General features: G+C 37.9%; 3 protein-coding genes across 7 annotated transcripts; 2 read left to right on the top strand and 1 right to left on the bottom strand.

Moving 5' to 3' along the window:
• The first annotated feature begins 6,792 nt into the window (after positions 1 to 6,792).
• LOC117421027 (hepatocyte growth factor activator-like) lies at positions 6,793 to 22,882 on the top strand. 2 transcript variants are annotated; one of them, XM_034034879.3, is made up of 14 exons: positions 6,793 to 7,056; positions 7,541 to 7,604; positions 7,921 to 8,017; positions 8,740 to 8,813; positions 11,744 to 11,857; positions 13,049 to 13,180; positions 13,595 to 13,705; positions 13,947 to 14,121; positions 14,295 to 14,395; positions 15,186 to 15,441; positions 16,027 to 16,166; positions 19,512 to 19,658; positions 20,421 to 20,569; positions 21,924 to 22,882. In XM_034034879.3, exons 1-14 carry the CDS (start codon positions 6,988 to 6,990, stop codon positions 22,092 to 22,094), a joined length of 1,800 nt encoding a protein of 599 aa, XP_033890770.3. In that variant the 5' UTR covers positions 6,793 to 6,987; the 3' UTR covers positions 22,095 to 22,882. The 2 variants fall into 2 exon arrangements, with proteins under 2 accessions (XP_033890770.3, XP_033890771.3); XM_034034880.3 differs by having other exon boundaries at positions 6,797 to 7,056; positions 15,201 to 15,441.
• Positions 22,883 to 25,321: 2,439 nt separating this feature from the next.
• Positions 25,322 to 69,324, top strand: dok7b (docking protein 7b). 4 transcript variants are annotated; one of them, XM_059033440.1, is made up of 15 exons: positions 25,322 to 25,481; positions 25,612 to 25,657; positions 27,984 to 28,214; positions 30,405 to 30,605; positions 39,818 to 39,937; positions 50,902 to 51,009; positions 51,207 to 52,042; positions 57,238 to 57,286; positions 57,951 to 58,751; positions 59,852 to 59,937; positions 61,527 to 61,596; positions 61,876 to 61,941; positions 64,493 to 64,573; positions 65,798 to 65,977; positions 67,866 to 69,324. In XM_059033440.1, exons 1-15 carry the CDS (start codon positions 25,428 to 25,430, stop codon positions 68,000 to 68,002), a joined length of 3,066 nt encoding a protein of 1,021 aa, XP_058889423.1. In that variant the 5' UTR covers positions 25,322 to 25,427; the 3' UTR covers positions 68,003 to 69,324. The 4 variants fall into 4 exon arrangements, with proteins under 4 accessions (XP_058889423.1, XP_033890276.2, XP_058889418.1 ...); XM_034034385.3 differs by having other exon boundaries at positions 57,948 to 58,751; positions 65,798 to 65,950; XM_059033435.1 differs by having other exon boundaries at positions 57,948 to 58,751.
• A 980-nt stretch (positions 69,325 to 70,304) lies between these two features.
• Positions 70,305 to 78,162, bottom strand: lrpap1 (low density lipoprotein receptor-related protein associated protein 1). Its single transcript, XM_034034500.2, has 8 exons — positions 77,852 to 78,162; positions 76,116 to 76,260; positions 75,645 to 75,775; positions 73,347 to 73,467; positions 72,583 to 72,738; positions 71,759 to 71,841; positions 71,266 to 71,442; positions 70,305 to 70,978 (listed from the first exon to the last, which is right to left on the bottom strand). The coding sequence occupies exons 1-8, from the start codon at positions 78,017 to 78,019 to the stop codon at positions 70,910 to 70,912; spliced, it is 1,050 nt and encodes a 349-aa protein (XP_033890391.1). The 5' UTR covers positions 78,020 to 78,162; the 3' UTR covers positions 70,305 to 70,909.
• Between the last annotated feature and the right edge of the window lie 43,734 nt (positions 78,163 to 121,896).

Here is a 121,896-nt window from a genome sequence, read left to right as displayed (position 1 = left end):
ACTACTTTACTACGGCAAACACGCTCCCAGTGTCCCATTTTCTGGCATTTCCTACACTGTTTTACATGCTGGGCAGATTTCTTGCTTTCTGTGCTCCCTTTTGCCACATGTACTGCATTTTCTTTCAGTATATTCCAGTTTCTCTGCATTAGAATGTTGCCATTTACCTCTTCTCCGCGTGGAGGTTGTATGTGCTACTTCTTGTACAATGGCAGCAGCGCTCTCTTCCAGACTAACTTGCATGGTAACCTCTTTTGACTGCTGCACCTTCTGTTCTAACATCAAATCGCTCATTAACTGCAGTTTTCTAGAGAGCTCTTTATCTACTATCCCCACAATGATTCGTCTCGTATGTGTTCATCTTTAATTATGCCAAACTCACAATACTCTGTAAGCTCGTAAAGGGCTCTGATAAAGGCTTCGTTTTTTCCCCCCGGCTTTTGTACTCTCTGGTAGAAACAAGCACGCTAATGAATGACATTCCGCTTTGGAACAAGTACTCGTCAAACTTCTGTATGACTGTCAGATAATCATCTTTTTTAGCGTCATCCGCAAAACTAAAGATGTGAAAATATGTTCTGATTCGCTGCCCATTGCATAAATCAGTGAACTGACCTGCACATGTCCGGTTTCCTTATCAAGTTTTGTTGCTGTCCTGAATCTGGTGAAGCGATCCATTCGGCCATTCCGTGGGCTTATCGAAACAAAAACTCTCTGGGGGTTCAACTTTGGCATTTTTATTTTTTAAATTTTATTCTAGTTCTGCACTTTTGATACCATGTCAAGTTAATGAATTGACGCAAGGCAATGTCTTGTCTAATTAACTGTTTTATTTATAACAACAAGTGTGCAGCTAAACTGCATAAAGTAGAACTCCTGTCTTTCTGTCTCTGCTCTCTTGGTGGTTTCACCCCTTTAGCTCCCTCCCCCACCCACTGGTCACGTGCTCTTAAAGGTACAGTGAACAATTCACTTATGACAACCTGAATCTAAATGCCTGTCAACAGACGATTTCGGTAGTGATCTACAGTAACGTACCTCCTTCGCTGTGTAAAACTCCTGCTGGATACTGCTTTACCTGATCTGCTGCAGACACATTTTTAGCCTTTTTAGGGACATCCATGTTCTTGTTTACAGTGTGTAGTATTTTAATTTCCCACCTAGATTGCATATAGTCACATGACATAATCACTGCACAGCACTATGTGCATGGCGAATAGTACACGCAGTCACACATCAGACCTGTAAGGGTTAGTTAATGTGATTTTTTTTTTGTATGAAATACAAATAATACTTAATAAATAATTAATTTTTAAAAGAATATTGAAAAAATTGCGGTATTGGGCTATACCATTTCCGCGCAGTCCGTGAAATCGCGATTTACAAAAGGCCTTAATTATAAGTGTATGGTCCCTAATGTTTGAGCCTAATTATACACAGAACATGGTTTAAGTAATTATTTTATCTCTTTTTAGTGTATTTTATTTATTAATTGCTTAATAACATATTATAATAACATATGTTTTAGTGGATCTAGAGACAGAAGAAATCCCAGGTGCCTTTAGATTGCTTGCAGTATTGTCCAGGACTATTAAAAAACAGGGAGAATAGAGAAAATAAGCAACAATAAAAGGATCATACTGCAGATCCATGAATGGAACTTTGAGCTTTACAACGGATGACAATATCATTGAAACTGGAGATGATCCATGATAGAGACATTAACCTTTTGTATGTGTAGGTGTGTGACCTACCTATATTGAACTACAAGATGCTGTCAAAAGAGTCAGTGTTCGGTAACTTATAATTAAAAAGGGCATGCTGGCATTTTACTAATTCTTCACAAACTTAAATACATTAACATGCACTGTTGTCAAGCATATATATATATACAGTGCCTTGCGAAAGTATTCGGCCCCCTTGAACTTTGCGACCTTTTGCCACATTTCAGGCTTCAAACATAAAGATATGAAACTGTAAATTTTTGTGAAGAATAAACAACAAGTGGGACACAATCATTGTGGAGTAGTGGTTAGGGCTCTGGACTCTTGACCGGAGGGTTGTGGGTTCAATCCCCAGTGGGGACACTGCTGTTGTACCCTTGAGCAAGGTACTTTACCTGGATTGCTCCAGTAAAAACCCAACTGTATAAATGGGTAATTGTATGTACAAATAATGTGAAATAATGTATAATGTGATATGTTGTAACAATTGTAAGTCGCCCTGGATAAGGGCGTCTGCTAAGAAATAAATAATAATAATAATAATAATAATAATCATGAAGTGGAATGAAATTTATTGGATATTTCAAACTTTTTTAACAAATAAAAAACTGAAAAATTGGGCGTGCAAAATTATTCAGCCCCCTTAAGTTAATACTTTGTAGCGCCAACTTTTGCTGCGATTACAGCTGTAAGTCGCTTGGGGTATGTCTCTATCAGTTTTGCACATCGAGAGACTGAAATTTTTGCCCATTCCTCCTTGCAAAACAGCTCAAGCTCAGTGAGGTTGGATGGAGAGCATTTGTGAACAGCAGTTTTCAGTTCTTTCCACAGATTCTCGATTGGATTCAGGTCTGGACTTTGACTTGGCCATTCTAACACCTGGATATGTTTATTTGTGAACCATTCCATTGTAGATTTTGCTTTATGTTTTGGATCATTGTCTTGTTGGAAGACAAATCTCCGTCCCAGTCTCAGGTCTTTTGCAGACTCCATCAGGTTTTCTTCCAGAATGGTCCTGTATTTGGCTCCATCCATCTTCCCATCAATTTTAACCATCTTCCCTGTCCCTGCTGAAGAAAAGCAGGCCCAAACCATGATGCTGCCACCACCATGTTTGACAGTGGGGATGGTGTGTTCAGGGTGATGAGCTGTGTTGCTTTTACGCCAAACATAACGTTTTGCATTGTTGCCAAAAAGTTCGATTTTGGTTTCATCTGACCAGAGCACCTTCTTCCACATGTTTGGTGTGTCTCCCAGGTGGCTTGTGGCAAACTGTAAACGACACTTTTTATGGATATCTTTAAGAAATGGCTTTCTTCTTGCCACTCTTCCATAAAGGCCAGATTTGTGCAGTATACGACTGATTGTTGTCCTATGGACAGAGTCTCCCACCTCAGCTGTAGATCTCTGCAGTTCATCCAGAGTGATCATGGGCCTCTTGGCTGCATCTCTGATCAGTCTTCTCCTTGTATGAGCTGAAAGTTTAGAGGGACGGCCAGGTCTTGGTAGATTTGCAGTGGTCTGATACTCCTTCCATTTCAATATTATCGCTTGCACAGTGCTCCTTGGGATGTTTAAAGCTTGGGAAATCTTTTTGTATCCAAATCCGGCTTTAAACTTCTCCACAACAGTATCTCGGACCTGCCTGGTGTGTTCCTTGTTCTTCACGATGCTCTCTGCGCTTTAAACGGACCTCTGAGACTATCAAAGTACAGGTGCATTTATACGGAGACTTGATTACACACAGGTGGATTCTATTTATCATCATTAGTCATTTAGGTCAACATTGGATCATTCAGAGATCCTCACTGAACTTCTGGAGAGAGTTTGCTGCACTGAAAGTAAAGGGGCTGAATAATTTTGCACGCCCAATTTTTCAGTTTTTTATTTGTTAAAAAAGTTTGAAATATCCAATAAATTTCGTTCCACTTCATGATTGTGTCCCACTTGTTGTTGATTCTTCACAAAAAATTACAGTTTCATATCTTTATGTTTGAAGCCTGAAATGTGGCAAAAGGTCGCAAAGTTCAAGGGGGCCGAATACTTTCGCAAGGCACTGTATATATATATATATATATATATATATATATATATATATATATATATATATATATATATATATATATGTTTGAGAAAAAGGAAAAGTGCTGTGTACCAAAATGATCAATAAGAAAAAATAATTGATTTGTAATAAATTATTCTACCTTTTTAAGTACCTGAAATATTCTTTTCTATATATATATATACTGTATATATATAATGAGATTTTTCATCATGATCAATTTCACAATTGTAATTTGATCATATTAATATCTTGTACTGTGAAAGTGCTGGCTGCAAGAATACAAAATGGTGGTTGGTATGCTCTCTGGTACCACAAGAGCACTTGAAGCTCCAGGATGGTATCAAGTGTATCAGTTTTTCAGTTGCCAACTCATTATACTTCAGAAGAAGCATCTGCAAATACTTTAGCCTGATTACCCTTATTTTTTAAGTCATTTGTCATGGCTTTTTTTCAGTAATATGTTTCAATTTGACCTTTCATGTCACAAAATAGAAGTACATAAGCATACAGTTTGTAGTTACTGCCTCAGCTAAGGTAAACATTAAATATACTTTTTATATATTTTTTTAAATTGGAGGATATGCCAATTTTTTGTGACTGATGGCCAAAACAATGCTAGCTAGATAGAAAATAATTTATCCATTAGTAAGTTTCTAATACTACTTCAAAATCACTATCAACTTATATCAAGAGTCTTCAGTACATGTCCTTACATATTCAAGATATATCTTTGAGTCCCTTTACTGTTAAATCCTACAGTTAATTGAGAGTTGCCCATTAAATGTGTGTTCCTCTTTCAAGGTCACAAGCAATGAATTCCTGGAATTTGCAACACAGTAATACATGGTCAGTTCTGAGAAACAGAATGTAATGTGTAGAGCAGGGTGCAGCTGGATGACTTCACACTCAAGCACCTCCATAGGGGGTCCTCTGTGGTCATTTGGGTTTCTGGGTGACCAAATGCAATAAAAACATTTCTGGTCAAAAATATCTGTACGTGTACTTCAGATACTATCAGTTTCACTCTTCCTGGGGAAGGTGGTAAAATCTGATGCCACACACCCACCTCCCAATACAAAACACACCTGTTTAAGCCCTTTGAAAGACTATAAGAATGAAGCATCCTTGAGTTTAAGCTGTATGGTATGATTATGTAAGTAAAGTTGAATTTTTGTGTTCTTTGGTGTTCTTATTTGCTTTCGGTTAAACACCCAAGGAGTCTGTATATTTCAATGTGACCGGACCCCCTTTTGTGTATTATTACATATAGAATCACATATAGAATGCGTTCCAATCACTCAGTGGAGACTGCTGAATAATCAGAGCCATTGTCTGTATATAACCTTGGGCAGGGGTGGCCTAAATTGTTTAATTGAACCATATACCACCACCTAGACCATGATTGAAGTAGTTAATTGTACTGTATAATTTTACCTGTTAAACCTAGAGTGGAATGGCTCCATGACTGTGACTGGACACCCACGCCCTAGGGTGTGCTACAGCACAATGGTTTCTGACACGTTTCAGACTTAACTAATGAGTAATTAACTTGTATTTATATATTTATATTAGATGTGTTGAACACTTTCTTCTCAATTGCTCTTTTGGCATACATTGGTTGCTTATCGAGACTGATTGAGTTACTTTGTCCATGTCAGAGCAGTTGTTTTTATTTGAATGCCATTCTACTTGTGTTTCTGGACAGATTGAGATCCAAAACATACCTGGTAATAGATTGGTTATTAAGTGAATAAGTGTGAAAAGAAATACGTGTTCTTGTTGAGTGGAGTTTATTGGTCCTGTCTATTTACACCACTAGGAAACATGCATTACTATGCACCACATTATTTACACTGGTCCTTATATGTGCGGTATAGAGGTGTAAACATCGTTCATTATTTCAATGTATTCCCTCAATACTACCCCTAACTCTAATCTTTATGTTGTTATGGTTAACAGTTTTTATTTGTTTATAAGCTTGAAACCCAAACCTTATCTTAAAATAATCATTATTAACAATTACCATCAAAACCAAAATTTGGTTTATATTAGTGTAATTTAGATATGAATTTACACAGCACTAGTGTATATTACTTTAGGTCAAGCATGACTGAATAAACTGTAAATAAATGTCTAAAAGCAATTGAGCAATTCACAAATTTTCGATGAGAAGTGAAGTCTTTGTGAATGGCTTTTGTGAGAACTGAAGTGAATTGAACAGGGAGGTACAGCAGGTAATTGTGAAGTGTTCTGGGCCAAGGGCTGAGCGTTTTACTGCAGTCACTGCGGTCACTCAACAATTTTAAGGACCAACGTCTGAAAAAACAGGAGTCAGGCTTCAGTTAGGATGTACTTAAACGCCACCATAGATGACCCCTGACACCAACAGAAATGGCAGCTGCTGCACATTGAAACAAACATAATGCAGACATACTCGATGCTGACTATTTATAAATATTTGGTTAGTTAACACTGAGATACTTACAGGCCATTCATTTTCATGTTCTTGGGAACTTCAGTGGAGGGAGGCATCACCCATTTTGGGATGTAGCACCAAAGAAAACTGGCCATGTCCATCCATCCATCCATCTATCTATCTATCTATCTAATACAGCACTGAGAGGATACAGTTAATAACGTTCTCTGGTGTTCCTTTTGGTGGTCAGTGTTTTGTATTACGGTGCTCTCTGTGGTTTTCATACACGTTTCTCGAAAACAGTAACAATAGAATATTTAACAGGTGTTTTATGTTTAAAAAACATTTTAATCATGTGCAGTAACTGTAACTTTTGGAAATAAGTGGTTCACGAGCCAGCTGGCATGCACGTGTATATACAGTGGGTAGCTAAATGAATAGCAACAAATTTAAGATCGCCGTTTTATGATACCTCTAACTGCAGTAGTCTATCATTAACTCAATCCCCTTTTAAAATGCTCGCTCATGCCCAGATAATCACAAAGATGTGTTCCACATGCTTCTTGACTTCTGTGACATCAGTCTTTTGAAATTGCAGATTTGAACAGTGTATCGAATCTCTAAGACCACTTCAGTTCAGTCAGCCAGGAAAAAGTTTGCACAATCGTCTGGAAAGCATTAGTGAGAGAGGTGCTCGTTGTTTACAGTAACCTGAATCTAGGAAACCATTTCTGGTAAGAATTATAAAGAGGAGCAAACATTTAGCAAAACGGGCAAAAGTCATGAAACAAGAAATGAACATTCAAATCATGTTTGCTTTTTTATGTTGCTCGGTTGTCATTTCCAATGCGGTAAGTTCTTTGCAGTTTTAATTACAAGATTAAAAGATTGTTTTTTTTAGCATCCTTGTGGATTTCTTTTCCGTTTCTGAATACATTTTCAGATGTGCATTACACAACTTTGGAGAAGTAATTCGAGTAAGTTTTTTTCAGCTGCAATTAGTAACTCACAGTGCTGCAGCGTGTAGTTCATTTCCCAGAAATAATAAAAAATAATTTGTCAAGCGTTTGTTCTGTTTCAACTTTTTGAATCAGAGTGGTGCTCAATAATATTTAACTTTCAAGGAAAATGTAGTAAATGTAATCCTTTTTTTTTTTTTTTTTACAGAAGTACATATTTCACATACTGTCTATACAACTGTATCTTTATGTGTGGCTCTGCAAATGATAAAACATGTAATCTGTGTGCTGTTTCATTTGTTTGGGTATTTTAATGTGCAAATCGTGATTGTATGTGTGGGCGCAGTTTTACACATGTCTTTAAATCTCTTTTCAGGCCATGGTCCCTCCAGGCTACAAAGTCACAGTTTTACATGGTAATCATCGAAAGCATTATGCAGGTAGGAAGCAGTTTACATCGAACATGTACTCCTGTGGGAGCCTATATTACCTTTTACATATAAACGGTAATTGTTTTTTTTCCTGAAATTTGTGAGTTTTTTTCCTGAAATTGGTGATGTTTACCAGGAAAAGTATTTTGAGTTTCAACATCTAATTTTCAAAAGCCCCCAGGGTGAATATAATGGATTCGTTTCTCAGTGTGGTGAGCATCATTTTTAATGCCTTCTCATTACAGTCTAGTGGGAAACTGGGTGAATTATGTTATACTAGGCCAGTGCGTCATTTCTCAGTTTTATGTCTCTTTTATACATTTAGTACGAACAGAAGATGGGAAAGAATGCAAGTTCCCGTTCCGATATGGTGGGAGTGTTTATCACAGCTGCATTTCAAATGTCTTCTCTCAGAAACGATGGTAAATCCATTTTTTTTTGTTTTCTACAGAGCAAATCTGCACCATAACAGTTGCACTGAAAAGCTGAAATGTCCAGAAATGTCATACCATTAACAAACTAAGAGAAAAGATTTCGAAAGTGGCATGGTGAAATAATAATAATAATAATAATAATAATAATAATAATAATAATAATAATAATATAATAATAATATAAATCAGTACAAGTTTGAAAGATTTCTGGCATGCAACAGGGTTAATAAAAAGCATTTTATTGAGTGGTACCAATAGGACTGTGTATAGATTTTCTATGAGCACACACATACAAATTAGAGATGCCTGCTGTAGCAGTGGTAATAAGATGTAGGGCACACGGGGGCTGTATAATGGAATAGTTAACAGATTTATGATCTGTAATGAGGTTTAATTGCTTTAATTTAACAAGGACCTGGTCAGGAAAGACCAGTTGCCCATTTCTGGTGTAGGTCTACCAATGGAAGCCACAGAGGCACTCATTTGACACAGTGAGTCTCCAATGTGTTCAGATTGTTCTGGATTCTATTCTTGGATGCAGAAGCAGTGTCAACTGTGAAGTACAACAGGGAGATGCAGCTTTTAAATAATACAGAATATAAGGGATGCTGGGAAAAATCGATTTCTACCAGGCCCTGTGTTTGCACACAATGTAGCAATCTAGTTTTATCTGTCTTGCTTCTATTTATCATTTTATTTTTTTTTTGTAGGTGTGCTACTACACATAACTTTGACAGAGATCGCCAGTGGGGTTATTGTGGCTCTCCAGCTGAAAACATACATGGTAAAAACTAGTTTTTTTAAAGTACACATTTAGGACATGGCCTCATGACTTCATAAAGGGAAATTACACAGAGAAGTACATACTGCTTCAATACTAGCTGTATTCAGTGTTGGTTTCATATGTATTGACATATGTCATGTGTCACTACAGCTGTCAGTCACATAGACCAAACATTAGTTTTCTTCTGTTATATTAGCCATTCCCTAAAGGTTACACTGTATCTATAAAACTATAATAAGCAGATACATGTTTTGCCCAGTAATTTCTTTGGTGATGAAGGCATTGGCCCAAATTTCTATTGACTTAAAGAGTAAGTAGCAGGGTTTCGAAAATATAGTGTTACACGCCCCCATGTGTTGCTACAACTGTTTAAATAACGTACCTGTAAATGTTCTTTCTATTGTTAACATCCTGACAGCTTTTTACACATAACTTTAAAGTCTGTTTCATAGCTCTTTTCAAAATGTCTGCTCAAGTGCACTGATAGTGTAAGGATTGTTGCCCACATTATCAAACAGGTAACACAGTAATAACGATCCATGATGTGGTATGAACAGAAAAGCAAGAGCACTTGTCATGTTTTTTTAGTTTTTTTGCTCTTCTTTCAGCGATTTAGACTAGAGGACAGATCTCAAATCCCAGTGTATTACAGCAGACATTTTGAAAAGAGCTTTGAAACAGACTTTGAAGTTATAAGTGTAAAAAGTTGTCAGGATGTTAACAATGAAAAGAAAAATGATTTAAACAGCTGTACAGTGCCTTGCATAAGTATTCATCTCCCTTGGACTTTTCCACATTTTGTAGTGTTACAACCTAGAATTAAAATAGATTTAATTGGGATTTTTACCATTTGATTTACACAACATACTTAACAAGGTGCAAAATATTTTTTATTGTGACACAAAAGTTAATTAAACAAAAAAAAGACATTTGTTGGTTGCATAAGTATTCACCCCCCTGAGTCAATACTTGGTAGAAGCACCTTTGGCAGCAATTACAGCTGAGAGTCTTTTTGGGTAAGTCTCTACCAGCTTTACACATCTGGATCCTGAAATTTTTGCCCATTTTTTCTTAGCAAAATTGCTCAAGCTCTGTCAAGTTGGATGGGGACCGTGGGGGAACAGCAATTTTCAAGTCTTGCCACAGATTCTCAATCAGATTGAAGTCTGGGCTTTGACTGGGCCATTCTAAGACATCCAGGTTCTTGTTTTAAACCACTCCAGTGTAGCTTTGGCTGTGTGTTTTGGGTCATTGCAGACTGAAACAAGTTTTCCTCTAGAATTTCCCTGTATTTGGCTCCATCCATCTTGCCCTCAATCCTGACCAGTTTCCCAGTCCCTGCCGATGAAAAGCATCCCCATAACATGATGCTGCCACCACCATGCCTCACCGTGGCGATGGTGTTCTCAGGGTGATGAGCAGTGTTGGCTTTGCGCTACACATAGCGTTTTGCGCTAAGGCCAAAAAGTTCAATTTTGGTCTCATCAGACCAGAGAATCTTTTTCCATATGTTTGCTGTGTCTCCCACATGCCTTTTGGCAAAATCCAAACGGGATTTGATATGGGTTTTTTTCAGCAATGGCTTTCTTCTTGCCACTCTTCCATAAAGCCCAGCTTTGTGGAGCGTCCGGGTTATAGTTGTCCCATGGACGGTTTCTCCCATCTCAGCTGTGGATCTCTCCAGCTCCTTCAGAGTTACCATTGGCCTCTTGGTTGCTTCTCTGACTAATGCCCTCCTTACCTGGTCACTGAGTTTTGGTGGATGGCCTTCTCTAGGCAGAGTCGCGGTTGTGCCATATTCTTTCCATTTTTTAATAATGGATTTAACGGTGCTCCAGGGGATGTTCAAAGTTTGGGATATTTTTTTATAACCCAACCCTGATTGGTGCTTCTCCAGAACTTTATCCCAGACTTGTTTTGATAGCTCCTTGGTCTTCATGATGCTGTTTGTTTAGATATGCTCTCTGACAAACTCTGGGGCCTTCCAGAAACAGATGTATTTAAATCTGAGATCATGTGACATTTTAATTGCACACAGGTGGACTCCATTCAACTAATTATGTGACTTCTGAAGGCAATTGGTTGCACCAGAGCTTATTTAGGGGTGTCACAGCAAAGGGGGTGAATACTTATGCAATCAAGACTTTTCAGTTTTTTATTTGTAAATAATTTTGAAAAATATGTAGATTTTTTTCCCCACTTCGACATTATGGACTATTTTGTGTAGATCATTGACAAAAAATCCTAATTAAATCCATTTTAATTCCAGGTTGTAACACTACAAAATGTGAAAAAGTGGTGAATACTTATGCAAGGCATTGTAGCAACACGTGGGGACGTATAATGCTGTATTTTTCAGAACCCCGCTACTTACTCTTTAAGGCTATGGAACGTTGTTTCTTTATCCAGTTTTAACAAACATATGCATATCCTATTTTCCCTATTTTACATCAAGTCCATAATAGTTGTGTGATTTTGGAATTAGAATTTATGTGTGTTAATGACAGTGACAAATAATATTCACTTTAGGAGACACCATACATTCATGCAATATGACTATGGAGTTGTTATCCAAGATGTAACATGAGTTTTTAAAAGTTAATTTATTTTTAAGTGTGTTTCAAATCAATTGACACTCATTATGTTCCAAAGTCTAAATTTTTATATTCCACCTGTCAAAAAGGCCTTTGGAAGGTATTATTTTGCAAGTATGGTCTCATCAAGCAGAAATTCTCTCTTTCTCTCTGAAATAAGGGCAAGCACTAGTCAGTTTGTGTTACTCCAACAAACCTGTGATTGTTTTAAATTGTGTTTTTAAATGATAAAATGTGTTAATAAAGAGTGAGGCTTTATTCCATAATGTTTTTTATCACTAATGTTTTATCTCACAGACATGAAAGCAAAATTCATTATATAGTTTTACACCCTAGATTTCTGTGAAGAGAACCCATGTCGAAATGGTGGCTTCTGTACCAATATCCCACATTCACACTCATTTAAATGCATCTGCAAAGAAGAATTTACTGGAAAGACCTGTAACCAGGGTAGGTTGGGATCTTTTGTTAATTCTATTTTTTTTTCAATTGATGTCACATAACACACCCAAGTTACAAACCTGCCTTTTCACAATGAGGTGTGTTATTACTATACATGTGTGCTCATTAGATTCAGGGACATTTAAAAAAAAAAAAATTAATTAATTATTTTTTACCCCATGTCTTTTGGGAAAAAGCAGTTCTCCAGTAAAACGGTTTCATTTAGTTGTATAGGATGATGTCCTACTGAATGATCAGATTTGTGATGTGGACCCTTCTGCAGTGATTGTGTCTGTCTGTCACATTCCACATGGTGAACATTGTAACTGCCTTGAATTTTCAACTTCACCAAACTTTTGTCATGGACACCTTGCCCCATGTTGAACTTTCAGAATGCACTTGTGTATAATCTGATGAACTGTTGAATTATATACATTTTACAAATATGTACATGATTATGAGGACCCTGAAGACGAGCCCGGCTCTTTTGCATAGTGATTAAGATGCTCGTTACGGTGCATGGGGTCCCCGGTTCACAGCCAACCCTCCGCCTTGTTACATTGGTGCTGTGACTAAGACCTCATAGATTGGTTGCGACCAATCACAGAGCTTGAAGGGGGGAAGAGTGTAATTGGCAGTGTTGTGTAATACAGTTTCTGTCCCCTGACGGTGGTTAAGACATGTTACAAAATTTATAAATGATTGTATCAAAAAGATATGCAAAGGAAACCAATGCATAAATTACATCTTCAATAAATAACACCCATTCTACTGTACGTAAGAGTGTTTATCTCCTTTTAATAGTCAATCATTTGATGGGGTACCATGTTTCTTTTACTCCCAAGTAAAACATTAAAAACCCCTGTTCATCCCAGCTCAAGAATAAAAGCATTGTAATCTTATATTACTGATGTAAGAACAGGCTTCAAAAAAGGAACCGGCAACATCACTGTGAGTTGCCTAATCCGAATAAATAGAATTAATTAGGACCCTCTGGATTCTCCAAAAAACATAATAGAACAATGATACCCGATAGACAATTTTAAATTATGTTTGGAGGTGATGCACCCCTCACATGCTTACTGATGCACCCAAGTGCTCTCTGCTCTTATTGGATTTTAATAAAGATAAATTTTCCTGGGGAATTTACTACTTAAACTCATTAAAATGTTGCTCATCTGCTGCCTGTTTCGATTTTAGTGAAATGCTATGACCAGAGGCACCTCAGGTACTACAACACTGGAGAAACGTGGGGGAGAATACACAATGGCAAAGTGGAGCAGTGCACCTGTACCAAAAGCCTGATCGTGTGCCAGCCTGTAAGATATACAGGTACGTTTCAGAAAGGAAAGTACATTTTATTGTCGAGAGTTACATTTCTTTTTTTCTGTGTGTGTTACAACAGCTTTGCGTAATAAGTGTCTGATTAATGCTCTAGCAAGAACCCCCCCCCCCCCCAAAAAAAAAAACATTGTGTAGCCTTTTTAAATAATAAAGCATTATGTCCTCGAATGCCAAGGAGAAACCCATTTGATAGATTCCCAGAATGCATCACGACTCTTATTACCAAGTGGATTTATACCATATTGAACATTCTACATTAACACCACACTTCAGTCTTCAGGATGGTCCATAATTCGAATGGGATTTAACATAGCACATAGTGATGCCTTAGCGTCAAATTAAGCAATCCTGTCTGAAAATGAATATACTTTTTAAAAATGTGTTGTTTTTCGAATTCCCTAGAATGTTCCACCAACCCTTGCCAACATGAAGGAACGTGCAGATTGATTGTTTCCACCGGCGAGCCCGTCTGTTTCTGCAGACCAGGGTTTGCTGGGCCACACTGCAGCCTTAGTAAGTACTTTTATGTCAAATGAAAATGCCACAGAACACATTTCCAGTCTAATTCAAGTCCTCTAAGGCCCTTTCAAGATGCTTCTGTCTCATTTGGAGTACATTAACATGGACTTAATTGTTGACTGAAGTAAATGTTTTGAAAATATGCTCCATTGCATCTTATTACTAGTGCTCTGTGTCTGATAAAAAAAAAGCTTACATGTGTTAAACATTTTGTAATCTCCCTGTTCTCGCTTAGCCCCGGAGGCAGACTGCTATCAAAACAATGGAACAGATTATAGAGGCATTGCCCAGATCACTATCTCAGGCAGTACCTGCTTACCCTGGAACTCAGACATCCTGGGAGAAGAGCTTCACGTGGAGAGTGTGAACAAACGCCATGCGCTGGGTTTAGGAGCACATGCATTCTGCAGGTTTGAGGATAGGCTAGTCACTGAGATTATTTGGAATTAGCCAAAATGTCTATTGACTCTTGATTGACCCCAGTGTTCCCTAATGGATTCCAGACCATGGATATTTTTCATAGAACAATTGAAACTGCTAATAAAGCCAGTTGGATAGGATCTGATTTGTGTTACTACTTCAGGAACCCAGATGAAGATGAGATGCCCTGGTGTTACGTAATGAAGGAAACAGAGATATCCTGGGAGTACTGCAACATTCTACCGTGTGTCAAAGGTCTTCAACGTGAGTACTGTATGACAAGATTAGCTACGGTAGGTGCATATCCCTGGTGACCAGGATTTAGTGCACTGTGTCCACTTTATATCAAGAAATAGCTTTACACATTTCAAACATAATTTTTCAGTAATAAATAATGGGGACAAGTACTAAACTAATACAAAATACAATCACATTTCTTAACTAATTATGCAGCACATACTCAATACCTCAAAGGCTTTGCAAGTATACATAAGCACAGTGCAAGCAATACAAAAACAATAGTAGAGTAGTTTGAGTAACATAATATTTTCATTTTAGATAAATACAGAATAAACTTAAGGACAATTACGGTAGAATACACAATCTTATACAGTAGCGTAATGAAAATTAAGATTTTTGGAACGTTTTCCTGCCTGAAGATTGGTAGACATCATGGCACCTATGCTGAAGCAAGACCAGACTAAATTCCAGAGATGTATAAAACTATTAAGCGACTAATCATAACAATAATTATTTGGGGTCATGTGACTTTTTGGTTTCCTAGTGCCTGATGATATGCCTTCATACTCGGTACACATGTGTATTCTTGGCTTCTCTCAGTCAAGTTTGATCATAGAAAAATTAAATCTCTCCTGCCAGGTCATGCTAAATATGTTATTGACCATTATATTGAGCAATGACCATTACCAGTATTGTCTAGTAAAAATTAACCCTTTCACTGCCACATTGCTTTAAACTCTGTGAGTGACCACATTTATTCATTCAGATGAATGTATGTATGCATGTATGTATTCAATTGTTACATCCGTTGTAGTTTTTGTTTTTCCAGCTATGGTAATGTACAGGGATCCAATCAAGTCCTTGCCAACTGTCCCAAAGCCTAAGCCTGCCCCAGTCTGTGGAAAGAGACACAAGAAGAGAACTCAGAGGGGAAGGATCATCGGTGGGAGTTCAGCCTTGCCTGGCTTTCACCCCTGGCTGGCAGCCATATATATTGGCAACACCTTCTGTTCAGGGACCCTGATCAGGCCTTGTTGGGTGGTCTCCGCAGCGCACTGCTTTGCCAGCAAGTAGGTATAAGGTTAACACAGTCGTGCTTTCTTAAACTAGTAACTGTGGCTGTTGTTTTGCCATACCATTGTTTCTTTGTACACATGTTTTTATTTTTTTGTTATTATTAGTTTATATAATACAAATTACACTATTAAACAATATATATATATATATATATATATATATATATATATATATATATATATATATATATATATATATATATATATATATAGTTTAATAGTACTGTTGTCTTTAAATGCCCTTAAAAATTGAAAAAATGTTTCTGAATACGACGGGGAAGTGTGTCTGTGGGAGTAAATGCTTGCATATGAAATGTTGTCACTTTTTAAAATACATGACATTCTTCTTGCTGATTCAGAATGGAATTTCCTCTATTATATGTATTGCATTTAATTTGCTTTGTTTAGCTCTTGTTAACTAACCACTGAAAATAATGAAACATTTGTTAACATGTTAGTAAGATAGTTATTAGCAGTTAAAAAACTAAAAAGAGCAGTTTAGTTTGAATGATTTCAACAACCAGTACACAGAAGCCTCCTTGAATAAACCACAGTATTCATTTTTTAAACCTTTTCTAGCCCCCTGAAATCCAGTGTTGGAATTGTTTTGGGTCAGCATTACTTCAACGACACAGGCCGGAATGCTGTGTCATTTGAAATTGAAAAATACATCTTTTATGATCAGTATTCAGTATTTAATCCCACTCAACATGATATTGGTAAGTAAATGTAATGGTTTTGCATTTTGAAAAGCAAGCAGATTCAAATTATATGTTCTTCTTTTTATTTATGGTTTCCGTTCCTTTTTCATGTCTTCAGTCATTCTGAGTGGGTCTTACTGCAATTAGTCCAATATTGTTTTTTTTTTTTAAATGGTTTGGTTGTGTTAATGTGCTTTGACTATCAGGAGCTGCTCTTCAGTTCTATTTGCCGTCCATAGACATACATGTACAGTATGTAATGTACAGTAGGTAGCATCATTTAGTGCACAACTGTGTATTACCAAATATACCAAAAATAAACTTTATCCAAAGCAGCATATCAGTCGATGATGCTGGATCTGAGTTTTACTTATGAAGACACTGGTAGCACATTTGTGTCTATGGCAGATAACTAGACTGTGCTCATGTGTTCATTCTTACAGTTTACACATCTTTTTTACCATAGTTATCCTATCTATTTACCATCATTTACTGTGGTTTGCCATGCATTTTTTTATGTACTTTACCATACCTTTCTGTGCTTTACAATGCTTCCCAATGCTTTACCATACATTAATTGTGCTTTATTTCATTTTACTGTGGCTTTTGCTTAGGGTGAATTGGTGCTCATTTCAGAAAGTCCATACTTGATCACTATTGATCACTTGAGTACAAAAACAGGAATTTAGATTTACACACACTGTGGCCCTTATGAGGTCCTGACAGTGAGTTAATCGAAACCCTGCCAATGATAGAGAATGATCTCTAAGCCATTACACACTGCCTCACATTCACATTTAAAAAATGTTGTAGCTTTCAGTCATTTCTATCATATGTTTTCTTTTATTGACAGCAACTAAAGTCATCATAGAACCCACTAAAACCCCACACTAAAGAACAAGATTGTCTCAATAACGTCCACTAGCTTCTTCTCTGCCACACATGCATCATTACAGATTAGTGTAGTATTCAATTGATTAAGTTTTGCTTTTGCTTAAGTACATTTAATGACTTTAAAAACATATGGAAATGTGAGAGATATGCTTTTCTGCTTTGGAGGCCTCTCTAGTGTAGGAATTTGCAAAGCCTGTTCTGTTGACAGGTGCTGTAGTTGACACAGAAGACTATAACTCATTGTAATGTCTGGTCGTATTTTAGTTGTGTCAGTGCTGGCTGTGTTTGTTACAGTTCTTCTGGTTTTTTTTTTTTTTTTTTTCTAAAGCTCATTACTTATTGTTGATTCCTTCAGTGGTTAGACTGATTGCTGTAATGTTCCCCAGGTGGATGCACATTAAATACACCTCTACAAGTAAAGTGAACATACGTACCAGTATTGGGACACTGAAACATGTTGTTTAATAAACACAAATATAGATTATATATCTAGAGAACCACTTATAACAGTAATTACATTCGGTAAAGACATTCTTCAGCCAAAAATGGTGAGAGTATCATAATCTATGGTTATGTATGGAGACAATTGTCCATTTGTACCCATTTTAAAGAACACAAAGTGGGCCTTTTATGATACTATAATAATAATACTAATACTATATACTATTTATATAATAATAATACTACTTGATAAGTATTTACCTGTGACTGCTGTAGTGTATTTAGCACTACATCAGCAACTCAGCAGTACTAGATACACATTAGATATATCCATCCAATCAGGATACACACATTCCTCTTAATGGGACCATTCCGAGTTCCATCACACTTTACCAATTGGGGGTGGAGCCAACAACACTTAGTCAAATAAGCATGCCAATCAAAACTAATTTCAACATTGAAGACACTGAAAAAGACTTCTAGTCAAAATGTTTGCCATTTAATGTATCTAGATTATTTTCGTGTTTCTTAATTTACGTATACATATGCAATACTGGCCTTTTTCATATTTAACAATATATAGAGAACCGCTTATCCAGCTGTGATGAAAGTTGGCTAGGACATTCTTTAACAACATTTTTGAGTTACGGAATCATTTTGAACATGGTAGTTAGCCTGTCTTCACATACTTATGTCACACTGTCATTCTGACTTCTATAGATAATCATTTTTCTTCCATGTGCATTATTATTATTATTATTATTATTTATTTCTTAGCAGACGCCCTTATCCAGGGCGACTTACAATTGTTACAAGATATCACATTATACATTATTTCACATTATACAGATATCACATTATTTTACATACAGTACAATTACCCATTTATACAGTTGGGTTTTTACTGGAGCAATCTAGGTAAAGTACCTTGCTCAAGGGTACAACAGCAGTGTCCCCCACTGGGGATTGAACCCACAACCCTCCGGTCCAGAGTCCAGAGCCCAGAGCCCTAACCACTACTCCACACTGCTGCCCTGTCATGTGCATGTCACACTTACATCTTTACACATACCAGACAACAAACTTCACTAGCGGATAATACTGTACTGTTATTTATTTAACCAGGAGATTTACCCATTGAAACTGAGGCCTCATTTACAAAGGGGTCCTGGAAAACAATACAACCCCCCCCCCCAAAAAAAAAAATTCAATGTATAAAAAACAATTACAATGTACAAACAAAACAATAAAAACATGCATGGTTCAAACTCAATCAGCAGCATCTAAGAATATAATAAATAATACATATTTATTTGTTAATGTGGACTGGAGGAGAAGCATTGGCAGGAGGTTCTAAGCAATTCCCAGATACAATATTTAAAACCAGAGAAAGAAAGATTATCAAATTCCATCTTCACACTGTGATGGAAAGAATTCCGACTCTTCGGGAGCTGATTTGCAAAAGATAATTCTCCCATATGTGTTTGAACCCATGGAACACCCAAATTACCAGAATCCTGAGAGTGTAAACTATAGCCAATGTTTGTCCTTTCTACCAGAGCACTCAAATAAGGAGGTACCAAACCTTTGAAAATTTTAAACACAAAACAATACTAATGAAAAAGCCTCCAGTTCATCGTTAAGAGCCAGCCTAATGTTATGTACACGTGACAGATGTGTCAAAGGGGAAAGTTCTAGAACAAATCTGCAACATGAATGATACCATACATGTAATTTATGTAAAGACTGCTTACAAGCAATATATATATATATATATAAACTTGAACCTGCTAGACACGGACAAAGCCTTCTTGTTACTAAAAAGAAAACCTAATTTAGGTCCTAATTTTAAAACCAATTTATCAACATGGCAATTAAAAGTAAGATGCTCATCAATCCATATACCTAGAGCTTTACAAAAGGAAACCTTCTCTAGTGACTCTCCATGCAGCGTAACAATAACCCAAGACAGATGTCTTGCCTTCCTCCTATTAGAACAGAAAAAGTATACTGCCTTTTGTTTTGCAGTTCTGATTAAGCTGAAGAAGAAAAACAAGGAATGTGCTAGACGGTCCCAATTTGTACAACCTTTGTGCTTGCCAGAAAACGACCTTACCTTTCCAGACCATCACTACTGTCACATTGCCGGCTGGGGACACATGGATGAGCAGAAGGGTGATTATGAAGTTGTGTAGCGTTGTATAAGGCTCATTCTAGTAACGCTGGTTACTTAACTCTTAAACAGAACTGAACAGTTATGATCTATCAAACACCAGAAATGTAATATTATTTGCATTCAGCCTTGCAAATAATAGATTGATCTTAACTCACAAGTAAGCATCACATTCATGCAGCAAAAAGGTTAAAACTGCAGGGTCTGATCTCAAACCACTCGACTCCTGTATGTAATTTACTTCTGTTTTTTTAACTGAAAGATACACCCTATAAACTCATTTTCTACTACGTCCTGGTACTACAGTACTTTATGTTGCCATTCAAATTCTCTCCAGCGGTTTCGCCCCAAATAACACCATGTGACCTAAGCAAAGATGCCAGGATCCAGCTTTATCTTAAGCATTATATATGAAATATTTGCGTATCCTTTATAGAAATGGAAGAACCAAAAGATTCACTACACACGTCTGCTGGACACCTTTTTGAAATCACTGACCTGATGTTGACATAAGGACACAAGTGTTTTTTTGTTTTTTTTTATTACACTGCAGACAGGCCTTTCCTAATTTTACCACAAAGTGAACAATCTTGGTGTTATGCTATACCTAACCACTGTGCTATAATGACTGTTGATGAGAAGTGTTCAAAATACAGAAAACATATATAGCATTTCTAATGCGATCTTAGTCCTAATAGGGAGCTATGGAATCTAGTGTTGGGGGTTGGGAAATTTAACATCTTTCTTTTCCTTCTTTTGATTAGGGATAAATTATGCAGATCATTTACAGGAAACAATAGTTCCCCTTGTGCCTTTTGAACAGTGCAGTAGCCCAGAAGTGTATGGCACAGAAGTCACTTCAAATATGTTGTGTGCGGGATACCTTACAGACTGTAGGAGAGACGCTTGCCAGGTAACATCTTCATATGGAACAAGTCAAAGGGCTATTGTTATTCATTGTAGAAATAACTGCTCATATCACAATTGTATATTAAATTGGTATTCAGCATCACTTTTTCTTGAAAAAAAATGTAAACAAAGAAATTGTCCTAATGAAAATGTTTTTGGGTTGTCACTAGTTATTTACTACATATGAAGCCTAATGCTGCTTTTCTTATGAGGCAACATATTTTTATATTAAGGACTGTATATATAGCTTTAGCTATTTTTGGGGGCATTTTTGCAGTGATCCCTACACCTTAAATTGATTTCTATGTTAGTAATTCACAATTCAATTTTCACAAACTGGTTCAGTGTAACTATCATCTATACCCCTATAAAACAATGTACATTACATATTAAATAATGGTAAAAGCTAATTTTAAATCTGCAGTGAAAACACAATAGTCCTACATTGTAGCAGGATATTCTACCAGCTGTTTAGCTGTGCTTTAATTGTACTGTAACTGCAATTTATTATCATTGGCACTGTAGAACATTCTAATTGCTAAGTTACATGTTGCACATTCAAGTAGGGGTGCCATGGTTACTGAGGAGAGATTAACACACTTTATAAAATGGGTATTTTAAATACTCTATCCTGATTGGTCAAAACAGGTGTCATGGGGGTGTTGATATTACAGCATATCACCATGGGTTGGCACTTTTCAAAAAGGTGCAAATTACTGGTAGATATCCATACGCCACTAGAATTTTGAAAAGAAAAAAACTGCAGACATATCGCAAGAAACATGACTGACGAGATTTATGTAAATGTTCACCTTTTGGAAAACCGAAGTGTACATGAGATATTGAATGAGTCTGAATTGGACACCAATGATTAATTAAAGTAGTGAAAAAAAAGCAAAAGTAAGTATTCAAATAAATTCAAAACTCAGATTGTTCTCTGCTCCTTCTCTGTGAGCTACAGCGTTTCCGTATCCCATTCTGAAAATAAATAGATTTAAAAAAATAACTTTGATGATATTAGAGTATATCACACACCCTGTCGTGCCGTTGTTTACGTATGCACAGTCTAAGAGCAGTTCCCTGTATCAATACACAGCACTTTCTCTTGTGTTTATTATATAATACTGTGGAAGTTCTATTAGCTTATCAGTGTGGGTGTATCACCGAGGATGGGTGGGTGGGCGGGCTACAAGAAACTAGAAAAAAAAGTTGACACACGTTTCAGTTAAACACTGATGTTTACCACATATTTTAGTTGTTTATATCATCTAACCAGCAATTCGAGTTGAACAGTTAAGTAGATGATGCAGTTATGTTGTGTATGCAAAAACAAATCTTTCCCTTTGTTGGATGTGCAGGGAGACTCGGGAGGCCCGCTGGCCTGTGAACGGGATGGCATCTCTTACCTGTATGGCATCATCAGCTGGGGAGATGGCTGTGGCAGAGCAAACAAGCCTGGAGTCTACACAAAGGTTTCCAGCTACGTGGACTGGATCAACAACATCATAAAACCAAAAGCACTATCCTAAATCACCTTGGCCAGGTTTTGCAGTAATTACTGTCTAAACTTTTGCTACCCCTAGATACAATAAAGAAAAATAAAATTGAAGAGAGGTATTATTTTCTGGAGTACTTTATTGCTTTTCCTAAAGGGTAAAGTTGACACAAAATAAAGAGAATGCTGAGGGGAATTCAGTGGTAAAAAAAAATACCTTTTAATACACAGTTACAAATATTATCAATTACATTTAACCCTACATAGTACTGAAGATGATTTCAAATACAACATTTAGGGTTTGCTTTTTGAGGTTATTTGTTGTAGTACATTTTTAGTTGATAAACCACTTTCCAGTTTTTACTTTTAAGTTGTACCTAACTATATTGTATACTATATCACTAGTACACTTCATATTCTAGTATATATCTATAAACTTTCATCTTTTTGTAAAGAAAAAGCTGCTGTTTTCAGTACGTAAACATGTATGAACAATTTATACATTTTTTTTTGTATTCAATAATAATGCATTATGAAATTATGAATGTATTTTACTTAACTGTATGTCAATTCAATAGGCCGTGCATTAATTTGTTCAAAAGTATGTTAGAATAATTAACAATGATTAAAAGTTATTAGCCAGTAAGCATAATTTAATCACAATTAGTTCCTATATCACAGAACACTACGGTGGTCATTGTGTAAGGGCAAGTGGTAACAGTTTAAAAAGTTAATACTTCATCCGTTTTGTTATGTATTGTATGTTGAACTCTCGGTGCTTTTTCAATCATTTAAAGATAAATAAATTGAGAAAACCCCTGACCAGAATGTGCTTTCATTCACTTTGTGTCATTACAGTGAAAAATGCTTGCCTTCGCTAAGATCAACTTTCACCGTAAAAGTAGGCATTATAATTAATTCGTTGGCAGTGGCGACTGTCATTGTATCTGCGGATGTGTGACTTTTTCCTTTGTTAAAAAAAAAAAAGTTAAATCAACATGTAATAATCTCTGGACATTCTCTTTGAAATATTACATGCATTCAGAGGAAGTGTTCAGGTTTGCACAAGGCAGTTTAAGAGAAACTGCAGAGCAGACATACCTGCCACAGAGATTACTTCTCAACGAGATACTCTATCAAGATAATAAATGAATTTCTTTTATCCCATTGACATTGTAAGGAAAGTAACCTCTACCTGGCAGAATATTCCCTTTCATATATAACGTGGTGTTATTAGAGTAGTCCATCAAACACTGTTGTTCTTGACACTGCAATCACTAAATGTCTAACAGTTGATAAACGGGAGATCTTCATCCAAGCTTTCCATGGGCACAACATCTGCATGTTATTCACTCATTTTTAGCGTATTCCTTTCTTCATTGTTTGATATTCATAATATAAAAGGCATCAGTCCATTTGTAAGCTTCTTTAAATGTATACTTTCTAGATTTATGGAAATCAACGTGCCTCTCCTCATTACAGCACCATTATCAATGCCCCCTTGTGACACAGTGTATGTGGGCGTATGTCGCACTTCAGAGTTTGGTAGTTTGCACTTGTATCTACAGAACAGCTCGGCCAGTTGTGATGAAACTTGCTAAGGAGCTTCTTTAACACAAGATATTGGGTTTATCTTAATGTGAGTCTGACTGTATGTCACACTTATAAACACAGGCTGAGATTTGGGGAAAGGGATCATGGGTGCTTGCACCTCCAATTGATCCCTCCTCCCAGCTTCAAACCTCAAATAAATTCACTTAGCTGTTGCCGAAACAATCCAAGTTGCAACTTCATCCTCCACCTCCCAAACCTTGCAGGGGTTCCCTCGATGGTGAGGGGGTGGTCTTGATTGGCTTTACTTCAGAATGGACAGTCATTCTATTCTTTCTATGTTCAGTCTTCTTCATTTCAAAAGTAAGTCAGCAAGTGTGGCAATATAAAGGTATAGCTGTTTTATTAGCAGGGTGTTTACTGGTGAGAGATTACATGGTTTTCGATCTAAGTAGGCACCACATTGCATGTTTTTATAGTTAAGTAGGCAGCTAATGTATCACATTACTTTGTTTTATAGCTAAGTGAGCAGATGACTCTGCCACACATAACTTTATATAAATCATTTTCAAGGATACATAGTAAGTTTGTTAAATGCCAGTATAAATTGAACAGTTAAAATTGTTATTAAATGTCTCTTTTAATCGTTATGTGAGCAATTATCTTTTTTTATTCCTGCTGAAAATTCTCAGTTTCCATATATTTTGTTTATCTGTATAATATGTTTAAAAAATGTATCCCTCTTGTTTACATGTGTTCTGCTCTTAGCCCTATACTGTGATACAAGTTAATATGGTGGACCCAAAATGCATGTGTATGGCCTACCAACATCTAAATAAAGAATACATTATGATCTCAAGTTTACAAGTAGAACATGTTACTTTGGAATGAGACCTGAAACTTGCAAGTGTTACAATCAATGGTATTTCAGTGACGCCCAGTTGACCATTGTACTAAACCTGCAACAAGAAGTAAATGGATTTAACACCAGACACACATATTATTTTCTGAATGAATCTAGTTCCTTTATTTTAATGGGTTACAGAATAGCCTTCAGGGTATAGATCACACACCCAGGGTTAAGCTTGCAGAAAAGCATACCATGCTTGAGCTCACTTGAGCTCATTTGTGCTCTTTGGCAGCATCAGGTTTATCTAAAAAACATCACTGAACTGAATCTGATCTCTTTTCTTGTGTAAAATGATCGTCTATGTTTCCTAGAAATACCATTAGCTCCACGTATTGCACTGTTAACAAAGGAAAATAACACAGTTGAAGTATTGGTGAAGTGTTTTTGCTTTATTTATTTTTTTTGATGATGAGCGCTGGGTTATTTCTGGGGGGATATACAACAATTATATGTTAGATGTTAAAAAAGTGACAAAGATATAAGTTGTAATAGAGTGACACGGCCATGACTAAAACTGGGCTGAGTATAATACTATATAGCTCAGTTATAGTCGCTTGTGTTACTGACCATTTTGTCTCTGTTAAGAGGTGATGAATAAAATGCATCATACAGTTGGGGGGGCAGTAACATACAGTTGGTGGGGTCTCCGTGTCACTTGTTTCAACAACTTAAAAATAATTATACTGCAACGGTGTAACAACTGTCTAAACATTGTAACACTTCACATTGTGGGGGGTAGACGGGACAGACCCATTTAATTACGGGGTGTGTTTCTGTCTGGGTGGAAGCCGTGTCTCTTTTCCTGTGAGTGCTGAAAGCTAATAAAGCTATGTCATTTTGAAAGTGACCCTGCAGTCAGGAGCAGGACAGAGCCGCGAGAGCAGCTGTTTGGAATCATGACTGAAGATGACGGATTCGGTTGTCGTGGAGGGACAAGTCAAATTGAGAGATGGAAAAAAGGTTAAAAAATATTCATTATTGTTGCTACTTTTTTTCAATATTTTGCACTTTATATGTTGGTGTGGCTTAGTGTCAATGCTTTTGTAAAGTTGTTGTTTTTTTTAAAAAACTATTTTTCTTTCACTTGCAGTGGAAGAGTAGGTGGGTCGCGCTCAGAAAACCCTCTCCTGTAGCAGGTATGTCACTAACTAACCAATTGTTCTATATGACAGAAGTTACTTCTAGATGTATTATGAGTCTAATGAAAGCAAACAGACATTTGGAAAAGCATAAGAACATGCAGCGTGTGCAATCATTTTGATAAGGGAATTTTTACTTTTTGTTCTGAATGAAAAATAAATTAGCACCGCAATTTGATGTGGAAAGTCGCTCCTTTTTATAATGTAGTTAGAATTAATTTCTAAAATGTTTCTGTGACCCTCAAAACGTAAAAAAATAATTGTTTGATGAGAGGAGACCTAGTATGCAGTCTACTTTCCAGCACGGTACATCTTAAATTTCATCCTACCCCCATTCAGAACTTTTAATACTGCAAGACGAGCGCATAGTTATAATTAAAACAGCCCTAAAATGTAACTTGTCGTTTGAAGTTAATGAAAAAAATGAGAATCATAATGAGCTGTCTAGTGGTTGAAAACATTCAGTGTCGAACAAGTAAACCGTTATTGAGGAAGCAAAAGACTGTCAACTAATTAGAGAGTGTATCTATTGGCTAAAATTATAAACATGATATGATCCATGGTCGTTTAAGAAATTCGAGAAGCAGGATAATTCTCTGGAGAATGGGATAAATCAGCAAAATACACTGTAACGTTTGTGTGAAAAAAGTTTTATTAAATGTGATACAATTATCATCTAGGGCAAAAAAGACTTGGTTGCTATAGGTTTTAGTAGTGCTTAACCACTAAAGCATATCAAAACAAATCAGGGTCAGTCTTATCTTTAATTTTCTACAGTTGCACATAATAGGATTGTTAAATAAAACTGTTTCTGTCAGATATTTTTTGCACTGTACGCATGGCATCAAGAGACAGAGAAGTGAATCTAATCCCAAATACTGCAAACTGTTAGGGCATATTTATTTATTCAGTTTATTAAATAAATAAATAAATAAATAAATAAATAAATAAATAAACATTTTCATTTATTTAAGTCGACATATCTGTACATTTTAAACTGCTTTCTTTTTAACTTAATACACAAATAAAGGCATAGCTTAAGTAAGTAAATAAACAGAAACAAATACTGATTTATATTTTGATATATTGGTGCGGTAATAAACTTTTGTTTAAAAAGTAAACCGATATTTAAATATGTTATACATTCGTTTTACAAAGTGAACTGGCATGAAAGCTGATGCCCATGTCTAATTTTCAGAGACATCCCAGGAGGTTACATAAGCCATTCAACAAATACATAGACCCTTACATAATCCAATACCAAGTGTTACTGAATTAAAGACAATAAGGCTAGATAAATAAGTATGCCTAAAATGCTTTTGATGTCAGTATGTCTCAATATATAAATATTGGCAAAAAATTCCTTCATCGCAGTTGCTTCTGACACCCTCGTTTTTTGTTTTTTTAACAAGGCTTCAGCTGCATGCATGGGGTACACAGTACTTGGAAGGTCCTGTTTTTACAGCTGTTTGGATTCACAGGTCTATGTTCTGTGAAAGAATAGTGTTTTGTCAGTTGCTCTTTGTGGTGCGTTAAAGTTGTGTTTTTCTTTAAACAAAAATATGAGACACTCTGTGGGTCAACGATGTTCTCATAGCAACACAACTTGTGCCTTTTAAAGACAGGATAACCAAAAGTATATAAAAAATGTTATAGCTATCTTTAAAAGTCTAAAATTAGAACTGCAAAGCCGTAATGTAGTTGGACTAGGAAGGTAAGCTTTCAGTCTGAACTTAAAAATTGCCACTGTTTCCCTATTGTCCTTGAGTGAAATGAACAGGAAATGTCATGTTTTGAGAGTGTGTTGCTGATAACTGGTGTAAAGACGAGCCAAATTAGAGTGTACTTATTGAAGGACAGGTGTTAACTGCTCTGAGACCATTGTTTTGGTCAACATTCTAATAATAATAATAATAATAATAATAATAATAATAATAATAATAATAATAATAATAATAATAATAATAATAATATGCAAAGGTTAAAACACTCACAAGCTTATAAAGTGTTTATAAAGTACACCTTGGGTGCTAAAAAGTATTAGGAATGTCTTTACACTAAAAAACAAACAAATGTTCAGTGATTTAATCAACTTGTAAAAAAAAGTTTTTGAAGATTGTAATGCATTAGAGGGAGTACGCTGGCCTCCTCTCGTAAACTTTCTTATGTTCTTAATTAAAAATGTTTATTACACTGGCAAAAAATTGTGCTTGACTTTGATAAAGTGGATTAACTCTGTTATGACAAGAGCCTCTTCATAAAGCATAATAAATAGAGACAGTGCTTCCCTGAATTAGTTCAATATCAACTGTGTTCCTTTCAGATTGTTTGTTATTGCTAGTATACAAAGACAAGTCAGACAAGACCAAAGGACACAAGGAGAGGAGCAGCGTGACTTTAGAGGATATCTGTGGCCTAGACCCTGGTCTCTCCTACGAAGGGATGAGTCACACGATGGCAATCATCTGCTTGACACAAGCAGTAATGCTGGGGTTCGAAAACAAGGAGACGATGTATGCCTGGGACATTCGCATCCGATACAGCCTGGGAGAAGGTAACCTTGACCGGAATTTACATGAATTCTGTGCTTACAAACTTAACGCACAAGGCGTACAACTGGTCAGTCACTGCCTTTTTACTGTTACAAAAGCCTTTCATTACATAGTGTTTGTTTTATCCTTTAATAGTGGTTTTAAGTAACTAACACATTTTCAAAACCAGCAGTAATAAAATAAATGGTACAAAAACAAACCCTCCATTTGGTTCCTCGTGCTCAGAAAAGCTGATTTTTTTAAATTGTGAATATTAAGTGCAAATTACAGTGTGTGTATTGAAACATTCATTGGTTCTGCTGTTATTTGCAACTCCACTTGCCAATCATTTTGTGTTGCCAGCCTGCCAAACCTGCCAAACCTTTTGGGTCTGATTTTATTTGTGTCTCGCTTGTGTTACTGACCATTTTGTCTCTGTTAAGAGGTGATGAATAAAATGCATGGGCTTTTTTACAGCACTGTCCCATTCCCTTTAGTTTTGCTAACATGCCAGAATCACATGCGCGGCCAGATTAACGCGTAGGCAAACTAGTCATGAGCCTAGGGCCCAAACTCAAGGGGGACCCAAAATGCTTATATGTTATTTATTTATTTATTTATTTATTTATTTTTTTTTTTTTTTTACATATACAGATTTGATTGGAAAAACTTCACTCACTGACATTCGAACCGAGGCATGTATCTCAAAATCAAACTCTTCTGACAGGTGTTATGCAGATTTCTGGAACATTACCCCATATAGTTATGTATCCCCACATTATTCCATGCTTGTTGTAGATGCAGTTTTTAAAAGATCGCTGAACGTGCACGTGTGATATTTTTGTGCCCAAGCCCCGTTGTGCTCTCCGTTGAGTTCTGCAGCTTGCAACAAACATTGTAAAAAAGACAAAACTAATTCTGTGATAAAATCAAATAGCACATTTAACACCACTGATTTTCTAGATATACGTATGTTCAGCCTCCTGGTTTGCTCAATACACAAAACCCTTGATTAAAGTTTCTTTTAAAACACATTTTCATTGTATTACATGTAAATACTGTTCAGAAACATCAACATCAATTTTTGAAAAAATGCAGCTGTGTCGGCATGGAATCATCAAGGGTACAGAATTCTATAGGGTACAGACACCTACCATATGAAACACCTAAACTTACTTGTATGCCAAAACAACTGGCGATTTCTCTGCTTTTGAGAAAAGGACATTTTCTTTAATGAAGCAAGTCAAAACCCACCCGATCAACAAAAAACACGGAGACATTATTGGCGATTTTGTGTACAGTAAACTGTAATGTATTTGACTACACAACAGTGTACAGGCATGTTTGGTTTTTACTATTTATTTTTGTGGACTATTGTTAGTGAACAAAAGTTTGAGCACCTTTCTATATGTTACCCTTTTCAACTTCATATGGTTTTCATTGTTTGTTTGAACTGTTACCTTTTTATTCAGTAAATCAGGAAAAGTCATTGTCGAACTGTGCTACAGGATTTAACGCAGGCTTCAGTTTTTTACGTTTTTATTCTGAAATGTATTTAGCATACCCCCTACAGTTTAATTTTCTGTCAGATTCATTCAGTTGTTCATAATAACTTCAAACTGAGAATTCTACCTGTTTGTAAAAGGGTGGAGAACTATATATACAGCCTTTATTAAATATAGATTTGGAATAATATGCACAGGTGTCCAAAAACCTCTATTATACATCCCAACATCTCCCTTCATGGACCTCTCTCTTCTATGAACGAATGTTTATTTCTGTTCCTCTTAGAGCTTTCAAACAAGTACTATTATGGGTACTTGTTTGAAAGTCATGGGCAGCAGTGTGGAGTAGTGGTTAGGGCTCTGGACTCTTGACCGGAGGGTCGTGGGTTCAATCCCAGGAGGGGGACACTGCTGCTGTATCCTTGAGCAAGGTACTTTACCTAGATTGCTCCAGTAAAAACCCAGCTGTATAAATGGGTAATTGTATGTAAAAAATAATGTGTTATCTTGTAACAATTGTAAGTCGCCCTGGATAAGGGCGTCTGCTAAGAAACAAATAATAATATTAGAATGGACTATCCGCAAAGCTTTTTCAGTTTTTGGAATAACTGATTCAATGCATTTGATGTCTAGTAGACTAATAGTGTTACTAGAAAGATGAGACTCATCTTTACTCCTCATTTAAATGTCCCTTCTGCTTTCTGCTAGTCCACAGATTTCATGTAGCAGTGTTACCTGGCACCAAGCTGGAGAGTGGACCTGCTACGCTGCATTTGTGTAATGACCTCTTGGTTCTTGTAAGAGACATCCCACCAACAATTATTGGACAGTGGAAACTCTCAGACCTCAGGCGATATGGAGCAGTTCCCAATGGATTTGTCTTTGAAGGTGGGACAAGATGTGGCTATTGTAAGTATTTCTTTTAAAAAGCATCTTCTGTGTCCATTGTTTGTGTGTCTATGCTGACAACCCTTGAATGAGTTGCTGATTCTTTTAAAAACACAAACATTTTTCTTGTAGACATTTTTTTGTTACAAACAGATACAGTATGTTGATGACAATAATAAACAGATTTTAGAAATCAGGTAAAACCACATGTTATATTGCAACTTAGTAAATGTGTTGTGGTGATGGAATGTATGAACATAGAAGCATATTGTTGATCAAGTGAAGTCAAATGATAGTGTGCCTTTGGTTCAAGGTGGGTAACACAAAATGAATCACCAAGGTTACATATGCAGAACTGACTTGTTTTCTGTTTATTTTATTGGAAAATGAATGATGTTGGTAAGCTGAGCCTTTTTGTGCTTAAACTTCAGCGGTTAACTCTTTAATAGTCTGAATTGCCAATGAAAACCTGTGGCTAGTGTTTAATGCACATTACAGACAAAGCGCCCGTTTTATATTATTTCTGTGGTAAGTAGGCTCTTCTATGACAAGAACCATTAATTTTAATATAAATGTTTGATGAGTGGTTACTTGGGTATGTGTAGATACTTGCTTTTCCATGATAATGAATTCATGAGGAACCGGATGAAAAAACGTATTAATACATTTTATAATTGCTTTTCCTATCCGCCTACACAGTATTAGTCATTTATTTATTATCTGTGCAGAAACAATACCCTAATTATGTCCATAATTATTTGTGCAGTTAACTGTTTGTGGTGATACGACATGCTGTCTTGTGTTTAACTTTTTGTTTGAATGGCACAGTTTGTGCCTTTAGTAACAGCAAAGAAAGGCTTCCTGCTAGTTCCATGCAACCTCCGATGTCATTAGAGTCCCCAAATGCAAAACATTATTCGTTTTCTTAGTTGACACATAAAAAGCAACACATAAAACAGTTTAGAATGTGATGAAGATATAACACACACAGGGTCACCTCATTTCCGATAGGTATGAGGGCATAGCTCAGTGTCCATTAGAGGCTTGTTTAGTTTTACTTCAGATACTTCCTGAGATTATAGCCTCTTGACAGACTCATGGTCGAAATTACTTGATCCCATTACAAATCAACTGAGACCCCAAACTGGTGTGATGTGTGGAGGTGTTTGCAGTTAGAGCTAAAGCTCAGTTAATCTGGACCACAGTTGGTACGGTTACAGAACCACGTAAACAATCACAGAGCAGATTCCAGGAGAGATGACACCTATGACATATATTCACAAGCACAGTTTCTATTGTACTAAAAATAGTACCACATAATACCCAAACCTATCTTCAAAACGACCTGGGATTAAGGTGTGTGTGTGTGTGTGTGTATGTGTGTGTGTGTGTATATATATATATATATATATATAATATATATAATATATATATATATAATAATAATAATAGTTTCCTTTCAATTCGAAGATGACCACCAACCAATACTTTTGGGATATGCCTGCCAGTAGGTATTCACTGAGCATTTTATGTCAGAGCTGCCGATAGGTCCCTCCGTGGCATGACGTCCTCGGTTCCCCCTGCCGAGGGAATAAGTAGTCGCTCCGCTGAGCTCACTTCCTCTTTTGCCTCTCACTATGGTAAGGTACGCTTCTGTGTCACTAACCTGGTGTGTTTTGAAAGAGCTCCTCTCAGTGGACTGCAGTTCCCTTGCATTCTTGCTGAGACCTGGTTTGCCGCTCTTGTGGAATCAGCGGCTCCATTTGAGTGTCTTTCTTCTTTCTTACGGCCTGCTTCGCTCCTGTCGCAGGCCGTCTTTTCTCGGCTGTCCGTCGTATGAGTGTGACTGACTGGTGTGGAGAACATCGTTCCTCCGCCGGGGCTCGGCTTGCCGCCCCCGTCATTAAGCAACAACAGCCAGTCAGCCGTGTGTCCTCCACCGGGGCTGTGTTCAAACCTGCCCCGTTGTCGAGTATATATTCAATTATTTTCTGTTTTATATTTGTAATTAATTTAGAACAATTTGTAGATTATATTTTTCACTTTGACATTATGGACTTTTTTTGTGTTGATCAGTGGCAATAACTCCTAATTTAAATCCATTTTGATTCCATGTTGTAACACAATAAAATGTGGAAAAGGGGAGTGAGTACTTTTGAAAGCCACTGTATGTATGTGTGTGTGTGTGTGTGTATATGTATATATATATATAATATATACACAGTGCCTTGCAAAAGTATTCAGACCCCTGACCAATTCTCTCGTATTACTGAATTACAAATGGTACATTGAAATTTCGTTCTGTTTGATATTTTATTTTAAAACACTGAAACTCAAAATCAATTATTGTAAGGTGACATTGGTTTTATGTTGGGAAATATTTTTAAGAAAAATAAAAAACTGAAATATCTTGCTTGCATAAATATTCAACCCTTGTGCTGTGGAAGCTCCCAGTTTACACCGATGAAAGAAATTGCCCTAAAGAGGACACAATTACCTTATCATTGGCCTCCACCTGTGAACCATTAAAGTTGCTGTCACATTTTCTGTATAAAAACCCCACTGTTGAAGGATCATTGGTCAGGCTGTGAATCTGAAGGAAAATGAAGACCAAATAGCATTCTACAGAAGTTAGAGATAAAGTAATACAAATGCATAGATTAGGGAAAGGGTACAATAGGAGGCCAGTGGTTAAAGAAAGGGGCTTGTAACCAGGAGGTCCCCGGTTCAAATCCCACCTCAGCCACTGACTCATTTGTGTGATCCTGAGCAAGTCACTTAACCTCCTTGTGCTCCGTCTTTCGGGTGAGACGTAATTGTAAGTGACTCAGCTGATGCATAGTTCATACACCCTAGTCTCTATAAGTCGCCTTGGATAAAGGCGTCTGCTAAATAAACAAATAATAATAATAATACCCAAGTGTTTGGATGTCCCAGTGAGCACAGTTGGATCAATAATCAGGAAGTTGAAGCTACATCACACCACCCAGGCACTGCCAAGAAAAGGCCGTCCCTCAAAACTCAGCGCTCAAACTTGTGAGTGAAGCCACAGAGAGGCCAACAATCACTTTGAAGGAGCTACAGGGTTCAGTGGCTGGGAGTGGAGTAATGGTGCACCAGTCAACCATATCAAGAGCTCTGCATAACACTGGCCTGTATGGGAGGGTGGCAAGAAAGAAGCCGTTACTCAAAAAGTACCATCTGAAAGCACGTCTGGAGTTTGCCAGAAAGCATGAGAGTGACCCAGCTGCGATGTGGGAAAAGGTTTTGTGGTCAGATGAGACCAAGATAGAGCTTTTTGGCCAAAACTCAAAGCGTTATGTGTGGCGCAAACCTAACACTGCCCATGCCTCAAGACACACCATCCCTATAGTGAAGTATGGTGGTGGCAGCATCATGCTGTGGGGATGCTTCTCATCAGCAGGGACTGGGCATCTTGTTAAAATTGAAGGAAGAATGGATGGAGCAAAATACAGGGAAATACTGCAAGAGAACCTGCTTCAGTCTGCTAAAAAACTGAAGCTTGGGAGGAAATTCACCTTTCAGCAGGACAATGATCCCAAGCACCAGGCCAAAGCAACTTTGGAGTGGCTCAAGAACAAAAAGGTGACTGTCCTACAGTGGCCCAGTCAAAGTCCTGATCTCAATCCCATTGAAAATCTGTGGCACTATTTGAAAATTGCGGTCCACAAGCGTCGTCCAACCAACCTGAACAACCTGGAGCAAATCTGCCAAGAAGAATGGGCCAAAATCACTCCGACACTGTGTGCAAAGCTGGTACATACTTACCTCAAAAGACTTAAAGCTGTTATTGCAGCGAAAGGTTGCTCTACCAAATATTAATGTGTGGGGGTTGAATACTTATGCAAGCAAGATATTTCAGTTTTTTATTTTTCTTAAAAATATTTCCCAACATAAAACCAATGTGACCTTACAATAATTGATTTTGAGTTTCAGTGTTTTAAAATAAAATATCAAACAGAACGAAATTTCAATGTACCATTTGTAATTCAGTAATATGAGAGAACTGGTCAGGGGCGTGAATACTTTTGCAAGGCACTGTATATAATATATGCGTGTGTGTGTGTAATAACATCTAGTTTTGTTATATTCTTGTGAGGTTGCTAATATCAATATGTGCCTGAAACTGGCCCATAAACAAATCGAAGCATCACTTCAAGCATTTATTGTGGCAGCACTGCTGTTATGAGTAACATGTTGTTGATCTCACTGTTTATGCACTTAATGAACAAGCCTCAGGTCTCTCATAAATAAGTACTTTAGTTTGCACAGTCCTTCATCGTCGGTCGTATGAAAATAAACTATTCCCACCCACTCCCAACAGCCAATAACTGTCCACTGTAGAATTGTACGTAAATAGAAACATAAATCCTAAGTCTATGGGTTGTCTGGGAGTTGCATGTGGGAAGCTGTATTCCTTACTTTTAGAAGTTTGATGTCAGGAGTTAAAATCAATGGAAAACATATTACTGCCCTTTTAAAATGTATATGTTTAATATGGTTAACCCTTTTTATGGTATAAGACTGAGCATGCTCAAACTCAAACCGAAACAAAGTCACACACACATTTGTGGGTTGACAACTTTTATTAAGAATGTATTAATGTTGCAACTTCTCGATGCAATCTGAAAGTGTCAAAATGAATGCATTGTTAAATTGTAATAGTGAGAAGTAAGTCCATCTCAAATATAAGCATTGTCCTTTTGATATAATGCTTGACCATAGTTTTAATTGTTGTCTGAAGTAATTATAGTTAAACATATATGTTAAATCTAATTAAGATGCAGATTTTCCAAGTTTCTCTGATGCAAAGTTTGCATGCTGACACACAAAAACAATGATGACAGAAACACATTTCCTAAACAGGGACATCAGCTGAAGGAACAGCACACAAAATAAATTGGATTCAAGAATGACAGTATTTCACAATTAAAACAGGGATCTAATAAAATAGATTCAATTTGGTTCCAATGTCCTTCACCATGAAAATAACCCTTAAGGTGGGGGAAGTATAATGCCATTAGATTGAATGTTTGGTTTGGCCACATTCAGGTGAGACTAATGTCTGCACACTGCATACCCTGCAGGGGATCATCATCATGTTTCCCAGATAATCGGCTTTCTTAATACCTACCACTTGTTTTGGGTTAACAGTACCTTCTGGCCAGTGAAGAGTAAACCCCGCCAACTTTTTTTTTTTTTTTTAAACACATAAGGTGTGAATTTCACTAGGTTACCCTGTTCATGGGGTGGGGAGGGGGGGGGGGTTTAGACCATTCCAACAGCAGTGCCCAAAGCAGTTGGGGATTTGGCAGCTATTAACAAGGGACGTGCACAATCTATAATTGAGCCTTTTAGTTAATAGTATTTTTATTAACGAATGGAAATATATCCCTGAATAAAATTTTAGTTTGAAACGTACACAATTTACCACAAGCCGCCCCCCCACAACAGAAATGTAAAAATACAGAACCATTGGCTTTACCTTTACGAGAAAGGAGAGCTGCATCTTTGCCATAATCCTCTATTTTCTTTAATGACATTTCAACTGATCTGAGAGCTATGAGGAAAAAATTGTTACATTCAGCAGCTACATGAGTATGTTTACATTCAGCAGCTACATGACGTGTTTAGTGTGTGCGCCACCAGTAATTTAGGGAGTTGAGAGCTGTGACAGAGTTCATCAAACGTGTTCTTGTTCTTGAATACCTGTTATTAAATGCAACAGTTAGGTCCAATACCGGATTTGTGCAGTTTATTTAAAGAAGAACTGCACGCATTGGAGGGATGTATTAAAATGTGTGTGTGTTTGGGCAGATGTAGGATTCGGATTTGGTGAACCGAATCCAAACCCTGCTCAAAAAGTAGGTATTCTGGCCGAATCCAAAACCGAATCCTGGGTTCGGTGCATCCCTCGTTCCATGTCACCAAATAAGTGGCCCTTGGTATTGATAGATGACTGTACTTCATACATAGCAAGCCAAACTAAACTCCACCATCATTTCCTTTGTCAGCCAGTCAGAATTTCGCACAGCCAGTGGCAGCCAAACATAATGTTTTTTCCAGATACGTGCTCCAAACCTACAGTTAATGGCTGCTTTGCAAAGCCATTGTATGCCTCAAATAGTGGCACTATAGCACTGTGGAACACAGACCCGGAATACCTCATGAAGCCGTCAAGCAATATATCATTATGAATATGTTATATTCATATGTTATTTGTTATTTAACTAAATATTCCTCAATAACATTAATGCCAAGCTTAATAGTTCATATTTGACTATAATAAAACTATAATAATAAAAAACATTTCACCAGGGAAAAAAAAAAAAAAAAAACCTTGAGATGCAACCTTGAGAGGCACATGGAAGCCTGTGAGTGGTTTGCTTGCAATCTGTTTGTGTCAGTATCCAAAAGAAAAATCAAATAATAATCTCTATGTGCCAACTGTTGCTAATGAGAGGGATTTCACTCTTGAGTTGGCCAGACCTCTTGCAGATAAGTCTTGTTGGTAAACAGCTGCTTGCTATTACAGCCTTTCATTCCAAGTATTCCTCAGCTTCCAGATATTTGTGAGCTGAACTCAGCTGGAAACCAAGGTTATTCATGCATGTAACAGGTGGAGTAACAAAAAGAATCAAAAGGCTGCTTATTTTCTTGTATAAATTTGGTTAACACACGAAGAGTCAACAACAGCAAGAAGTGGCATCTGTCACAGGTTACTAACAAAGTAGTAACAAAGGTATCAAAGCAAAAGAAAAGTCATTTTGGGGAAAAAAATAAAACAGCTGAAGTAAGCAACACTAGGACACTTTAACTTACATAAGTACCTTCCTGGCTTCGTTTTTTAGGGAACTACCAGATAGATACAAGCAGCTAATTTCAGTCTATGCACATTTGAAAAAGCTTGTCTTAGGTGTGAATTGAGGCACTGCTGGAGGTGCATGTTCAAGGTGCTTATTCCTGTGTCCTTGGCACACAAGTGGCTTTTGTTGCCTGTATCACACCTGACTACAGCACAGTTGTAGTTAAAAGTTTACATACCCCAATGGAAATGAATAATTTCTAGAAATTTCTCAAAAACAAATAATTTTAGAAAAAAAGTTTTGCTTTTGTGGATGAGGAAAAAAGTTACAAGAAATAGATGTCTAATTATTTATTTAAGCAATGCTAATTCAAAAGTATTCATACCCTTTGGTGCTATGATAGAATTGTCTACAAGGTGCTAGAAATTTCAATATGGTAATGCAGAACCTAATTCTAGAAAAGTCTAGAAAATGGTGGATTGTAGGTGAACATTCTTAGAGAGTATTAAAGGGTTAGGCATAGGATTGTCATTACCAATAAGTCAATATGGGGAAAAAGCAAAGAGCTATGTGAAGACCTTAGGCAGAAAATTATTAATTGTCATAAAGCTGCAGAAGGACACTAGAAGATTTCCAAGCATTTGAGTTTCCCAATTTCAGCTATTGTTTCTATTATCAAGAAGTACAAGACTTATGGTACTGTCACAACGCTCCCTCGGTCTGGAAGAAAGAAGGTTCTCTCACCAAGAACAAGTAGAAGAATTGTGAGGAAGGTTAATAACAATCCGAGATTGACTGCGTAAGATATTCAAAGTGAATTGGCTGCAAGTGGTACTGGTGTTTCCATTTTAACCATAGATTGAGTATTGCATGGTGAAGGTCTCAATGGTCGCAGGCCAAGAAAAAAGCCACTTCAGAATGGTTAAAGAATAAAATCAAGGTTCTGGAATGGCCTAGTCAAAGTCCCGATCTAAATCCGATTAAGAATCTTTGGTATGAGTTGAAGAAGGCTGTGCACAAGAGAAGTCCTCGGAATTTGAATGAACTGGAACAATTTTGCATTGAAGAATGGTCAGAAATCACTAAAGAATCATGCCAAAAGCTCATTAACAAATATCCTACTTGTTTAAAATATGTTATTATTGCTCAAGGTGCCTCAACTAGATATTAATTTAATTTTCCTTGTCAGGGTATGAATACTTTTGAATTAGCATTTTTTGCGTTTTGCAAAAGAATTGGTGAAATAAATAATTGTGGACATCTATTCCTTTGTAACTTTTTTTCCCTCATCCAATACAAAAGATTTTTCCTATAATTGTTTGTTTTCGAGAAATTTCTAGAATTTATACATTTCCATTGGGGTATGTAAACTTTTGGCTACAACTGTATCTATGTCAATATAAATATCTGTATATTTTCAATTTTGTTTTACTTATTTACATCGTTTCGGTTTTACAGTTTCTTATATAAATAATATACCTGTATATACACTGTGATCTATTCTCAAATGTTTGTTTTTAATTTTTTGCAGTTGCGCTTTATATAATATGTCTGTATAGAAACCCATTTCTGTTCAAATGTTAATTTATTTGCAATGTTTCAGTTATGCAGATGTATATATTATATGATATACCTTAATAAAACTCAGATTGTTTGTCCTTTCATTATAATATTGATGTTGTTTTTAATACCGCGGTCAGATTGGCCGCTCATGGTAGTTCTGGGTATGCGTAGGTATTAAGGGTTTATTTTAGAACAGATTCATTTGATACTAGTTCAATAGAAAAATATACTGTTGCATTAGATAATTGAAATATTGTAGTTTGTGATAGGACGAGTATTTGAACTAACACCACTTGAAATGTATTCAGTGGCAAAATTGACCATGTACATATTTGTTCATATGACAGAAATTTATAAATAACTGCATCATAAAATATACTGTGCAAAGGAAATGCATAGATCACATCTTAAATAAATAACACCCATTCTGCTGTACAGAAGAGTATATCTCTCCTTTGTTTTAATAGGTCATTTTATGGGGTGCTGGGTTCACTTTACTCCTGTACTGTTGAATTATACTTTTGTTTTCCAGTTAATTAAAAATGTAAGATTATTCAAATATTCCTTTACATTTTATGTAAAATCACTGCTAATTGTTTGAAAGCATTACTTTGCAATATAAAATGCATTTGACAGACCCCCTCCTCAGAAAAAATATACTTACATCTATCAAAGAACATATTGGGAGGAAAACATCTTTCACCATCATGTAGATGGCCCCAGCATGCTCTGCTTGCCTGACTAATACACTGCGAGTTTATTGGTGTGTTATAAAAATGTTTTCTTCTGAAATGCATTTCTCATATGACAAAATAAGACGCCGTATTTCTGTTTTTGTTGCAGGGGCCGGTGTTTTCTTTCTCGCCTGCGCCGAAGGGGAGCAGATCAGCTTTCTGTTTGACTGTATCGTTCGAGGCATCTCCCCAACCAGAGGCCCCTTTGGACTACGGCCAGTCCTGCCAGGTTAATATAGGAAGTATAGAGTAACAGCGCAAGGCAGAAAGTTGCCATGTCTAGCACTTACTGTTCTGAGCAGAATTCCAGCCTGCCGGCTCGAGGAGCAGAGGAAAGTGCAAAGTGTTTTTCATTCTGGGACCTCACTCAGACTCTTTCTCAGTTAAATTAATGCAGTTTTCCATTCATAAATCTTGTGCCAGTCCATTCCAGATCCACATTGTTTATCTGTGGTGCTGCCTGCCTCGTTAATAAACTGCCCTCTCGCCCTCAAACAAGTCTTATGGGGCCATTTTATCTTTCTGTAAACACACACTAGCTAAAAAAAAGATGAGTGAAAAAAGCCCAGGCATTTTACTTCTGTGTATTGCCAAGACACCAGGGAACACATTTACAAGCACGTTAATAAAGCAGTGCGGGTTGATGGCAGTCATCGACTGTATTTCTTTGTTATTAATATTAGTAATCTATTTATGTTTTCTTGAAAACCTTTTTTTTTTTTTCATGGTAGTTGTTCACTAAAGAAATAGTGCGCTCATAAAAAATAAAAAAAAGTAATATATATTTTTGATTTTGCATAAGTAATTTGAGTATCTAATCCCTGTACTGATGCCTGGGATTAGGTGTAAACCTGTTTTAATCCTATGGCAACATACAATGCTTCATTCCATTTCCAAATTTAATTGGCTCTTTTTTGTTGACGTATATGTGTGGGTACAGTCATTAAATAGATTGTATAACACAAAGAGAAACGACAAGCTAGCGAGCCTTTTTTCTTTTCTTTTTTTTATAGTCGGTAGCAATGGTTCCTAGAAGTGTTGAGACAAATGTCCCAGTTCAGCAGTAATTATCTACGCTCTCCTGCTAACAGTGGCTTCATTCCAAGAAACCCTACCACCACCCAGTACAAAAAATCAAGCAAACATTCAGCTCATGTGTGTCTTCATGAGGAGCACATGAAGAGTCTGTTACCCTTGGCAGTAGGCATTACATGCTAGGTCATTGACGTTATCTTCTGCATGGAATGCTTAACTGTTCCCAAGGTGTGGGTGTCATGGTCTTTTTAATGACTGTATTGAGTAATGTTAATAATAGAATGCCCTTAAACTTTTTTTCATCTCCCCAATCAAAACTATTTCAGATTGTTCTTATATAGTAAAGGACTATTTGGCACCAATATCTTGTGATTCTTTAATGTATCAGCCATGGCTTTGCATAAGGATTCCAGAGGTGTATCACATGACTAGCATCTGCTGCGTTAGAATCCATGTATATAATCTTTGACCAGACTTTAAAATAGTGTCAATTCATAAAAAAAACATGGTTTGCAAATTTGTCTGTGCACATGAATACATTTTTTGTAGATCTGATGTAAAAGGAAAGATGAATAGCTAATTATACCCCAAGAAACATATATGGCCATTCATAAATCATTCATTACTCCATTTTTAAACTGAGACATTCATGGCAATAAAAGGGCTATAATTAACAGACGGTGAGCCACATTTTAGTTGACACTATGCATAGTGAACAAGATTGCTTGTTGTTTCGAGGTATGTTATCCAAACTGGTGGAAGGGGTGCTGCATAGATTTATTTGATCACACATCCCAAAGAGACTCGCTGAAGTGAAATTCAATTTGACACTAAAAATAATAATAATAATAATAATAATAATAATAATAATGAAGAAGAAGTTGAAGTTGCACCAAGTAGTTTCTGCCAGTATGTGAAACCAAATCCTGGAAGCCATAAATTCAAGTCGAAACGCAAACCTGACACTTAAGACGCAGCATGACTTACTTATGTAAGTAGATGAATGAACAGCTCAGTAGCATCACTATGAACTGAAACTGGGCTACATAAAAAAAAAAAAAAAACATGGATTGAATGGAAAGCCTCTGCTTTACTTAATCTCAGGAGAAAAGGCTGGTGCATATGTCTTTAAGGCTCCAATGAAAGGCATGTGATGACTTAGAAAAAGATTTAACATTATAACATGTATAGCAATATAGGAAGTTTCAAAGAGCCCCCTGCAGCTTCTAAAAAAAGTTGGAAAACGGATAATGAATATTAGTAAAAAATAAATCATACAGCCTGTGATCTTAACAGACATTCAGAAGATTAAAGCTGTTGTGTCCAATGTCAGGTTCAATTGTGCACTAAAATAGAAATCCTTGGTGTCTGTTTCCAACATTCTTTTGTGGTTTTGTGTGCAGATTACTTTATCAGGAAGCTCTGTTGACAGTCCAGTTTCTTTGTATTCCCCAAAGGTAGTTCCATTTCAAGTACAAAATGTAACCATTACCTAATGGGATATATCTCTTATAGCCCAAATTACCTGAGCACATATCGGAGCCCCATATGCTTCGGACATTGTCTCCAACCCCAGGAGATAAATATGAGTGACGCATAAGGCTCAGCCCCAGCCTCTCTCATTTCATATTTTAAAATAATTGTGCTTATTTTCAGAGTATAATTCTTCTTAGCCTTAGGTTCTGATTAAGTCCCCTCCGTGGCCTTGTGTGCCTGCACGAAGCCGGAGGCTCTCCCCGCCTCTTCCCTGGGATTCAGTCCCTTGTTGTGGCTAAGTTTTGCTCTCTCCCTTGTTGCTCGGCTCTTTGTGAGTTGATATAAGTTCTTGCAGCCTGAGGGATTTGCTGCCACAGGTCTAGGATCAGTCTATCAGACCCACCTGGATTATTGCCGATCATTAAGGATACAATTTTGTAACGGAGGCCACTGAGGTCACAGAAATTGTGAAAATCGTGAATTTGGACAAAAGTCTGTGAAATCTTGGAAATGGATGTAAAAACACATTTGGTTAGGCACTTCCTTTATTTCCTTAAATGCAGTATGTCATGCACTGAAAATTCAAATATGCGAGTAACTGTAAATTGTTTGGTTGTGTGTGGTAATGCGATTTTTATTTTGTAGCTGAATGAGCATTAAATGAACATTACATGTTACTGTAAACTCTCGGTTGTGATCTTCACATACATACAGCACTTTAATTTATTTTTTTAAACAAAGTGGGCTTGCATTGTCAAAAAATGTAATATTAACATTTTATTTGTTGAAACTTTTTTTCATACAATGTAATGTACCCAAGTAGTCTGAAAATGAATACTCTCTAAGACTAAACATTGCTAAACAAAATACTTCAGACTGCCGTTGAACATTTTTTTTATTTCCTGCAAACTGTAGATAAAATGAAAGGTTTATCTGTTTTGTAGTCTTTTTTCTTATCTTTGTGATGCCCTGCTTCTTGGATATGGTGCCTGCCTGTGTCAATTGACTTTTCAATTCCTGTTGTGTGTGTTTTTTTTATTTTATTTTTTTATGTTTTTATTTTTAAAGGGGAAGTGCTCTGTAGGCTACTCAGAAACAACCAATTAAAATGTCACATTCTTGTTATTGAAGAATATGTATATACCATTTCATTTTGAACACGGTAATAAAAACAGTTATTTGACCGTGCCAAAATCTTTAGTGATCCTGCACTACTGACACCTGGATGATTTCCACCGTCAGGTTACTCTCAGCAGTTTTGATTCAGCCCCCCTCCTTGTCAGGGCGTGATCGTAACATCAGCGTGATTGATTACCTGGACGACTGGCTGATATCACCAGCACAGGACATTGTTGCACACGGGGCTGGTCACCTCCAATGGTTAGGCATCATGGTGAACCAGTTGACGTTGATAGAATCTAGAGGCTAACTGTTTACTTGGAGCTGTTGAATCTAGAGGCTAACTGTTTGCTTGGAGCTGATGATAGAATCTAGAGGCTAACTGTTTGCTTGGAGCTGATGATAGAATCTAGAGGCTAACTGTTTGCTTGGAGCTGATGATAGAATCTAGAGGCTAACTGTTTGCTTGGAGCTGTTTCTCCCTAATGCAGTGGTGAGGGTACTGACCTTCCAGAGACTTCTGGGCCTGATGGCAACAGCATCCGAGATCCTTCCCTTAATGCTTTTACACATGCGTCCTTTGCAAGCCTGGTTCAACCACAGGGTCCAGCACCCTGTCTTAGAATGCCACCACTTACTCGCAGTGTCTCGTCACTGTATGGAGGCTCTCTCGTTGTGGAAGCAAGCAGCTTGGGCACAGCTCTGGGCTCTGTCACAAGGGGAGAGGTGGTGACTACAGATGCTTCCAACCTAGGTTGGGGCGCTGTTTGGAATGGCTTGGGGGTACAGGGAGTGTGGAACCCCCATGGGAGGGTCTCCACATACTGTATTCCTTCGAATTTGACGCGTTTTTTTAACCATTTTTTTCTTCTCAAAAATAGTGTCTTAAATTCGAGTACAGTATGGTGATGCATATATTAAAATCACCAACAAAAGACGTGACTATCCGAGTACGCAAACAGCAATGTGACTGACTGCTGAGAAAAGACAACAAAGGCGTCTGCCCGAATACACAAGCAGCAACGTAACACTGCTGAGAAAAAACAAACCACGTTTCCTGAGGAATTCCAAGAGAAACAATTTCAGCATTTCTAACAAACAGTACCAGCTTGGACAGATCGGAAATGCTGATCAGACCCCCATATTTTTCGACATGCCAAGCAATACCACAGTTCAATGCTGTTGTGGTTGCTGGGTTACATGTTGCCTGATGCCGTGGAGTGTTGTCGTGCTTGCTGTTGCCAGAATGTGTGATGCTGTAAGTGAGTGAGTGTCATGTGTACAACAGAGACGCCATCTTAAGTATTATACAGTGTGCAGCACGATAAACAAGCTCTGTGGTTAATCTACAACAACACTGTTTTGTGTCAGTTTTGTACAATACAACAGCGTAATTGAAATTGCATTTTTGTAAATGCATATTTATTTGTTTTATTTTTTCCTCAAATTGAGGGTAGTAAATTTGGGTGAATGGTGACTTCACCCATCTGGGAGAGGTATGGGTGCACAGAGATAGATCTTTTGGTCTGGCCCCTGAATGGAGACATTTGAGCAATCTTGGGTTATCTGACAAAGTCATTGAGACTTCAGAATGCCAGAACAGCATCTACACGCTCCTAGTATGGTTACAAATGGGGTGTGTTCCTGACGTGGTGTCAGTCGCGTGGACTGGACCCCACGACTTGCCCCATGGTAGATATACTGAGATTTTTGCAGGACCTTTTTGATGAAGGGAAATCTCTTTCCACGCTTAAGGTCTACCTGGCAGCTATCTTAGCTTGCCATATTAAAATTGACTCAGTCTCCCCAGGACCACACTTCGTGGCGGGACAGTTTTTGAAGGGTGCTCGGAGGTTAAGGCCCCCTGGTGGCTTAATGTAGTGCCTTTTGAGCCCCTACATTCAGCAGAGCTGAAATTCCTGTCATTAAAGACAGCTTTCCTGCTTGCTATTACCTCCGCTAAGCTGGTAGGTGAAATGCAAGCATTCTCAATTGTGAAAGCATGTTTGTTTTTTTGCAGAGGCCAGAACTAAGGTTACTCTCTGCACTAATCCCTAAAAGCTTTTCTGCTTTTCATATCAACCAGTCAGTGGAATTGGTGGCCTTCCATCCATCTCCATTCCAGTGTGACAGGGAGAGAAAGTTCCATACTCTCTGTCCAGTTAGGGCACTGGCGTATTATGTTGACCGCACCCAGAGTTGGCGGGAAATCCAAGCAATTGTTTATTTGCTTCGGGTCTAAGCTCCATGGACAAGCCCTGTCTAAACAGCGGCTGTCAAGGTGGATTGCAGACATGGTTAGGATTGCATATGATGTAGCCAACCTGCCTCTACCAGAAAAGGTCACTGATAATTCCACAAGAGGCCTTGCAACCTCCTGGGCGTTATTCCAGGTTGCATCTGTCGCAGACATTTGCAAAGCTGCAGTGTGGGCCACGCCTCATACTTTTACCAGGTTATACCGACCTGAATGTTGTAGATCAGCAGAATAACGTTAGGTTATTATCATAACCCTGGTTCCCTGAAATACAAATGTAACCATACCCACTTTAAGGTGACTGCGTTCACTCCAACGCAGCAGACCTGAAGAGAAAGTAGTGCTGAGCCTTATTCGTCACTCGTATTTATCTCCTGGGGGCGGAGACAACGTCTGACGCATACGGGGCTCTTACAGGAGCAGCTTTGTTATAAGTGCTCAAGTAATTCGGGCTATATCCCATTAGGTACTGGTTACATTTCTATTTCAGGGAACCAGGGTGTCATCAGGTGGTGTAGTGAATAAAAGGAATGTCCAGGCAGTATTTCTCCCAATAATAACCTGTGCATTTAATTAAAACACAAAACAATCCGCCCCTTTACCAGCAATGGTATTGGGGGGTACACGACGGCCTTGTAAACCCAAAAACAAAACCAAGATAATGGACTTTGTCCGTCCCGTGTCCTCCGTGCATGGAAGTGTGCGTTCTTGGGTCCTGGGAATCATGGTGCCAGTGAATGTGATGCTGTGCAGGGAAGTGCTCTTGTGACTGTTTGTTTTTTCTGTGGTAACAGCTCTGCGGTGCTCACTCCTCCTCGGCAACAAAAAACAAACCGAAAAACAATAATAAACAGTAAAGGCTCCGGCCATCTGTTCGTACACGTTGACGCAAGGCGGCATGCTGATGTAGCTGCTTCCCCTTTGTACCCACAAAGCCCTCCCTGCAATCAACCTGTCGCCATGGTTTTTCCAATAGAGAGCCATCCCGCAGCTGATTCCGGGTACGTGCAACTACGCGCTCCCCCTAATATAATCATCTTCCGGTCAAGGGGGTCCATCAGCAGTGTGGAGTAATGGTTAGGGCTCTGCACTCTTGACCGGAGGGTCGTGGGTTCAATCCCAGCTGGGGGACACTGCTGCTGTACCCTTGAGCAAAGTACTTTACCTAGATTGCTCCAGTAAAAACCCAACTGTATAAATGGATAATTGTATGTAAAAAAAAAAAAAAAAAAAAAAGTAGTGTTATCTGTATAATGTGAAATAATGTATAATGTGATATCTTGTAACAAATGTAAGTCGCCCTGGATAAGGGCTTCTGCTAATAAATAAATAAATAAATAAATAAATAAATAAATAATAATAATAATAATAATCTAGGAGGCAGCATACCACCATCCATACACAGCGCCCTTTCTGGTCGGGAGGGAGATTTACAACATTGATCCTTTCTCTCTTTATCACACAGGGTTATGATAATAACCTAACGTTCTAACTAGGGATGCACCGAATCCAAGTTTTTGGGATACGGCTGAATACCAAATCCATCTCAAAAGATTTGGCTGAATACCGAACCGAATACTGAATCTACAAAAACTGTCAAGAAAAGTGAAGGAAACTTGAAAGAAAAACTGACTGGCAGCTACTAACAAGGGACATGCACAATCTATATTTTTTAGCCTTTTAGTTAATAGTATTTATTTTATTACCGAATGGAAATATATCCCTGAATAAGATTTTAGTTTGAAACATACACAATTTACCGCTAGACCCCCCCCCCCCCTCCCCCCCCCCAACACAAATGTCAAAATACAGAACCGTTTACCTTTACAGGAAAGGAGAGCTGCATCTTTGCCATAACCTTCTATTTTCTTTTATGATGTTTCAACCCGTGTCAACTGATCTGAGAGCTATGAGGAAAAAATTACCGTGAGTGACCTGAATCTCCCTGCAAAATAAAACCCACATTGATTTAAATGCACCGTGTGTGTAACACATATCAGAAATAGTTTTATATTATTTTAATAAAACACAGCAGTTCCCAAATGGTTCAACTTGTATTGGTACATTACAAAAATGTAAAACGTAATTTACAACGTCTTGCACATGTGACAGTTGTAAAGTTACAAAAAATATATATTTCTGTGCACCAAGTTTTTTTTAATCTCAGTATGATCTCTAGAACACGTTTCACAAACAAAGCACAAAAGTCTACAACAATTTGCCACTACTATATATTACAGGTTTACTGCATAACTTCACTCCATGAAAAGTGTGATGTGTTGGGGGGCTCCTGAGTGGCGCATCCAGTAAAGGCGCTCCACGTGAGTACAGGATGCGCTCTATAGCCAGCAAGTCGCGAGTTCGAATCCAGGCTATTCCTTTGCCGATCGAGGACGGGAGCTTCCAAGGGGCGGCGCACAATTGGCCGAGCGTCGCCTGGGGGGAGGGAGGGTTAGGTCGGTCAGGGTGTCCTCGGCTCACCACGCGCCTGCGACCCCTGTAGTCTGGCCGGGCGCCTGCAGGCTTGCCTGTAAGCTGCCCGAGAGCTGCGTTGTCCTCCGACGCTGTAGCTCTTGGGTGGCTGCATGGTGAGTCTGCAGTGTGAAAAAAAGCGGTCGGCTTGACGGCACACGCTTCGGAGGACAGCGTGTGTTCATCTTCGCCCTCCCGAGTCAGCGCAGGGGTGGTAGCGGTGAGCCGACCGTAATAAATAATTGGCCATTCCAAATTGGGAGAAATTTACTGGATGCGCCACTCAGGAGCCCCCCAACACATCACACTTTTCATGGAGTGAAGTTATGCAGTAAACCTGTAATATATAGTAGTGGCAAATTGTTGTAGACTTTTGTGTGATGTGTTGCATACGAGGGTGGGGGGGTGTATGTTTACATTCAGCAGCTGCGTGACGTGTTTAGTGTGTGTGCCACCAGTAATTTAGGGAGTTGAGAGCTGCGACAGACTTCATCAAACGTGTTCTTGTTCTTGAATACCTGTTACTAAATGCAACAGTTACGTTCAATACTGGATTTGTGTATTTTATTTAAAGAACTGCACACATTGGAGGGATGTATTGAAATGAATGTGTATTTGGGCGGATGTAGGATTCGGATTCGGTTCACCGAATCCTAAGTATTCGTCTGAATCAGAACCCTGCTCAAAAAGTAGGTATTCGGGCCGAATCCTGGATTCGGTGCATCCCTAGTTCTAACCACTGAGAACCTGCTGCTTTGTTAATGAATAGTTGCATGCAGCTCTCACAAAACTCTTACTGCATTCAGGAAACACCTAAGGAGCTGTTATTAACAAGAATTATAAATAATTCAACTATGATTATTATTTCCATTACACGAGAGTAGATGTTAAAACTTCATGCTGATTTGAACTCGGCTCTCGCCAAGATAAGCACCGACTAAGATGTAGCTTTACAGTAAACTAATGTGATCCATCTGTGTCTCCATCCATTTGCGTTTCCTTCCATATGATGATGTAGATATCCTTCTTTCTGGTGTTGATGGCTCCAGGGATCAGCTTATTTTGCCTCCCTGGCACATCAGCACACACAACGGCTGCGATGCTGGCTCCAGGGATCAACCACAGTGCAGTCTCCCCAGCGCATCAGCATGACAACTGTCTGGATTGAGCTAAGTAGGGTACATCTCTGGGGTCTTCAAGTGGGCACCTTCCATCCTCGGTGTTTCGTCGACTAGCCCATGACACCTCAAGAGGGCTCGACGGTGATTCTGGCGTCCCAGCATCACCCCCCTCCGTCCCCAACTCAACTCATCCCAGCTTACTTACCCGTACATCAGCGTTTCTTTCTTTCTATTGTGCTTGAGATCCCCAGCCAGAATCTTTCCGTCTCAACCACAACCAGTTGCTGCTATACTAGACCCTATACCTTTAAGTTATGGAAATTATTACAATTATAAATCTGTTTTCCCATTGTGTTGCGATTTATTCTTTTGATAAAAAACCATGAGAAAATGCTTGGATCAGGGCTTGATTAGTTAGTTCAAACATATTGTATATTTGTATGTGGAAATATTTTTAAAACCTTGATTGGACAACTTGGCACTAGCAAATGCTAGCAAAGTGAGGCAATGTTTATTTTTTAAATTTTGAAATCAGATTGACAAATACAAGATGTTTGCTGACAGCTGTCTTTTTTTTTTACATACCCCTGATCAGATGGTTCAGATTATGGCCTATTATTAAACTGTCACTTAAAACAAGCTTATAGATCATGGTACTGTACCCTGTTAACAGTGTACAGTAATTGCTCTAAAAGATTTTGTGTAATTTCATAAGGGATGATAAGACTTGAAATGTGCCCTGATTTTACGCCTGGCACTATGCCCTACAGTTTACGCTATCTTTCTGGTGTATGTTCAAGATTAAAGTCACATTTTAATTTGGTAAATTAAGTGTACATCATTAGGCAGTCAGGATGATTTTAATAAGCCATTCAAGTTTCTCCATCATTCCACATCTCTAAGTCATCAAATGTAAAAATTACCGTTCTAATTTGCTGAGGTAAACTTTTATAAAGGAAACATATATTTGTGTGGTAATATATTCTGACCCATATTATTTAATATATTCTATGTTCCTTACCTTCTAGTTTTGTTTGTGTAAACTGCGGCACGCTGCTGTCTGCATTCATATTTGTGTCTGCGCAGGTTATGCTGCTATGCTTGGAGAGAAATTTGTTCAGGCATCCCCATTTTTTTTTTTCTTACTGACAAGATGAAATTCGAAAGGTCCAGGTCTTTCAGGTAGCTGGTGAAATTATCTGGTTTCTTCCACTGAACACAAATACAACATTATGCTCTTTACAGTGCTTGTTGTTAGTGAGAAATATGGCGTCTGTTGTTGACAGTAAGCCGAGCGGTGCAGGCAGTGATGATGAAGGTATTAGCATGTACATACGTGTGAACGTGACTGATACCAGGATATTTTTTTTTTTAGTTTAGGGGTTTGTTGCCATGGTATATATACATACACAATATAATTTATTTTTTATTTTCAGGCTTTTAAAGAAAGAATATACAATTCACATTTTTTTACTTCGTAAATAAGAGAATGTATTACCTTTGGGATATCCTTCAAACAATTCTCTCATAGAAACAGCAGAAATTTAATAAGGCTTTTCCTTGCCAATTGGTTCAAGGGTGTCCCTTTTGTTCCTTTTTTTGTATATTTGCTACATATCACATATTAAAGGGAACAGGCTTACTATATATCTTGAATTCAGTATACGTTACACTTTGCTTTGGAATTGAATTTTTATAAATCTTTGGCTTTAGATCCTAACGCAAACCCTGCAGACATGGAGGACAGAGTCACCCATGAAGCACTGGAGCTGGAGAAGCGCCTTAGCCTTCTGTCTCACTCGAGTCGGCAGAGTAGCACAGGTAGGCAATACCGACCAAATACATACTGCACCAGTTCTCAAAGTGACAGGCAATTTCATTAAAAAAAAACTACAATTGTTTGTAGCTAATGTTAAACTTTGGTGTTTGGGAATTTTCTAATTGTGAAATGTAAGGGACAGACAGGTAATGTATACAGTTACTTGCTTCTGTTAACACACTTGTGATTTTGTTTTTAGCATCTACTTCAAGTTATGGTGCATCTGTAGCACTGGGAGACGACAGAAGCCTGTCCAGCTCCTCATCCGACACCAGTCACTCGGACGTGAGCATTGGAAGCCGATTGACAATGTGGCCGGAACCTTCCCTGGGAGGTACCTCCATGGAGAGTCATGGACTTGCAGCAGTGAAAAGTATGCATCCCGGGGAGGAAAAAATGTACGTTGAGGTCATGCGTGGCTCTAGGCCGCCCTCTAAGCCTCCCCGGCCCAGAAAACTGCAAGAAATCGGCCGCCAGAGTTCTTCAGACAGTGGGATTGCCACTGGAAGTCACTCCTCTTACTCTGGTAGCTTCTCTTCCTATGCCGGCAGTCTGGATATCTGCCAGGGCGATGAGTTTGGATCCTTGCTTAGCCTGCCGCTGAACTTTGCTTCAGATCAGAACTTGTGCACTTGCCAGCCCGGCGAGCATCCGAGGGCTGTGGGCTCCGAGTATCAGATTCCCAGCTCTCTGAGGCATCTGTATGACACACCTAGGAGTTTATTACAGGCAGCTGTTGCCAGGGAAGCGCAATGCAAGAGTTGGGATTCCACACTAGTAAAGGACCAGGGCACCTCGACTCTACTTCAAAGTGTTACAGACACCTACGAAAGCACCAGAGACTCAGATGAGACGGATGTGGATTACGTTCCAAGGTGGTCAGTTGCAAAGCAACAAGGAGAGTTGCTTGAATCCAAAAGCAGCGAGGTGGCGCCATCTGCTGGTGCCTCTACAGACCCTTCTGAAATATACAGCCCCCACCTGGGAGTTACAAGAGCTCTGTTTACTGCGTGTCCAGTCTGTGGAGGACTAAAGGTACAGTTATTATGCGGTTATTTATTTATTTATTTATTTATTTATTTATATTAGTGCTGGGACAAATATCCAAATATTCAAACAAATATTTTTTGACATGTATTCGGACACAAAAATCAGATGTTAGTATTTGCTACAAATGACAAAAATACCTTGCACTTATTTACCGCCTCACAATTTGCGTGACAGTTTAAAAAAATGGCAAATGAAAATCCAGCTCAGTGTGATGTGTGAGATTTTATATATATATATATATATATATATATATATATATATATATATATATATATAGCTCTGGAAAAAATTAAGAGACCACTGCAAAATTATCAGTTTCTCTGGTTTTACTATTTATAGGTATGTGTTTGGGTAAAATGAACATTTTTGTTTTATTCTATAAACTACTGACAACATTTCTCCCAAATTCCAAATAAAAATATTGTCATTTAGAGCATTTATTTGCAGAAAATGACAACTGGTCAAAATAACAAAAAAGATGCAGTGTTGTCAGACCTCGAATAATGCAAAGAAAATAAGTTCATATTCATTTTTAAACAACACAATACTAATGTTTTAACTTAGGAAGAGTTCAGAAATCAATATTTGGTGGAATAACCCTGATTTTCAAGCACAGCTTTCATGCATCTTGGCATGCTCTCCACCAGTCTTTCACATTGATGTTGGGTGACTTTATGCCACTCCTGGCGCAAAAATTCAAGCAGCTCGGCTTTGTTTGATGGCTTGTGACCATCCATCTTCCTCTTGATCACATTCCAAAGGTTTTCAATGGGGTTCAGGTCTGGAGATTGGGCTGGCCATGACAGGGTCTTGATCTGGTGGTCCTCCATCCACACCTTGATTGACCTGGCTGTGTGGCATGGAGCATTGTCCTGCTGGAAAAACCAATCCTCAGAGTTGGGGAACATTGTCAGAGCAGAAGGAAGCAAGTTTTCTTCCAGGACAACCTTGTAGTTGGCTTGATTCATGCGTCCTTCACAAAGACAAATCTGCACGATTCCAGCCTTGCTAAAGCACCCCCAGATGAGTCCAATTTTCAGCTTTGCCCAACACCTGGTCGTCTAATGGTTAGATGGAGACCTGGAGAGGCCTACAAGCCACAGTGTCTCGCACCCACTGTGAAATGTGGTGGAGGATCGGTGATGATCTGGGGGTGCTTCAGCAAGGCTGGAATCGGGCAGCTTTGGCATGAATCAAGCCAAGTAAGTTATTTTTCAAAATTATGACTACAAAAAAAAGAGCAAATAGCTAGTTACCATGATCCAAGTAACGTCTTCCTTGTTTTAGCAGTATGAATAATAGATGAAATACAATCTTGAGGTGCATTAATTTATCTATCCTTTTTATTTATTTTTTTTATAATAGATTATCACTACCTTGCGTACTTCTCCTATTTAACTAGTGAAACACAAAATGTTATATATACGCCCCGAAGAGGCCCTGATGAAGGGGGAACTTTTTTTTTTTTTTAATATATATATATATATATATATATATATATATATATATATATATATATATATATATATATATATATATATATATATATATATATATATATACACAGACGTGCTCAAATTTGTTGGTACCCTTACAGCTCATTGAAATAATGCTTCATTCCTCCTGAAAAGTGATGAAATTAAAAGCTATTTTATCATGTATACTTGCATGCCTTTGGTATGTCATAGAATAGAGCAAAGAAGCTGTGAAAAGAGATGAATTATTGCTTATTCTACAAAGATATTCTAAAATGGCCTGGACACATTTGTTAGTACCCCTTAGAAAAGTTAATAAATAATTGGATTATAGAGATATTTCAAACTAATTAGTTTCCTTAATTAGTATCACACGTCTCCAATCTTGTAATCAGTCATTCAGCCTATTTAAATGGAGAAAAGTAGTCACTGTGCTGTTTGGTATCATTGTGTGCACCACACTGAACATGGACCAGAGAAAGCAAAGGAGAGAGTTGTCTGAGGAGATCAGAAAGAAAATAATAGACGAGCATGGTAAAGGTAAAGGCTACAAGACCATCTCCAAGCAGCTTGATGTTCCTGTGACAACAGTTGCAAATATTATTAAGAAGTTTAAGGTCCATGGAACTGTAGCCAACCTCCCTGGGCGCGGCCGCAAGAGGAAAATCAACCCCAGAGTGAACAGAAGGATAGTGCGAATGGTAGAAAAAGAACCAAGGATAACTGCCAAAGAGATACAAGCTGAACTCCAAGGTGAAGGTACGTCAGTTTCTGATCGCACCATCCGTCACTTTTTGAGCGAAAGTGGGCTCCATGGAAGAAGACCCAGGAGGACTCCACTTTTGAAAGAAAAACATAAAAAAGCCAGACTGGAATTTGCTAAAATGCATATTGACAAGCCGCAATCCTTCTGGGAGAATGTCCTTTGGACAGATGAGTCAAAACTGGAGCTTTTTGGCAAGTCACATCAGCTCTATGTTCACAGACGAAAAAATGAAGCTTTCAAAGAAAAGAACACCATACCTACAATGAAACATGGAGGAGGCTCGGTTATGTTTTGGGGCTGCTTTGCTGCGCCTGGCACAGGGTGCCTTGAATCTGTGCAGGGCACAATGAAATCTCAAGACTATCAAGGCATTCTGGAGCGAAACGTACTGCCCAGTGTCAGAAAGCTCTGTCTCAGTCGCAGGTCATGGGTCCTCCAACAGGATAATGACCCAAAACACACAGCTAAAAGCACCCAAGAATGGATAAGAACAAAACATTGGACTATTCTGAAGTGGCCTTCTATGAGTCCTGATCTGAATCCTATCGAACATCTATGGAAAGAGCTGAAACTTGCAGTCTGGAGAAGGCACCCATCAAACCTGAGACAGCTGGAGCAGTTTGCTCAGGAAGAGTGGGCCAAACTACCTGTTAACAGGTGCAGAAGTCTCATTGAGAGCTACAGAAAACGTTTGATTGCAGCGATTGCCTCTAAAAGTTGTGCAACAAAATATTAGGTTAGCGGTCCCATCATTTTTGTCCATGCCATTTTCATTTGTTTTCTTATTTACAATATTATGTTGAATAAAAAATCAAAAGCAAAGTCTGATTTCTATTAAATATGGAATAAACAATGGCGGATGCCAATTACTTTTGTCAGTTTCACGTTATTTCAGAGAAAATTGTGCATTCTTCGTTTTTTGTGGAGGGGTACCAACAAATTTGAGCACGTCTGTATATATAGTAACCGGCCGCACTCACGGTCGTTCGTTTGCCCCTATAATACACAGACCCAGGACACAGGAAATGGAATTTATGTGCTGACTCGCTAATTTTAATAACAAAAACAAAACGAAAATGAAAATAAACTCCTAGCTCTTATGAGCCCTAACTAAACATGAGCAGGAACCTACTCTAAATAACCCGGACAGCTACGCTGTTTACCGGCTGAAAACAAAACACACAGTTTTCTTTACATTACACCAAAGGAACACACAGTACCTTTCCGTGACGACTCGGCAGCAGGGTACACCTCCTGTTTCCTTCTACTCAGCCGTCTTAAATACCCTGCACCTGGTTCTAATTTAAAATTACTTCCAGGTGCAGGGGATAAGTAACAATAAAATAAATTAAACAATTAAACAAACCGTGCATACGCACATGCTTTAAACACATTTTCCTTGAGAATGTTTTCTTAAAAGAAATCAAATTATTAAGGAGATGTGTAATGAAAATCATAAAAATTTTATATTTAATACCTTTTTTTGTTTGTTTTTGTTGCCGGGATTACTTTAGCAATCATTCTCCACTTAAGGTTTGAAAACCAGTACTTAAAACGTAGTTCCCTTTTCACTCTCAGCGTTTCCTGTGAGAGTTTTAAGCCTATTTGCATTTTCATTTTGCTGCAAATTGCTTCATCTTCTGATACCCCCAAGACATGCAACCCTGGACACTTCAATCCTTCTTTCCATTAAGTTTGTGTAGAATGATGCCATGTCCGAGGTTAACTGCAGCAAACAAAAACTTGATTGAAAGTCCAATTTGCTTTTCGATGGAGATGATACAGCTCACTGCTTCAAGTCAAGATAGTGAAGTATTTGGAATTCTAATTATTTACCACAAATTAGTCAAAAACTCCCAGGGCATTTACACTATTAGAGTTACCTTTCGGGTAGCTGTTTCTGTATACATACAGTATATCAATATACTTGAAAGAGAGAAGTTGACCCGTAAGAAATGCTGGCCTTTCTCCTTTGCTGCTTTAATCAAAAGAAAGCTTCCAGAATGTCAAACAACATCAAATAATCATTCACAGTCTTTAGGCTGTAGTTGTATTAGTTCAGTAGGATAATAGTCAATTCATTCTATGCTTTACACTAAAAAATTCATCAACCACATTTTGACCTCTCTGTAACTTTTAACACCTTTACCTGATCAGTCAAAAAATGTAAATTTGAGCTTGTTTGCCTGAAACAACCCCAAGAACCAAGTTTGGTGTAAATGGGAGACGGGAGGGTGTAACCTGCTGGGTGATGAGCCAGGTACTCGCTTTAGAATCTGTGAAGCAACACAAGAAACAGAGAAGATTGTGTAGGAGGACCATAAAGACATCATGAAAAACATAGATGTGCAGCAGTTTAAATTGCATCCTTTCTACAGACCACTACAGAGCATGATCTTGTCAAAAAAGACAACTTGCTGGTTTTGTTTGTCTTCAGTATGCCTCTTGTTTACATTAGTCAGGGTTTAGTGGTTTTCTTCAGGCAGGACATTACTGCAGAAGCTGTAAACACTAACCTGCAGTCAGATTTTATACTGTGTGTCCACAGTTATTTATATTTATTCTGTAGTGAACATGTTCTTAACTGCCTAACAAAGATGTACTTACTGCTTTTGAAATGAGCTTAGAATAGGCTTTTTGCTTAAGGCAGCGTGACCAGTGACACTAGTAACTAACAACTTGTTTTTATGTTCGAAATAGGAAATGGTATATTCCAGAAATATTTTTTCAGTGCATTATGATTGTTTTGTATTTGAAAGTTTATTTTAACAAATAACAATATATAAAACTGTGCTTCTACACTATTTCAATTCACTGTTGTGATTGCAAGCAATATTAAAGCAGTTACACATAATAATACACAACAAAGATTTTTATTGCATGATACTTTGTAAGAAAAAATGAGTCATACTGAATGTGATGTTTTCTCTCTTATCAAGGGAACAACACTGCCTTATCCAGGAGTCTTACCCATACCAGCTGTACCAGGTAAGTGTGTGTTTACAATAAGAACTTCCCAATAAAACGTTGGACCGACCTGCATGCTCTGGTTCCCTATATAGACATTTGTCCACTTTGCACATTGCAGTGAAACCTGACATATTTTATATGGTTTTCATTAATTCATTTCATAGGCTTTAAACTCTATTTTGTATTCTGTGGTTTATATACAGTATGTGCTCTGCATACACAAACCACTTTTTTACAATTTTTTATTTTATTTTGCAAATGAGGTTTGCTAAGAAACTTTTTACTGGCAGGCAAGAGTAACCTCTACACTTAAAAGGTATGGTCTTGATAAATATACACAGAGAGTGGTAACTATTATCTATCTGTAGAAAAAAGAGTGTGGCAAAATTCCAACTTTTGTTATTTTTAAACCTTATAGACGGTTGCAATGAAGCACTGTGAGATGTGATATAACAGTACCAATCTGAGGATTACCTACAGTATCTCCTTTTTTATTTAGCATATTTAAAAACCCTACACAGATTCTAGATACCTCATTTTGATAAGAGTTTCTTTAAGACAAATGGAGGCATGTTCATGCTTATCTTGAATGACGTTTCAACATAAAAGCAATTGTATTATCAGAGAGTGCATAAAGATTCCAGAGGTTTAAAAATGTGGCTGTTTGTATATCATAAAGCAGGATCTAAACGTGACATATCAGATAAAAACTGTGGCAAGACTTTGCACCGGTCTGTGGAGCGTGCCAGTGCCCAGGAGAATGAAAAAAGCAGCAACGACAATGGAGAAAGCACAGGTGGACCCGAAAGAACTAGTGAAGACGGCATTTATGAAGTCGTTTGGGAAGCCAAAAGCTCACACAAGATGGATCCAGAAAGTGACAGAGCCACGGAACAGAACACTACATGCAAGGGCTATGTAGATACAGGAACAACTCCTGACAGGTTCAAAAATGTCTTGAACAAAAACCAGCAGAGAGATTGTAACCATTTCAGTATCTTCCCAGGTATGTGCAGCAATTATTGCACAATTGGCACCCCTGTTAACTCAAATCCAAACACTGGACAGAACCTGTATGAACCCATGGCATCGGCCCGAAGATATGTACTCTTATCCAAAACAGACATTACAAAAACTAACACACCCTTAACGTATTCAAAAAAGGAACAGTGGCCAGATATGCACAATGATATTGAAAATGAGAGTGACTCCTTTACTGAAGAGGCCAGTGAAGTAGATTTAGATGCACCTGAAGTAAATTCATCATCAGCCACCCCTAGACAAAATGCTGCAAGTTTACAGAAGCCACTTCACATTCTGAAAATAATGGACCCTACAGATTCACTATTAGGTGAGAAAGATCCAAATGCAATGCTGGTTACCAAAGTACTAATGAATTCATCTGGAACACATCCGTATTTACATCCTCCTGAATGTGACGACCCAAAGCAGGAGGTCAGTAATGACATAGAGACTGAAGTAGGTAAGAACTATCTCCCTAAATGCCTTAACTGGCTTTCTACTTATGTGTCCCTCGACTTTCTGCCCTTCTCAGACTAATACATCCTGCCTGCGTATATTCTACTACCCACAACTCTTTCTTTTGGTTTTCTGAGATTCTTCTCAATGTCAATGTCCACCTCTTTGAACTCTCCCTGCTTTAATAAAAACAACTGACCTTTCCTACTCCTATGTGTATCATCTTTATTTCTCCTGTTTTTCTCCTATAGTGTTATATCTCATATGTGTTTTATAGTATATGTTATCTACACTACTGCGAAACACAATGCCAAATGAAATGTGAAAATCTGACAAAAGAATATAAATGTTTTTATCTGGGCAGATGGTAAGTGTCACAGAAATGCTCTTCCAAACCTCATCCATTCATTGTTTCTGTCTAGCTTGTACTGTAAAATGTATGTTATAATGTATGACATTTACAGAAAATGGCCTTTTATATTAATAAGGGATGGTGGATCTAAATACGGCTATCAAATATACTTATATCCAGATGTTTGGATCTAATAAACTTGCTATACAAGGGTCCAAAAATAATTTACACTGGCAATATTAGATTCCCTGCTGTTTTGAAATTGTGCCACATGTTTTGGAGGGTGTTGGTGGTCCTTTGACTGACGTCTGAGTTCTCACCTCAATCGAGAGTTGCTTCTGCTGGTCCAGAAGGCAATATCCTGTGCCAAACCCACTGCATTTCATACTACATCAAGCCATGCTGTGCCTTGATCTTTGAATGACTATTTTAATACAGAGTCAAGATCTGTAGGCTTATTGATGTTTTTAAACTACTGTTGCTAATTAAGCATAAGAACAGTATTAATAGTAACTATTAATTAACATAAAATGTATTCTGAAACTTCTTTGGGGTATACCAATTAGTCAGATAAAGTGTGTAACTTGGGAACAGTCTGCTCAGCTGTTCCCTCCAGCTATTTTTATTGCTGTTGAAATTCTAACACATTTTAATAATATTAAAAAGCTAGATATTTAAAATACGTCATTTTTGAGGGAGTTTCTGTTTAGGGTTCTCACTGCGTTATTGCATATTTCTTTGTGCCACAATAGATAAGAAACCAAAGAGAAAAGAGAAACGAAAAACAGATCTGACCTATGAGATAATGGAGGGACGGGGAGCAGAAAAGTCAACAGAGGTAGGATTGCATTACTTTATTATTACTTAGACAATTCGTAAATATGTTTTTATGTTATATTTTGGACAGGATTGCTTTAAACTGCTTGAAATTAAAAGTTTTAAATGTTTAAAGTGAGCTTTTCAGTTTTTGTTTTGGAGGGCATCAACAGGATTGGGTGAGACAATCCTCTCAGTTTAAACGGGTTTGCATTCTGGTTCTGAGCTTGTGTGAGATGATTTGAACTCAGTTCTGTCTGTGTACCAGCCAAAAAGATGATCAACAAAAAAGTCAGAACCTGCGGAATCTAGTGAATAACTACTGAGGGGGAGTAATATTTACTTTAGACTGTAGGCTACCAGTATGTTAACACAAAATAAATCATGCTGCTGCATTGTACACATTGGTGTGCAGTGAAAATAAAAGATTAGTTTAAATTGAAACAGTGATTGTAGCAGTATTATTATTATTATTATTATTATTATTATTATTATTATTATTATTATTAACTTGGCAGCCTAGACAATTAACACAAAATAGATAATGGTGCCGCATTGACAAGTTATGATGCTTACAGGAGGACAGTCAATTCTTGTTAATAAGAATTTCAAGGGACCAGCAACAGATGTTGCATAATACCACTAATTCATATTATCATGAGTATTATTTGTTTGTTTAGCAGACGCCTTTATCCAAGGTGACTTACAGAGACTATGCACTAGTAGCCTATAAGCCAAATGTATACTGTCCGCTTTTATTTAAGTTAGTCAGTGGTGCAGTGCTAAAAGATGCTCAGAATGAGCTGGAGGGGTTAGCGGCACATGTGTGCAGTCTATTGCTTCCAACACATTGGGGAAACCAGAAATGTCATACAAGTTTGTTTTCAAGGCTTGTAAGTACACCCTGCTTTTGGGGAAAAATAGGTATTTGGCCTCAAAAATGCATTGAGCACAACTGGCATGGTTTCAAAAGTTCTTAAAAAATTGATGCAATTGTAAGTGTCACAATTGTCTGCAGCTTTCGTACATCTCATTATAATATCTGAGAACCCTGATTTGCATTATCTCCACCCCCTATTTGTGAATGTATGCAGGAACACCCAGAATTATATATTCATCTACGCTTGCAAACAGAAACTGCAGCCGCAAAGCATTCCCTAAAAAGTTGCAAATAGCATTGCAACCTCTCTAGTACATTTCACCCAAGACTTCCAACTCGTTTGCAACTGGTTTGCGACTATTGCGACATGTGCAAGACTTTAGTAAACCTACCCCTGAGACCCCATGTTTCTTTTTGTAAATTTTTTCTACGGCTGGTATTACACGCATGGTTATGGATAGTTTCTAGTCTCTACAGAGTACTGGTTCTACACATAAATGATAATAAGAGTGTCAGAGGGTCTTGTATTATACTTATCTGGTTAAATAGAGTTTAAATAGTAAAACAAATATATACAAATCTAATATTAGAACAGCAGAACCACTTAGAATGACTGCAAATGTCATAAAAAGGCAAGGAAAGGGAAAACAAACAATTACATTTAATTTGTAGTTTTTATGTATTTTAATAAAAAATATGCTTGTACACCTTATCTCACTTCTGTGTTACAGTCAGATGAAAAAAGTGGTTATGAATTAATGGCAAGCTGTGGACAACAGAAGATCTTCCATGAAACAGAAGGTACAGTATTCACAAGCTGAACCGGATTTTATAAACCTTTTCTGTGAAGATGGAAGACTTGCTCTTTTTTCCCTCATGTTAGTATTATATTTTCTATTACACACTAAAGGAAAAAATATATATTGTTACAAGTAGCATTTTATATCACAATTTAATGTTATATCACATTTTATATCACGTAATTTGATTTTGTATCAAATAAAATTGGCAATCATGATACACCTGAATGATTTTATAGGTATCATTAATTAACTTTTTTTTTTTTTAATTCACTTGTAGGAGCTGCTTCTTCATTAGGTTCCTCTGGCATGTTGAGGACACACAAAGAGCACAGCTCAATTGCAGGTATGCATTTAATATGATGATGGGCATGTATCTCACTTATGTCTGTATACTATACAGTACAATTGTTTTTTATATAGCCCCTTTCATAACAGAGTTATCACAAAGCACTGAACAATTAAGAATAAGCCAAATCAAAAAGGTACATTTTAACCTACTATTAAAAATCAAAAGCGAGTCAGCCAAGTGAATTCTCGGGGAGCGGATTCTAGTCTGGGGGGCGTGATTAGAAACAGCTCTTCCACCCATAGAGACAGGGCAGGAAGAAAGGAGAGAGAGTAGACCTGTGTTAGAGGAATGAAAAAAGAACAACAGAGTGTACTGCTTCATCAGCTCACAGATGCGATCATGGCCAAGTTCCCTACAAGCCTTATAGGTCAGAAGTAGGACTTTAAACTCAATTATTTGCTTAACATGCAGCCAGTGTAAGAATGCCAAGACAGGGCTGATGTGTTAGGAGGCGGGCAGCAGAGTTTTGGAGAATCTGTAGTTGTGAAATGGTAGAATGGGGAAGGCCTGCAAGAGAGAGTAACAATAATCAATCCTGGAAGAGACACAAGCGTGAATCGGAATCTCTGCTTCCTTTTGAGAGCGCATGGGTCAAATTCTAGAAATATTCCTAAAATGAAAGTAGGAGGTTTTTATCAAAAGAGAGCTCAGGATCAAAGATAACGCCAAGATTCCTTGCTGCAAAATTCAAGTTTATTTATTTGCAGATGCCCTTATCCAGGACGACTTACAATTGTTACAAGATATCACATTATTTTTTACATACAATTACATTATTTTTTTTACACAGTATTTCTACAAACAATTACCCATTTATACAGTTGGGTTTTTACTGGAGCAATCTAGGTAAAGTACCTTGCTCAAGGGTACAGCAGCAGTATCCCCCATCGGGGATTGAACCCACAACCCTCTGGTCAAGAGTCCAGAGCCCTAACCACTACTCCACGCATAACATCCCAACTCAAATCCTCTTGGGTTATTGAGGGCAGAACTTTTCCCTCCTGCCACATTAAACACCAGATACTACACATCTGTTTCATCGGATATGTAAACTTTAAAAAACAATTGGTTATATGTCAGTACAATAGACTGGATCCAATCAGTGTTAATTTAGCTGGAGAAAGTTGATATTCATCCAGGGCTTAATATTACTGCAACAGGGAGAGGCATGTTTGTCAGAAGGATTAAAAGATAAATATATCTGAGTGTCGTCGGCATACAAATTAAAACCCAAGTCATGTTTCTGGATTACCTGCCCAAAAGGGAGCATGTAAATACTGAAAAGAAGGGGAGCCAGGACCGAACTAGAGGAACCGCAGAGGTCACTGGCAGACAACCTGAAGAATAGCCACCCATTGTAACAAACTGGTCCAGTTTATTTAACACTGTGATCTCATACAGTACGTGCTGTTTGGGGTTCACATTCAGGCTCAGTTGGTGTAGTCCATTCTACCCCTTAAGCCAGGCTTATACAGAAACGAAAGGAGAGTCACCGGGGACCAACCCAATACTGAGCAGTCCATATCAAGTTCTTCTAGTCTGGCAATAGCAACCGCAATTAAACAGTGTCTTCAAACTGGGGTTTTAAAAATGTTCTGTCAGATTTAGAAATGGTATGTACATAATGTGCATTTCAAAGATACAGACATTAGCTGTAGGCTAATACTTAAATATTATACAACATATTGCACGTACATCACGATCCATCATAGTTAAAGGTCCAGAGATGAGACAAGTCCATTATTTCCTGGCACTGCACATTTATATCTCTTCTTACAAACACATTTTCGGTAACAATTCTAATGCATATTGCAATGACATCTGATGGCAACTTTACTTGTTTATGCTTTTAGCTGGCTTCACTTTAGAGTTCAGGGCTGCTGGTGAGGTTTCGATTTTTCAGGCTTTGCATCACACAGCAGTTGGCAGTATCTTAATTAAATATCCATTTGTTTAAAGGGTTTAATTGGACAGAGTACCTCCTGAGACATACTGTTGTAGCTAATGGTGTCAAAGACAAAGGGAGATAGATGATATACTTTTACATTAGTGCCCCTGTGATGTTATATAGTAAACCTCTACATCTTTTACCTGAAAAGAGTCTGACCCAAGCTTCTTATTATTCAGTACTATATTTTTAGCACAAGCTCATCGACCTCTGTTACTCGATTTAGAGGATTTTCACGTTTTTAATTTGTGCTGTATCAATGATACAGATTACACGCTTGGTACACAGCTGTATTCTGTGATTCTCTCATATTTGATTACTGGTATTGCCTAATAAACTTAAGCATTTTACTTTTATTTTAACCTCCCATACAGTATATACTACTTCCACTTTACAGACATTACTTATTTTTTGTCACATATCCATTTTACTTCATACATACAAACAATTCAAACAAAGATGTATTTCCCCTTACACTACAAACTGGACCTATTTTAAACATTTATAACCAGTAAAGATTTCCTTTGAGAGATGCAGATTGTTACACATTGCTGTTTTAAGTGCCCTAATGAGGCAATCTCTTTACATGTATTCTAGATCCAAGGGGAACCTATGAGCTAATGGCCTCTGCAGTTGAATCACCAAAAAAATGTGAATTTGGTCTTCTTGGAGAGTGTGGTAAGTAAATATTTGCTTATACTTGTTTGTCAAATTTCAAAGGATCATGTAGTAGTTCTCATTTTATTTAGGTTGTGATTGTTGCATAATTATTTACTAACTGCAAAAGGTTTACTTTATTATATCATCTACATTTTCTTAATATTTAATCCATTCATTACCTGTTTAAATATCGTATCTGTGTTCTACACGATTCTGTGCAGATGTTTCTGCTTGGATGTTTCTGCTTAGATCATTGTTTTTCATGTTTACAAACTACTCAAGGAAAAAAAAAAATTCTGAAAAGACTCCTCAAGGCTGCAATTGTGGGAAAGTGAGGTGGGGAAGCATGTTTGTGAGGTGGGGGGAGCATGTTTGCACTGCACAGGGGAAACATGTTTGTGAGGTGCGAGGAGCATGTTTGCACTGTGCACAGGGGAAGGATGTTTGTGAGGTGCGAGGAGCATGTTTGCACTGTGCACAGGGGAAGGATGTTTGTGAGGTGGGGGGGAGCATGTTTGCACTGTGCACTAGAGAAGCATGTTTGCACTGTGCACTGGAGAAGCATGTTTACACTGTGCACTGGAGAAGCATGTTTGTGAGGTGGGGAAGCATGTTTGCACTGTGCACTGGAGAAGCATGTTTGTGAGGTGGGGGGAGCATGTTTGCACTGTGCACTGGAGAAGCATGTTTGCACTGTGCACTGGAGAAGCATGTTTACACTGTGCACTGGAGAAGCATGTTTGTGAGGTGGGGGGAGCATGCTTGCACTGTGCACTTAAGAAGCCTCGTGCACAGAAGCATGGGCACCACTGACTGGACTAGCATCTTCTCGTTCTCATTCATAAATATCCGCAAGTACTTTTGATATACTTCTCCAGCTCACTTCCCCACAGTCAATAATTGCAATAATTAGTAAGCATGATAAATTATGATTGATGCAGAACTAGCAATAAATATATACTCAAATGTAGCACATCTGCTTTAAGATTTCCATTCAAATAATCAAACAGATACAATAATACAATTTTATGTTTTTTTGTAAAAAAAAAAAAAATATATATATATATATATATATATATATATATATATATATATATATATATATATATTTGCACTCAATAAAATGTAAATGTTAGTCTGAATTGTTGAAATATGCAGCGTTGTTTCTTTCCTCATTCCCCTTTATATTATGTGCCAAAAAATGAATTCTGGTTATTTATTGTGTCATTTATGCACTGCTAGGGGCCATGTTTGCGTACCCAGTGGATCTGCCTGTGCCGGACAGGCCCCGCGGTGATGGAGTTACCTATGTTAATATTCCTGTCAGCCCAACGTCAAAGAAACAGCTTCATTACATGGAATTAGAGCGGCAGGAACCTGGCTCTGGAATTAGAGGTAACACAATACGTCTCCATAAACATAGTAAGAATAATTACTTGAAATCATAACTGTTGCATCATTGTTGCGTCAACTGTTGCATAACTCTGTGTGTGTGTGTTTGTGTGTGTGCTTGCAATGCATCTTTATACAGCATACAACTCTAGACAATGCCTGTGTTCACCAGTGTCCTCCACTGGCTTCTACAATTAGATTTTTATTAGGTTTGTGAAATCTGAATATTTATTAAGTACAAATAGATGTATTTCATGATCCTGGATTACGAGCAGTTTGCCCAGGGTATCCTTGGGAACGTTAAATTATTTAAACACATACTAACCCCCACCCATGCACACCCCCACACACCCCCCCCCCCCCCCCCCCACACACACACACACATCTGTTTGCTCATTTAAAGGAGGCCTTATCTTTGACTCATTTCTTTGTTTTAATAACGATCCTCAAGACTTTCAATTTGCATAAATCATTTACAAAAATAAGGCTTTACTACAATATTCCTGCCCCTTTTATGCCTTGTCCTCAATACTGGAACTGTCTGCAACCTCTTTCCAAAACCTATTTCTGCCTAGGCACTCACTCTTCATTCTTCAGTAAATTTCAGTACCAGAGCTGCCTTCTGCAACAAGAAACTTGATGACAGATCACAGTTCCATAAATATGCACTCATTTTCAAATTCGGCACTACTTCATTTTTCAAGTATTGCAAATCAGAACTAACTTTATGCTGTAAGCTGAATGTGTCCCTGCAGGATCATAAACATCAGATTTCATGCTTTACTTTATTTTGTTCCCCTTTTTTTTATTGAAACACCCATATACCTTTCTAAATATTCATGGGACAGACAACAGGTAATTCCACAAACAGCTGTGTGTGGTATTTGAAAGACCACTGAATCCCAATGAGTGGTTCATATGAAGAATCTGTGCATACAGTTACTGTTCTGGTGTTGGGCTACATAGCTTCCATTTAAGAGGTTTAGCATGAATAATTCAAAACTGGCTAACAGTGGTTACTAAAGTGGCTATTGTAATTCGCTGTCTTTACAACACATGATGAAACAATGATGATGTTGAAAATGAGAAGTTACCAATGGATTAAAACCTGATTGCTTACCTTACATTGGCATAACAAGTCTCAAAAGCACCCTCTGTTTACAGTAGATATGTTCCTTTTATAGAAGTAATGTGTTTTTGGCACTTGGAGGTGTATGCATTATGCATGAATCTTCTACTTCTTCACTATTTCTCAATGGGCACCTCCACCGTGTGGCGCTATAGGATACAAATATAGGACATGGGATACATCTATTTTATTAGCACGAGTCCATAGAGTGGTGTCAGATCAAGATTATGCTTATTATTATTATTATTATTATTTATTTCTTAGCAGACGCCCTTATCCAGGGCGACTTACAATCGTAAGCAAATACATTTCAAGTGTTACAATACAAGTAATACAATAAGAGCAAGAAATACAATAACTTTTGTTCAAGCAAAGTACAAGTGTGGCTTAAAATAGGACTTAACTTTTCAAGTCCCTTCTAATACCCCTGCAAATGATAACAGAACAATTGAAAAGAAAAATGTACTTTACTGAAAGACATTTTGCAGTACTTAAAAAAAATAAATAAATAAATAAATAAATAATACTTCACCCTTGGAAAAGCAAATACATATTTAAACAATGGCACTTTTGAGACTTCTCATATGAGAAAACAGGTTTTAAAGCATTTGAAGACTTCCCTGATAATCGAGCAATACAACCCTGACTCTGTGGCAATAGTATTGGTTGTCACTGTGTCTCAAAGGGCAATGGATCGTGTTAATCACCAAGGTCATTCTAATAGATTTTGAGTGAAGTGAAAAGCACATTGAACAAAGAGTCAAATGTATGGATTGCTTTGTTTTACAGGAGGAGGCTCCACTAAATACGCTCAGATTGATATCACTGCGACAGAGACAGCTCACAAAGTGGGAACCCAGCATGCCCAGGTCAGAGAGGAGAGACTGCAGGAGCTGGAGCAGAAAAGGAGAGGGGCCCTGCAGTGATCTATTAGTGAAACAACCGTTTCATGAACCGTACCTTACCAAAGACCAGGGTTTTACCTGAATCACGACGCCAGGGCAATCTAGAGAATACAATGACTGTAGAGGTGCACCATGGTAGTTCCATTCCAGCAATGCCATTACTGAACCCACTGAAGGACTATTGCAGCAAAGCACTGCCAAACAGTTTTGCAATTTAAAAAGAAATGAATACAGAAACTGTTGTGACCTGCATATTGAACTATTTTTTTGGTGCTGAAGTCAGTTTTAAAAACAATACAGTACCAGCAAAAGTACTGTAAGCGCATGTTTATACATTAATTCAGTAGCCTTTGCGTAAATAAAAAACACGTTAGTACTGTACTGTTTCAATGCTTACTTACATAGGACAAACACAGCACAAAAGGACAGAATTGTGAAATCGGTAATATTTTTAACCCTTCTCTATTAAGTAGGCAAAACAGGCAAGAAAGTTCCCTCTTCTGTCTTTGAAACACTCACCAGATCATCTTGATTATACAAATAATTTTGCCTATTCCTTCTGCAGTTTACATTTTCTGCTTCATGTAAAATTGCACAATAACAAACCAATTTAGTCATTGTACCACAGCTCAAATGCTGTTCTATTGAACAAAGGTGTCATAAAAGTTTGTTAAATGTACAGGTGTAGGTAGTAAAAAGACTGCTTTTAGTTAATATGAAATAATTTTGTATTGAAAGTGTCAAATGTTCGATCCTTTAGTTTATTAGAAACGTATAATTAAAAAGAAAAAAAGCAATTTGCAGGGCACACGAATACCATTGTTCTGTTTGTGTCTATAAAATTGTGGCATGTTGTGAAAATTATTTTTTCTACATAAGCATTCTGTTTAAAAATAACTACTTCTTACGTTTTGTTATTTGTTGCCTTGAATTAACAATTGTTTAGGAATATTTCTATTCGGAAATGTACTGCTTAAGAACTGTTAGTGTTATGTTAGATGCATTGTTATATGTGAATATTTTTTGTGGTGGTGTATTCTAATGTAGTTCTACTTTCTCAAATACTCAATAAAATACAGTAGCAGCATAGACAGTAGGGCTGGGTATCAAAATGGCTTTATCTGCATTTAGACTGTGGTAACAGGTACTCAACTTCAAAAAGCCTGTAAAATAAATTCTGTTTTAGACAACCAGCAATGCTTGAAATGTTAGACTGCATTCTAAAAAAAAGATATTGTACAGAATTCATGTAAATCAAATAACTAGCACAGCTTGTCAGAGTAATTTGTATTTTTCAGTGTATTCTCTCTTTTGATCTTTGTACCTCTTTAATAAATACAAATCGAATGCTTTTTTAGGCCACTGTGTGCTTTGCTTCCACAATATCTTGGGATATACCCTTGATACAGTTGCATAGCTACCCAAGATATTTTTTTCAATCTGCTGGAACCATCTGGCAGCTCTATACAAAATGGCCTACAACAGCTATTTCTAAAATAGTTTTTGCTGCAGCAATTTCTATACATAAAGGGGGCAGCAATGAACTTCTGACCATATTGCCAGTAGCCCCAGGGTGAGGTTATATAGTATATATATATATAAAAAAACAACTTCCTCAGGGATGTTGTGGGTAAGAACACTTATTGAACCAGTCGAACCAGAGGGTCACTATACACCGACTGCAGAAGCTGCTAAAATCAATAACTAAGCAGAATCATTCAGATTGAAAAAATCATTTAGAACCTTAACTGTTGCTTATTATCTAACACTTCACTTTTTATTTTGCAATTTAAAACAACTTGTTTTTTTATTTGACAACAATAACCACAATTTTTCAGTGGAAATTAACCCCAGCCATGCAGTATTTATTTTCTTTAAAGATTTATTTCTAGTTATTATTATTATTATTATTATTTATTTCTTAGCAGACGCCCTTATCCAGGGCGACTTACAATTGTTACAAGATATCACATTATACATTATTTCACATTATACAGATATCACATTATTTTACATACAATTACCCATTTATACAGTTGGGTTTTTACTGGAGCAATCTAGGTAAAGTACCTTGCTCAAGGGTACAACAGCAGTGTCCCCCACTGGGGATTGAACCCACAACCCTCCGGTCAAGAGTCCAGAGCCCTAACCACTACTCCACACTGCTGTTAAGGTATGCAACAAATTCTGACCAGCATGAAGTGCAATATGAACATGTTTGTTTTTCATGCACAGGCAAGTTTATTAAATAATTCATGCCTGATCAATACATCACATATACATACACAATAACTTTGGTTAAAAAAATAAATAGAATCAAATGTTGTATTTTCAAACCTTTTATTAAACATTGGAATGGAGAATACATTATCAATTCAAATTCTATAACATTTGCAATATTGATCTGTAATTTAAACACTTCTCAATTGATCTAAACAATGTTGTATGTAAATACTGCTGCCATTTAAACATTTAAAAGAGAAACCCAATCTGGCATTATGCATACTTTTACAAACCAAAAATCTTCGTACACAAATGTAATAAATGGCAGTGGTATTTATTCAGATTAATTGGAAATCTGAATGACGAGTTTTGCTTGCATTAAACAATGTTACTCATAAAATATAGTAACAATCAGGCTCAGATCCAACCATTTTAATCTACTACTGAATGTTGGATGATGGAACATTACAATTCAAATACCTAATACATTATTGCATAAAAAACACGAACAAAAAAAATCTTTAATTGGCAACACAAAAAACTGACAATGTAACAAACACATCGGCCTTTAAAAAAATCACATACAACAGGATCAAAGAAATCTGATATTATTTTAGCACAAAGGTTTGGACATTTGTGGTACACATGACTGGATGGTCCTTTCATTAGCATTTATTAAAAGAAAAACAAATTTGTGAACACTACTCAAAGCTCATTGTGCTGAAGTGCTTCCCTTGCAAGCCGACTTGTCAGGTCCTGCATGTGTTTCTTCATCTGAAATATACACAACAGGTTATTCAGGTTTCAGTCAGCAAAACAGGAAATGGAACAACAGAAGATTGAACTAGTTAATACCTTATAGACTATGAATTGGTAGGTTGTGAATTTGACACCCCAGTTACAAGAAGGAAACAAGATGGAGAGAGATAGAGAGATAGATAGATAGATATCTATCTATCTTTGTAATACACTTCATATAAAATATAGTACATTTCATACACCTTATTAAAAAGGGAATAGCAATACAGAAAAAACAAAAAGGGAAACATAAAAACACATACCTTATAACCCATTTCTCTAGTCTTCTCAGCTAGCTTGGTGTATTTTTCTTTGTTTCTAACCATATGCTCCTTATCTCCCAAAGCCTCCACATGTTTGAGTTTCTGGTGTGAAAGCTCTAGCTGCTCCTGGTAATGCTTGTGCTTTTCCACCTTTGTCTCAAAGTGCCTCAGCTCCTCCTGGTAAGCAGACCACATAATTGACATATTATTGCATTCTGCTGAAAAGCAATCCATTATAATGCTTAGCACAGGACACAGACTATACAAGATGAAAGTCTGAATTCTGTAGGTCTGGTGACTAAGTAAATATACCATGACCTGTTGAGAAATGGCCTGCTCCCTACTTGAACCTAGAATCACTTTGCAACATATTTTAGCATCCCCTTTACTGTGGTATAGCCACTGTTTTTAGTTAAACCCTAACCTAGAGCCTGGATAGGGTGCGATTGCAAATAACATCATTGTATTAAGGCAGGATTACTAATAAACATACTTTAAATGATTCAAGCTCATCATCTGTGAAGTTACCCTCTTTTGCCATATCCCAAAGTTCAGCAACTCTGGGTTCTTTAAACTCTGAAAATTAAGGAAAGAAAAAGGACTTAATACACAGAATACAGTATCGTTGTAGGAATCTGGGTTGTGAAATGGTCAACCCCTTCATACATACACTCACACACACGAAATCTACAAATGGAGCATTCAAGTGGACCAACAGGGGTTGCTCATTGCTCATTATTTTTAGTTATAAAAGCCTTTAACGTGCTTTGAAATTATACCATTCATTGGTCTAGATTAATATAGGAATACATGTAGATTTTAAAGAATAACAATTATTAAAATCAGATATAGACAGTTATCCACAAAATATTTTCTCCAATTAACTAAGCAGGTATAAAAAATAAAACAAAGAAAAGTCAAAGAATGGAATTAATATGCTTCTGATGGGGTGGTTTTACGACCACTGGTCTAGATCAACCCACACATAAAAAGGCAATCAAAATTGGCACCTTCAGACACGAGCAGTACACAGCTCTTTTTTTTACCTACATACAACACCTAATCAAGAACCAAGTACTAAATTACAAGTGGTTAATGTATCAATAACCACAAATACAGGAAACCTTCCAAAAATCTGGTCCACTTGAGCTGGAACGACCCATTGAGGAGAGGTAAAAAGATTTAAAAACGGCCAAAAAAAAAGTTTCACTGTCACCCTCCTAAATAATAACACATTAAAACGTAACAAAAAATACCACAGTACCGTGTCAGAGAAACTAAACTAAAGAGCAATCAAAAAACATTTAATAATCTTACCACTGTCAACATCAAAACCATGATGGCTGATCTTGCGCAAACGTTCAAAGCCTTGGTTGATGTTCCTGAGCTTTTCTTTAAGCTCAGAGTGCTTCTCATGCAGAACATGTTCTTTAATCTCCATTTCAGAGGGGCTGATCACATTCTTGAAAACGTCTAAAACAATACACAAATAAAGAGATAGATATCAATTACCTTCCTGAAAACTCAAGATGGACTGTGAAAAAATAGGAACTGACATTTTTGTGAACAAAAACAAAGCATTCCTGGTTGCTTAAAAGTAAAATGAAAATGTGAAAGAGTTTAAAAACAATGTGGCACTGAAACAGTTAAGGTTCACTGGACACAACCTGTAATGGAGAACCACAAAATACAACTGTGTACCAACGACATAAGACACTACAGGTATGTATATCAGAGCATGTGGTCTGTATCATTAATATGGCCAGTTTAAAGCAATGTGGCAGTGAAGTTCATTTTTACTAAACTAAAACTGTAAGAAAAGGGCTACATTTTTCTTGTACGACCCCAACATTCAAACTTGACAAAGAATAACAGAATACTTGTGTATCGAGTATAAAATCAACTATCACTCTCAAAAGAGTCAATAGCATGCTTAATTCTGACACTACTAAATCTCATCCATAAGGATATGACACATCTTTCAATTCAAAATGAATTGGTATACATTTTGATGGTTAAAAGGAGAGCAACAAAAAAATCACAAAATACTAAAAAAAAATGTTTTTAATTCTTCAAGTCACCTTCAGTCCTGCTCACAGTTTCCATTACGATATTATATTCTTGTACTTTATCTTTGTGATGCTGAAATTCTCTGTTCAGATTCTGAAGCTCCTCCTCAGAAAACTTCCCCGATGTTTTTGCCTGTTAATGATTAAGTGAAATACAACAGAGTTAATGAAAGGGCTGGTGGGACGAATACAATTAAGTGTTTGCAGAGATGGCAATTCCAAGGTTAATTAGCGTGACTGATCCCATCAATGATAACACCAACCCACAAATCATTACCAGTTTATACAAACCAGGATTGGGCAAAGAACACCACTCACGTTTCGGTCTTTGGCCCAGCTGCATCCTACATTATTTAATTTAATTAAAACTAATTCTGAGTCTTCAAGAATTTGATTTAAGAGCGATTGAACCTGAAAATGAATTGGTCCTCCAGGGCTGGAGTGGCACATAATCGACTAATTGTTATTGCTTCTCATTTTGTTTAATAATGTTTATACATTCAACTAGTTCATCTTGGTAGGTTAACTAATTTACAAATGGCTGTAAATTAACAGTTCAATCAGGGAGGTAAAAAGTTACCATATTGTATCAGCCACATTATTTCTTTGGATTTACTCAACATTGTCCAACTTCCTTAGATTTCCAACCCCAGTAATCCTACATTTGTGAACTATTGGCTGTACATTTCAGGAGAGGTTAGATCTATTGTAACCTTAGGAAACCAATCTATTCAGTAAAACGAGAGATCTGCATATTGATCCAATAACATCCTGAAGCTGCCTCTGTCCCCTCCTGAAACTATGTGACTACATACCTGGCCAACTCCACAGTACTTTATGTGCAGCACTGGTTCACAACAGTGTACTAATGTTTCAAAAAAAGTATACTATGCCACAACATATCTAGGTCTGCAACCCTGTTACATTTACGGTTTAAGGCGCCTTTGTGCATTCACATGTGACTGGAAAACATAAAATGTGGCAAATGGATTTAAAAAAAAAAAAAAAAGACGTATGGAACGATAGCCTGCAATCAGAATGTTAGAGCTACCAGGATATACAGTAATCATTGACTTGTAGCAGATGTTTCTTTAATATATATTTTTCAATGCAGCACAGTAGCAATTTTATGGTATAGATTTTTTTAAAAATATATATAACAGACTATTTCGACAATGTTATGGTGCATCAACAATCTTTACATTTGTGGATGAGAACAGTATTTTATGTGTAAAAGCAAGCAGCTAAAAAATGATCTGCATTTTAATGTAAAGACGCACACTTCTGTAGCTATGTATATTGTTACGTGCAAAATAAAAAATGGTGGCTGAATATGCCAAGTCGCCGCATCATTGATCATTATTGAGATCTACAATCCTGCAGTTTTTATATTTATCGCTTAGTTACTAAATAAAAGAAAGAAAAGGTAACTGTATATATTTTGTGAAAGAAACAAACTGAACCTTCGCCTACTACATTTGTTTTTATTTAATATTTTTATAATTAATGTTGTATGATGTAGAAATAATTACAATTCAATATTGATCCACTACCATCTTGGCTAGCACAGCATTCATCTTTCAATTTACCTTTCGCACGTGGGAGTTTGGGAGTACTGAGCTATGTAACCAAACTGGACATGTGATATGAAAAGGCAGCCCTAAGTCTGCCTTGAGTTCATATATATGTAAAGGCCGGCCCTGGTCCTGGATTGCTGGCCCTGGGCTGCCTTTTCATTTTTGGAGCATTCACATAGCTTAAAATTATAAGCTTTTATTTACAGAATGAATATTTTACTGGAGAAGACTACTGAAAATTGCAATAATTTGCTCCAGATAATGATGCAGCACCAGGGCTGTTCGTGAGACGTCAAAGTGAGTGGAGTGGCAGGATTGTGTCTCAGCAATGGAGTAAAGTTTGTGAGATTGACACTGACAAAAAATAAACTAAAACAAAAAAAAAATTAAATAAAATTGCAAGTGGCTTTACAGCAAAATACTGTGCACTCAAGAAGCAACCCAGATCTGAATGAATTTAACTAAGTTGTTTGACAATAGAACTGAATGTTCTCAACACATGTCTTGCATATAAAAACTTAAATATACAGAATACAAAAATCATATAAAAAATAAAAAAGCTGCAGAATTGTGCAAGTCCTTTGCAGAAATCAGATTTCTGGTTGACTATTTAGTTTGGTTAACTAACAGCATGGAATCACTCACCAGAAAATAAGAAATTACACCAAGGTCCTGCTGTTTACAGGACATGAAAATTAACACTAGTTCAATCACACATTACTTATTTACAAACCTTGCTCCAGAGTTTGTCTAGTCTAGGATCCTCAAACATATCAGTATCTCTGTTGTCGTGGTCCTTTAAGAAATTGCTTTCTAAATTCCTTGTATCCTTCTTCCCATCAAGCCCATATTTGGTCAAAATTACTAAAACAAAATAAAATAAATTATAATAATTTGAAATTTAAACAATAAATTAAACATTTATCAAGTTTATTTACAGCAGTGTATATAAAAAATTATACTTGCCAAAAATTACTGTTGACATGCCAATTCAATAAATATTTTTTTAATTATGGTGAATGTACCTTTAAGATTTGAGGGTTTTTTGTGCCTTTAACTCACTATACATTAAGGTTTGTGTTCTTAGCATAAATACAAATTGGTGATAATATACTTAGTTACAAAATTGAGTCTTAAGCCATCCACCTTTGTGACAGCTGAAATTATAATATGATCAGTTTAAAAAATGTCAGAGTGCACTCACCATTGAAATTGCGCCTCAATTTTGCTTCTTTTTCACCATCCTCATCCACACCCTCTGCCTTTAGTTTTTTCCAGTGGAGCTCGTCCTTCTCTTGAATTTTCAGATCACTGTGCAGCTCAGCCTGCTTTACAGGGGCCAACTGAAGCTGTCAGGGAAACACAAGTTATATTCACACAAGACATTTTTAAATGCTCAGTACCATTTCACCCGTGCAAATTTATTAGGCAGTTCCTATCCCGTTTGTAAGTTCTGTGGTCACCTACTCACTAATTACATGTTGCCAAAGATCCCCTATGCTCACATTCAATAATTGCCTTTCATACAGTACATGTGCTTGTGTGTGGTGCTAGCCTGGGGGTGGAACATGTGTTGCCCTTTTCAACCACTCAGACCATTGCTTACTAAATAGCTTGGAATCCCATGATATGTAATCGTCCACTCAAATGTCTGTTTATTGTGGTATGAAGTGATATATTTGATATTTGCCTACGTCATCCTCTCAATTCATCACTTAGTTTAGAAGAAAAAGCCAATTGCAGAGAAAATGCTGGCAATATATAGCCTACTATTGAACATGTGTGTTTCTTTATGAAAAGCTGAACAACCGTTTCTAAACAAAACAAGTTTCAAGCGTTATGGTTCACAGCAAGACAAAGATGATCTTCAGACCACCCAAGTTAAAACTGCCAGAGCACAGTAAAGCTAATGGCTAAGAAAGATTTTAGTTAGGCAGACAAAGTGCTGAGTTGCAACTTAAAACTGCTGGCTTATTATTAAACTGTAACAGACTGTTGTAAATCTGGTTTGCACCCACTTAAAAACAGAACACTTTTTTTTTTATTTGGTTTGGGCAGTCTTTAAAAAGGTTAATACTCTACTACTGTAACTCAATACTACTGTACACATGTTAATGTTTACTTTATATATGTTAACAATAATATACATGGACGTGTAAAATGAACTACTACATCAGCTTTACTGTACTTCCTGCATGTTAACACTAAAAAGGAAGTTAAAAATGCAATGACCAGTCAATCAAGATGCATGCAAAGTGCAAGGAAGCCTTACAAGATACTGTTTGTTAATGTTGTTGGGTAAACCTCCAGACAAGACAGATGTTCTCCATTTCACTGGATTGTCTTACACAGTTCAATCAGTAACTTATTAAACAAAATAACAAAATGTGTGGGGGGGGGGGGGGGTACAGTAGAAAAGAAAAAAAAAACGTTTATTTGTTTCACAAACTAATACATGCACACTTGATGCAGAGGCTCTCTAAAGTGAGAATATATGGAGTCAGAGTGTGTCCTTGCTATAGACTAACCTTTCAGTATGCATGGCTTAATAATATAAAAGGGCGTAGAATTAAATCGAGTTTACATTGTGCAGGACAGTTCTGAAATTACCCTTTTCTTACCCTACAGTGCAGGCCGGGCACAAATAAAGACAGACACCCTAACCCAGTTTATGTAGTACTATATTAGTCTGGGTGTACTTTTTGTGGAAGGACAACACCAAGCACATACAAATAATTTACTCTTCAGTACTTTTCGCGTCTGCTTGAACAAAACAAAACATATCAGAAATTCAAAGAAGACAATGACATCAAACTTTGCATGCAGAGATAAAGCAATACAAAACGACAGGCCGTTTTATTAAATTAGCAGTAAAATAAACAAGTAAACATCCAGACCATCTTCAGTTTAAATACTGCTTGAAATAAATCACTGACTCACCCGGAGTGCTTTCTCCCAAACCTGGTTCAATTTGGCAATCCTGAAATCAACGCTCCTATCATCACCACTGTCTTTTTTAGGTTCGTTTACAGTCCTGGAATATTTGTTACCTATAACGCCAAGGTTTAAATAATAGCCTAACACCAACGTAAAAACAAAAGCCTTCATTGTGATGATCTTCAAAATAAAAAACAACACAAATCTGAAAGTTACCACACAGACTCTGATTTGTTTATGGTGCTCTACTCTGCTCTGTGGTCAGCTGAATTTCGAGGTACGATGCTGTGAGTTAAACGCGACCGGAAGAGCATTGGATTCTGGGATTGGGAGTTTTGTAGTCACCCGCTTAATATTTAAATTACGTAACAAAAGAAAATAATTGACTACAATTCCTACAATCCTACCGTCTTTTACGGTTTCCTGGTAACGGAGACTGTCAAATGCGTTTAAATGGCTCATCCACGCAGAATAATAATATTGTAGATGTCATTCCATCTATCTATCTATATCTATATCTATATATATATATATACAGCTCTGGAAAAAATTAAGAGACCACTGCAAAATTATCAGTTTCTCTGGTTTTAATATTGATAGGTATGTGTTTGGGTAAAATGAACATTTTTGTTTTATTCTATAAACTACATGGAGCATTGTCCTGCTGGAAAAACCAATCCTCAGAGTTGGGGAACATTGTCAGAGCAGAAGGAAGCAAGTTTTCTTCCAGGACAACCTTGTACTTGGCTTGATTCATGCCAAAGCTGCCCGATTCCAGCCTTGCTGAAGCACCCCCAGATCATCACGATCCTCCACCACATTTCACAGTGGGTGCGAGACACTGTGGCTTGTAGGCCTCTCCAGGTCTCCGTCTAACCATTAGATGACCAGGTGTTGGGCAAAGCTGAAAATTGGACTCATCTGGGGGTGCTTCAGCAAGGCTGGAATCGGGCAGATTTGTCTTTGTGAAGGACGCATGAATCAAGCCAAGTACAAGGTTGTCCTGGAAGAAAACTTGCTTCCTTCTGCTCTGACAATGTTCCCCAACTCTGAGGATTGGTTTTTCCAGCAGGACAATGCTCCATGCCACACAGCCAGGTCAATCAAGGTGTGGATGGAGGACCACCAGATCAAGACCCTGTCATGGCCAGCCCAATCTCCAGACCTGAACCCCATTGAAAACCTCTGGAATGTGATCAAGAGGAAGATGGATGGTCACAAGCCATCAAACAAAGCCGAGCTGCTTGAATTTTTGCGCCAAGAGTGGCATAAAGTCACCCAACATCAATGTGAAAGACTGGTGGAGAGCATGCCAAGACACATGAAAGCTGTGCTTGAAAATCAGGGTTATTCCACCAAATATTGATTTCTGAACTCTTCCTAAGTTAAGACATTAGTATTGTGTTGTTTAAAAATGAATATGAACTTATTTTCTTTGCATTATTCGAGGTCTGACAACACTGCATCTTTTTTGTTATTTTGACCAGTTGTCATTTTCTGCAAATAAATGCTCTAAATGACAATATTTTTATTTGGAATTTGGGAGAAATGTTGTCAGTAGTTTATAGAATAAAACAAAAATGTTCATTTTACCCAAACACATACCCATCAATAGTAAAACCAGAGAAACTGATAATTTTGCAATGGTCTCTTAATTTTTTCCAGAGCTATATATATATATATATATATATATATATATATATATATATATATATATATAACCATTTAATTTAGTTGCCATAGTTACAGAACCCTACCAACACCCATAGGGCCACAAGAATGATATTAATCATTCCAGTGAAGTGTTAGTCTAGAAAGTTTTTTTTCAGATAGGAGGCTGTGTGGTTCAGTGGTTAAAGGGCTTGTAACTAGAAGGTCCCCGGTTCAAATCCCACCTCAGCCTGATTCATTGTGTGACCCTGAGCAAGTCACTTAACCTCCTTGTGCTCTGCAGCTGATGCATAGTTCACACACCCTAGTCTCTATAAATCGCCTTGGATATAAAGGCGTCTGCTAAATAAACACATAATAATAATAATAATAATAAAGATAAAAAATAAATAAATAAAACGTTTTTATAATTGTAGTAGCCAGCAGTGCATAGGTCACTTTCTGATAGTGACAACTATAATTACTGATTGTACGAGATTATTCCAAAAATGACCAGGGAGTAGACGACAAACTATGGAGCGCCAGTTGTGCCAAAACTATCGGCCCCGTTAGTTTGTCAATTCATGAATTTGACATATTTGTTTGTCAATTTGTGAATTGGTCAATTTGTCCAGTAATTAGTCTATAAATGTGTCAATCCATACAGTAATTCATAAACGTATCTGTTAATTCATCTAATAACTCATTCATTAATTTGTAAATTCATTAATACAAAAGGCTGTACGGACCTGCAAATTTCCAATCAACCAGACAAACTTCCAACTGTCAATCTCGCACTGTGCGAAAAAAATGCAACCTTTCTAGCCAATGGGAGCACACACTAATGTTTTAATCAACAAAAATCCAGCCTCACTCAAAACTGCTTCAGCCAATAATATTTAGAAGGGTGTTTCAAAAGATATTCTATTTAACAAGATACTCGACTCCGCTGATTTTCAATGGAGACTTCCGTTTCACTACGCGCAAAGCATTGTGGTATATAGAGAGTTATGCAAAAAAAATTATATGGAGAGTCAATGCAGACGTACGAAATGTTGCTGGTTTGTTTGTGACAGAAAATGTGACAGATCAGGTAACTGGCACCTTATAAACATTTTTCAAAAGGTACATGAACATGTAATTTGGAAGAAAGCGCAAGAACTTAAAGATGATACTATGCTGACCAAAATTCAGGGCTTTGGAGACACATGTATCGGCATGGTAGCACACAATTTTAAGTATCATCGATCCTGCCTGAACACCTACTTCAACACCAGAATGAAATCCACTGTCACTGATACCAGAGATATGTATGGAATAGCTTTTTCAGAACTTATTTCTCAGATAGATGCCCCACTTTTCAATGAAGGGAGTGTGTTCTATATATCAATCTTACACAGTCAGTATCGCCATCTCCTTAACAAACATGGAGTTGAAAATGCAGATGTCTATAGAACATCCTACTTAAAAAGACACCTTGAAAATCACTACAAAACACCAACTGGCTGTAGGGTATTGATTGCACCTCAGAAAGGTACTTCTAGTTTTCTCTGTTCCTCTCATCTAAATGTTGGTGAGCTTCTTTCCGAACTGAAAAAAGTTCATCCAACATCTAATGAATTGAAATGGATGGAAGAAAGTGGAGATGAAGATCAAGATGAAGAACCCATTCATAGTCCTTTCAGCTAAAAGTATAAGATCTGACTTGAAGGAAACAAGGAAATTATTCAGGCAAAACATAAAGACCAGGAGACAGCAGACTTCTGAAATTAATATAGACATATCTATAGATGAAGCATCTGAGCGTGTCACCAACAGTTTATATAATCACTTTGCATGACTTTTAACTGAAGCTGATATTGCAGTTGGTGACAGTGGAAGAATGAGTCTTGAATTACATCAGCAAGAGCTTGTTCTCAACCTTGCTCAAGATGTATGTGCTGCTGTGAGTGTGTGGCAGTGTGCCTTGCCCCTGTGTGCATTTTTGTGTTATGTGTTGCGTGTGGTGTGTTAATGTTGATGTATATGTATTGGTGCACGGGATACAAATGGGTCTGTGTAACACGAGTGATTTAAAATATATAGTTGTAGTTGGGCATGGGGATTGCACAATCAGTTCACGTGCAGATAAACTATGTAATAGTATGTGAGCATGGGATTGCACAAAGTAGTTCACATGCTGGGATTCAAGTGAATAATTAATTGGTAATTGAATCCCAGCACAGTTTTATAAATAGTTACAAAATTCACTCACTCTGTGTTGTGTGTTCATTATTATTATTATTATTATTATTATTATTATTATTATTATTATAATTATTTATTCCTTAGCAGACACCCTTACCCAGGGCGACTTACAGTTCTATACAAAACATGCATATCAAGAACTACAGTACAATTAAGAGCAAGATACAAAATACAATGACTTCAGTCCTAATAAGAGCAAATACAAAACACAGTATGAATTGACATCAGGGCAGTTCAAGAGCAGATAACAGTGTTGATAGTTACATCAGGGTTAGATACGAGTGCAGGTGAAATACAAGATACTACAGATTGGTTTAAATGCAGGATTCAATACAGTAAAATAGGGAGCAGATAAGTGCAAGTTAAAGTGCATTAAAGGCAGAGTGCTGTATTGTCCAGAAGGGAAGAGTTGAGTTTTACAGGTGTTGTCTGAAGAGGTGTGTCTTCAGGAGGCACCAGAGGGTGATCAGGGACTGGGAAGTCCTGACATCCGTAGGAAGGTCGTTCCACCACTGCTTGGCTAGGGTGGAGAAGGAGGAGTTGCATGGAGTAGGAAGGGTCGGATTATTTGTATGTGGCTTAGGAAGAACTGGCAGGTGCGTGGATCGAGGAGAATTAGGACAGAGGAGAGAGAGGCAGCACTGGCAGAGTTTAGCGAGTTAGTGACAGACAGGAGAGCAGTTTCAGTGGAGTGAACAGAGCGGAAATCAGATTGGAGAGGGTTGAGCAGAGAGTGGTTAGACAGGAAAGCAAAGAAGAGCAAGAAGAGTGTGGAGGTAGCAGAGTCTACAGAGAGTTGGGAGAAGGAGTCCATAGGAGGGAGGTGAAAGAGAGCAGTGAAGGTAAGGACAGGGGGTAGAGAGCAGAGGTTATGACAGGAGGAGACAGTGGGGGTAGGTGGAGTAGGGAGAGAGGAGACAGAGAAAGAGAGATGAAATAGTGATCAGAAAGGTCCAGAAGGGTGACAGAGAGGGTGGAGGGGCAGCAGGAGAAGTTGAGGTAGATCCAGCTGACGACCAGCTTTGTGGGTATTATTATTATTATTATTATTATTATTATTATTATTATTATTATTATTATTATTATTTATTTATTTATTTATTTATTTATTTATTTATTTCTTAGCAGATGCCCTTATCCAGGGCAACTTACAATTGTTACAAGATATCACATTATTTTTACATACAATTACATTATTTTTTACACATTATTTTTACATACAATTACCCATTTATACAGTTGGGTTTTTACTGGAGCAGTCTAGGTAAAGTACCTTGCTCAATGGTGCAGCAGCAGTAGCCCCCACCTGGGATTGAACCCACGACCCTCCGGTCAAGAGTCCAGAGCCCTAACCACTACACACTGCTGCCCATGGGTAGGAGAGGATGGAGAGTGAGAGAGAGAAGTTAAAGGAGTGAAGGAGAGAAAGGAATCCGTCAGAGTGGGTGGGATTGGAGAGATGGATATTGAAATCACCTCACAGGACAGTTGGGGTAGACAGAGAGGGGAGGGAAGAGAGGAGAAAGTCGAGTTCATCGAGAACAAGAAAGTGAGTGAGAGGTCCAGGGGGGCGGTACAGTCAGAGTTGACAGGGAGAGGCTAGTTGGACAGCATGAAATTGTGTTAACAGAGAGTGAGGAGAGGTCAGAGGGGACAGAAAAGTGTAAGGAAGGAGAGAGGAGAAGACCCTGTGCCCTGTTTGTTAGTGTCTGTTTGTTCTGTTTGTCTGTTTTGGCCAACACACCGTTTGTTTTGCGAAAGTGTTTTGTTTTCTGTTTAAACCTTTGATTTACAATAAACCGGCACAACCAGCGCAATTCACTCACTAGTCCTGTCTGTGTCCTGTGTTCTTCCTGGCCTGACATCACCACTACAGCCTGCATGTCACAAAGTGGTATAAAAAACCCCTAATCAAGTTGGTACTACCTTCATCTGCTTAATGAAACACGGAGCAAGGAAACAGTAACTTTGTTTAATAGGCTTGGGAACAGCATCAGCTACCAGGATGCCCAAATGTATATTACTACCATTGATGATGAGATTAAACATGATGGGTTCTTTACACCAAAAAATCTGAGGGCTGGACACTTTACCCACTTTGCAATTGACAACTTAGACTTCCAAGAACACACAAGAGATGGCAGTACCCTTCATGCAACAACCCATAACATCTACCAATATTTATGTGACGGGGAAGAGGCAAAGCTTATAGGTGGTGTACCTTTGATTAGGACACGCAAGACATCTATTCAAGCTCCGGGTCCATTCCAGATTGAAAGCAGCAATTTGACTGAAAGATCGGTGAAAGGGTTGGTCCTTAACTGGGGTGAAACTGCTGTATGACAACTCTAGAAGCAGGTATGAAACACTTGAGAATATTAACCTTCTGTGGCATCTTGTGAGAATGTGCCCCACACAGCTCATTGCAGTAAATGAGATCATGTCAGATTTAATGTGTCCTACATGGAGTGTATTCAATGAACATCTCATCTTGGAGGAGGCTAGAGAGACTGTTATAGACTATGGGTCTATATTTCCATAGTCTCCCACACATCCAAATGTGGTCAAAAAGTTAATTGATTACTGCATGAAACTATCCAGTAAAAAGGGGTCAGGAATTTACTGTTGTGACGTGCGACCAAGCAATATATGACATTGCCCTGCCCTATTACGTATGGGTGGCTTCCACATCGCAACAAACTTTACGGGTGCCATTGGACATCTGATTAAAGATACTGGCATTGAAGATATTTTGGTTGAATCACAGGTATGTCAACAGCTAACAAGATTATGGCCGGAAAAGACTAATACCACATGCTTAGAGCTCAAAGTATGGTCCATGCTGCTATTTTGGGAAGTATTCGAGATGTGGCTCCTAACAGAGAACAGGGGACTAGAGTGTTTGTCAGAACTTTCTCTTCATGTTCAAAACACTGTAGTGACTTTGAAAGAAAAAAATGGAAAATGTGTAGCAGAACTGTGCTCAAGTGCAAAGGAAACCTTGACAGAAATCAAGAAATTGTTTGCAGAATTCGAGTCATCACCAATCTGCCGTCTGTGGATGTTGTATAGTGAAATGGTGTTAAGTGTTACATGCATGCCGAGTGTGCTGGTATGTGGGGAAGAGCATCTCTGTGCAACTGAAAAAATTCTTCCATACCTGGTGGCAGACCTACAGCTGTGATGCCAAGACCCGGATGTTTAATGGAATTAGTCAAAACCGTGCTGCTATGGAGAAATACTTAAGAGTTGTTCCAATGATGACTGCTACCACAGGACAAATCAAGCAGATGGCACACATTGACCAATCCAGCAAAAAACATCATGAGGATTCACCATACCTAGCAGAGAAAGAATGTGATACCATCAGGCGAATGAAGACTGTGATTTGTACAAAAATGACTAATCCATTCATGTACAGTGGTACAGACTTGCTGAATATCTCTACAGGTCAAATAGCAGACTCTGTGGCCCTGGTAAGTGCTTGTGATAAGGATCTTGCTGCACTGGCTAAAACACCAGAAAGTGGGAGCCAAAAGTTGGAAACAGTAAAACTCCCAACATTTGCAAGAAAAGTAAGAAAAATAAGCGAACATCTGCTGAAAAAGCAAAAAGGGTGTATGAGCAAGAGAGTGCTGTCATCAGGAAACTCTACTTTCTTCAAGATATGAATGGGATGCAGAAGAAACAAGCTTTAAGTCATGAATGGACAGCATATCCATCTTCATTATTTGAACCAGATCCTGATTATGACCAGGGATACTTTAAGCGACATGGCAACAAAGCTGATTATGTGGTTGGTCTCAAGATGTACCTAAAAAAATTATGGAAAGAGGAGGAATACCCAAATTAACCAATACCTAAATTATCTGAAGGGAGTGTTTTTGTTGTTGATCCCATGGCCTTTGTTCAACACTATCAGCAATGTGGAAGCTGTACATTCTTTGAGTTACAAAAGAACTACAGAAACAAACTGATCAGCATAAAGCCTACAATGTGTGACTCCATCCCTTTTGTTGGAGATCGTTATGGTGTTGATCCAGCAAAATGCCTTAGGAGTGAAGAATGGGAAAGACATACCAAGGTTGGTAAAGGGCTAAGCAAAGAGTATGAACCAAATGATGCTCTCCTCATTCCTGACTGGAGTTTGTTTATTAGAAATCCAAAGAACAAAGCAAATCTTCTTAACTACATTGGTGTTGCATGGACTTGCCATTATGAAAAGATTCCTCCAGGTCTTCACATTATCATTGGAGGTGTCCTAAATGATCCTGGATGCACACTGATGCTATAACACATTTACCAGAACTGTCATACAACTGTCACGAGGAAGCAGACACAAGGATGTTTGCACATATTGTATACTGTGTTAGACATCATCATTATGACAGGGCTGTTCTTCTAGCAAATGACAGTGACATAATAATGCTGAGTATATATTATTCTGTGCACATTCCCAGGACTAAAGGAAATATGGGTCCAGAAGGCAGACATAGCTTTGCCTGCTCACATAATTTCAACAGCGATAGCCCAGAAGTGTAAAATGAGTCATTTAGCAATCACGGAGTGCTCCTTAGTACCTACATCCTTAGTGGTTGAAACACAGTTAGCTATCCATACAAGAAGATGCATTTCGCCTACACGTACTGCATAGCCTTAATCAGATAGCCATAAGCAAACAGGCTCTTAAACCTTTTCCTCATTACCCTGATCCAACATCTTATGGATGGAAAATTGTAAATGGAAAACTAACCCGTCATGATGCTAAAAGATGCAAAGCCAAACAATGCAAATAAATCAAAAAGCTGTTTATGTCTAATAAGCAAGTGACTTACTAGCTGTGTTTGTGCAAAGGCCAAAATGAAATGCACTGTTCCATGTTTACGTGTAGGAAATTCAGATAGGTGTGGTCGAATCTCATTGGAGCACAATCTATCTACAGTACAAGAAAGCAATAGCAACTGAATAATCAGATTCCCATTACCTTCTACACACACATGTCCCTGTCTACTGAGGCATGGGAAATAACAAAGTAACAAATAAAACCTCTTTATTTATAAAATAAATTTATGGAAATGATCTTTCATTTATAATAATTTATAGAAAGGAACTACTGTAGTGATATGGGATACTGTTATCTCTGGGATATGGGATATTGCTATTTGAATTTTTAAACCTACTGACTGTAAACCAGAAACAACATTTGACCTTTGAATTACGCTACGAGGTATGCTTTGTTTTTATTCACAAACACTACCATTTCTAGTTGAAAATTCCAATACAAATGCTTGCTATTTAAAACAAGCACATATTTTGTGTTTTGTTCATATTTTGCAAGCATTCCGGCAGAGCTGGCCTCTTGATTCTCATTCCTTGAGGGTTTAAACTTAGAAAAAAAAACCTGGATTGAGGAGTATAGCAGTCCGAGACAGGTAGATCCATTTTTAAACCACTTTTATCTCCCTGTATCCCTGACTATAAATATAACGTAGCTAATTATTAAAATATTGAGTTTTCACTTTATCAATTACCAGTGTAGTGTTATTTTCAAGTACGAGGTAAAAAGTGGTAGGCTAAACAACTTCTGCTAAGAAAGCAGGGATACACCCATTCAAATGTAGAATGTTATGCTGAAGAGCGCTCCAAATTTGATTAAGTGGTCAGCAGAATGTCAGGGGCTGTTTGATACTATCAAGCAGAGACTTTGCCAGGCCCCCACTCTCATCACACCAGATTTTACCAAGAGATTCATCCTCCACACCGACGCTTCGGATTGGTCTGGGTGCGGTTTTGTCCCAAACGGTAGATGGAGTAGAACACCCCATCATGTACCTCAGTAAAAAGATGCTCCCTCGGTAGTGCAACTACTCCATAGTCAAAAAGGAGTGTTTGGCCATTAAATGGGCTACTCACTCTTTACGATACCACCTGCTAGGACATTCATTCGATCTTGTCACAGACCACGCCCCACTCAAGTGGTTAAGCACAATGAAGGACAGCAATGCTTGGATAACTCGGTGGTGGGGTGAGTAATGGGAAAAGTAGATTCAGACGATTGTTCCTTCGGCTCCACTCTGTGCGGTGGGATATGTGACAGAGAAAGAATGAATCTTGGTTATAAACCTCTCTCCCGACCTGTGACGGCGCTGTGTAAACGGAACAGAGTGCCTTGGACTGGATGGCCTGACAATTCATTCCCAGGGTTAGGTGGAAGCTGGCCATCTAGAAAGGGGGCGGATCTACGCTACACCAAGTCATCGCCCCAGAAGGGAAGCGATGTGGCAACCTTGGATTGGAGAAACAGTTGCACTTGTTAACCAAGGGGGACGTGACTGACAGTATATAATGGGACGTAGCAAGGTGATCTGTTCCTTTGTTTATGGTTAAGTTGAACCGGAAGGAGTACTGTGAATTACCGTGTTTTTTTTGTTTTGTTGTGTCTAAAAATTTACTTGTTTGTTTATTAGATGGCTAACACGATCCGGAGCTGTCGCTTAAGGCCAGCACTAAACCCAGACAACACTGCACCATTGTACACGGATAAATTGTATTTCACCACAAGCACTATAGCACTCACTCTGGACTTGTGAACATGTGTGTCTTTGTGTGTGTTATACTGTGTTTATTATTTACAAACTGTGTCTTATTATTTCGGGACTGCATCCCATTGTTTTGGAACAGTTGCTGTGTATTGCCTGGTATTATTCTTTGTGGTCACCAGACCAGGATTATAAAAATAAAACCTGTTTGGATCGTGAACTTTGTTGTCTGTCTTCTGTTTCATAACACCGTGTAACAATTTTTTTTTTTTTTGGTTCCTGGGTAGTAAGTGTTATTTCCTAATTGTTTATGCCTCAAAAGTATAGAAAATGGCTATTATTCCCCACAAACTTTGCTTTTGTGACCAGGACAGTGATATTTTGAAATTTACCTATTTTCCAGAACATTCCAGATAGATTCAGTGCTGAGTAAACTTGGAGTAACTTCTAGAACTTTCCAGTAATATAAATAGTAGTATAAATACAGGGGCCTCAAGCCCACCAGTTCAGTTTAGTTCCAGCTGCCTAAGTGGATACATATCTGCATTTTTCTGAGATGGCATCAAGGTCATAGGAGACTTCAAAATGGCGGGATTCCTGATGGGTCTCCAAGGTGGTTTTACCAAGTTTCCCTGCTATCTTTGCCTTTGGGACAGCAGGGACACCAAGGCGCACTACCACAGGCGGGACTGGCCACAGCGGATCAAGTTCTCTGTGGGGAGGAACAACGTCAAGTGGGAGCCACTGGTGGACCCCCAGAAGGTGCTGATGCCACCACTGCATATCAAATTGGGCCTTATGAAACAATTTGTCAGAGCTCTAGATAAGGAGTCGGCAGCCTTCAAGTACCTTCAAGACTTCTTCCCTAAGCTGTCTGAGGCAAAGGTCAAAGCCGGTGTCTTCGTCGGACCACAGATAAAGAAGATCCTGGAGTGCAATGAATTCCCCAAGAAGCTCACTAGTAAGGAGAAAGCGGCTTGGAACAGCTTTGTCGCAGTGGTTCGGGGCTTCCTGGGCAATCACAAGGCCGAAAACTATGTGGAGCTGGTTGAGACTCTGGTGAAGAACTACGGTACAATGGGCTGTAGGATGTCCCTCAAAGTCCATATCCTTGATGCTCATCTTGATAAATTCAAGGAGAACATGGGAGCGTACTTGGAGGAGCAAGGCGAGCGTTTCCACCAGGATATACTGGACTTTGAACGCTGCTACCAAGGACAGTATAACGAGAACATGATGGGAGACTACATTTGGGGGCTGATTCGTGAAAGTGATTTACAGTATAATCGTGAATCTCAAAAAACTACTCACTTCTAAATCTTTTGTAGTCATTTTTGTATTACTTTAGTATAAATACATGTTAATTTGGATTCATATGTTGTTTTTTTCTGACTTTGTAAACGAAAAGACACAAATTCGCCCGTTTTCTCATTGGAAATAGATCAATTTCAAAATATCACTGTCCTGGTCACAAAAGCAAAGTTTGTGGGGAATAATAGCCATTTTCTATACTTTTGAGGCATAAGCAATTAGGAAATAACACTTACTACCCAGGAACAAAAATTGTGTTACATAGTGTAATCACATCACCTCTACACCTGCGCACTGCAAACCACTTTGCCACAGATACTTTGTATTGTGATATTTTGTAACATCTGTAAGTTGCCTTGGATAAGGGCGTCTGCTAAGAAATTAATAATAATAATAATAATAATAATAATAATAATAATAATAATAATAATAATAGGAAAACACCCATCAGATCGCAATTGATTGCACCTTTACCAAAATCAGACAGCATACCACTGTCTGACATTAGATGCAGGGCCAGCCATAATGTAAGACGAGCTAGGGGCACCCTTTAGGGAGCCCTGCACTCAACCGAACTGCTGTGAGATTTTAATGTGTTTGTTACGTGCATGTAAAATGCTCAGGGGTGCAAATTTGGCACTTTGGCACTAGATTCTAGCATGGGATACCTCATATAGCTCCAGCAACATTAAATTCTGGCGCCAGTAGACATGTTTACATTTTTTTAAATTGTTTTTTTTTATTCCTCAGCAACCATACATGGGGTTTCCATGCGGGCGGGTCAATTTACATGTGAAATGGCGATGCGCGTGCACGTTTGGGAGAATTACTTGTGTAAATCAGGTTTGTGGCTGAAAAAACAGCCAAAGAGAGGGATATGGTAAATCTCATTTACTTGTGTAAATGACTAAATGGAAAATCCATGCCCAGTTTTGCATGGAAACCTGCATTTCACGTGTAAATGTTAATAAGCGTGTTTATCCTTAACTATAAATACCGCATTAATTCGAATTAACGCCACCCTCAACTTAACGCCTCACTCAGTTATTAGTTTTTTTCAGATATAGACGCCGCCCTCAATAAAGAAACGTAAAGGTCTTTTTTTTAACTACCAGCACGTTACTTCTTTGTTGTTAGTGTTTTGTGTAGTGTAGACTAGGGTTTTAGGAAAAGTGGCTTGTAGCCTGGTTCCAAGAGACTGGGAAACCAAATTTGAGGCAACTTTGCTGTACCAAACCCCAAATCTCCCCTGGTGTGCAATGCAGTGGCCTGAAACCTAGCCTCCTGAAACCAAGTTCCAAGCCACAAAGTGGCTTCTTGTTCCCTCAGCTTTACAGACGCTATTTCACACTACTTGAGCACCTAGAACCGCTCCTCTCACCTAAACTGCACAAGATGACATCTTATACAATAAGAGAGGCCCTAAACATGCCGTATTATATTACACTATACAAGCAAACAAGAATATGACATTCCGGTCAGTCAGCAGAATGTATGTTTTTTCTGATAATTGTACAGGTATGGTGGTCTGTGGAATGACTTTGCCCAGTCACTTATTCCTTGCTTTTTTTTTCTTTCCCTCTAGTCATATTCTGCTTCGAAGAGAAAAAACATACTCAAATTTAGAAGAGCAAAGTGCTTGCAAGGAAAACAGAATTTAAAAAAAATTGTCACATGGATAGATACTTACTGATGTGGAGCAAAAATCTTTTTTTTCTTTTTTATTTACAACCTGAATGAAATAGATTGTATTTTTTAAAATGTATTTTATAAAATAAATCTAAATTATGGTTCTACATAGGACCTACATAGCCATGTATTCGGCGTGGACAATACCGGTACCTGGAACAAGGAACAGCAAACAAAAAAAGATAATTGCGATCGCCCTGCTCTACCTGAGAAAGAAAAAAAAACAATTTGAGATCGCGGTGGGTCCATGACATCTCAAGAAAAGAAAAGGGCATGGCGAATATCATTGGCTGATAAAGGAGCTCTGGTTTGATGAAGGCAGATTTCAAACCTACTTAATGTTGTATTATACAGCTCTGGAAAATCTGAAATCAGAACCACAGGCTTTTCCTCCATTTTATTTTGTATTTCTTCCTCGCAAATGAGCCTCCTACTTTCCCCTGATTGGCTGCTGGTAGTTTACATCACAGCGCGGTGTGGCGAAAGTTGAAAATATTTTATCTCCTGCGCGCCTCTCTGCGGTACCGCTTGAGTGCCGCTTCCCTCTGCCGCTGTGTGTAACCGCCTTCATTGAAAACAATTGCTTTTGCAACGCGTCCGGTGTGAACGCCCCTTAAGTTCTTGCTGCAGTGTTAAAATTTACCACAAAGGGCACTGTTATGCTAAGTCACTCACATAGCTGAGATACTCAGATTCAATTCCAAACCTGATGGGTAGCTTGGCCTTTGGAGGCTGAACAATCTGTATTTTACATCTGACAGGGTAATTGAGACTGTGGAAGTCTAATATTATCTGACCCCAGAGGACCACATCTGTTCATAAATCACACTGCTACAAAACTAATCCTGGAAATTAAAGAGAACAATTATTGCAAAATGTAACCTAGTGATTCATGTTTCATAAATTCAAGAACGAGGAAAGACCATTTGACCCACCTATGCTCGCTTTGGTGCCAGCGTGATCTGTTAACACTCAGGACAGGAAAAAAAAAAAAAAACCCTAACCAGGTTAGGTTAGTAAGGGAAATAAAACCTCTGGCTAGATGGACTTCTCTTCCTCCAGATGACTAGCTAAAGGTTTTATTGTCGTCACAGAGAGGATTATAAAATATTGTTCATCCAGTCTACTCTTGAAAGATCCAAGTCTCTGCTTCAACCCCCCCCCCCCCCCCCCTCCCCCCGACTAATTTTCATACATTGAAATTTAATTATAGCTTTGCTGTGCTAATTAAATTTTAAGCACGACTATTGTAAAAAAATAAAAATACAACATACTAGATATTTGGGTTTAAAATCTGGGTTTAAAAAGGCCTGGAACAGAAAAAGAAAATGTGCCAGTCTTGTTGCCAAACCTTCACCCTATAATACAATAGATTCCATTACTATCATGGAAAAACTACCACTTTCGTTTAAAAAAAATAAAAAAATAATAATAATTTGAATGCTGAATTTCTTTGGATAAATGAATCAACTACCGGTAAGTCAAATATAACAACTACAGGTAAGTCAAATATTGAAGCAGGTTATCTGTTTATAGTCTACGGGTTATTTAATTAGTGTTCGCATAATGCTAAATATTGTGCTGGAGACCTAGCCCTTTAAATCTTTTTACTCAGGCACTGTGAGAGACAGCCCTGCTTGCGATACACCACTGAAAAGAGGAGAATCAGCTGCATCGCTGAGTCGGAAGTGACATCACTTGGTGCTCATCGGTGCGGTCGATTTAACAACAATTTGGTGAATCAATGGCTGCTGATATTGCTGCTGCTGCTGCTTGCAAGGTTGTGGCTGACTTGTGTGAAGAATAGCATTAATACGTGTTACTTTTTTGGTGTCACTGATCCTTAACACTTACACTGGCTCATCGATTGACAGCTGCACCTACCACTGCCCTCTAACTGACAGCCTCACTTGATGTGCTGCTCTTTCTGCAGCTGCTTGTCATGTTGGTGAAAATGGCACTGATGTATCATCTTGCATAAGCAGCATCTACAAAGTAAACTGAAAGCTTATTGGGATGAACTAAGAACTTAAAGTCTTATTATCTCTGTTGAAGTTTAGTTATCTTTAACCGACTAATATTATAGGGATATTAGGGCTAGGCTGTTACATTAATATCAAATGTACAAAGTGGCTAGCTTGCAATAAATGCAGTAAATATTTATAAATATTAATATAGTAACGTCCGGTGGGAAGAAAAGGGAGCCAGACGACCACAGCAAGATCTCATTCACAGATTTTATTCATCAAGGGGTCAGCACAACACAGCACAGCACAGCACAGCCCCGAGCTGCTCGCAGGCAGCTCCTACATAGAGATCCCCCGAGCCCTATTGGCTCACACACACAAGGGCACATTAACATACACACTGACCAATCGCTCAGACCCTCTGTCCCGTGCAAGCAGCTGACCGGCGGAAGCGAACACAAATCACAGTGCAGCTAACACAGATCCTTATCTACTTACAGCTGCACTGTCCATGTGACACCCCAGGTTCACTCACAGACTCATGCAGGGTGACACACAAATGACGGGAAAGACAGGACACACATGTTTGCATTTCTGTATTTGTGGGGACTTCTCACTGACTCTCAGTATATTTTTATTTACTATTTCTAACTCCAGTCAGACAAAACTCCACAACAAACTAAATATTTTGGCTTTTTTTTAAAGGCATATTTAGTTCTTAAAAAGGTGTTTTACAAAGTGGGGACGTCCCAACAATGTCATTTTTTTCAGGAGTTACTATCAGTGGGGACATTTTCTCAGATTTTGTCCGCACATTGATAGTAATACCTGCCCACACACACACAGCACAGATCGCTCTAATATATATTAATAGATACACTTTCAAATACAGTTAACCCCAAATTTGCGACTTTATAACATATTTGTTTGAAGTATAAAAGAACAAATAACATACACGGTAAAAAAAACCATCTTGTTCTCTCTCGTCTCATATCTAATTCTTGTACACCAGGGGCCGGTTTTTCAAAACCTTTAATCTGGTTCAATGTGATCCGGATTTTGTAACCCTATATTTTGTGATCGAGATTACTTTTATCTGGATTGTTTTGATCCGGTTTTTCAGAAAATGTCACTGCTGGATTACATTTATCCAGATAACAAATAATCAGGATTACGAAATCCAGTTTTTTGAAGTAGGCTAGTTCTTAATATTTATTTATTTATTTATTTTTTAAGAGGCCTTATTTATGATATAATTGAATTTAACAAAATAAATACGATTGTGGTAATAATGATTAATATTCAACTTTATTTTGTTTTATATTATTTTTTAACAAAATTGAAATCACTTTTAATGTTAGTGCATATAAGTTAAAACCAAATAACCAAATCTAAATTGAATAAAAATCAAACTTTTGAAAAAAGGATATGTGTTTTTAGACATCTTCATTGTCTTCCTCTTCGGTCAGGAGTCAAGAACCACTACAAGTTTTAAGGAGGCGTATGTGAATATACTTTTTAATTATACCACTAAATATACCTGGGGCCGGTTCTTCAAAATTTTGGTAATTGGATTTCCACGTTTGATCTGGATTATATTGTGCAATTGGGTTTTTGAAAACATTGAAATGTAATCGAGATCACTGTGATCCGGATTTCGTTTTGGTAATCCGATCGCACTTTTAATCACGATTAAATATTGCAATTGGGTTTTTCAGAATTTAAAGAGTGTTGTGTGTCTGAGTTGAGGTGCACAGATTTAAGAAAACTTCTAAGCATAAGGCTGTTCAGAAGCAGTTTGCTTTAGAATAATAACTCCAGAAAAAAAAAGTCGTAATTCAAAAAGGATGACACTTAATAGCAAAATAATACAGCATAACATCACTCGCTCTGCTCCCAATCCACTCTGCCCGCTTCTAGTGCAGTGTCACCTTATCTAGTGTCCCCGCCAACCAATCACCTTTCAGAACAATTGGCACCGTCTATTCTTAATATGGAACTAAAGTCATTTATTAGTAATTTTCAACACTTAAAGGACTACATATCCCACACTCCTCCCCAACAAAACCAAAACCTCTTGTTTTGAAACTTTATTTATTTTCTCTTCTTGACTTAATAATATTTACAAGTTAAGCCTCTCGGGAGGTTTCATGATTCTTTGATGTCTGGACCTCTCTACTACCTCAGGCTGTTTCCCCTCCCCGGTAAAGTTGAACCAGAACCTTTTGCTGTGGTTCAAACCCTCTAGTAGGAGTTTGTTGAACTTTTGAGTCCTGTTTTTCTTGCATGGTCTGAGAAAAAGGCTGTTTTAAAATAGACCATTGTGTTCTTAGCTGCCTGCCGAGAAATAACTCTGCTGGTGTCTTACCAGTGGTGGCTGCGGTAAAAGAAAGTTAGCTATTTTATGAGCAAGCCCTCGGTTTGACTCTTTTTGTTTTTCTAAATCATTTTTAAAGGTTTGCACTAGCCACTCTGCAGCACCGTTACTCTGGGTGTGGGGAGGAGCTGACTTGGTGTGCTTAACCACATTTAACCTTAAAAATTCAGCGAAATCCACTGATGTAAATTGCAGCCCATTGTCTGAAATTAGCCCCTCGGGCAATCCATAAACTGAAAACATGTTACGCATCACCTCAATGGTTTTAACAGTAGTGGTGCCAGTCATCTTAACCACTTCTGCCCACCTAGAGTAGGCATCTAGCAACACAAAGAACATTTCTCCAGAAATCTACATGTATTCTTTGCCATGGCCTCTCTGCCCACCTCCAAGGGTGGATTGGTGCTTTTCCAGGCAAACTTCGGTTTGTTTGGCAAGTCTGGCATGCATTTACAACAGCTTCTATCTACTTATCTAAACCTGGCCACCAAAAATGACTTTGGGCTATGGCCTTCATTTTTACCATACCTAGATTGTTCCTATGCAGCTCCATGAACATTGTAACCTGCAGCTTTTTTGGAATTACCACCCTGAGACCCCAATGCACACACTCATTCTCCACAGACAATTCAGTACATTTGTTTGCGTATGGTTTTAAACCTTCTTCCTTTAAAAATCGGCCAGCCATTCAAAGTATAGTATTTTACTTTACTTAACAGTGGGTCTTTTGCTGTATTACTGGCTACTTCTGCTGCAGACACTGGGAGTACTTCAAGGAAAGACACTCTAGACATGGGGTTGCTTGAGGGACCCGTTTCTTTTAAAGCTAACCTTGACAACGCGTCAGCATTTCCATGCTGAGCCGATGCCTTGTAGCTAATCTCATATTTGTAAGCTGCTAAAATCAGAGCCCAGCACTGCAATCTGGCACACCTGTCTTGGGACCTGGGATTTTTAATAATGGCTTGTGATCGGTAACTAACTCAAATTTTCTACCATAGAGATACTTCACAGAGCCAGAAATGGTCCCCAGTGCCTCCTTCTCTATTTGCACATAGTTTTTCTATGCTTTACTACGCGTTCTAGAAGCATTTGCTATGGATCTCTCAGAACCATCAGCCAATTTGTGAGCTATTACAGCACCCACCCCGTATGGTGATGTGTTACAAGATAGAATGACTGGTAACTCTGGATCAAAATGCACCAAAAGGCTTTAGGAGCATAGCTGCTTCTGAGTACCATCAAACACCTTCTGAACTCTTTGTTTTTCTCTAACAATTCGGTCATGGGCTTAGTAAGTGTGGACAGGTTAGGTATGAACCTCCCATAATAATTACAGTGCCTTGCGAAAGTATTCGGCCCCCTTGAACTTTGCGACCTTTTGCCACATTTCAGGCTTCAAACATAAAGATATGAAACTGTAATTTTTTGTGAAGAATCAACAACAAGTGGGACACAATCATGAAGTGGAACGAAATTTATTGGATATTTCAAACTTTTTTAACAAATAAAAAACTGAAAAATTGGGCGTGCAAAATTATTCAGCCCCCTTAAGTTAATACTTTGTAGCGCCACCTTTTGCTGCGATTACAGCTGTAAGTCGCTTGGGGTATGTCTCTATCAGTTTTGCACATCGAGAGACTGAAATTTTTGCCCATTCCTCCTTGCAAAACAGCTCGAGCTCAGTGAGGTTGGATGGAGAGCATTTGTGAACAGCAGTTTTCAGTTCTTTCCACAGATTCTCGATTGGATTCAGGTCTGGACTTTGACTTGGCCATTCTAACACCTGGATATGTTTATTTGTGAACCATTCCATTGTAGATTTTGCTTTATGTTTTGGATCATTGTCTTGTTGGAAGACAAATCTCCGTCCCAGTCTCAGGTCTTTTGCCTACTCCATCAGGTTTTCTTCCAGAATGGTCCTGTATTTGGCTCCATCCATCTTCCCATCAATTTTAACCATCTTCCCTGTCCCTGCTGAAGAAAAGCAGGCCCAAACCATGATGCTGCCACCACCATGTTTGACAGTGGGGATGGTGTGTTCAGGGTGATGAGCTGTGTTGCTTTTACGCCAAACATAACGTTTTGCATTGTTGCCAAAAAGTTCGATTTTGGTTTCATCTGACCAGAGCACCTTCTTCCACATGTTTGGTGTGTCTCCCAGGTGGCTTGTGGCAAACTGTAAACGACACTTTTTATGGATATCTTTAAGAAATGGCTTTCTTCTTGCCACTCTTCCATAAAGGCCAGATTTGTGCAGTATACGACTGATTGTTGTCCTATGGACAGAGTCTCCCACCTCAGCTGTAGATCTCTGCAGTTCATCCAGAGTGATCATGGGCCTCTTGGCTGCATCTCTGATCAGTCTTCTCCTTGTATGAGCTGAAAGTTTAGAGGGACGGCCAGGTCTTGGTAGATTTGCAGTGGTCTGATACTCCTTCCATTTCAATATTATCGCTTGCACAGTGCTCCTTGGGATGTTTAAAGCTTGGGAAATCTTTTTGTATCCAAATCCGGCTTTAAACTTCTCCACAACAGTATCTCGGACCTGCCTGGTGTGTTCCTTGTTCTTCATGATGCTCTCTGCGCTTTAAACGGACCTCTGAGACTATCACAGTGCAGGTGCATTTATACGGAGACTTGATTACACACAGGTGGATTCTATTTATCATCATTAGTCATTTAGGTCAACATTGGATCATTCAGAGATCCTCACTGAACTTCTGGAGAGAGTTTGCTGCACTGAAAGTAAAGGGGCTGAATAATTTTGCACGCCCAATTTTTCAGTTTTTTATTTGTTAAAAAAGTTTGAAATATCCAATAAATTTCGTTCCACTTCATGATTGTGTCCCACTTGTTGTTGATTCTTCACAAAAAATTACAGTTTCATATCTTTATGTTTGAAGCCTGAAATGTGGCAAAAGGTCGCAAAGTTCAAGGGGGCCGAATACTTTCGCAAGGCACTGTAACTAGAGCCAAAAACGACCTCAGTTCCATTACATTTTTTGGAGCAGGTGCTTTCTCGATAGCATCTGTCTTTTCTTTTAAGGGACGGATACCCTCTGTATCGATAATGTGACCAAGGTATGTTACACTATTTTGGAAAAATGCACATTTTTCTTGGTTTACTTTAAACCTGTGCTGTTCTAATTTGCACAAGACAGCTTCCAAATTCCGTAAATGTTCAGCAGTATCTCAACCAGTTACTAGAATGTCATCTAATTAACAAATTACTCCTTCTGAGCCTTGCAAAAGAGTATCTTTAATTCATTGAAATACCACCACTAGAAACACCATAGGGTAGGCTATTAAACTGAAAGAGCCCCTTCTGTGTGTTTAATAGTCAAGTACTGCTTACTCCCATTACTCAGCTCTACTTGCTGATAAGCCTGCGCTAGATCCAACTTACTGAACTCTTAGCCATTAGCCAGTTGTGCAAACAGATCTTGAGCTCTAGGGATTGGATAAGCATCCATCTCTAACCATGGGTTAATGGTCACTTTATAGTCACCACAGATGCGGACAATCCCATCGGTTTTGGGTACACATACTATTGGTGCTGCCCTCTCTGAATACGCTACCAGTGACAGAATGCCCTATTGCACTGTGACAGGAATGGACGAATGGTGATGTCAGGCCAGCAGCAGTAACAAAAACAAAGAGGCAGTACTGCAGTTCAAAAAGACGCAGTGAGCGCCGTTTTATTTTTAAATAACAAAAGTCAAAATAAATATTTAAACAAAAAAGACAGTTAAATAAAACAAATCTCGAACACAAAACCACTAAACAATACCGGTCAGGCTGGCCGTAGCCTTCACTGATCCTGTATTTAATTTTACTTTTCTTCTCTCTTCTCCGCTCTCGTTCTCCACTTCTGAACACCCACCACGAGGGCAAAGAGCTGCAGGTTTATATGCCGGTGACCATCTCCCGATTAGCAACAAATTAATCACCTAATTCATTCAGGAGATGGCCACCTTCTGCACAAGTTATTTTAATAGTGGATGGGGCTTCCCATCCACAGTACCAAACAGTACAAAATAAAACAAAACATTCGGCTACGCCGTCAAAACAACACGGCTCTCGCCATCATATTTACAAAACAATAAACCATAACAATAATAATAATACAACAATAATCATAATAATAATAATAAACCACAAATACAACAAAACAAATACAAACTAATAAACTGCAGAGGGATGGAGGGGTACCCCGTTCTAAAAATAAATAAACAATATAATTAAACAGCAAGGCTTTGCCCTGCCCACTTTTCATGTGCAGGGCTCCTGGCCCTGTTACATGCACCAATTCATCCAATTGTTTATCTACTGCTTTTCATAGCACGTATGTAACAGGTCTAGCCTTGCAAAATTTTGGGGCAGCTTGTTCCAATACATACAGTTTTGCTTTAATACCTTTAACTAAGCCTATTCCCCCATCAGAAATGGCAGCGTACTTGTTGCATACACTTTCTATGGGATCAGTTACTTTGTGTACATTTGACCAGTCTAGCTGCAAGTGTGTGATCCAGTTACACCCTTGACCAGGGGTGGGCAATTCCGGTCCTGGAGGTCCGGTGTCCCTCCTGGCTTTTGTTCCAAATGAGCTCTAAATTACTTAATTAGACAAATAATTGATAATAATTGGTGCAATTAAGTAATTTAGGGCAACGTTGGAGCAAAAGCCAGGAGGGACACCGGCCCTCCAGGACCGGAATTGCCCACCCCTGCCCTTGACTCTGAACTACCAGCAACATCAGGGGTATCACATTACCATTATTCTCAACTTTTACATCCAACCTTCCCAAAACTTTCAGGTTTTCAGTAGTGTAAGTCTGCAACATTACCTCAGTAGGCTGCAATTTAAACCTTTTAAATTTGCTGTTGTACAACTTCTCTGAAATTATCGACATTGCCGCTCCAGTATCAATTTGAATCTTAATTTTAACTCAGTTAACGTTAAGCAACACATAAGGTTTTACGGTATAAGGTATAAGGTTTTACATACTGTGGCGGAGTGTCCCACCCCTATATATATATATATATATATATATATATATATATATATATATATATATATATATATATATATATATATATATATATATATATAATGATTTCCATTACACGAGAGTAGATGTTAAAACTTCATGCTGATTTGAACTCGGCTCTCGCCAAGATAAGCACCAACTAAGACGTAGCTTTACAGTAAACTAATGTGATCCATATGCGTCTCCATCCATTTACGTTTCCTTCCATATGATGATGTAGATATCCTTCTGTCTGGTGTTAATGGCTGAAGTGTAATGCTGGCTCCAGGGATCAGCTTATTTTGCCTCCCTGGCGCATCAGCACACACAACGGCTGCGATGCTGGCTCCAGGGATCAACCAAAGTGCGGCCTCCCCAGCGCATCAGCATGACAACCGTCTGGATTGAGCTAAGTAGGGTACATCTCTGGGGTTTTCAAGTGGGCACCTTCCATCCTCAGTGTTTCGTCGACTAGCCCACGACACCTCAAGAGGGCTCGACGGTGATTCTGGCGTCCCAGCATCACCCCCCTCCACCCCCCTATATATATATATATATGCACTGTATTATTATTATTTGTTTTATTATTGTTTGGGGTGTGGACAAAAGCCGCCGCCATTATTTGTTATTGTTTTGTGTTTTGTTATTAAACCTTGTGAGGATGCTTGACTGATCAACTACTGATTATTTAACTAGCTGACAGTCATGCATCCTTATTAAACTCGTGTCAGAGGAGAGACGTAAGTCTGTGGGAGAAAAATAAATAAATAAACAATTGATATGTATGCTGGTTTTGCAACCAGCATACTACTTGTTTAGTGTTTCTGTTTGTTTGGCCAACGCGCCTTTTGTTTGGTAGTAATTTGTGTTTGTTTAAATCTTTTATTTTTGTCATTTAATAAACGTGCTGAGCGCCGTTGCGCTTCAGTTTTGCCCGCCATTCCTTGTGTTCAGTCTGTGTTTCTCGTCTGACGTCACCCCTGCAAAGCCATCCTGTTCACACATACTCACATTGCTCATTCTGTAGCACAAACAACTCACCGTGCTGTGGCTACTGGGCGCCGCCATGTTGTTTACATTTGTCGTGGTCACGCTGTCTTCCGCTGTCCAGATGCAATGTAGTTTCCCCCCCTCGGTCTGCGTGGCTGGGGTGCGTTGGGTTGACGCACCACCTACAGTGCCTTGCGAAAGTATTCGGCCCCCTTGAACTTTGCGACCTTTTGCCACATTTCAGGCTTCAAACATAAAGATATGAAACTGTAATTTTTTGTGAAGAATCAACAACAAGTGGGACACAATCATGAAGTGGAACGAAATTTATTGGATATTTCAAACTTTTTTAACAAATAAAAAACTGAAAAATTGGGCGTGCAAAATTATTCAGCCCCTTTACTTTCAGTGCAGCAAACTCTCTCCAGCAGTTCAGTGAGGATCTCTGAATGATCCAATGTTGACCTAAATGACTAATGATGATAAATAGAATCCACCTGTGTGTAATCAAGTCTCCGTATAAATGCACCTGCACTGTGATAGTCTCAGAGGTCCGTTTAAAGCGCAGAGAGCATCATGAAGAACAAGGAACACACCAGGCAGGTCCGAGATACTGTTGTGGAGAAGTTTAAAGCCGGATTTGGATACAAAAAGATTTCCCAAGCTTTAAACATCCCAAGGAGCACTGTGCAAGCGATACTATTGAAATGGAAGGAGTATCAGACCACTGCAAATCTACCAAGACCTGGCCGTCCCTCTAAACTTTCAGCTCATACAAGGAGAAGACTGATCAGAGATGCAGCCAATAGGCCCATGATCACTCTGGATGAACTGCAGAGATCTACAGCTGAGGTGGGAGACTCTGTCCATAGGACAACAATCAGTCGTATACTGCACAAATCTGGCCTTTATGGAAGAGTGGCAAGAAGAAAGCCATTTCTTAAAGATATCCATAAAAAGTGTCGTTTACAGTTTGCCACAAGCCACCTGGGAGACACACCAAATATGTGGAAGAAGGTGCTCTGGTCAGATGAAACCAAAATCGAACTTTTTGGCAACAATGCAAAACATTATGTTTGGCGTAAAAGCAACACAGCTCATCACCCTGAACACACCATCCCCACTGTCAAACATGGTGGTGGCAGCATCATGGTTTGGGCCTGCTTTTCTTCAGCAGGGACAGGGAAGATGGTTAAAATTGATGGGAAGATGGATGGAGCCAAATACAGGACCATTCTGGAAGAAAACCTGATGGAGTCTGCAAAAGACCTGAGACTGGGACGGAGATTTGTCTTCCAACAAGACAATGATCCAAAACATAAAGCAAAATCTACAATGGAATGGTTCACAAATAAACATATCCAGGTGTTAGAATGGCCAAGTCAAAGTCCAGACCTGAATCCAATCGAGAATCTGTGGAAAGAACTGAAAACTGCTGTTCACAAATGCTCTCCATCCAACCTCACTGAGCTCAAGCTGTTTTGCAAGGAGGAATGGGCAAAAATTTCAGTCTCTCGATGTGCAAAACTGATAGAGACATACCCCAAGCGACTTACAGCTGTAATCGCAGCAAAAGGTGGCGCTACAAAGTATTAACTTAAGGGGGCTGAATAATTTTGCACGCCCAATTTTTCAGTTTTTTATTTGTTAAAAAAGTTTGAAATATCCAATAAATTTCGTTCCACTTCATGATTGTGTCCCACTTGTTGTTGATTCTTCACAAAAAATTACAGTTTCATATCTTTATGTTTGAAGCCTGAAATGTGGCAAAAGGTCGCAAAGTTCAAGGGGGCCGAATACTTTCGCAAGGCACTGTACGTCTCTGCGTGAAGAATTTGTGCTCATGCAAGCCTTCGCCAGTTGTCAAGACCATTATCCACAAATGCAATATGTGCTGTACTTGAAACTAATATATCTATAACTATAACTAAGGTAAATCTTATATATCCACGCAATTATAAATACTTACAAATAGCTAAAAAGAAAAGTTTAATAAAAAACTACAGAAAATGCAAAAAACAAGAAAAACATTTTTAGAAGTGCATCTGTATCTTGAAATTAAAAAAAAATATTTTGCTTGAATGTATCTCCATAGTAACAACATTGTTCTTGGGAAGCTGGAAATTCTAGAAGCAAATAGCAATTTACATGCATCAGCCCTGATTGTTTAATTTAAAGAAAACACTGTTTATCTATTTTTTATTATCCTTTCCTTTAAATAACACATCAACATACATATCATATATTTCATCAATGAAAAATACATTGATTTAGTTATTTAATTTCAAAACATGTCATCTCCTGCTAGGTAAAAGAAAGTTGTCTGTTTAATTGCCTTCCCTTTCAGGAAATTTGTTACACATGTACTTCCTGGGTCATTTCATGCCAGCAGTGTCTTCGGGGTCAAGCATCCTACTGGCTGAAAAGTATATCAGTCATTAGAGGAAGCAGCTGGTTGGTTACTAAGGTGGCTCTGAAGGGCTGGGGAGAATTTCACTGTCCAGGTCAAATGATGATGAAAGTGCAAGACTATCAGAAAGCAAGGCCTGCAATGAGAAATTTCTTTTAACCTAGTTTGGTTTCAGATGTTTTTAAATGAAAATACATATTTAATAAAACATAGAATTCTTTCAAAACTGCACATTTGAGACCAGTATGGTGAAATGATGGTCATGGTGCGGAAAATCCAAGGATTGTTTTTGTTGGCTACAGTCACTATAAATGTATCAAATACTTTTATTTCCAAGTGCTCAAACATTCTTTAAAAATGGTTATCATCAATTAGCATTACCTTTCATGGCATTATAGTGCAATTTAAGATGTTGAGTCCTTTCTTTCTTTCTTTCTTTCTTTCTTTCTTTCTTTCTTATTATCTAATTAAGGCTTTTGCATCTGGCTTTGTATCCGTCTCATTAGAGAACCTGGCACACGTACACACCTTTGCGAGAGACTGTTATGTAGCATATATATATATCATGCTGGATAATGCAGAATTTTGTCTTACTGTTTTGATAGACTACAGTTGGAACACATCACAATTTGTCAAAGTACCAGGCATTCCTATTGAACATTAACCTTTACAGAAACGTTACACTAAACTTACTCTGTGCAATCATTACACTATGTAACACAATTTTTGTCCCTGGGTAGTAAGTGTTATTTCCTAATTGCTTATGCCTCAAAAGTATAGAAAATGGCTATTATTCCCCACAAACTTTGCTTTTGTGACCAGGACAGTGATATTTTGAAATTTACCTATTTCCAATGAGAAAACGGGCGGATTTGTGTCTTTTCGTTCACATAAAGTCAGAAAAAAACAACATATGAATCCAAATTAACATGTATTTATACTAAAGTAATACAAAAATGACTACAAAAGATTTAGAAGTGAGTAGTTTTTCGAGATTTACGATTATACTGTAAATCACTTTCACGAATCAGCCCCCAAATGTCGTCTCCCATCATGTTCTCGTTATACTGTCCTTGGTTCAAAGTCCAGTATATCCTGGTGGAAGCGCTCGCCTTGCTCCTCCGAGTACGCTCCCATGTTCTCCATGAATTTATCAAGATGAGCATCAAGGATATGGACTTTGAGGGGCATCCTACAGCCCATTGTGCCATAGTTCTTCACCAGAGTCTCAACCAGCTCCACATAGTTTTCGGCCTTGTGATTGCCCAGGAAGCCCCGAACCACTTGCGACAAAGCTGTTCCAAGCCACTTTCTCCTTACTAGTGAGCTTCTTGGGGAATTCATTGCACTCCAGGATCTTCTTTATCTGTGGTCGGACAAAGACACCGGCTTTGACCTTTGCCTTAGACAGCTTAGGGAAGAAGTCTTGAAGGTACTTGAAGGCTGCCGACTCCTTATCTAGAGCTCTGACAAATTGTTTCATAAGGCCCAATTTGATGTGCAGTGGTGGCATCAGCACCTTCCGGGGGTCCACCAGTGGCTCCCACTTGACGTTGTTCCTCCCCACAGAGAACTCGGTCCGCTGTGGCCAGTCCCGCCTGTGGTAGTGCGCCTTGGTGTCCCTGCTGTCCCAAAGGCAAAGATAGCAGGGAAACTTGGTAAAACCGCCTTGGAGACCCATCAGGAATGCCACCATTTTGAAGTCTCCTATGACCTTGATGCCATCTCAGAAAAATGCAGATATTTATCCACTTAGGCAGCTGGAACTAAACTGAAATGGTGGGCTTAAGGCCCCTGTATTTATACTACTATTTATATTACTGGAAAGTTCTAGAAAGTTCTAGAAGTTACTCCAAGTTTACTCAGCACTGAATCTATCTGGAATGTTCTGGAAAATAGGTAAATTTCAAAATATCACTGTCCTGGTCACAAAAGCAAAGTTTGTGGGGAATAATAGCCATTTTCTATACTTTTGAGGCATAAGCAATTAGGAAATAACACTTACTACCCAGGAACCAAAAAAAAAAAAAAAAATTGTTACACGTTGTTATTTATCTGTAGCTTTGAAATCCAACTATTCAGTATAGTGGAAAGACTAGCAGATTTAAATGTCCTGAGATTCAGAGATGTGTGCTATTAAATAAGTGTAATGTATTTTTGACAAGTGTGACAATACACTGATGCAGTTTTGTTGACCAAGTTTCCTTGGTCCTTGGGATTTGCATTCAGATTTTTGTCTCAGTAAAGTGATAATTTTTGCATCTGAGGATAGAAACTGATGCATTTTGGGGACAGTACAATGTGTATTCAATGTTTATTCAGCACTAAACTGCTGTAGCATGCATGTCCCAAGTGTGGCAATGGGATTCAGGTTAGGGGATCTCACTGGCCAATCCATCCTCTCAATTGCTTGCTGTTCAAGACAAGCAGAGATGATCCTTGGTTGACGTGGGCGAACATTGTCATTAACCACAAAGAAGTCTGACCTGACTGCACCAGCATAGGGTCTCTATAGGTTGGCGGATCTCATTTGAGTGCCTGACAGCAGGGAGGGTCTCTTCTGGATGATTTGGAGGCCCACTCTTCCCTGTATGCTGATTCCAGCCCACACCATGACAGATCCTCCTCCATATCTATCATGTTCAGTAACATCCTGCGGCATGAAAAATTGTGTTCTAAGCCATTTCTAAAGATTTCTTCACAAGCTAGCATGATCAGTCTTTCACTCCCTGCTGAAGCTGACCAGTATAATACCAGCGGCGTCTTTGCCCCTTGAACACAGGCAGGGTGGTTATGTGCTGTAAGAAAAGATATTATCTCTGTCTAACAAATGAAAGAATTGTGTTGATACCTGTAAATGAATCAAATAATCACTTTTTCTTTGCGGTAAACTATTAATTTGGAGTGACTAAAGCCTCGAGGATAGCACAGCATGAAAACAAACACTCAAATAACTGCTGTCTAAAATCTTTTCTTTGTATTATAGCGGTTTCTATTTGACACTGTTGTTTTGCTCCTTTTAATTATATTTTCACAGAACCATGATTTGCCGGGAGATCTAAGAGACATTAATTGTCAATGAACGTCTGGTGAGGTTTAATTCTTGAAATAACAGAGATGTGTTTTTTTTAATCCTCATTTTAAAGCTGGAGCAATTAAGAGAACAGTGATTGACAGAACACTGATTGAGAAATATTAAACCAAAAAGACAAACTCCATTCTGTGTAAAACAATTAAGTTCTTAATGAGCATTTCAGTTGAGTTAAAATGACATAATTAGTCCTGCAGGATATATTTACTCAAACAGCATTTAGTGAATACAGTTTCTAAATATTTTGAAAGCTCCAGACTAGAACAGCATATGATGCCATAATTTGGAACACACAGATTCCAAATTAATAAAATAATCCATTCATTTTTTGTAATAATAAACACTGATCTCCTGTTTAATGTTTCCCACTGCTGATGGGATTTTTGAACTGAAAAAATAAAAATAATACAAACATGTAACAACCCTATGGTCAAGGTCCACAGTAAGAGTATAAGGGTTGCTGAAGCAAGATGACAAATGTAATGTCCTTATTATTATGCTAAAGCATTAGGATGACGGCATATAGTAGATCTTTTAAAATGTCTAGACTTAACTTTGGGGCTCCTGCCAGCCTCACATCGGGCTATTTTAAAGACTGTTTTGTAAAACCCCAGCTTTTGAAGTCCATTTTGATTAATTAAAAAATTGAAAAAAACTTTTTTAGAGAGGAGATGAATTGAGAGTATATATGAAAGCAGGATAATTGGGATTTTTCTTTCAATTTTGAAAATAAAGTCAACCTCAAAGCAAGAGGCATGATAATGCAATAATTAGCTTGTTCTAAAAAGGTTGGTTATTATAATTAACTTTAATACATGTGGTTTACAATACCTGGTACATGAGCTTTAAATATATGGGTCACTCTTCATCAGATATTTTCGAATAGGTATATCTGGAAAAGCCAGAGGTGTAAAACTCACAAGTGTTTACTGTAATATTGAAAATATTGGATAATGCAGGACATGCTTAACACACTCATTCATGTTTTCACAAACAAACACCTGCCACATACAGCACATTTTCTGTGTTCTTGGGGTTTCCCCTCACATACCTGTTCAATAATTTGCAAATGACATTCATTAAGATATAAAAGATGCATCTCAAGAAGCCAGCAGGATGGTTACATTTTGGTGAAGCTGGCTGATTCTTATTTATTCAAGACTGAACAAATGGCTGATGTCGCTCCAGGAAGTTTCTGCCAGGAAAATTTGAAAATTATTGAAGAATATTCACGTATCCCAAAAATGGTACTAACTTTGTACTCCAAAAGAGCAACACTAGACACTAGACTATAACTCCAATAGGCAACTTAACTTTGATTCTGGATGTGGTTTGTCCACTACTACTACGGGATATGATTGAGCATCAGATAAATAACCCAAATGTATTTGCTAAATGAAGAATAATGACTAAGAGTATTTTAATGAGTAGGTTCCAAGAATTACTATAGAAAGTGTAAATGTTTCTGATCCCAGATTGAGTTTGATCAGGTTGTCTTTTAGAGTGATGTTATTTGTAGGGATGTGAAATGACTGCTGTCTGTTTCTGGTCATCTTGTCAGGGCACTCTTGTGAAAGAGGCCTCAGTCTCAATGGGTTTTTTCCTGGTTAAAGAATGAATACATAAAAAATAATTTTAAAAATGTAATGTATGACCCCCAGTTCCATTCTCAGTACTGTAACCATGGCAACATGCCAATGTTCCAGACATTCTGATAATACTGGGAAGCTGTTTATTTAATTGGTCTTGTTAACAAATATACAGTATTTGAATTTTAAATTTACGATGTCGTCAACTCTCGACGTTCATTACATTGCTAAAAATAAAGCCATGTTAATGTGAACAAAGAGGGACACAACAACAGCATCATCCCTTTAATCCTGGCAATCTGAATTTCATAAGCTTTTATAAGTAATTCAGTTATGCAGAAAACAATTTACAATGGAAATGCAGACCATTTCTGGTGATCTTTTTTCAGGATTTTGCTTTAGCGTGAATTGTATACACTTAAAAATGTTTGAAGTCCATTTTCTCTGTGTTCAGTATGTATAGCACAGCTTTCTGAAACTAGGGTTACCATGTGTCTCCAGATTAACCGGACGCTGTGAGACAGAACAGGATTTCAAACTTGCCCCTAAATTGAAATAAATGAAGGTGTAAATGAACCATCCTTAGCTACAATTAATAATGGTGCTTAAATACCCGCGTGTGTGTCAAATAATTGTATTATACTAAGAATGAATTGCAGCCAGTCGCTATTTTTTTCTGTTTGTTAAAATTCAATCGCCCATATTATTCTGCAAATACAATCAAAGTATCATCATCTCGTTGCTCTATTGATAGATTAGCTATTCGTTCATTAAGATCTGATCAGAAGCAGCTGATCAGTGTGAATTGTTTGCTGCACCCAAGCAATTCCACCACAGCAGGATTAATCTCAGCAAAGGTGGAGCTCATTTATACGTGAATTACTTTCAGTTTAGGGGGAATTTTGAAATCCCGGTCTGTCTTAAAGCGTCCGGTTAATCTGGAGCCATATGGTAACCCTACTGAAACTGAATACAGAACAAAACAGGAGCTGGAGAAAATGCTCTAGAACTTGTTGTTTCTAATATCCCCGTAGACATAAGTTTTTTAGTGAACAATTCTCTTTATGATATAAATACTGAAATGAGCACTAAGGAGCTTAGTGTAGCACAAAAATTATATTTGCAATGATCTGTTGTTCAGCCTAGCACTTTCATGAGCGCAAAGTAACATTGGGCTGTACTTTATTGCATAAATTGAGGATAAACTTGAATTCAATTTAGGGCCTGGATCAAATCAAAGTTAGCACGTAGCGAAGGACGGGAAAGCATTCGCGGTAAAAAAAAAAAAAAACACAAGAAAAATTCCAAGCGAAATCTCGCGGAATCAGAACAAGCCCTTTTCGCCCTTCAAAAAGCAGCTATCGCTTGAGAAATTGGAGTGGTTTGCTATCGCCCAACCAAATCTACTCAATTCCAGCTATAAATCACATCACAAGACTTTCGCAGGACTGGATTTTATTGTCAACTTCAAACTTGTCAAGAGCTATCGCGTATAAATCAAATAGTAAAAAAAAATAACACTAAATTATATTTGCAAAAAAAAAAAAAAAAAGTACATGCCTCGACGTCATATATCAAACACGTGCACACAACATTGAATAATGTAAAATTAATAAAATACATCAAATAGTAGTATATGTATTATTCCTATTATTATCATAATATATGTTGTGTTTGTTGCACCCTTAATGAAACACACAAGACCGTTTTTTTGTGCCACAGTTCGAGTTAAATGTTAAATAAAGCAATACGTATTATTTCTTTAATACGTACAAATAATAAACTATGTTCTACTCATGGAGAGGTTTGCTTGAAGCAGTGTCTCTTTCAGTGATAGTAAAGCTTTTTAGAGATGTTTTTTTTTTTTTTTTTTTTTCACGGCACTGCATAGCATTTCATCCGAGTTCTTATTATACATAATATGTGCCGGTACTGATCCTGACTACAGCGTTATGTTGGTTTTTGGATGTTCTATTCACCCCGTTGTATTATTATTATTTTTAATCAGTATTTTAATTTTATAATACTCGCACAGTTTCTTTATTAACCATTTTTTTAAATCATCGTTCTTGTGCAGTTACTATACAGCCTTGTGCATAACAGGGCTCTGGGTAGCACCGTACCAGTTGGGTATGAGGATGCTGGCATTGCATGGTGCTGACACAAGCCAGGGCACGGTATGGATTTTTACAAAAATCATGAAAACAATGTGGCACGCTTTCATAACAGTGACAGAACAATGCAGCATGATGCTTCAGACGTCGTAGAAACGAGGTAATTGCCGTGTGTGTGTGTGTGTTTTCTTTCAAACTTGTGTCCGTATTTTTCAATATTTTACGCAATAAAAATAAAAGCAGATGACTGTTATTATTATTATTATTATTATTATTATTATTATTATTATTATTATTATTATTATTAAACGTATGTTTATTATTATTACTATTACATAATACATTCATTCACTGATATTCAAACGAAACAGTAGTACAACACAGACTTTTTTTTTTTTTTTTTTTTGCCCTGGCTGTCGTCGTCTGCCTTTTCGCATGGTAACGCCTTGTTTCCGACCCTTCAAAATGTCACAAATAATGACTGGGGTTTGGTCAACAGCTGTTTTCATGTTGCTTTTGGCGGTCCCTCCTACTTCTGCGAAACTTGTCTCCGCCCATTTCGCGGATTGGAAATGTCTAGTTTTGGTTTCGTGATAAAGAAAATGCGATATGTAAACTATTGATATTATCGCATAACCAGTCTTTCGCAAGAGCGATAGGGGTTTGATTTGGTCCGGCCCTTAGTCTTCTTATGAATTATGCAGATAAGGAAACTGTCAGCATTATGTCCAGTCAAAAAACATAATTCTGTTAAAAAAGGGTTTCACAAACAAATCTTGTTTTTAGAAACTAAAAGCACTTCCTAGATGTTTTGTATGATGTGATTATGCTTTTGAGAGGACTTTGAGAAAATTACTGCAATTTAAAATTAAAAATTGGAAAGCATTGGAGAAACACTATCTTGTATGTAGCACTGCATTAGCACTACTGCCAAGTTATTGCCTGTTACATGGTGAAGCAGTCAAGCCAACACAACTGGGAACACACACCTGGGCTGTATGCCAATCAAGGCAGATTAGACACTGAAATAACTGTCTCAGTCAATGGGCACCAGCCCTAATTCTGAGAACACAGACACACATTTAATAATCTCTGGAATAATTACATCTTAATTTAAGTTTAAAATGTAAATATTGATTGACAAGACATTAAATGTGTTCTCAGTAATTAAAATTCTAAAAGTATTTGTTATAAGACATGAACAGGAATGTTAACAGCCTCATTGGCTTTGGCGCTCTCGGGGTTGGGGAGGTGGGATCTGAATGTTTCTCCTCACTGCTCTGTGGCAACCCCTACAGGCCAGGCGCTGAGTGAGCCTGGGGGCGGAGATTTGCTGGGCTGGACTTTGTCCTTCAGTGGCCAGCCGCCTGCAGACATCCGCTCTCGAGTTCCTGGGTGTAAAAAGACACCGATTGGCTCGTGGGATGGGAGGACGCCCACTGAGCCTCGGGTCCCTGAGCTCTTGTGGGGAATCGCCATGGTGAAGGAGAATAATAATAATAATAATTGGGCATCCCAAATTGGGAGAAAATCGGGGGTGAAAATAATAGGAGATTTAAATTAAAAATATAAAAATAATGCTGTTGGTTCCATGAATTTCTTCAAAGAGACAAATTTGGGACTTGATATAAGCTTGCTGAAAGACTTACAAAAAGAAGTTCCAGAATGTTACAAATATGTCCAGGATGGATAAGCATCTGCTGAGGTATTTGTTCAACTCATCCTACACCGGTATATTATTATTATTATTATTATTATTATTATTATTATTATTATTATTATTATTATTATTATTATTATTATTATTATACATTGTTTAGATTTACTACGTGCATCGGAAATGAACTCTATTGAACATTCTGACTGCTTATTTTTTATACATAATCATTAAGCTAATGTGGTGGACTTTAGTTCTGTTCCCTGACTGCTATAAGGATCAGAATTGTTGAATCTGAAATCTTCTTACAAACCCAGTTTAAGAAAGGTGAACGATATCAATACTCACAATGACAGAAACATTAATATACCCTCCCATATTTGAATATTAATTAGGTCATTTTAATTTTGAAAGCGAATTTCTCTCCATAAAACTAAACTACATTTAAATCCAAATTGCCCAAAAGGTTCTACCAACATAGCGTGGCAAATAGCAAGCAATAGCAAGTAAACCGAGCAATCTAATCTTACTGTATATGGCAACTACTGTGCAATTACAGGGAAACTGCCTTGTCAACAAGTCATGCAATGCCACACTTATAACACTGATAGTTACCATGTAAGAGCAAAAACCACTAGTAGTTACCTAGTTATTACATGGTCATGTATGCCTATATGTGCTACCATAAACACATGTCTTTGTTCACACTTCCAGTCCTACTTTATTGTATAGGGTTTTGGATGATAAACTCATCATACACACTATCAGACATGGATTGCTTTTGGTTATAATGTGATAAACTTGATTTTCTACAAATATTTTAAACAGCTGTTGTCTCAACTCTTGACCACTGAACAATATTACACCTTGTGGCAGGGCAGGGCCCTGCCTGTAAATAATATTGTTTTGTGGTGGTTTGGTGGTAGTTAGCAGGGATGGGGTTAATTTCTTATCCCTGCCAAAATACATGTGAGAATGTGGCTGGAGCTAATTGAATAATTGATAATTAGGCTCCAGCCACATGGTATAAAAAGAGAAAATCCTTTGTTTGGTGGTGGGAGTTGGTGAGTGAATAGCTTGTTGGTGTATTTTTTTGTTTGACAAAGTTCAGTGAAGGCTCTGCCCAGCCTGAACAGTTTTGTTTTAGCCCTTGAGCTGGTTATTTTGTTCTTGGTTATTGTCCAAGATTTGTTTTTGTTTATTAAGCAGCACAGCCGCGCTTCTACCTCAGTGTCCTTGCCTCTGAGTCTCTTTGCCTGCTGATACCACCTGGGCCCGCAATGCTACCCTGTCACACACCTGTAATAAATTATACCTTTGGGTAATTTGCGATTATGATGAACCCAATGTTCCTGCACTGGTTTACAAGTCCTTACTATACTCATGTTTTCACTATTACAATGCTTAACTACACTCTGTTATGCTTTTTCTATGGCATACATTATTTCACTGCTATTTTAGAGACCATTTTGACATTTTATTTTGATTGGTTTTAAAAGGGTATTTTTCATTTAACTCTATCATCTTACAAATGTAATGGAATCAGATGTTGTGCACCATAGCATTTATAGGGCTTGCTGTGACCTTTAAATGTCAGTTGCCTTGAGGGTAAAGGCCTGGCAACATACTGTATAAAACACTGGCTATATACGATTGTGTCACTGGCAAAATGAGCATTCTTGTCTCCAAAAGTTTGAAATTATTTTAAGTCTTGTCATTGGAACAATTGTGAATATATTTTCCCATGGAATGGATTCAAAATGCTTTCAAATACAGTCAAGATTTGTCCTCAAAATTTGGATGACATCTGTTAAATACCAAAGTTTTTACAGTACATTATAACATTTAGAAATACTAAAGAACAAACTACAATTCCGTGACAAATGTTTTGACTTTAATTTTAGTATTTCTGAATTCAGCACTATACTATCATCCGTAACAGTTATACTGTACTATCATCCATAACATTGAGACGGCCGCCTCGGTAAAAATCGTCTAGGTACATTTAAAAAAAAAAAAAGTAAAAAAAAAAAAAAAAAAAAGTGTGTGTATATATATATATTTATTTTTGAGTAATGCGCCCACTTTCATGATTAAGAGTGGTATCATGAACTGTTCCTATCCAGTTTTAAATAACTTTAGCATAACAACAAATCCCCTGGGCCAGATGAGATCCTCCCAATAGTACTCAAAGAAATGAAATAAGTCATTTACAAACCGCTAACCAAGATCATGCGACATTGTCTTGACACAGGGGGTGTACCGACAGACTGGAGAATTGCAAACGTAATACCAATCCACAGAAATGGAGACAAAACCGAACCAGGTAACTACAGACTAATAAGCCTGACTTCTATTATATGTCAACTTATGGAAACTATAAGTTCCAAAATGGGAAATTACCTATATGGTAACAATATCCTGGGAGACAGTCAGCATGGTTTTTGGAAAGGGAGATCGTGTCTAACTAACCTGCTTGATTTTTTTGAGGATGCAACATCGACAATGGATAATTGCAAAGCATACGACATGGTTTATTTAGATTTCCAGAAAGCTTTTGACAAAGTCCCGCATAAAAGATTAATTCTCAAACTTAACACAGTAGGGATTCAAAGAAATGCATGCACATGGATTAGGGAGTGGTTAACATGTAGAAAACATAAAGTACTGATTAGAGGAGAAACCTCAAAATGCGGGCAGCAGTGTGGAGTAGTGGTTAGGGCTCTGGACTCTTGACCGGAGGGTTGTGGGTTCAATCCCCCGTAGGGGACACTGCTGTAATGCACAATGCAATTATTTCTAAAGCACGCCACTGGTTTATAAGAAACTCGAAAATGTTGTTCCAGTAATAATAAAGCTATAACGTTACGGTCGTTTTTTTCACTGAAACGTTTGTTTTTTGTAGTGGATAAAGGCTTTAATGCTAACCGAACTGGTCTGTTGCCAGCTTTCGATTTCCCAGTTAAGTAAACATTTCACAGTTACATACTACTGCTACATTAAACAGATAGTGGTACAGCATGTATATATATATATATATATATATATATATATATATATATATATATATATATATATATATATATATACACACACACTACCGGTCAAAAGTTTTAGAACACCTCCATTTTTCCAGTTTTTATTGAAATTTATGCAGTTTAATGTCTCAATGTACTCTGAAATTAAAGCATAGAACAAATAAACAATTGGAGATTAAAAAAAGAAATCATGGAATCGTTTTGTTTACAAAATTTAATCTAAATTTTTGACTCAAAGTAGCCACCTTTTGCAGATATAACAGCCGAACACACTCGTGGCATTCTTTCTACAATGGAAATCAAATATTGTTCGGAAAGTTCTTCCCAACACTGTTGCAGAAGTTCCCACAAATGTGTTGCATTTGTAGGTTGCTTTGCTTTCACCCTTCTGTCCAGTTCATCCCAAACCAGCTCGATGGGGTTTAAGTCTGGAGACTGTGCTGGCCATTCCATGATTTGAAGCCTACCGTCTTGTTCTTTTCTTCTAAGGTAGTTCTGACATAGCCTGGAGGTATGTTTTGGGTCATTATCTTGCTGTAGGATGAACCCCTGACCAACTAGGCGTATACCAGAGGGTATTGCATGGCGCTGCAAAATGCTGTGGTAGCAGTTTTGGTTCAGGGTGTCAGTCACTCTGTGCAAGTCGCCGACTCTGGATCCAGCAAAAGAGCCCCAGACCATCACGCTTCCTCCTCCATGTTTGACAGTTGGTGTCACACACCGAGGAACCATCCTTTCGCCTACTCGACGGCGTACAAAAACCCTGCGTGATGAACCAAAGATTTCAAATTTTGATTCATCGGTCCATGAGACCTTCTTCCAGTCTTCAGTAGTCCACTGGCGGTGCTTCATGGCCTAGGCAAGCCTCTTTTTCTTATTTTGCTATCTTAGCAATGGCTTTCTTACTGCCACTCGACCTGTCAAACCTGCAGCTCGAAGTCTTCTCTTCACAGTTGAAACTGAGACTTGCTTACTTCGACCAGTGTTAAGCTGTGCTTGAAGCTGTTGTCCTGTGAGCCGCCTATCACACAAGCTGTTGACTCTCAGAAACTTGTCTTCTGATTCTGTTGTGGCTTTGGGTCTGCCAGACCTCATCCTGTCAGAGTTTCCTCCAGTTTCCAAGTGCCTTTTGATGGTGTAGGAAACTGTACTCACTGACACCTTGGCTTTCTTTGCAATTTCTCTAAAGGAAAGACCTACACTCTTAAGGGTTATAATGGTCTGTCTGTCTTCCTTTGTTATTTGCCTTTTTCTCGCCAATATGAGAGCAATATACTACTTCCTGCAGTACAATACTGTCCAAATAATGCTTAAGAGGGTGTAATAACACAGTCTGTTCCAACACTGCTTTTATACAGACAGAGGGTTTGTAAGTAATCAACAAAAGTTGGGACACCTGTAGGAATTGTTAGCATCAACTTTCAAGGCTTAATTTACTTCCATTGCTGCAGAACAGCTGTAAGTTGTTAACCCATTACTTGTTCCCTGAAAAAGGCCTTTTTGTATAACTCTGAAATGTACATTATTTTTCAGTTTTTGGTAACCTAAACTTTTTTTTTTTTAACCTCTGGCAGTTTACCGCTTACCTTTGTACCATTTCAGGTTATTCACTGGACTTGAACTGCTTAAATTTCAATAAAAACTGGAAAAATGGGGGTGTTCTAAAACTTTTGACCGGTAGTGTATATATATATTTTATTGTTTTACAGTAGCAGCTAGGGACATTAGACTACTCTCAGTCCATTAAAAAAAATGTCATGCATGGGCTTTACAAAAAGAGATGGGTAAGAACGCAGTTTAACTCTTTATTTTAGAGTTCTCAAATACAGTCCTGGGGACCCCCTGCTGTGTCTGCTGGTTTTCATTCCAAATGAGCTCTCAATTACTTAACTATACCCTTCATTAAACTGATAATTTGCTTAATTAGACCGTTTTTACTTGTTTTCAGCTCTTAAACAGTTGCATATTTCAAATTAGCTATAACATTTTATAAGTGACTTGAAAACCAGATGACACAGCAGGGGGTCCCCAGGACTGGGTTTGGGAACCTCCATTTTAGAGCGTCCATTCGAATGCATCTCACCAAATTAGATATATACTTATAACCTTGAGTTAAGTTTGATACATTTCACCTGCTTTACACAAAGAATGACAGTTTCTATCAAATATAAACCCATGAACATAAACTGCTAAATAAGCACAGTATTCCTGTGAATGTCGAAAGAAGAAATATGTAGCAAAGTTTTAAATAAAATGTTTACACAAATAATCACGAATAAACTAAAATGAAGGGGGGGGGGGGGGGGGGGGGTGTGGTAGCATCTCGCTTTCATCTCGGCAAATTTGTCAACACCAGCCAGTATTTGTAAGTCTAATGTTTTTGCTTGTTGGGTTAGCCCGCAATATCCAAAATATTTTGAAATATGCAACTATTTAAGAGCTAAAAACAAGTCCAGCAGTGTCAGCACCAGTCTGACCAGTCCCAGTGGTGTCAGCACCAGTCTGACCAGTCCCAGCAGTGTCAGCATGAGTCTGACCAGTCCAGCAGTGTCAGCACCAGTCTACCCAGTCCCAGCAGTGTCAGCACCAGTCTTACCAGTCCCAGCAGTGGCAGCACTAGTCTCAGCAGTGTCAGTACCAGTCTTACGTCATCCAAGGTGAGTCACTGGGTAAAAAGAGTTAGCGATGTATATTGCTTTGCAGTTTGCATTAATAGTCTCCAGGCTTTATAAGGTGATAACTTTCACCTTTGTATCATATACAGGTATGCAGGTTTTTTTTTAGACAATAATTAGAATTTTGCCTCTGTAAAAATCTATTCCTAGCTATGCCCCTGATAACAGTTATGGATGACAGTACAGTATAACAGAAAATAAGGTGCCTGCTTATTAAGTTGCTGAAAACTCTAATGCAACAGTTGCAAAAAAAAAAAAAGCAGAAATGTGAGCGAATGAATCAGAGTCAACAATCTCCCTCCCGACCTGTGAAGGCGCTGTGTAACATGAACAGTGTGCCCCGGACTGGATGGTTTGATAGGCCATTTCACGGTCAGTTGGTCAGTTGGAAGTCAGCCAGCCAGGAAGGGGATGGAGCCACAATAGCAGAAGTCATCGCCCTAATGCGGTAGGCGAGGTGTCAGTCATGAATTGGAGGATAAGTGATTACACTCGCTACCGAAGGGGGCAGGACTGAAGGTATATCAGGGGATGTGGCCAAGCAATCTATTCCTCTGTTATGGTTACGTACTGACGGTGAGGAGTATAAAGAAACTGAGTGTTTAGTGTTGTACTGTTTGTCTATTACTGTTTGTGTTCGTCATTGTAGATGGGTAAATATCCAGGAGCTGTCACTGATAATCCAGCATCAAACCCGTACTGCACTGCACCACTGTTAAGCACTTGTATTGTATTCACAACACCACTTGCACCCTCAGCACTCACTGTTGGACTAGTGATCATGTAGGTGTTTTTAAAGTGCGTGTTTATTTCAGAACTGAACCCCGTGGTTTTGACTGGCTGTACACCTTGCTGTGTATAGCCAGTATTATTATTTAAGCAATTAGTAAAGCTTTGTTTTCACCATTGAACTGTTGTAGGACTGTTGTTTCTAAGCACTGCATCACCTCTACACCTGTCACTACAAACCAGTTTGACACAAGCAATAATTCTAATAGGCAAAAGATTACAAAAAACAACATTTAAATGTATAATGAGGCATTACACATCTGTTCTTTTCTATTCCTGAGATGAACAATGACCCCTGCTTAGGAATTTGAAATGCATTCCACAGAAATATACAGTGTCCCCTCGTGATTTTGCTACCTGACTTGCATCAAAAAAACAAATAAAAAAAAACAAACACTGAAAACAGTGGAGGGCCCTTAAACTTGCAAACAGTGTTTGTAGCACTTCACTCATAAAAAATGAACCCATTTCAAACCGATGGACTGAATGTTTCACGATTAAACTGTTACAGTAATGGTACTGAATAAAGATTGGCCAGTCTTAAATTAGTGGAATTAACATGATATCATGTTTGTTCCGAAGGGAAGTTCAGCCTTAGATTGCCAACTCATTTGTCAGTAAAACCTTCATTATAAAACATTGAGAATGATTTAAAGGCAGTTTCCATAAAGACTGAAAGGAAACAGTTTGGTATTTTTTTATTACAGCAATCACTTTGAACATGCACTTAGCAGTTATCTTCTCAGTTACTTAAGCAACAGACAAAACATTCCTTCCCAGTAGGTAATGAACACTCTGTCAGATAATGGTTCAAGGCGATGTTGAAAAAAAGGTACTGGCATTGTAAAATAGAAAGTGTTTTTGTTTTGAAATCCTGCGGAACATTGGGCTAAGAGTATTGATAAAACTGCAGCAGCACTAGAAGTCAGAAACTAGATTTCCAACTATTTGTATTGTAGAGCATGATAATGTTCTTGATTTAACCATTTAAGCAGAAGTTCAGGCACATCAGCGTGGGGATACGAAAAAACAGGGAAATATTAACATCTCAAGCCTTCACATATGAGCCTGCAATCAATAAGGGCTAAAATGTATTATTATTATTATTATTAATTTCTTAGCTGACACCCTTATCCAGGACGACTTACAATTGTTACAAGATATCACATTATTTTTACGTACAATTACCCAGTTATACAGTTGGATTTTTACTGGAGCAATCTAGGTAAAGTACCTTGCTCAAGGGTACAGCAGCAGTGTCCCCACCGGGGATTGAACCCACGACCCTCCGGTCAAGAGTCCAGAGCCCGAACCACTACTCCACACTGCTGCCCATGTAAAAATCTTTCAGTTCTAAACATTGGATATTATATTACTGGTAATAGACAGAGGGGTCTCGTTTTAGTTAAAGCCACAGCTAATCCCGGTTACTTTTCGTTTTTGTCTGTATCACATTTGTTTAAAAAAAAAAAACTCAAACATTTTCCAATAGTGAAGCTAAAAACAGATCTGTGTCTCTGCTGAGCCCCTCAAGGCTTCAGACTGCAATTCAGTATCAAATTTGGAAGATTTATTTTGGTTAATTGTCTTTTAATTGTTATAGGAAAACAACGAAGATACTTTCCCAAGTCTGACTTTTTGATTTATAAGCATGAATGATTCCAACTAATCTCTTGGTCCCAAGGCAGTGTATTTCAGATGTATTAAGGATAGTCTAATGTATATACGTCTGATTCAAATATATGACATGAATATCAAAATATCTATACATCATGATTATTTTGCCAAACAGATCTTGCAGAACCAATATATTATATCAACGATTAGTGCATTTTTTAAATGTACTGTGCACTTCTAAAATGTAATGGTGCTAATCAATGCTTTAAATATATTTATATTTTATTAACTTGTTATTTACATTATGTGATCATTATTGCTCTTCACTTTTGTTACATCACAATATTTAACCCTTTAAGGTACACAAGGAATTGAGTGGTTGTTCAAACGGTTTCTTCTTAAAATACATTTGAGAGTGACTTGAGCATCACAAGGACACTGACTATTTGGATGAACAGATCCAACCTGTCAGTACATTTTAAACTCTGTTTCGTGTACCTCATTACAAAAAATAAGAAAATTAGCATAATTTTTTATGTGGGATACATATGACCCTTGTACTTTAAGGGTTAAATGTTTCAAACACAACATTGATGGTTGATAACCTACAACATCCTGGTACCTGTACAGTAAGTCACATGGTTTGATTGCAGCGAGACCATTGGAGTGAGTTTTAACTACAACACATTAAGTGATTAGGTACAAGGAGGCAGCAGCAACTAGTCATCTTTAGTATTGTGTTTGAAATATCTGTATATTCCAAATTAGAGTCCGAAATCTTAGCAAATAATCAATAGATATTTAATAGAAGAAAAGGTTTTTGCTAATAAGATGTAAGAAATTCAATTTTTAAAAGCTTAGCGATCGTTTAACTCTTTAACTACCAAACCCAGTGACAGAACTCACTTGGATAAATGTATGGAATTAAACATATTGCTTACCTCACTGTATCAAAATCAATCCTGATTTCACCTGATTTGTGATATAAGTTCATTATCTCTGTCACAGAAAACCCGACTGCCTTTCTCAAGGGTATTTTTTCCCCCTTTTCAACACATTTTGTGACATATTTTCCCACTGATTTAAAAAAAAAAAAACTGACATAATAAATTACCCCCCAAAGCTACCAATCACATAACCAAAATGCGTGTGCTCTGTGATTCTGCTTGACAACCCTTCATAAATAGACTCAAGTGATTTCAATACAACATTGTTTAATAGCAATCATTAATCAAGACACTGACTGGCTCAAAAAATTACTAAAT

The sequence above is a fragment of the Acipenser ruthenus genome, chromosome 1 (assembly GCF_902713425.1).
Source record: "Acipenser ruthenus chromosome 1, fAciRut3.2 maternal haplotype, whole genome shotgun sequence".
In the NCBI taxonomy this organism is placed as follows: domain Eukaryota; kingdom Metazoa; phylum Chordata; class Actinopteri; order Acipenseriformes; family Acipenseridae; genus Acipenser; species Acipenser ruthenus.
Note: the sequence above shows the minus strand (reverse complement) of the source record. Positions and strands in the feature narration are given on the sequence as shown.

What these genes read in the sequence shown, in the direction of transcription:
- lrpap1 (XM_034034500.2), bottom strand. Translation starts at nt 78,019, where the DNA reads ATGAAGGCTTTTGTTTTTACGTTGGTGTTAGGCTATTATTTAAACCTT. An exon ending in AACTGTGAGCAGGACTGAAG is followed by an intron (nt 72,739 to 73,346) that starts GTGACTTGAAGA and finishes GTATTGTTTTAG; the next exon opens with ACGTTTTCAAGAATGTGATC. An exon ending in TGGTTTTGATGTTGACAGTG is followed by an intron (nt 71,842 to 72,582) that starts GTAAGATTATTA and finishes CTTAATTTTCAG; the next exon opens with AGTTTAAAGAACCCAGAGTT.
- LOC117421027 (XM_034034879.3), top strand. Translation starts at nt 6,988, where the DNA reads ATGAAACAAGAAATGAACATTCAAATCATGTTTGCTTTTTTATGTTGC. An exon ending in CCAGCCTGTAAGATATACAG is followed by an intron (nt 13,181 to 13,594) that starts GTACGTTTCAGA and finishes CGAATTCCCTAG; the next exon opens with AATGTTCCACCAACCCTTGC. An exon ending in GTGTGTCAAAGGTCTTCAAC is followed by an intron (nt 14,396 to 15,185) that starts GTGAGTACTGTA and finishes CATCCGTTGTAG; the next exon opens with TTTTTGTTTTTCCAGCTATG.
- dok7b (XM_059033435.1), top strand. Translation starts at nt 25,428, where the DNA reads ATGACGGATTCGGTTGTCGTGGAGGGACAAGTCAAATTGAGAGATGGA. An exon ending in ACTACGGCCAGTCCTGCCAG is followed by an intron (nt 39,938 to 50,901) that starts GTTAATATAGGA and finishes CTTTGGCTTTAG; the next exon opens with ATCCTAACGCAAACCCTGCA. An exon ending in AGAGCACAGCTCAATTGCAG is followed by an intron (nt 61,942 to 64,492) that starts GTATGCATTTAA and finishes CATGTATTCTAG; the next exon opens with ATCCAAGGGGAACCTATGAG.